This window comes from Pteropus medius, unplaced genomic scaffold (genome assembly GCF_902729225.1).
Source record: "Pteropus medius unplaced genomic scaffold, Ma_sr-lr_union100, whole genome shotgun sequence".
Taxonomy (NCBI): Eukaryota; Metazoa; Chordata; class Mammalia; order Chiroptera; family Pteropodidae; genus Pteropus; species Pteropus medius.
In genome coordinates, this window is record NW_024350259.1 from 278,400 (window position 1) to 422,578 (window position 144,179).

At 39.0% G+C, this 144,179-nt stretch overlaps 2 protein-coding genes and 1 non-coding gene across 3 annotated transcripts in view; all 3 read left to right on the top strand.

Annotated features, from left to right (window-relative positions):
- Positions 1-38,380: 38,380 nt before the first annotated feature.
- Positions 38,381-93,072, top strand: LOC120583111 (heat shock transcription factor, Y-linked-like). Its single transcript, XM_039838451.1, is given in 5 exon segments — positions 38,381-38,471; positions 38,474-38,558; positions 88,783-89,116; positions 89,494-90,178; positions 92,732-93,072. Coding segments are annotated over 5 exon segments (1,536 nt in total).
- A 23,150-nt stretch (positions 93,073-116,222) lies between these two features.
- On the top strand, positions 116,223-116,328 carry LOC120583116 (U6 spliceosomal RNA). Its single transcript, XR_005647716.1, has one exon. It is a non-coding gene; the product is annotated as a U6 spliceosomal RNA (small nuclear RNA).
- Positions 116,329-130,575: 14,247 nt separating this feature from the next.
- LOC120583106 (ubiquitin-like modifier-activating enzyme 1) overlaps positions 130,576-144,179 on the top strand; it is a 17,048-nt gene continuing 3,444 nt past the window's right edge. Inside the window, 26 exon segments of the mRNA XM_039838448.1 lie at positions 130,576-130,688; positions 131,062-131,137; positions 132,190-132,363; positions 132,495-132,553; positions 132,646-132,814; positions 132,909-133,043; positions 134,412-134,518; positions 134,781-134,871; positions 134,983-135,115; positions 137,111-137,208; positions 137,293-137,439; positions 137,579-137,755; positions 137,865-137,969; positions 138,059-138,101; positions 138,104-138,138; positions 138,524-138,592; positions 138,594-138,650; positions 138,653-138,682; positions 140,530-140,623; positions 140,626-140,673; positions 140,773-140,969; positions 142,476-142,555; positions 142,771-142,966; positions 143,614-143,688; positions 143,805-143,862; positions 143,865-143,984. Of these exon segments, the coding sequence (XP_039694382.1) occupies positions 132,247-132,363; positions 132,495-132,553; positions 132,646-132,814; positions 132,909-133,043; positions 134,412-134,518; positions 134,781-134,871; positions 134,983-135,115; positions 137,111-137,208; positions 137,293-137,439; positions 137,579-137,755; positions 137,865-137,969; positions 138,059-138,101; positions 138,104-138,138; positions 138,524-138,592; positions 138,594-138,650; positions 138,653-138,682; positions 140,530-140,623; positions 140,626-140,673; positions 140,773-140,969; positions 142,476-142,555; positions 142,771-142,966; positions 143,614-143,688; positions 143,805-143,862; positions 143,865-143,984 (2,440 nt within the window). The 5' untranslated portion in view covers positions 130,576-130,688; positions 131,062-131,137; positions 132,190-132,246.

Genomic DNA, 144,179 nt, shown 5'->3' on the forward strand with positions numbered 1-144,179 from the left:
CTATATTCTGTGCTTTACATCTCCATGACTGTTTTGTAACTATCTATTTGTACTTCTTATCCCTTCCTATTTTTCACCCAGTTTTACAACCCACTTCCCCACTCTGACAAACATTCAAATATTCTCTGAATCTGTCTCATTTTCATTGTTCATATCTATTGTTTCTTTGATTCCATGTCATTCCATTTGACTCTCTGAGTACATGCTATTGTAAAGATTTCATTTTCTTATGACTGATATGCTTTCTTTTTATATATCTATCACCTCTTCCTAAGTATTCAACCACTTCTGAACATTTAGGTGGTTTCTGTCACCATACATATCTTCACTTCTTTAAAATAACTTTTTCTCCTTGTTTCAAATTGTTCTTGGTCTCATTTGCTTCTTTCCCCCCCTTATTCGTCTGCATACTGCACTAACACTCCCTTCATTATTAAGCCGTTACCATCAAACAGTCTTGGGAACAAAGCCTCTAGACTATTGACTGCAGAAACAGAGTTTTGGTCAAATCAAAGGTAACATCTTGTAGCTCCACACCCATCAAGGCAGAATGATTCTACCGGCCTCCCTTTAAATGAGACAGAATGTGCCCATGAGTGACGTCAGGATGCAATGATCAATTACTTCCTTCCTAAGCCAGTCAATAGAGCCCAAACTCCCTTATCTAGTATGACTAATGAGTTTTCCCCTGTATAACCTATCATCCTTACTGGGGAGCCATCCAGGAGACAGGCCTTTGAGCACAAGCTCACCTGCATCTCCAGGTTTGGTGCCATTTCCTTAGATAAACTTCTCCTTTCTTTACTGCAAAACCCTGTCTATGTCTCCCTTGGCTTTGATGCATAAAGGCACAACTAAGCCTTTGAGTTCAGTAACTGTCTTTGGCAACTCAGGTTGGACCTTCCTCTGTGCAGATTTGGTGACCCGTTCCCCCAGCCTGAAGCTTGTCACCAGGCCCTTGCCAAGCAGTTACACAGACCTGCTTGTCTCAGAGGCAGAGATTGTACAGCAGTCCATGATTGGGTACACTTTTGTTTGCAGCATAAGAAAAGAGAAATTCCAAAGGTCTGGATATAGAATTTGTTCTGGGTCTGGAACCTGAAGTCATCTTCTTGTAAGATGTCACGTGGGATAACCCTAGAATAGGGCCCTCTCCTGGACTCAGGCGAAACCTCAGAAGAAAAAAAGAGGGAGTTGATTTCTGAGGACTCTTAATAAGCTTGTCTCTCTGACTTTGAAAGGAGAAGACAGTTTTGTGTTCATTTTGCTAGTTTGTTTAAAACTTTATTTGTCACTTGTTCAGTCTGTGTCTTGCCTGTCAGGAAGGCGTGAAGGCCAGTTCTGACTGTAACTCAGCAGACCATGAAGGACTGGCAGTGGAAGCTGAATCCCACCTAGCTCAAGGGAACTATTCACCATATCTTAATTGTACTGAGGGGAACCAGCATTCGCCCCCTTGGAATATTCAGGATCAAAGGCACAGTGGGAATCTGGGCCACTCAAGCCCTCCTGCTGTCTTGTCTGTTGTGTCCAACTTGTCCCTGGACAAACTTAGAAGGACAGAAGGTTTACCAAATTGCTAGATTTTGTAGCTGTTTGTTCTCTATCAAAATGATCTAGTCCTAGGACTCCGTTGGTCTTTCTTGAGCTAGAAGTGAATAATTACTTTAATTGGTACAGGCCTTAATTATATAAATAATTCCACCTCTATAACCCAGTGTAGTCCTCTGGCTGTATCTTAGAGAATGAGAGCACACTTGACCAACCCTAAGAACTCACTGCAGGAAAAAAGGAAAGATACAAATAAATAACATTAGAAATGAAAGAGAAGTTACGACAGAAACCACTGACATACAAGTACCATATAAGAATACTATGAAAGATTATATGTCACCAAATTAAAAAACCTAGCAGAAATGGATGCATGCTTATAAAAATACAACATTCCTAGACAGAATCATGAAAAACTAGAAAATCTCAGCAGAGCTATCAACAGTGTACAAATTGAAACAATCATTAAAACACTCCCAATAAGCACAATCCAAGCCCTGAAGGCTTCACCAAACATTCAAAGATGATATCATAAACGTTTTTCTCAGAGATTTCCAAGAAATTGAAGAAGAGGCAATCTTTCCTTACTCATTTTATGAGACAAATTCTACCCTAAGACCAAAAGCTGGAAAATCTAGGACTAAAAAATAAAACCTTAGGCCAATATCTCTGATGAATACAGAGGCATAAATTCTCAAGCAAATCTTAGCAAATCACATAACATATATTAAAAAGATTATACATCACAATCAGGTGTGATTTATTCCAGGGAACCAGGATGGTTCAACATATGCAAATGGATCACTGCGATACGCCGCATCCAGAATCATAGGTTCATATCAATAGATGCAGAGAAAACATTTGATGAGATATGGCATTTAATGATGATTAAAACATTTCATAAAATGGATATAAAAGGAAAGAAACTCAACGTAATAGTTAATGTTCAAAAGCCTTCCACTATATTGCACTTATTAATGAAAACTGGTATTATTCTAAGATCGGGAACAATACAGGTTCTTGTTATTATCACTTTTATTATTCTGCTCTCACCACTTATTTTCGATACAGTGTTGGAAGTGCTAGCTAGAGCAATAGGGCAAGAACAAAAGGGCAAGAACAAAAGCCATTCAAATTGGGAATGAAGAAGTCAGATTGTCACTTTTTGTAGATGATGTGATTCTTTACTTCAAAAAACTGAAGGCTCCACCAAAAATCTATTAGATACGATAAAAGTACAGTGAATTTGGATGATGCAAGCCAAATTCAAAATCCATAGAGTTCTCATACACTAATGATGAATTTTCAGAAAAAATAATGGAAAAAATATTATTTTGCAATGTCAACTAAAAGAAGAAAACACCTAGACATAAACTTAACAAAGCCTGTGAAAGACTTCTACACTGAAAACTATAGGACATAGTAAAAAAAAAAAAATTGAAGATGATACAAAGAAATGGAAATTTGTTTTATGTTCTTGGAGTGCGAGAATCAATCTGCTCAAAATAGCCATATTTCTCCATTCAAAATACAGGTTTAATGCAATTGGCTTTTAAAATCCCAACAGAATTTTTTTAAAAGAAATAGGGCAAACATCATCAGAATGATATGAAGACACAAAAGACCTCGAAGAGCCAAAACCATCCTGAGAATAAAGAACGAGTCTGGAGGTTCCACTCTGCTAGACTTCCAATTACATGACAAAGTGACATTAATCAAAACAGCATGGTATTGGCAGAAAAACAGACACAGACTAATGGAACAGATTTGAGAGCAGAGTAATTTAATCTTTCTAGAATGTGGGGAAATAATTTTTGACACAGAAACCAAAAACATGCAATAAAGAAGAGAAAGACTCTTTAATAAACAGTGCTGAAAAAATTGGAAAACTTCATGCAAAAGAGTAAAACTAGACTGCTCTCTGTCACCATCCACCACAGTTAACTCAAAATGGGTCAAAGAACAGAATATACGACTAGAAACAATAACCTGTGTAGTAGAAAACAAAGGTACTAAACTCAAACACCTTGGACTTAGTGAGGTTTTCATGGTTCTGACCTTAAAGGCAAGAGAAATAAAAGCAAAGTAAAATGCAAGGGACTGTATCAAACTAAAAAGCCTCTGCAAAGCAAAGAAACCATTAACAATGCAAAGAGGCAATTAGCAAAGAACAGGGAAGAGATAACGGCAAAAAATGCCTTTGATAAGAGCCAACTATCTAAAATATCCAAAGAACTCATACAATTCACCAAAATAATAACAATAATAACAATAACAATAACAATAATAATAATAATAATAATAATAATAATAATAATAAACCAATCCAACTGAAAAATGGGCAGAGGACCCAAACAGACACTTTTCCAAGAAGACACACAAATGGCCAACAGAGATAGGGAAAGAAGCTCTGCTTCACTAGCTATTAGGCAAATGCAAATCACAGCCACAGTGACATACCACATTGCACCTGTGAGAATGACACAATAAAGGTTGCTTTTTCTTCCATATTACTCACAGACAAAAAACAGGCAGGCTCCCCAGAAGCTGTGGTCGTGGAGCACAGAATGGCATTGTCAATCTGGTTTCTCTCCATGGGTTTTCACTTCTCCTTGCTGTCAAAATGCCCTCGAGTAAAATCTTCCTCCACGGAGTCAAGACACTTCGATTGCCCTGGCCCCCTTGTCAGCAATATGATAGGCTCCAATCCACACCCTCACTGCTTTCATCTTGCACCCTTAGGGTCTATGGCACAATATACAGGAAACATCAGGACTCCAGGAGGGTCCCTGAAGTGCCACGGAACTACAAGAAAACTGAAGCAGTGTTAAGAGGGAGTTATGGGGTGCTCAGGGTCTCTGGCACCCCGCAACTATGCCTAGACCACCTGCACAACCACCAACTCATTTCAGATATAACATGGACCTGTTTGAGGAACTCAATATTGGGCAATTCCACCAAAACTGGGAGAACCAGAGACCAAACCCAAAGTCAGAGACACCAATAGCCAGGTGGAAAGCTCCTGAAGCTTTCAAGAATTTGAGGACAAAGACACCATTTCCTCCTACCATCTGCAGACATCTGCGATGACTTTCTGAACAAAGATAGGCAGCTGCTTTTAAGACCATGGCTCATAGTGTGAGAAGGAAATCACTGCTTTCAAAGACAAGCAGTCAGACGCTGTCTGCAAAGATGACAACTAGAAAGCAGAGGTGAGTAGGTGCTGAAGGAGTCACATGACCCAGGTCCCACGGACCTTACTGTGTGCTGCAACCCTGAGCTGGAGAAAGGTCTGAATTGGGACAGTCTTCATTTTCTCAGATGTCATTCTCTAACTCAGAATTCATACCTTTAAAACTATGACATTTTAATGAAAAATTTAAAATAATGTTTTCTTGTTCTTCTTTTATTCTATGACATCCAATTTAATGTACATAGCACACTGCAGTCCTTTCAGTTTCCTTTTATTTTAAGCACAAACTGGCATCTTCTTGACTAACGGCCAAATATTTATGAGCCTACATTTCCAGGTACTTTTTTATTTGAAATGCCACATGATAGATTTAATTAAATTCAGCTCTCGCTCTCTCTCAAAAAAAAAAAAATCTCTCTGGGCAGTAAACATACCGAGTTTGATGTGTCTGACTGCAAAACTTTGATTCAGCCCACACATCACATGACATTTGGGACAAGGGAATTATGAGAGTCTCTGGCACCCTGCACATGATGGAATACAACACTCTTTCTGTGGGTTGAGGCTACATTCTGCAAAGACGGGTACCTGTATTGCTGTTTAGACAGAAAGGGAATGAATAGAATGCACTGGCTATGGCAGACTGGTTTCTTTAAGAGGGTTGGCAACCAGCTGTTCCCGTTAGCTAACTGGTGTCTGGTCATTCTCCTTCTCTGCACAGGACAGAACTCCTGCTTATCACAATAGAACTCTTCGTGACAGAGAATGTGGAAACAAAACCTTGTCTTGTGAGAGATAAACATAAAAACATGTTTTGCTTTGTTTTTTTTATGAAAACAACATAGATGTTGATGACCCACTTTTCAAATACAGTCGGTGGGTGTAAACCAGAATATATTATTTCCCCTTTCCAACAATCAAACAATCATCATACTAGGATTTACTTAAGGATTATCTGTCTTGACCTCTAATCTTGAAGCCAAGGAGGGCAGAGACCTAAGACACAGGGCACATGACAGCGCTCACTACATGTGATGTGTGACTCAGTGCCCATGACACTCCCTTTCATGAGAAGGTTTGCAGAGGCACTCACTCACCTGCAAACAGGACAGCCATCTGCAGGACTTCCAGGTAGAAAAGACCACATCCTGTGTGAACAATGAAGCTCTGTTTTCATTTCTCAAGCTCACTGAGATATCTACCCGAATCGTGATCACCCTCCAAGCACGTGTGATGACCATGTGTATCAGTAGATGAAAAGTGAGCTTTTGAGTAGTTGGAGGAAAAAGGAAAAAATAACCTTCCAAAGGGAATCCTACTAACCTTACTGCTTTGAATTTTTCAGATAGTAGGAGAGTTTGTAAAGTTGATCCTTTTAAAGCTACTGAGAATTCAGATGATAGGGTCTGACTGACATGAGTCCAGGCACAGAACTGACTGGCATGACCGACTGGATGGGCAGGTGAGAATTGACTGGAGGGGGAGAGGGCATCTCATGTCCATATTTTGGACAGCTCTAGGATAATGAAAACCATAACTATTTGTAACTCTTTGTTTGGACTTTTATTTATTGTAACTAATAGTTATGAAAACCATAACTATTTTGTAACTATTTGTTTGGACTTTTATTTATTTAAAGCAAAGGGGGAAAAGTGATGTCAGCTGTTTAAAATTTAAAGATCTCAAGGGAGTTCACGGTCATTATCTCAAGATACTCAGAACATCCACAAAATGCGAGTCTGGACTGAGTCACATTGTACGGAACGGGCGACAGGTCCAGTCCACGTGGTGCAGTCATGCTCGACTGTGTCCCATGTCCCTTCCGCCACATCATGCTGCCTCTTCAAAATGTTCAGTCACTGGATTGGCCATGACGTCATAGTCAGTCAGGGTGCATACCCTCAGAAGCAAAGTGATTTAGAATTCGGCCTGTTGAAACCCCACATCCTGCCCTTTGCGCTTCGCCCACCATGCTCTCTTACCTGCTTTGATGTCGTGAAGCATGTGAACTTGAAGGAAGTTAATTTCTTCCATGAGCTCCTCACCTCTAAAGGTCACAGCTGTCCTGTCACCCACCCTAGTGTGCATGCCAGGGCTGAACGCAGAAACAGCGAAGACTTCTCTTTGAACCAAGTACTTTGGCTCACAGCACCCTCCCCGTGGTGATGTCCAGTCACATGGCCCCACAGTCACAGAAGGGACGAACGCCACTGCATCTACTCAGAGGTTTCCGGAAGTTCTGGGGAGGTTCACGTAACATCTCCAAGCATTTTTCTAATCAGGGAATTGCTTCTCCTGCCTGTCTCTGAATCTGTACCCTGTTGCTTAGCAGATTCAACTCTGGGGAAGTTTTCAACGACTATTGAGAAATAGTCTCAAAGTCATTTTACAGATGTTTATTGAAGTTTTAGTTTTACTTAATAACTTCCCTGAAAAAGTGAAAATTGAAAAATCATTGACAAAATAACGCTCTTTTTTTCATGTGTAAATTATGCCTAGTATTTTTAGAGATCATAGCTAAAGTAAATTTAGTGATTTTTCTCCCAGCCTTATTGAAACGAAATAGACAACTAGTACTCGTATTTACCTTATACAATTCAATGAGTTTCTTTCATTTATACTTGGCAAAGAATAATGTATTACTTTCAGCTATATAGTCTATTGATTAGAGATAAATGTAACTCACAAAGTGATCATCCCAGTAAATGTAGTATATCTACTTTCCCTTACGTATTTATTGCAACATTGTTAACTATTTTTCCTTTATATCTCCATGTCTATTTCGTAACTATTTGTTTGGACTTCTTAATCCTTTTGCCCTTTTTTGCCGTCCTATCCAAAACCCCTCCTATTTGGCAGCCCACAAAATAATCTCTATATCTATAAGTTTATTTCCATTTTTGTTCTTATTTCTTTTATTCTTTAGGTTCCACATGAATGTGAAATCATGCGATATTGGTCTTTCTCTATCTGACTTATTTCATTCAGCAGAACTCCCTATAGGTCTATCAAGTCTATCATTAAACTTCTGTTACCCAGTTTAATGATGCCTCAGCTATGGTGGTACTCCAGCTATGGTGGCTCCACAGATAATGTAGTTATTATCCTTCTTTATTCATGTTTTTGATACCTTTTTTCCCTTCTTAAAGAATTTCCCCCAACATTACCTGCAATAGCGGCTTGGTGCAGATAAATTCCTTTAATTTATTTTCGTTTGGAAAGCCATTTATCTGTCCTTTGACTTTAAATGGTTGCTTTGCTTGATAAAGCATTCCTGGTTGTAGAGCCTGGGTTTCATCCTGTCGAATGTTTTGTGCCAAGCCCTCTGTCCTGCATAGTTTCTTTTGAGAAATCAGCTGCCAGTCTTCTGCATGCTCTTATGGAACTAACTAACTGCATTCCTCTTACTGATTTTAAGAATCTCTTTCTGCACTTATACTTTGGCATTTTAATTAGAACATGTCTTGGGGTGGGCCTATTCGGGTCCCGTTCTTGGGATTCTCTGAGCTCCTGGGGTTGTAGGTCTAGTTCCTTCACCAGGTTAGAAAAAATTTCCATGATTATTTCTTCAAATAGCTCTTCAACTTCTTGTTTTCCATCACATACACCTATGATATGATTTTTTTTTTTTTTTAACATTTAATGGTGTCCCATAGGCTCTGCAAAGTATTATGATAGCCTGGCCTCTTTATTTTTGCTGTTCTGATGGAATGTCCGTGGCTTCCTCATTCTTTTTCTCGATGGTTCAATCCTCCACTTTATCCACTCTGTTTATTTACCCTAATAAATTCTTCATCCCAGATAATGTGTTCTTCATTTCTAATTGGCTCCGTTTTATAATTCCCACTTTATGTTTTTATCTTTTTGTTAAAGTTCTCACTGAACTCATCTACACTTTCCCTAAGTTCATCTAGCAACTTTATGACCAGTGTTTGGAACTCTGCAGCTGTTAGATTGCTTGACTCCATTATTTCTGGATCTCTTCTCTTCTCTTATATAGTATCTACTTCTTTGTCTTCTCATTTTGGCTGCCTCTCCAAGCAAAGCTCCTAAGTCTTCTGGTCTTATTAGCATGTCTTTGTTTAGCATGTGTCCCACGGCAGAGTCCTGAGAGGGTTGCAGCTGCAGGCCAAGATTCAACCTGGCCTAGGCCCCTCCAAGGCCACCTTAAAGATTCAGCAAGGAATCCACAGATGCTCTGCTTATAGTTTACTCAAGAAACCAGGTCACCTGCCACCTGTGTGAGTCTTGGCGCTGCTCAGCAAGGAGTAGTGGGCTCACCGTGGATATACCTGGATGTGCCCTGTGTAGGCTCTTGAGTTAGAGTGGTTTTCAGGGAGTCCTCTGGCTGGAATGACTTCTGTTACCCAGTTTAATGATGCCTCAGCTATGGTAGTACTACACCTCAAACTGGGAGATGGGGATGGCTCCACAGAGGAACAATGGATACCTCCAGCACTCTGTCTAGGAGAGAGCCTTGCCTCGCTCCGACAACTGTGTCCACCTGTAGATTCCTGGTACTCCCTTGCACAGCTGACCTGGTGCTAATGTTCAGAGTAAGCAGGTCTGTCACCATCAAAGTCCACTTGCGGACACGGTTTTTTTAAGAGGTGTCTGCAGCTGCCAGCTGCCTCAGCTTCTGTCCACCTCAGCTGCTCGGGACTGAGCAGTCTCACGTCTTTGTCCTCTGCTACCATCTACTGTTTCAGAGTAGTTAATTATTTCTCTCCCTAGCTGTAGTGTTTCTGTTCATCTAGAGACCAGGTAACTTTGCTTGCTGTTTGCTCCATGATTCTGTCACAACTGGGAATGGTCTCAAGAGAGATTAACAAAGCCTCTATCATCTACATCATTTTCCCCATCTTCCATTAATTCTCATTTCTTCATTCACCTGTTAAATTTTAGAACTTTGTATAATAAAAACAATTATTAAAAGTTTGAAGGAATACAGGAGGGAGAGAGGCATCTCCATTTCTCTCTGCTGAGTTTCTTTAAAGAACATAGTGGGCTCACGGTGAAGTGGGCTCACTCTCTGCATTGTATGAGCTTGCTGGTGTCCATAGGATTAAAATAGTCTGCTGTATGGAAAAGCAACAGGAGAAGAAGAGGTTATAGAACATGTGACTCTTCAGACCAGGCCTGCCATTTTCCAAAAAATTCAAGAGACATACTTTAAATAAGAGGCAGGTGAGAATCACAAATCGACAGCAGGAAGAATGCAGAAAATGCATAGCTATCCAAATTTTCATAAAAGGGAATAAGTATATTATCATCAAACCTCTTGCTTATTGAAAGAAATTAATAATGAATGCATTAACATTTATTTAGTGAAAGCTGAGAAAACCAAGATTTTACCAGAAGGAGATAATAATCGACCAAAGAAAATTGATCACTAACATATTTATATGTGTGAACATATCCATCTTAGATTAAAGGAATATTATGCACATATTTATCTCAGTTTGAAAAAGGTGTTTGATAAGATTCATATATATTCTCCTACACAAGAAGGGAAAGCTTGCTTGATTATGACATCAATGAGGTAGTCAGTGTGCAAACTCAAACAGAGATTGAACTTCACTGGCTAGACACCAGACAACTGTCTCCCAAGAGATCATCAATCTGTGAGTAACCAAAGTCTCACATTGGAGATTTGGCCCAGACACTGGATTCTTCCCTCAGAAAAAGGAAAGTTCATGTATGTTCACTTAAGAGCTCTGGCAAAGAGATCTGTACACAAATATCATGACCATACTGGCCAAGGAGAAAGTAGGTTTCCTGGTCTTGCAAGAGACTGAATGGCTTCAGTGAACATATTCAACAGTGGTTTTAGGAGTCTGGCACATTGGCTTTGGTAACTTTTATGAACCTTAACAACTCCACAGAATATGTAGACCTAAGCTGCAAAATGAATAGGCCAACCTCAGCTTCTGATTTCCATCTTCTCCTGTGTTCACCAGGATACAGTGTTTGGGGAGAGAATATGTGTCCTCATGAGAAATGCCTTCTGATGCTGACTCACAGTTCTTTCCTTGGGGGCCACGCCAATGCAGCAGGGCACCCTATGCAACCATGATCGTTAATGTTGAGATGAACCGTTTCAAGCACTGGCCATATGCCCGCCAGAAGGGAAAGCCCCTGGGTTCAGCGCTGACCTGTGGCCATTGGCCTTCTTCATGGACACATTCAGACCAGGGTAGAGCATCAGAGAGGCAGCTCCATGCATCCCAGAATGGATCAGCTCCCCATGAGAATCCCTGTGAAGTAGCTGACGCATCGTCCATATCTATGTTCCAGATTGTACTTGCTCTCATCTCAGCGGCTCTGACACTCTCTGTTCCTTGAGCAGATTTTCAATGTCCTCATGACAAAACTTTGTGCCATGCATGACTTAATCTCCTCTCTGAAGGTAGAGTTCTGTGGCACACAGAATGTAGGTTACCACTATTCAAACAATAGACTCCATTTACTAAATGCCTGGTTCTGAGCAGGCATAGGTCAGCTACGTCATTTGTGTTTGTTATCATGAGATTTCACAAAAACTGTTATGCTCTGAAGTTGAATACACTGAATCTTACAACAGTTTCATGACTCACTGAAGGGCAAACCGATTTCAGCATCACAGTCAGTGGTCTGTCCTAAGTGCATGATCTTCTCATTGACTCTTTAGGTTACTTGTTTCATCTGTCCAGGTGTCCTGTATCTTTGACCTATTGCATGGACTGTCATCACACTTTTTCCAGTCTGTGACAACCACAACACATTGCAGCCCAGACATTCAGAAAATCAATGACTTCCAACCAAATACAAAACATTGGCAAACATAATGACTGTGCTGTTAAATCCCAAGTGATTTCCTCTGGTTTGAATCAAAGATAACTCAAATGAATGCACAAACTTTATGAAAAAAGGAGATATTCCAGAAGAGATGCAGACTATTCTCCCCACCTGGTTGTGATGGTTTCCGTCCCTCTCTTTGCATCTGATCGCCTTATAAAACTGCACATTCATGGTGACCTGAGTCCAGCTGGATGGTGTGCACACTTTCCATCTACGCACCCACCCCAGGTCTCAACTTATTCAGTGCATACCGTGGCCAGTCCCCAGGGAACCACACAGTCATGGCTGTCTCTGCTACATGCAGAAATGTTCCAGTGCCCAGAAAAAATGGTGACACATCTGAAGACTCTAACACCCCCTTATCTAATGGAAGCTCTCACATCAGTGATGTAAAGCCTTCCTAGTACCTCCACTACATACCTGTCAGGAGCTCACCCATGGGAAAAAAATCAAAGGCCGTTTGTACATTTCACAATTTGTTACGTGCCGTCACTGCTTTGACTCTAAACTCACTCACTCCCAAGAGCCAGCTTCTGCACAGCGAATTGGATGAAGTCTGACAAGAGATTTGACTGTGCAGACAGGGCTCCAGGTCACTGGCTGCTCCCTCAGCCAGGCTGTTCTCTTTTCCGGGATGGGCCTTTAGAGAGCAGAACCGGGAATATCGTGTCTGCTCATTGCTACCACCCTTGCCAACATTCTTCTCCTTATAGCACCGACCTTTCACAAAATGGGTGTGATGTGTAAACATCTCGAAAACATCTCCCTGTCAGGATTAAGCACATGTGATTTTACTGGCTGAACTGAGGTCTCAGCAAGACACTCTGCCGTCCTGCTTCTCGGCTTTCCCTGCTTTACCTATGTTGTAACCAAAACCCGTCCCTCACCAGAACCACAGACCACATTAATCCCAACAATGTTCCCCTCAGTTAGGCTGGTTCTTCATACCTATATCTCTCAGGTATCCTCGGGCCCCTGAGCACAATATGGTTTCTTTGCTACTCAGCTTGTTCTCACTAGATTCTTCAGTTACAATAGCTGTCACCCCAAAGAGTCTCCAGGACCTGCAATGTTGCAGGATGCACCCCAGTGGATCCTTTCTTTTTGTGGATCCTGGGAAAACCCTTCTTGACAATTCATTTTAGCGAGAAAACAGGATGTTTCGTTTGCTCCCCTGAGTCTCCCAGCTCCAGCCTCGCGCTGTGTTCCACTCAATGTTTTGTAAGCGTAGTGATTCACATCCCGACTTCTCTTCCCACCTTGATGTGCAACGGTACAGTCTGCATTTTCACTGAAAGTTTACTTGCTTACCTGGGCCAGCTGCTCTGTTTTGCAAACTACTTGGATGTTCGGAGCCATTCTTCTTCGAAATTTTCATTCTAACCCTGAAACCAGTGACTTCTGATGGGAAGACAGAGGAAGCTGCCAGTGAACCTAAAGTCAGCTCCTATCCACAAGTACACCTCTTCCCAAATTCAATTGAGAGTGACCCACCAAAGAAATTGTGTTTTTACAATGTTCAAAAACACTGCTGGTTATTTTACCAGGAAGTCTACAGTTCACCTGAAACACTTATGAACTTAGAAGTTTGCTTCTTTGGTTTGACTCTAGATCATACAATCCTGAGCTGTGGGGGTAAGGTGCCCGTGATTCTTTATGAAGCATCCAAGGTTACGAGAATTTGAGAGGCATAGTGAAACAAACAAACAAACAAACAAAAAACCTAAAATGCTAGCCCTAGTACATTTATTTCACTAAAACCATTTTTTAAAAAAATTTGTTAGCCTAATAATTCCAGCTTAGATTGGGACTTTAATATTAATCTGATAATGGCACTCTGAGAACTCATCTCCAGTGACTTCCCAGGGTTTACTTTGCCCATGTTCTGCAGTCTTTACCACCCAGTTTCTTCTGACTTTAACACCAACCACCCACCCTGACTGACTGGGCAGAAAATGATCTTGAAGAGCCTGCCTTGTGATGATTCCTACATGCTTGGCAAGATCGTATAATTTAAATTTTGTTTTATTTTATCTTTAGCTTCAGAGCTCTTGCATGAGTGAGCACCTGTCGTTCATGACATTGTGAGAAATTGTCAGGTACCTGACATGCTTTGTCTAGTCAAGTCCTCCAATAGTAACTCCAAGGATAAAGGTCACATTTTAATTAATGACCAAAGCAAAGGACTTCTGTGAGGCTGGAGCAGACTTCTGAACCCTTTGGTATTAGGTTTACAAATATGAAACGTCCATTTGATTCGCCCATGTTTGTTCTGTCTCGGAGATCAACTTAAGGCATTTCTTGTTTTCTGCATATGTAGTGTACTTTGCTAATCCAAGTGTAGTTATGGGTGACAATGTCCATTCACACAGCAACTCTAACACCTTGTAAAAGTCACGCTCTCTTAGGACAGTGCCCAAAAGGTCTCACCACACTGGGAATTTGCTGTGCCCATGCTCTCAATGTCCAAGAGCCTCAGGGGCTTAGAAATCCTGGGATTATTCATGAGTTTAAAGAAACTGCTTGTGACCACTCCTGTGAAAGGCAGAGTGTGGCATGCATGCAGACAACTCAAAGCTCCAAGCCTAGCTCTGATCAGTTCAAATCACAGAAGGCAGTCATATCATGTGAACTAAAATGCACACATACTTAGATACGTTTACACTGTGTATGTGATGTGACATAGTGCCAGTCTACTGATGCATTAATTAATATGATAATATGCCAATCAATGAGTATTACTATAGTAACATCTTTATGATCTACAGTGTGCATATGCTATTACACACTGTATAGGGTCTGTATGCTAACATCATATCATGGTTTTATACATGTGCGCAGGAATAATGCCTCTGGTAATAATGCCTCAGTTATCAAAGTTTGCTCTTTCATGTAAATGTAGCTTGGATTCACTGCTAGGCTACTCAATAGTATTTAAAATACAGAAAAGAATAAAGAATAAAACCCAGAAATAATCGCCTTTATGTGGTGATATACTGTTATTAATTTTTAATGTAAATGGAATTTTATAATTTGGCATACTTAATATATAATATTTCATTTTACTTTTTACCATTAACATAAGCATTTTTTTTAATTCTGAAAAGGGTCAGTGAATATTATTTTATGAGTACATAGTTATATATATTACAACCCACAATAATTTATATGATTATTTGATTTTTTCTCTACTTTTCTGCTAGCATATAAACAGCAAAATGAGACCGTAAAGTTTCTGAGTCATGCCAAATTGTCTTTCAAATAGGCTATCGATTTACAATTCTACTAGAGAGAGAGCAATGCCCAATTACCAGTAATTCCTTTCTTCTCATTCTCTGATACTACTCTAGTTTTTAAATTTTTACTATTTTATGATTACTTATGTGTTTGAATGTTCTTCCTTATTAGACATTTTATTTTTAAATTTATTTCTATTCTTTTTTATATTTTTCCAAGCAAGGATGATCTATTTTTATTATCTCTGGAACATTATTTTCTTTTGTTTTTGTTTATTAAAGTATTTATTTGTTTGTTTGTTTGTTTATTATGGTGACATTGGCTACCAAAATCCAATAAGTTTCAGTTGTACACTTTAACAGTAAGACATTTAAGATAGATTTCTTTCTGTCACCACATATTTGAGCCCCTTTACCCTGTCTACATCCTACTGCCCTTACCCTCTGGTAACCACTAATTTTTGTCCATGACCATGATTCTCTGTTTGTCCAGTTCATTTGTTGCTTTTAGGTTTATATACCACATATAAGTGATATCATGTGCTTTCAACTTGTTCTGTCTGGCTTATTTCACATAGCATGATTATGTGAAATAAACACTCAAAGTCCATCCATGTTGTCGTAAATGGCAGTATTTCATCTCTTCTTATGACTGAGTCATATTCCACTGTATATATGTATCATAGCTTCTTTGGCCAGTCATCTTTCATAGGGCACTTCAGTTGCTTCCATGTCATGGTCACTGTGAATAACGCTACTATGAACATCGATCGATGTGCAAATATTTTTTTTTTTTAATATGGGTATTCAAGTCTTTAGGATTGCTGGATCATATGGTAGATCAATTCTTAGTTTTTTGAGGAAACTCCAAACTATTTTCAATAGTGACTGTACCAATTTGCAGTCCCACCAGCAGTGTATGAGGGTTCCTGTTTCTCTACATCCTCTCCAACATTTGTTATTACTTATCCTGTTGATTATAGCTATTCTAACATTGTGGTTTTGATTTGCATTTTCCTATTAGCTAGTGAAGTTGAGCATCTTTTCATATAGTTATTGGTCATTTTTATGTCCTCTAGAGAGAAGTGTCCGTTCAGGTCCTCTGCCCGTTTTTTGGATTGGATAATTTGTGTTTGTTGTTGTTGTTGTTGAGTTGTGTGAGTTCTTTGCATATTTTGGATATTAGGCCCTTATCGGAAGCATTGCTTGCAAATATATTTTCTCATTCAGATTGTTGTCTCTTTACCTTGTTGATGAATTCTTTTGCAAAGCAGAAGCTTTTTACTTTGATGTAGTCCCATTCATTTATTTTTGCTTTTCTTTCTCTTGCCTTTGAGGTCCAATTCATAAAATCCTCTGTAAGTCCAAGATCCTTGAGTTTCTTTCCTATGTTCTCTTCTGTGCATTTTATTGTTACAGGTCTTGTATTCAGATCCTTAATTCATTTAAGGTCCTGAGTTAATTTTGGTGTATGGTGATAGACAACAGTCTAGTTTCATTCTTTCAGTTTGCTATCCAGTTACCTTGTACCATTCATTGAAGAAGCTTTCCATTCTCCACTGTATGGTTTTGGCATTTTTGTCTAAAATTATTTGCCCCTATAAATATGGGTGTATTTCTGGACTCTTGATTCTATTCTACTGGTCCATGTGTCTGTTTTTCTGCCAATACCATGCTGTTTTGATTACTGTCACTTTGTACTATATATTGAACTCAGGCAGAGTGATGCCTCTAGACTTGATTTTTTTCCTCAGGCTTTGGCAAATTGAGTTCTTTTGTCCTTCCATTCAAATCTCATGATTTTTTGTTGTTTTTTTTTTTAAAAAAAACAATGCAGATGGGATTTTGATGGGGATTGCATTTAATTTGTACAATGCTTTAGGTAATAAGGTCATTTTAACTATGTTGATTTTTCTAACCCAAGAACATGGAATATCTTTCTATTTTTTTTTGTATTCGATTTTTCTTAATAGGTTTTCAGAAAACCTATATAGTTTTCAATATATAGGTCCTTCACTTGTTTTGTTAAATTTATTAGGTATTGTATTCTTTTTGTTGCAATTGCAAAAGAAATTATTTTTTCCACTTCTTTTTCTGACACTTCATTATCAGACTATAGGACTGCTATGGATTTTTGAATATTGATTTTGTATCCAGAAATTTTACTCCATTTGCTTATTGTTTCTAGTAGTGTCATTGTAGAGTCGTTAGGGTTTTCTATATAGAGAATAGTGTGATCTGCAAATAGTATCAGTTTGACTTCTTTGTTTTCTATTTGGATGCTTTCTATATCTTTCTTTTGCCTGATTGCCCTAGCTAAAAACACCAACGTTATATGGAATAACAGTGGTGACAGTGGACAGCCTTGCCTTCGTCCTGATCTTAGAGGGAAAGTTTTTAGTTTTTCACTATTCAATATAATGTTGGCTGAGGATTTGTCCTATATGGCCTTTACTATGTTAAGGCACTTTCATTCTATACTGATTTTCTTAAGTGTTTTGATCATAAAAGGATGCTACATCCTGCTGAAGGCTTTTTCTGCATCTATTGATATGATCATATAATTTTTATTTTTTATTATGTTTGAAAACATATTGTCTATCACATAAATCAATTTGCTTTTGTTGAACCATCCCTGTGCACCTGGAGGGAAGCCCACATGATTGTGGTGTATATGTATTTTTTAATATGTTGCTTTATTCAGATTGTAAGTATCTTATTTAGATTTTTTGCGTCTATGTTCATGAGAGATATTGGTCTGTGGTTTCTTTTTGTGTGTGTTATCTTTATTAGGTTTTGGTATCAGAGTAAAATTTACCTCATGAAGTGAGTTGGGTAGTACTGCCTCTTCTTCAAGTCTTTGGAAGAGTTTGAGGAGAATAGGTATCATATCTTTGAATGTTTGGTAGAATTCCCTGGTGAAGCCATCTGGTCCTGAACTTTTACTTTTTGGTAGGTTTTCGATGGTCATTTCAATTTCCAAACTGCTGATTGGTCTATTTAGATATGTCAATTCTTCCTGATTTAGTCTAGGAAAGATGTAGATTTCTAAGTACTGATCCATTTCTTCTAGGTTATTAAATTTGGTGTTAATTAGTTTTTCATAGTATTCTTGTATGATCCTTTGTGTTTCTACACTGTCTGTCATAGTTTTCCCTCTTTTGCCCCTGATTTTGTTAGTTTATGTCTTTTCTCTTTTCTCTTTAGTGAGTCTAGCTAGGATTTGTCAATTTTATTAAGCTTCTCAAAGACACAGCTCTTTATTATATTTATTTTTTCTATAGAATTTTTTTTATTTCTTTTCCATTTCCTTTATTTCTGCTCTAGTTCTGATTATTTCTTTCCTTCTGCTGACTTTAGGCTCCACTTGTTCTTCTTTTTCTAATTTTTTGAGATGAAGAGTTAGGTTGTTTATTTGGCTCCTTCTCTTTTTTGGAGATAGGCCTGTAATCCCCCAATTTTGCCATGTCCCAAAAGTTTTGATATGTTGTATTATCATTATCATTTCTTTTTTTGTCTCACTTGATCTCGGTTTTTATTTCTTCTCTGACTCAGTTTTTCTTCAGTAGTATGTTGTTTAATCTCCATGTATGTATGGTTCTTCCTGCTTTCTTTTTACAGCTGATCTCTACCTTCAAGGCATTATGATTGAAGAATATAGGTGGTATGATTTCCACCCTCTTCTATTTGTTGAGGCTATGTCTATGTCTCAGTATGTGGTCAATACATGAAAATGTTCCGTGTGCCCTAGAGAAGAATGTATAAGCAGCTGTTTTGGGATGAAAGGCTCTTTAAATGTCACTTGTGTCCAGTTGGTCTAATGTGTCATGTAAAGATACTATGTCCTTATTGATTTTCTGTTTCTGTAATCTGTCTATATTCAACAGTTTTAGGTCCCCTATTATGAGAGTGTTCTGTTCTGTTTCTCTCTTTAGTTCTGTTAATAATTGCTTTTTATATTTTGCGGCTCCTTGATCAGGATCATAGATATTAATATATGCTATGTCTTCTCTGTGCATGATTCCCTTTATCATTATAAAATGTCCCTCAGTGTCTTTCTTTACCTTTTTTATCTTAAGGTCTATTTCATCTGATATTATACCACTACTCCTGTTTTCTCCAAATGCCATTTGCTTGAAATATCATTTTCCAGCCTTTTACTTTAGGTCTCTATTTGTCTTTGGAACTGATATGTGTCTCCTGGACGCACCGTATGGTTCAGTTTTGTTTTTGATCCAATCTGCAATTTTGATCGAATCTGTGCCTTTTTATTGATGAGTTCAATCCATTTACATTTCGGGTGATTATTGAAATATGAGGTCTTATTTAGCCATTTTATCTTTTCATTTCTGGTAGCTCAGTATTTCCATTGCTTCCTTGTCCTTGCATTTCTGTTTTCTTTATTTTGATTGGGTTTGGGTTTGTTTCTCTGGTCTTTATTGTTTTATGTGATATACTTCTGGTCTGCTCTGTTGTTACCATTACAAATATGTAAAAGATAGTTATATATAGAGAGAGAGTCATCTATTTTCTTCCACATGAGCATTATCTCTATCCCCCTTTGAGAATTTGGATCTCTGAATCCACCCATTCTCAGCCATTGTTGTCTCAATGTTTCCCTATTTATGCTGAACGTTCATAAATATCTTGCTAAAGCAAATCTCTTCATACCATTTCAGGTTATTATGTCTGTTCTTAGTAAAGGTTGTACTCCTCCACTTCTATTTGCCTAATAATGTCCTTACTCCTAATTATGTTTTTTTTTTATTCTTTTCTCTTTTTTTTTGTCATTTTGTTTTATGTGAGCTGACTTTTTCCATATTTCCTTGTAGTGGAGAATTCCCTCAATTTTTGTATGTCTAGAAATATTTGTATTTCTCCTTCGTATATAAAGGAGAGCTTGCATGGATACTTTATTCTTGGCTGGTATTTCCTTTCACTTAATAGTTTGAATATTTGATTCCCCTCCATTCTGGCTTGTTAGGTTTATGCTGAGAAATCGGATGATAATCTAATGTGTTTTCCTTTACAGGTTGCTGCCTTCTTTTCCTGGCTACCCTGAGAATTCTGTCTTTGTCATTGATTTTTGATAATTTTAACACAATGTGTCTTGGTAAAGCCTGTTTGAGTTGAGATAATTGGGTGCTCTGTTGACTTTTTGAATTCCAAACTCTAGCTCATTCCTTAGATTTAGGAAATTCTTGTCAACTATTTGTGTGAAAATGTTTTATAATTCCTGATCTTTCTTCTCCTTTCTTTCTGCCCATTATGTTTCCTCTCTTGATAGTATCAGTTCTTGTATTTTTCTTTCATTAGTTTTATTCTTCAATTTTCCTCTTCTTACTTCTGATTTATTTCCAGATTTATGTCTTCAGTATCATGATCCTTTCAACTAGATATTTCAAACTTGCTATTTCATTTTTCATCTCTTACAGTGCGTTCTTCATCTCCAGAAGTTCTATTTGGTTCTTTCTGAGGGTTTTACTCTCCTTACTAAAGAATTCATTCTTCTCATCTAGTTGGATTTTCAGTTCTTGAAAATTTTGATATGAACTGTTTTGAATCTCATTGAATTTTTTCAAAAGTACCACCCTGAACTCTGTCATTTAAGTCATATAATTCTATGTCTGTAAGCTTATTTTCTGGAGATTTTTATTTTTCTTTCTGAGACATAACACCTTGGTTGTTCATGGTATTTTAATGGACTCTTTCTCCTCCTGGGAATTAATGAAAGTATTCTGCTTTTATTTTATTTATTTTTCCCCCAGGAAGAATATTTATTATAGAAAGATCTCATTTAGCCTGCTGCAAGAAGGCATTTTTCTTTTGGTTTCCAGTAGGTGGTGTCTAAGGCTCTTGGATCCCTGCTTGGTATAAATCCTTAATAATGCCTTTTTAAATTTATAAATGTTTAATCATGCTCACTACTCTCAGTTTATGTCCCTGTCAGTAATAGGACAGTTTTGGTAGTGTTTGCTCAGATTGTCTTGTGTCTCCATGGTGTTTGGGCCCTTTGGATTGGGGCTGGAGATTGTGGCTCAGCCTCAGATTTGCAACTGTGGCTGGTAAAAATCAACTCTTGTTCCTCCGCTGTCCCTGCTGCTCTGCCCTGTGCCCTTAAGATTGCGTCCTGCCACCAGCCGCTGCATGGAGCTCACTGCTCTCTTAGGTAGGGCTGTTCAGAGAACTCGGCACACCTCCTCACCTCTCTCTTTTACAGGGAGCAGATATTTGTTTCTCAAACTCCTCTGCCTAACACCCTGGTTTTTGACCTGTGGTAACTCTTATGCACAGATCCCATGCTTAGACGTGCTGGTGTGCAGTTTTGGGGGTTTTTGTTGTTTTTGAGATATAGATATTCACCTTATTGTTGTTTCAAGGGGAGAGATATGGGGATGTCTCTCACTCTGCTATATTTCTCCAAACTCTATTATCAAACATTTTAAATTCCTCTTTTTAACTTGTATAGTCTTATTGAATGTACACGCCAATTATTGATTTGCATGAGTAACCAAGAAAAACTAGGTCTCTCAATAGCTAAGAAACCATATGGAAGTATCCAGCTACTCTCATTGAGTCTTAAGAAGTCTCCATGTCCTTTGTGGCCTGAGTTCCTAAAGAACCAATGTGACAGTTTAAGTCACATTCTGTCTCCCAAAGAATTGCAGTTTCTCATGGAGCAATTATCTGAGCACAATTTAATGTTAAAAGATGAATGGTGTTTGTGCTGGGTTCTGTTTTGCTAGGTGAGATTATGGTTTGTTGTGACAATTTGAATGAACGATTCCTTTCTGCTGCTTGGAGGGAAAATTTGATGAGAAGGAGCAATTTATAACATTCATGTATATATATGAAACAATGATGGAGGCATCACATCCTTTTCTTTCATATATATATATATATATATGAAATATATATATATAAAATATATATATTTCATTTATATAAATATATATAGTAATTTATATAAATATATATTACTATATATATTTATATATATAATATATATTTATTTATATAAATATATATAGTAATATATATAATATATATTTATATATAAATATATATATAAAATATATAAATATATATATAAATATATATATATTTCATATATATATTTCATTTATATATATGAAAGAAAGAGATGTGATGCCTCCATCATTGTTTCCCCCAAGTTTGAATTTGCTCCTTGGGGTCTCCTGTGGTTTCATACAAATTTTAGAATTGCTTGTCCCTTTTCTGTAAAAACAATGCTGTTGACATCTTTATGAGAATTGCATTGACTCTATAGATTGCTTTGGGTAGTGTGTTCCTAAGTCAATGATTAAAGAAGATTAAGACATAATAAATAGAAAGATTGTGCTCCTGGATAGAAACATTTAATATTGAGAAAATGTGCATACTTTCCATAGCAATATTTTTCATCATTGTCTTATTATCTCCAGTGTACATGTACTTACTCTTTGGTTAAATTTATTCCTAGGTATTTTAATTAATCTTTGATGCAATTGTAACTAGAATTTTTTCTTAATTGTTTTTCTGATACAGTCTTATTAGCATATAGAAACATATTTGTTTATTGTATGTTGTTTTTATGTCCTGCAGTTCAAATGATTTCATTTATTCTAGTAATTTTTGGTGAAATCTTTATGGTTTTCTGTACAGTAGATCATGCCATTGGCAGATAGAGACAGTTTTGCATTTTCTTTCTGATTTAGAAGGTTTTTATTTTTTATTCTTGCCTAAACAGTCTGGCTAGAATTTTTAGTGCTACACTGGATAAAAGTGACGAAAGTGATCATTTTTTTTTTCTTCCTCCTGATCTTAGAGGGAAACATTCCTGTTTTGATCATTGAGGATGATTTTTGTTGTGAGCTTCTCATATATGGCTATTATTCTGTTGAGATACACTTTCTCAATACCAATATTGTTGACGCTGATTTTTTTCCAATGCTTTTTCTACATCTATTTATACGTCCATATAATTTTAAACTTTCATATTGTCAAAATGGTACATCACATTTATTGATCAGAAGATGATAAGACACCCTTGCATCCCTGGAATAAATCATGCTTGATCATTGTGTATGATCCTTTTAATGTAGTTTTGAATTTTGTTTTCTAATATTTTGTTGAGGATTTTTCTATCTATGTTGATTCACGATATTGTCCTGTAGTTTTCTTTCGCTGTTGTTGTCGAGTTCTGGTAGTATTATCCAGCTTTGGTGTCAGGGTGCTACTGGCCCTGGAAAATAAGTTTGTGTGAGTTAGCACCTCTTTTTTTTTTAATATTTTGAAAAAAATGGTGTTAATTCTTTTTTACCTGCTTGGTAGACATCACTTGTGATTTTGTCTAATCCTGTTTTTTTCTTCTTTTTGTTGGGAGGTTTTCGATTAATGATTGCAGCTCCTTAGTAACTATTTCTCTTTTGAGATTGTTTCTTTCTATATGCTTCAGTCTTGGTAGGTATTATGCCTCTAAGAATTTACTCATATCTTTTGGGTCTCCAATTTCTTAACATAAAATTGTTTAGAGTAGCACCTTAAACTCCTTTGCATTTTTGTCAGTGGTTGTCTTGTATCTTCTTTCATGAATGGCTTTATTTATTTTGTCCTCTCTCTTTTTCTTAGTTAGTCTACCTTAAAATTTTGTCACTTTTATTTATCTTAAAAACAATGTTTCATTTTGATGTTTCTGTTTTTTTTCTTTTTCTTTTTCTTTTCTTACTTCTAGTTTATATATTTCTGCTCTGTTCATTGTTATATCCAGTCTTTTGATCACATTGAACTTAGTTTTGTCTTCCTTTCTAGTTCCATCTGTTTAATTAGGTTGTTAACGAGCTTTTCTCCCTCTCATTGAGCATTTATTGTTTAAACATCCCTGTTAGAACAATGTAAGCTATATTCTATAAGTTTTGATATGTTATGTTTCCAGTTTTGTTTGTTTCAAGAATTTGAAAAGTTCTTTACTGTTTCAACTTTGAACCATTGCTTGCACAGGAATGTTGTAATTTCCACATGTTTCTGAATGTTCCAGTTTTTCTCTTTTTATTGATTTATAAATATATATGATTTTACTTGAAAAAGACATATGATAAATATATATATTAATTCTATATATATTAATTCTATATGAATTTATATATTATTTATATATAATTAACTATATGTTATAAATAATATATAATTATATATATTTATATATAAATTAGAAATATATATATTTATATATAAATTAGAAATATATATATATAAATTAATTCTATATACATATATATGTATATATATACATATTTTAAATTACTAACCCTTGTTTTGTGAACTCACATGTGAGTTATCTCTAGGAATGGTCCGTGTGTGCCTAACAAGAATGTTTACTCTCCTGCTGTTAAATTGACTACTCTACATATGACTGATAAGTCCATTTCATCTAAGATATATTTGATATCCTTACTGATTTAGGGTGGTAGAATCTGGGTCTCTATCCATTATTGAAAGAAGGGTATTGAAGTCACATAATGGTATCATATCACTGCTGCTTACTCTTACTTCATCCATTCCTTTAGTATTTGGTGAATATATTTATGTGCTCTGATGTGGTGTGCAAATATATTTATATATTTATGATTGTTATATATTATCGATGAATTGACCTTCTGTGTCTCTTGTTACAGGTTTGCCTTTGTGTCTATTTTGTCTAATATATGTATAGCTACATTTGTTGTCTTTGGTTTTCACTTGCATGGAAGTGAATGTGGCCTTGAAGCAGAAGTAAATCTCTTGTAGGCAGCATAAAATTGGTTCTTTTTTTTATTCTTTCTTTCTTTTTAACCCATCACCCACTCTGCGATGTCTTTAGATTGTAGATTATAACCCTTTTACATTTAATGTAATTATAATAGAAAAGAATACACTTTTGTCATTTTGTTAACTGTTTTGTGACTGCTTCATATTTTCTGAAGCAGTGTCCTCTTTTTTAGTAATAGTATATGTGAATTTCCTTCTCTTCAGGGAGTATGAAGCTTTCATGAGTTTCCAAGACTTTTTGCTAACAGATGGTTTATTTCTATTCTAAAATGAGTTTCTTTCAAAAATTAATTCTATTAAGGAATGACATATTGAGAAATAATCTCAGTTATTAATTTCTTTAACATTGTGGTGTCAGTTCCGTAGTAGAATAGCATTCAATCCAAACACTAAGCACACAGACAATCAACAACAGAGAGAGTAGCCTAAAGTGGGAGGCAATCAATAAAATATATTCACAATGTGACAAGGGGCACATCGAGGATTCTCTGAGATATGCCGGTCTCCTACAGAAATTTTATGAGATTTCCAAGCCGTAAGTTAGAAAATAACTTGATAAGAAATGATGTGGATGTCAGTACAGAGACAGTCATTTTTTTAAAAAAGTTCTTAATTATCTTCTGTCTGCACATATGTCCCGAATGACAGCAATGCATGTAAACAAAAGTGTCAAAAGGCAGGAGGTTCCGAGAGTTCCTTTGACTTGCTGTACAAGCTTTCTGAGTTGTTTGGCACCCCTTTGTGTCCATTTGTCTTTTCCAGATTGTGGAGAATTTGCCTGATTGTTACCACTATTTGTCATAAAAGCAGATTTCTATAAATGGAGTTGAGAAAGGAGAGAAGCAATTGATTGTTAGCTGCATATTTAACAGCCTTGTCACCCCTATCAGTTCCAAGAGAAACAGTGTCAGATTCCATGATACAAACAGGGCAATGAACAACAACATGTTCAATAAGGAGGAGAATGGCGACAATGATAGGGAAGTGGTTAGAAGCCCATTGTCAATAAAAATACTTGCAGTGGTTAACCTACGGAACTTCCAGTCTGGGCTAACTGTGTGATAGACTGCAAAGGCATAGCTGAAGTTGGTATAAATTGTGGCTACTGTGCAATAGTGACCTTGGTGTCTTGGCCTGACTGTACAGTGGGCAGAGTGTACCTTAAGTGTTTTGTGTGGGGAAACTATTATATAACTAACTGTTTATTGTCTATAGTGCTAGGCAATCAGGGGATGGAGTTGGGCTCTGCATGATCATGTAGAGACGGTGGGGTATCCAGATTTGTGGAGCTACAACAATATAAGTTGATAGAAGAATCGGTTAATGGAGCCTGTTCATAATGCAAATATATTCACAGGTGGTGTTCCATTGTATGGGGTGGTGTCTTGTATACAAGTGTCTCCTACACTTGTAAGAGAGCAGATACAGCATAGAGCAACATGAAGACTTAATTGGGGGAACCTAACATGTTAGTATTCGTTTTGTCAATTAGGGGAGCATCTGCCTCCCTGCATGCAGGCATGAATGCATTCCTGTAGGGATATGGTATAACTGACATGAGAAAAATACTATGAGAAATATGTAAGAGGAAAAGGCCATCCTAAATTATCTGCAGAAATTCTGTTACATTTATGGGCTATAGGTGATGAGCTTTGTAAAACTGAGTGAGCTGGGAATGTAGTAATGTTCATTTTAAGGCTTCACGGAGGTCTGTGTCTCCAAGGGCCAGGACATGGGTACTGAGGTAGCATCAGAGAGGAGGGCATTTAGAAGTTTAGTAAAGAGAGTGGAATTAGTAATCCATCGATGGGAGTAGCCAGTGGCCTCTAGGTATTTACAACACTCTTTCTTTTCCTTTTGGGAGAAGGATCGACACAAGGCATTTTGGGATGAGTCTTTGAGTGCCCTAAGATAGCTCATGTACTAAGTAGGTGACTGTCCTTTGCACCTCACTGAAACTTAGTCAGAAGACATTATGGCCTCATTCAGCTAGTTGTGCCTTTATGAAAATGAGGGTATCTGCAATGAATGAGCAAAACATACAAGAGATTCAACATTACCTCTTCATTGGCACAGGGATCTTTGCCGCTCTCAGGAGAGAACTCAAGAGAGTTTTGCAGAGAGAAAGCTTATTAAACTGAAAGCTTGATGCACTAAGCCAGCACACCCAGGAGGATAACAGATGGGGCTTCTTGAGGATTACAGGTACAGCAGTGTTATGAACATTTGGGGTTAGGGGACACGCCTTCCTCCTTCCCTCTTCTCTCCCCAAACTAGGTTGAGGCAGGTCATTCCCCACACCTGTGCTATGTAATTACCTACTACTTCATGGGCCTCCTGTGCCATTAGCATTTAAATCTCCACCTGGATTTCTTTCTTTTTTACTATGATAATGAGGAAAAGGTAACTAAGCACACTCAGGTGAGATATTAGAATTTCCCTGGGCCTTTATCTGTCCAGCAACTATGGTGCTGTCTACTCAGTGTGCCTTGTTGGCTAAGGGGTGTGACTCAAGGTGGTGTTCTCCAGCTGCTGCTTCCAGCTATGTGACTGGCCACCACAGCAGCTCAAGGGGAGCAATATATAGGAAGTCTCTTATTTTCTTCGTTTTTTCTATTAACAAAACTTTTCTAAAAATAATTAAAACTCATTAGGTGTTAATTAAATTATTTTAACCTTAAATATTAATTCTATCACAACAAATTGACAAAAGAGTCATTAGAGTTATTAAATTGATTTTGGTTGAGCCACTATCATATCTCCAAGTTTACCACCTACATATCTGCATCTAAGCTCATAGTTACCTTAATGGAAATTCTGTTACATTTTCTTTAAAATATGCCTTTTAGAACTAAGTTCATCTTAAAATGTCTGATCATTTTTGAAAATGTACTCATAACATATTCCCTTATATCTGAGGATATGTATTTTAACAGTTCATATCTTTACCTCCCTGAGCAATTATATATATATAGCTATTACAAAATGTTTCCATTTCTATGAACTTATATTCAGAACTATATTAAGTAAAAGTTATGTTTAGCATCCAAAGAAAGTGTATTTTTGCTGGTTATCTATATAGTTATGTTAAATTGGAATACTTTGAGTTCTCATCATTACCATTTGTATAATATGTGAACCTTTTTAATGGAGATACAAATGCACAGAGAGGAAAAATATGTTCGAATACGTAAACATACCCAGTTTTGTTTTTTCTCTACATTTATTGAGGATATAGGTAATGTAAAACAATGTGTAAGTTTAAGGTGAAATATATATATATATATATATATTTCTCCATATATACATATATAAATATATATATATAATACATATGTATGTGTGTGTGTATATATATATTTTATATGTATTATAAAATTATTACCACGATAAAGTTAGTTAACACATTAACCATCATTTGTTTGTGTGTGTGCAGGAAAGCGTACAAGATCTATTCTCTTCAAACCTTTAAGTATGCAGTGAAGTTTTTTTGTGTGTGTGTGTGAAGAGTTATATTGTTTATTTTAATTTTTTATTTTTTTAATTTTTGTTTTTATCATGTTGACATTGTTTAATGAAATCCAATAAGTTTCAGATGAATAATTCAACAGTTAAGGACATTTAACAGTTAGTATATATACATATACATATATACATATATATATATACATATATATGTGTGTGTGTGTGTGTGTGTATGCAAATATATATATATACACACACACATTGCATATATATACATACAGGCATTGTGTGTTCACCACTTAGATTTCTTTGTGTCACCACATATTTCATCGAGTTTACCCCATCTACCTACCCTGCCCCACATTCCCCTCTACCCTTTGGTAACCATGAGCCAGTTGACTATGTCCAAGAGTCTCTGCTTGTTTCTCCCATTCATTTGTTGCTTTTCGGTTTATATCCCATATATAAGTAATATGATGTGGTTTTCAACTTGTACTGTCTAGCTTATTTCACTTAGCACGACTACCTCGAGTCCATCCATGTTGTCGCAAATGGCAGGATTTCATCTCTTCCTATGGCTGAGTCATATTCCATTGTATATATGTGACACAGCTTCTTTATCCAATCATCTATTGTAGCACACTTCGGTTGCTTCCATATCCTGGCCACCATGAATAATGGTGCTATGAACATGGGTGTGTAGATATTTTTTGGATATGGGTTTTCAAGTCTTTGGGGTAAATACCCAATAGAGGGATTGCTGGATCATATGGTAGATCAATTCTTTGTGAGGACTGATAATACCTTCTATGTGAGGTATTGATAATATAGCCAGCTTCTATGTGAGGTATTGATAATATAGCCAGCAGTCACCATGCTGTACATATGTCACATATATATATATATATATACACATATATATACACACACATACATGTATATATATATACACACACATATATATATACATGTATGTGTGTGTATATATATATATATATATGTGCATGTGTGTGTGCCAATTTTCTCAATGCATTTCCTTATGTACGAACACTTATTTTGTTTCCATCTTGTAATATTCTAAATAACGTTGCAATAAGCATGGATATAGATCCCTTCTTGAGATAATAGTTTATCTCTCTTCATTTTACCTAGAAGTGGAATTTCTATGTCATGTGGTAGTTCTATATGTAAGAAGTCTTCATACTCTTTCTTATAATGGCTGTACTGCAGTAAGTTCTCAGTGCACAGGAGTTCTTTTTCTTAACAATATCACCAATTTTTGTGATCTCTTCATGATGACAGATATTCTAATAGGCATGAGGTGATATCTCAATGTGGTTTTAATTTGCACTTCCCTGCTGATTACTGATGTTGAGCACTTTTGTCCTTGTTGATAATTTGTCTTCTTTTGAGATATGTCTTTTCAGGTTCTCTGCCCAGTTTAGAAAGAGGCGTTTTGTTTGTACATCTGTCTGTGTTTGCTACTAGCTTTTTCTTTCTATTTTGGATATTAACTTTTTATCAGATATAAGATTTCCAATTCTTTCTCCCATTCCTTTGGTTGCTTTTTTAAATTTAGTTTATGGGTTTTTTTTTTTTTTTTTCTGTACAAGGGGTTTTTAGTTTGAAGTTGTCCCACTTGTTTATTTTTGCTTTTGTTGCCTTTGCTTTTGATATCAAGTCCAAAATTATCTTAAGGCCAATGTCAAGAAGTTTATCCTTTATGTTTTCTTCTAGGTTTTAACATATTTCAGTTGATTTTTGTGTAGAGTATAAGGTAGAAATCTAATTTCATTGTTTTGCATGTGGTTATTCAAGTTTCCAAAAACTATAAAAGAGGTTACCATTTTCTCATGTAGTATTTTTTGCACATTCGTCAAAAGTAATTTAACCATATATGCACATGTTTATTTCTGGGCTGTCTATTCAGTTTTATTGATCTCTGTGCTTGTTTTTAAGCCAGTACCATGCTATTTTGATGACTGTGGCTTTAAACATAATCGTTTAATGTCGGGAAGTGTGACTCTTCTAACTTTGCTCTTCTTTTCTCAGAATTGCTTTGACGATTCGGGGATTCTTGTGGCTCATATAAGTTATAGGATTGTGTTTTCTGTTTCTGTGAAGAATGCCATTGAAAGTTGGTTAAGGATGATGTTGAATCTCTACAAACACTAATGTAGTTTCATTTATTTTGTCCTCTTAAATTTCTTGCATCAATGTGTATATTTTCTCGTCTATAAATATTTCAAGTTGTTGCATTTACTCCTACATCTTTTAAGATTCTTGCAACTAAAAATGAAGTTAATTTCTTAACTTCTCTGTCCAATAGTCTGTTGTTAACGTATAGAAATGCAATACATTTTACATATTGATTTCGTGTTCTGCATATTTACTTAATTGGTTTATTAGTTTTAATAGTTGACACGAGAGTATTTGGGGTTTTATATACATAAGCTGATGTCATCTGCAGAGACAACATTCAATGTTACTCCTTTTATTCTGACTTGAATTTTTTTTTCTTTCACTGCCTATTTTCTCTGGCTAAAACTTCTGTTACCTTGTTGAAAAAAAAAATGACAAATGTGGGAATCTTTGACTTACCCCTGATCTCATGGAAAGCTTCTTGTCTTTCTCCACTGAATAAAGGTTGGCCTTGGACTTATCACACATCAGCTTCATTGCATCGTTACCTTTCATCTGTAGCTAATTTGAGTTTGAATCATAAAAGTCAGTTGAATTTTACAAATTATTTTCTGCATTTGTTGGTTTCCACCAGAGGCTATGTTTTCCTAGTTGTAAACTTCTAACCTGAATAAGGCCCTCCTTTTCCATACTTCTGACTTGAAATTTGTGTTGACAATATGCTAAAAAGTAACACATTAATAAAACACCTAACAAAAGCCATGACTGAATAATAATATAAACAATTAAACGAACAAAAACTATCGGTTCTATTTCTTCTTAGAACTGACAAGCTGAAGAGTAGAAGAGAGAAAGGAAATAAGGTCTAAAATATGGAATTAAGATATTTGCTCTTTTGTATGGTATATGGTAAAGCATTAAACCAAATTTATTTACTTATAATGTTGTATTGAAAGTGTTTCATTTCCCACTCTTGAGATCTCCTTCGGTCTCCTGTTTTCTTTTAAAATCTGATTTCACTTATTATATGTATGTATTTAAAGAGACACTAAATAAAATAGCATTTATGCCACTCATTTATGACTATACAGTCTATAAAATATGTGATTATCATGGAGCTATTTGTGTAATACAAATAAATAATCATTTTTATTTTCAAATCAACTTACATTGTTATTTTTTAATCACAAATGATGGCAAATCTCTCTTTTTATACATAGGTTTTATACAGATTTCAGTTTCAAATTCCAAAAGTTAAAAAAAAAAAGCATTTGTTTTGTTTACTTTATTTTGTGTATTGTCCATTTACTAGGCCTTATACTTTAGTTGTCGATCAGAGAATAAGTGTGTGTATAAAAGGTAAAAAATTTCTTTAACTCCGTGGACCTCCAAAATTTATTTACTAAAACGTCTGATTCTGGAAAAACATGGCAGAGTAAGAGATGTCCTCATATCTCTCTCCTTGAAACAACAATAAGCTGAACATCTAAAACTGAACCAAAAAACACTCAAACTGCACACCAGCACGTCTGAGCTCCCACAGGTTAGAACCCTGGGTGTCAGGCACTGGACTGGGACATGTAAAGATGTGCCTCTCGCAACTGAGAGAACTCATTGCAGGAGGAGGGGCAAGGGTGAAGGCGTGATGACATCCCTGATCAGAACTGCTAAGAAGTAGTGGAACTTTTCTATGCAGCTAGCAACACGGCTTTCATCAGGGCAGAAAGCAGAGAAGTGGGATGGGACTGCAGAGAAACAGCAGTTGATTTCTACAGTCCCTGGCAGCAAAATCAAGGCAGAGCCACAGCCCTCAATCCCCTACCGGAGGGCCCCTCTCCCGCCATACATTTCAAGAAGGATCACCACGCAGCCCCAGGGGAATCTGATCAATTGCTGCCAAGACTGTCGCTGACAGTGACAGGGACTGAAACTGAGTGTAGCAAGTATGATTGAATATCTACAAGAAAATTTAAAAAGTGTTATTAAGACTTTCTATAAAGCAGAGATCCAAGAGGCTTAGATGCCAACTACTTGAAACCAAAATAAAAAGCACCTTCTTTACAGCAGGCTGAAGAGAGACTTTTATATAATAAATTTTCTTTCTGGAAAACAACAAAATATACTTCCAATAATGTCCAGGTGAACATTAAATACCAGGAACAATCAAAGTGACAAGGCATCTCAGAAAGAAAGAACAAAAGCTCCAGAAAATGTGCTTACAGACAAAGAAATATGCAACTTAAGAGACAGAGAATTAAGAATGGTACTTCTGAAAAAGCTCAGTGAGCTCTAAAATGAGTCATGTCAACAATTTCAGAAATTGCAAAAACAACTAGATGAGTGAGCAAAGAGATTGACACCCTGGAAGAGAACTAAATAGAACTTCTGGGGATGAAGAACACACTGCAAGAGACAAAAAGTGACATAACAGGTTTGGGAAATATAGTCGACAAAAGAAGGAAAAGATCAATGATATCGAAGACAGAAATCAAGAAAGAAATCAGAAGCAAGAAGAGAGAAACCAAAGAATGAAAAAGAAAAATACAAGAACTGGCTGATAACATCAAGAGAGGAAAAATAAGAATACTGGGCATTATCAAAGGAGAGGAAAAGGAGCAGAGACTAGAAAGCATTTTCAGACAAATAGTGGACAAGAATTTCCCAAATCTAGGAAAAGAACTGGAACGTGGGATTCAAGAAGTCGACAGAACACCCAATTATCTCAATCCAGAAAGACTTTCACCAAGATACATTGTAATAAAGATATCAAAAATCAGCGACAAAGATAAAATTCTCAGGGCACCCAGGGAGAAGAAAATAGTAACATATAAAAGAAAACCCATTAGATTATCATCAGACTTCTCAGCACATACCTTACAAGACAGGAAGGAATGGAATCAAATCTTTAAACTATTAAGTGAAAGGAACTACCAGCCTAGAATACCGTATCCATCTAAGCTCTCCTTTCAATATGAAGTCGAAATTGAAATTTTTCAGACATACAAAAATTGAAGGAATTCTCCCCTATGAGGCCTGCACTACAGAAAATTCTGAAAGGAGTCAGCTCACCTAAAGCAAAATAACAACAACAAAAATACATAATTGGGAGTAACGTGACTATCTGGCAATTAGAAGCAGAGGAATGCAACCCTAACTAAGAACAGGGCATTATAAGCTTAAACAATAAGAAGAGATTTGCTATAGCAGATAGTAAAGAACCTTCAGCATACATAGAAACAAATTGAGGTAACAATGACTGAAAGGGGGAAGATTCATAGATCCAAATTCACAGAGGGGAAAGAGATAAGGCAAACAGAATAAAAAGGATGATTGTATATTTATAACTAACTTTTTCATATTTGTAATGGTAACCACTCACAGTAGAGTCAGTACTGAAGTATATAATATAAAACAGACAAACAAAAAATTGAAGGGAAAACCTACAAAAGCTCACCAAAAATAAACAGAAACATAAAGACAAGGAAACAATGAAAACACTGAGCTATCGGAAAGTAAACAATAAAATGGCTATAAGAAGATCTCATATTTCAGTAATCACCCTAAATGTAAATGGACTAAACTCACCAATAAAATGGCACAGAGTTGCAGAATGGATCAAAACAAAACTCAACAATATACTGCCTCCAGGAGAGACATATCAGTTCCAAAGACAAATATAGACTCAAACTGAAAGGATGGAAAATGATATTTCTAGGAGATCACATTCAGAGAAAAGTGGAAGTAGAGTACTAATATTAGATGAAATAGACTTCAAAATAAAAAAAAAGTTAAGAAAGATATTGAGGGACATTTCATAATGATAGATGGAATCATGCACCAAGAAGACATAACACTTATTAATATCTATGTTCCTAATCAGGGAGCCCTGAAATATGTAAAGCAATTACTAACAAAACTAAAGGGAGTAACAGACCAAAACACTATGGTAATAGGTGACCTAAAATACTCACTGTTGGATATGGACAGATCAGCCAAACAGAAAATCGATAAGGAAAAAAAAATTCTTAAATAACACATTAGACCAACTGAACATAATTAACATACACAGAGCCTTATCCCAAAACAATTGCTTAAACATTCTTCTTTAGGGCACATGGAACATTCTCAAGAATCAACCACATACTGGGACACAGAAATAGCCTCAACAAATATAAAAGTGTTGGAATTATACCAACCACATTCTGATCATAATGCTTTGAAACTCAAAATCAACTGCAAAAAAGTGAGGAAGGACCACAAATACGTGGAGATTAAACAACATGCTACTGAAGAATAACTGGGTATGAGAAGAAATAAAAAGAGAGATCAAGAGATACATAGATATGAATGATAGTACAACATATCAAAATTGGGGGGACATGGCAAAAGGTCATAAATGGAAAGTTTATATCATTACAGGCCTAACTCCAAAAACAAGAACAAGCCCAAATAAACAACCTAATGCTTCATCTTATAAACGTAGAAAAGTAAGAACAAAAGAGGCCTAAAGTCAGCAGCAGGAAAACAAGTAATCAAAATTAGAGCAGAAATAAATGAAATTGAACACACAAGAAAAAATAGAAAAAATTGAAACAGCAAAGAACTGGTTCTTTGAGAAGCTTAATAAAATTGACAAACCCTAGACTCACTAAAGAAAAAGAAAACACACACACACACACACACACACACACACACACACACCACAAAAACAGGGATGAAAGAAGAGAAATTACGACAGACATTGCAGAAATACAAAGGATCATGCAAGAATACTATGAAAGAGTATATAATACCAAATTTAACAACCTAGAAGAAATGGACCGATACTTAGAAAAATACAATCTTCCTAGACTGAATCAAGAAGATGTGGAAAATTTAAACAGACCAATCAATGGTATGGAAATTGAAGCAATCATCAAAACCTACCACAAAGTAAATGTCCAGGACTGGTTGGCTTCACCAGTGAATTCTACCAAACATTTAACAATTATTTAATATCTATTCTCCTCAAACTCTTTCAAAAAACTGAATAGGAGACAAATCTTCCCAACTCATTTAATGGTGCCAGAACTACACAGATATCAAAACCTGGTAAAGATAACACAAAACAAGAAAACTACAGACCAATATCTCTCTAAACACCAATGCAAAAATCCTAAATGAAATACAACATATTAAAAAGATTGTACACCACGATCGACTGGGCTTCATCTCAAAGGGACAGAGGTGATTCAACATATGCAAATTGATTAATGTGATACACCACATAAACAAATTTAGAAATGAGAATCATATGATCATAACAGATGCAGAAAAAGCCTTTGACAAGATACAGCATCCATTTATGATCAAAACATTTAACAAAATTGGTATAGAAGGAAAGTCACTTAACATAATAAAGGCCATATATGACAAACCCTCAGCCAACATTATATTTAATGGTGGAAAACTAAAAAATCCAAAATCAGGAACAAGGTCAGGCTGTCTGTTATGGTCACTGCTATTCAATATAACATTGAAGGTCCCAATGAGTGCAGTCAGGCAAGAGAAAGATATAAAATGAATCCAAATAGAAAACAAAGAAGTCCAATTGTCACTATTTGTGGATAACATGATTCTCCATTTAGAGAACCTTAATCACTCCACAAGAAAACTATGAGAAACAATAGGCAAATACAGTAAAGTTTCTGGATACAAAATCAATGTTCAAAAATCCATAGCATCTCTGTGCTCTAACATGAGAAGAGGCATCAGAAAAAAAAAAAAAATGGAAAAAAATAATTCCTTTGCGATTTCAACCAAAAGAATAAAATACCTAGAAATAAACTTAACAAAACATGTGAAGGAACTATATAATGAAAACTATAAGGCCCTATTAAAAGAAACCAAAGAACATTCAAAGAAATAGAAAGATATTTCGTGTTCTTGGATTGGAAGAATCAACATAGTTAAAATGACCATATTACCTAAAGCCTTGTACAGAGTTAATGCAGTCCCCATCAAAATCTCATCGACATTTTTTAAAGAAATAGAACAAAAGATCATCAAATTTGTATGGAAGCACAAAGACCCATTATGGCCAAAGCCATCCTGAAAAAAAGAATGAGGCTGGAGGCATCACTCTGCCCAATTTCAAATTATATTACAAAGTGACAGTAATCAAAACAGCATGCTCTTGGTAGAAAAATAGACACACTGACCAGTAGAACAGAATTGAGAGTCCAGAAGTAAACCTTTATTTATAGAGGCAAATAATTTTCGACAAAGGAGCCAAAACATACAGTGAATCAAAGAAAGCATCTTCAACAAATGGTGCTGAGAAAACTGGAAAGCCATCTGCAAAAGAATAAAACTAGACTGTTGTCTATCATCACACACCAAAATATACTCAGAATGGATTAAAGACCTGAATATAAGACCTAAAACAAGAAAACACATAGAAGAAAACATAGGAATGCAATTCAACGACCTTTGACTTAAAAAAAGGTTTTTTTATGAATTTGACCTCAAAGTCAAGGAAAGGAAAAGCACAAATAAATGAATGGGACTACAACAAACTAAAAAGCTTCTGCTCAGCACAAAAGAAATTATCAACAAGGTAAGAAGACAACCATCAAAATGGAAAAATATAGTTGTAAGCAACTCCTCTGATAAGGGCCTACTATCTAAAATAGACAAAGAACTCATATGACTTAACATAAACAACAACAACAACAACAATAATAACAAATGATCCAATCAAAAAAAAAATGGGCAGAGGACCTGAAAAGGCACTTCTCCAAAGGGCCAAAAATATATGAAAAGATTCCCAATATCACTAGCTATTAGGGAAATGCAAATTAAAACCACAATGAGATACCATCCCACACATGTTAGAATGGCTATAATCAACAGCACAAGTCATAAATATTGGAGAAGATGCAGAGAAAAAGGACCCCTCATTCACTGCTGGTGGAAAGTGCAAATTGGTATAGCTACTGTGAAAAAGTATGGAAATTTCTCAAACAACTAAGAATTGATCTACCGCATGAGTCAGCAATCTCTCTACTGGGTATTTGCCCCAAGGACTTCAAAACCTATATCCCCCCAAAATATTGGCACACCGATGTTCATAGCAGTATTATTCACAGTGGCCAAGACATGGAAGCTACCAAAGTGTCCTAAGATAGATGAGTGGATAAAAAAGCTGTGACACATATATACAATGCAAAGTTACTCAGCCATAAGAAGAGATGAAATACTGCCATTTGCAACAACATGGATAGACTTCAAGAAAATCATGCTAAGCGAAATAAGCGAGACTGACAAATTAGAAAATCACATGACATCACATATATGTGGGAAGATAAAACTAAAAGCAACAAATGAACAGGACAAAGGGTGACTGAGGGACATGGATAATGGACTAGTGGTTACAAGAGGGTAGGGGATGAGGGAGAAGAAGAGAGGTAGATGGGGTAAAGCGAGTCAAATATAGGTGGATTGGGAAGGTTGAAGTGTGTAAAGGGGATCAAATATATGGAAGCTGAAGGAAATTGGACTTTTGGTGGTAATCATGCAATAAAATATGTAGATGTCAAATTATAATGCACATCTGAAAATTATATAATGTATTAACCAATGTTATCTCAATAAATTTAATTTTAAAAATTAAATAAATAAATAAATAATAACTAACTAACTAACTAACTAACTAACTAAATAAATAAATGTCTGTAACTCAACTCCTTGGAAAAATAGATATCTGTATATTTTTTAATTTGAAAAATGACATTAAATTTTCTATTTTTAAGATATGTTCTTAGGTTTCTAATATTGCACATAACCAATAAACATATACCCCAGCAAAAAGAAAAAGAAAAAAAAAATTCTGCCATCAATAAGATTTTGCAGATTAAACTATTTAAATATCCAGCCTAATTTTAAGTTACGTGAAAAAAACACAAACTGAGAAGGAAACACTTGGCTTTATGTTATGTTTAGTTGCTAAGAGACCAGTCATTTTGTGATGTCACAGCTACTCAGATGGAGCACCATTCTGGTGTTCTGGGTATTTTATCAGTGTAGGTCTGCCAAGGCAGCATTTGGGGCTGTGATGTTCAAAACTAGGCCGGTGAGAAAGTAGATGAAGAAAAGTTTATTTGACATGGCACGTGTTTCTTCAGAAATTCAAGATGATTCTTCTAAAGATGAATCAACTGGTTCAGCAACTTCCATTAGATCTCCATTGTGTGATCACCATTGCCTGGGGCCTTGAACTTGAGATCTGTAACCACAGAAAATGCTTTTCAGACTTTTTCTGCATGGTCCTTGATAAGAAGACCGTGGCACACATTTTGCGTCTTTGGACCAAATAAAGATAATGATTTTTGATCTAAGACCTTTCTCAGAAAACTCTAGAAAATAGTTGAAAGTGATCAGTTTCAGTCTATTTGCCGGAATGGGAATGGAACTATAAGAAAGAAGTTCTACAAAGAAAGGCAAATATGAAAAGTTTAGTTCAACAGCTTAACCGTTATGGATTTAGTAAAGTGCATCAGACTTTTCAAGATCCACTTGTCTAGCTGATATTCTGGCAGAAGAGAAAGAAGTCTCTGTTTTAAGCAAGGTAGTACAGAATTTAGTTACCCTTTAAAATAGCTTACATATACTATATATATATATATACACATATATATATCTGTATATATATATATATATATACATATGTATATATATATAGCAACTTAAATACTACATATATAGTAACTTATATATTATAAATATAGTAATTTAAATATATATACTATATACTATATATATATATAGCAACTTATATACTACATATATATAGTAACTTATATATTATGTGTATATATATATATATATATATATATATATTAATTTAAATTTTTTTCACAAACAGTGAGAACTCTTAGGGCATTCTGGATTATAAAATTTGTTACTAGCAACTTTGAATCTCATCAGTGAACTCTTAAGAACAGTATTAAAGCTACATTAAAGAGTGTATTCAGAGTAACTTTAATTGTAAATACCATTTTTTACTTGAGGGCCATGTTATTTAAGTTTTTATTCCCAATAAGTGATTTTTGACAATAGTTAACAGTGGCCATATATTGATTACATTAACTTGGCATAATAACCTTGATATATGACATTCAGAGGTTAGATTTCTTATAGTCTTGTGTCAGCAAATAACTTTCTCCTCTATTTTTAGTTACACTTTTATCAAAATCCAAATTTTAAATGAGGTTATCCTCAACTTTTACTCAGAATGAAAAGAAGAGTTGTGATCAAAAAAGCTTCTCCAGCAGCTTCAATTGCTCAAAATTTCAATAAAGAGCACTCTAGAACAGAAAATAGTGTAAGTAATTATCATTCTGGTTTTGTTGCTGACACACGTGGAGAAAGTTATTTCCAACTTCCACAAATTTAGATACACCACCAATAAGCAAGCCTGCTACCAGCCAGACAATCGCTAATGCAACTGATCCAGTCAGAATTGAATTTTGTCCGCCATCATCAAATTTAGGCAGACCATCAGAATAAACTGTAATGGATTGTCAGTCGAGAGATACATGCAAACAAACTCTTCTCAGTCACATACGCCCACCTCACAATCTTGCCCTAACTCTTTCCCACCATTAAAAGGCCCTGTCCTTCCTTTTTTATACCACTGTTTAACTCATGTCAACACAGATGTATCCTCTTTGAGATATTTCCTGCCTACTTTTTCTTGTCTATCTTGGACATTGGCAGAGATCTGGCACAGCGCCTGCCAGACAATACATTTTAATATTTATTAAATGAGCAATAATTAAATTTCATCTTACGCTAATTTAAATCTACTTTCTTTTTCAAAATAGCAAACTTCCCATGGTCTTCAAACTATTACTTGTTGGCTTTCACTCTTCAACACAAGCTTTCCGGTTTCTTAGTCAGTGGCACAGATTGACAGCTATGGTTGCTGCTCTGAGTCAGTCAGCTGCTAGGCCTAAGGACAGAGAATGTTAATTGTTTTTTCCTGAATTCATACCCTAGAGGTCAAAATAGATCTCTTCCTATACTCTGCAACTATTACTGTCTTCACGCCCCTAACCCCTTAAGGATTCTCATCCTCATACCTATACCTTTATTGTGTTTCAATTAATGCACTACTTAGACTCAACCTTCATCCAAAAGGTGCAAATAGGATATACATTTTTCATAATAGGTCTTTTTATGTCACACAACCAGTTCTTCTGATCTGTACCCAGGAAGTAGCCAAAAGGACATAGCCCCTCATTTGAGACGGTTGCATTTACTAATCAAATTACCTTTCTAAAATGGGTGGACTGAGAGCAGATGAGAGTGAGAGAGTTAGAAATAAGCTCAATGTGCAACAATACCAAATGTCTGCATATGTTAGGAAATATGGATCATCCATAAAATACTTTGCCTTTCTCACATTGCTTTAAAATAAAAAGTGCAACATTATCAGAATGTAAAAGACCTGGAAAGCTAAATGCAGAGAGATGTTGAGGCTTTGCAGCACTATTGTGTTGCTAAAATCTGTTAATTGGCCAGGAAAAGCAGCGTTGTGGCTTGAAAAAGTGTTGCCAGTGACTAGGCAATGTATATTGTTTTGAGTGGAAGTATCCCATATAAAATGATCTTTAGAACCAAGGGGAAAATGGAGCAATTTTAATCGAGAGTCACAAGTCTGGCATTCAGTGATTTTTATATGAACCCATAGTTTCTCGATTTGTGTACCTGAAGTCTGATGATAGCTGTGCTGTCATATACAGTGACAATCTGGGGTTCATATAGTCTGCATCAGTAGCTGCACTCTAGCTTTCTCATCAGACAGTTGGACTTTTGGCAGGCATCTTCAAAATTAACCATCTTCAAAAAGTTGGTTAGTCATCTGCTGATTTTGTTTTCACAATTAATGCCGCAAAGAAGAATATCTTTGAATTGTCAGATGCAATTTTTCATGATGAAGCAGCTACACTACTGACAACAGCCTCAGTGGGCTAGGATGGTAAAAACAAATACTCCATGAGCTGAGTTTGGCCCCTAAGACTTCCCATGGAGTCCAACAAACATGTCAGCCTTCACATATGTGTAACAGCTGGTGATGATGACTAGCCAGACAGAACAGTAGACACCAACAAGCTCCGACTTAGCTATGCCATCAAGTGAATTATGCATATGTAGCTAGAACAATCTTTATAAATTGAGGGTCTCATTGCACTATCAGCTTTGCTTGGGAGCAGGGACTGAGAGATAAAGTTTCTCCTAGTAGAGAATTTGTGACTCCTTCAGGCAAAACTGAATTGGTGCTACAACGAGCAACTGCAGACTTGAATTATTCAATAGACATAAGTGCATTCTCCAGTCTCTACAGTCTAGCAAGGTACTAGGTCTCTTTCTTAGGCTGGCATGAACTTCTGTAGCACCATATGTTAAACATTACTTTCAGCCTTGGGCAACCTTCAGTTAATTCCCTATCCGTTGGGGGCTGCCATATAATCTTTCTTCCTGCAACCTGGAAAGCAGTTATTAACAATTGACACATGATTTGGAAAGAGACATTCAGTTTTAGTAGTGCAGGATCCTTACTCTCTCTTGTCTCCTAAATTTTCTTTCTTGAGTAAGAAAATTTGCTATAAGGTCCCAGAAAGTATTCTTCAATTACTAACTTTATCTTGTGGACCTGCGTCCTTTTTTAAATGTAAATATATTATTTTATTAGTTTTCTTTCAGCTGCTATTAACATTGTAATATGAACTTGGTTGCTTAAAAATCACAAATCTGCTATTCTCAGTTCTGGAGACCAAAAGCTCAGGGTTGATTTCTTCTGAGGACTATGAGGGAAAATCTGTTCTCTGCCCCTCTCCTAGCTTTCAGTGGTTTGTTGGCAATCTTTGGAAATTCTCAGCTTGCATACACATCACCTTGATTGCTACCTTTATATTCATAAGTCATTTCCGTTGTGTGCATGTCTCTGTGTCCAAATTTTTCATTTTTATAAACCACCAGTCATATTGAATTAGGGGCCCATTCTACTCTAGTATGACCTCTGCTTGTATGCTACATTTGCTTGTATAGCCTGAGAATTTACCATGCTTGAAAGGTAGAAATCTTCAAGTTACTATTTGTACATGCTGGCAGAAGACACGAGTCTCTGGGTCAGAGAAAAAAAAAAACACTGTCACTCATAGCAAAAGCAGTAGTTATCGTTTATGTTTGTATTAGTTACCTTAATCTTAGCTTGGTAATATAGAATCACTTTTTGGTGTCTTCACATGCAGTGTTCTGTTATAGGAAAGAATTCTCAAGATGGAATAAAGCCGGTTTTATAAGTAAGAAGAGGCAAGCCTGCTCTTCCATCTGGGAAAGATATAATATTTCTCATGGTTAATAGCGAACAATTAAAAAAAAAAAACTTTAAGGTATGTCTTGGAAAAGGAATAGTCAGGACTTTGTCATTCTTGTCATCCAGAAGAACACATGGAGATAATCAGGGTGTGTGACTTCCCGCAACAGATGGGGCTTCTGCTCCTGTGGAACATAAAATTAACATACTCCTGCTAGACAAAAAAGAAAAAAAAAAAAGGCCTGATAGGTCTGCTTCAAGGAAAACAAAAAATACCACTCAGTTTTTCCTTTTTGTTTCCTCTCATATCCCAGCTTTGATGCAATCTCAGGCTGATGGTAAGCTGAAAATGGAAACTCATGATTACCCGATAAAATAAAATTCTGAATGAGAAAATTTTCCTGAGTGTTTGGAAAACCTGCAATGTCCAAAATTTAGGTAAAAAACCAGTATTTTTCTTCTGTCTCCCATCACTTGGATATGGGTGCAATGATGACAAGGGTATAGCAGTACTGGGTAACCAGAACTCCACCTTTCTGCCTGAAGACCCAATAAGACAGCACCCAGAAACTATAAAATGACAGTGTGGTTGTAGAAAGGAAGTCATTGGGAAAAACAAAACTATATGGTTGTGTGCTAAGTGACCTCACCCTGTGCTGCCTATAAATACCAAGTGACTGAGAATTGAACAGGCTCGTATTCACTTCTCAAGTGAACACTGCATGGCATATTCAGAAAACAGATATGAATACCACAGCAAATGCTTTGAAAATGAAACTGACCCTGAAACCACAGGTCCAGTAGCCTGCCTGCGACAGGCACCCAAACTTATCTAGATGAGTTTGATGTTCAAACAACAATGCAAAGACTTTACTTAAAGCCTCAAGTGTTAATCATCAAAAGCTTGGGATAAAACCCAAAAATATCTTAGAAGGAATCAGAGGAAATCTCATTGTGGGTAAAAAAATACAGTAGGTTCAAAATGGGGAGCTAACACACATGTAAATAGCCAACAAAGGCTTTAGAACAGCTGTTATCCAAGTGCTTCAAAAGTAATCATGAATATTCTTGAAAATAATCATAGAGGTTAATAGTCTTAATGAAGAATCAGAAGAAATAGAAAAGATCTGCAAATTTTAGAAGTGACCAAGAACATAAAGAAGAATCCACCAGGAATATTCAAAGCTAGATACTAAATTTTTTTGAAGAAATGTGAAGTAAAAAGTTTCTAAGTTGGGCAAAAGTCATATGCACAGAATAAAACACAAACATGGAAAAAGCATAAAACTAATGAAACCCATATCCAAACATACCATGGTAAAGGTGCTGAAAACAAAATTAGAAACAAAACATCTTCAAACAAGCCAGAGAAAACTGGTTCCTTAACTACAGGAGAATCATGACTGAATTGACTATAAATTTTGCCTTGTTTTGGCAGATGAACAGCCCAGGAAAGTAAGAGCAAAATTCTGTAACCCAATATAGTACTTTCTCTGGGATCAGGCCAAAGGAGGAATTCAGCCTTCGGTAGAGACATGCTTGAAACACCAACTTCTTTGATTCTGACTCTCACCTTATAACACTCCTATTTAACCTGTGCAGAATGCTGGTAAGAGAGGAAATAGATTTGTTCAGAACAGGAGAGCAATTAAACGTAGCAGAGGCCATTCATCTGGTGGCCCCAAACCCATATACACTGCTGACCACCGTATCTTGGGGTGTTTGCTGGTTCACGGTTCTGGATTTAGAAGATGCATTTTTCTGTGTACTCTCAAGTGCTGAATTCCAAGAATGATGCTTTTATATTAGAGGATCCTATTCTAACATTAAACCAAAATATTTCTGGCCTGTTTTCCCATAGTCTCTACCCACTCCCTTTGACTAGATATTTGAGAGAGACCCAATGATGAAAGAAGCTCTTCTTCAATGTGCAAATTGTATCACATCTTCTTTTCTGGAGCCAGTAAGGAGGCTTCTGAAAAAACAACAACAAAAAAATACAGTCCAAGAGACTGTATTTTCCAACAGAGAGAAGATATAACATTTTCCTTAAGAAGTCTTTCGGTGAAATATCTTGTGTTCCAGCTAACATAGGCCAGAGAACTCTGCTTTCTGATAGACAAGAAGCCTTATTGAGAGTGGCACTCAATGACTCACAGACAACTGAGAGGATTTACGGAATTGCCTGGTGTGTAGGGGTAAATGTGAACAGAAATCATGTTCATCTCTGTGTCCTTTCATGCTGTGTCCTTTGTCCACTGCTCTTAGTAAGCATATTAGAGCCTTCTAGTTAATGATGATCTGTGTTCCTTAATATGTAACCATAGATACTTTAGTCAGTAATGGCCAGAATGACAAGTAAGATGAACATTAGGCTGACTGATCACCAGGAAGTATAGTTCCTGCTGCTACTGCATTCTGGTCCATCAATAACACCTGAGTTATATTACATAGGCTGTACAGTAGCAGGAATCTTTAGGGCAGAATAGCTTGCACAAAAAGTGCACTCTCTGTTCACTGCAGCCCAATCTTCCCATAAGTAAATTTTCCACAATCAAAAAATAATATCAACTAGGTGTTTTGCTATCAAAAATATTTATTGGGGAAAAAGAAAAGGTTTCAACTCAGACCATGTAGACATGGCAAGCCATGTGCACACTCTGACCTGTGTGCTGAGATGCAGAAGGGAAAGGAAGGTGATGGAAGAGGCATTTAGAACCACAGGGCTTTATTATAACATACAGTTCTTCCTGCAGGGTCTTCTTGTGTAGGGTTCATGATTCTGTAGCCTGCGAGAACTTGCATAAACCCTAGCTCCTCCCTTACATGCTCCAACTGAACTGATGATGTTTGTTTAAATTTCCAGATTGTCTTCATTCTTCCTCATTTTCATAGATACCTTCCTCTAAAACTGTTGCCAGGTAACACTCCAGTGTCCCAACTCTAGTAGCCTCTCGTTCCCCATAGTCAGGAAGGACCACTCCGTGGTGTCCTCTTGCTCATCAGAAGGAAGGTGCAAGCAAGGGGACAGCTCATGTCCAGGGTCAACAGGCAACAGGTGTATGGCTTAAAAAGAAGAATTCAGAGTGAAATTGGAACAATATCTCAATCTAATCTATGTGATGAATTTAATCCAGGAGCTCAATCCTATAGACAATGAAACAAAGACCATTATGATACTGAAGTTCTTGACAACAGATTCATACTAAGAAAAGTTCCCCCTTTCACAGTAGATTAGAAAACGTAAATGAGGGCACATTCTTTCTAAGTAAGTAAAAAAGAAAGAAAGATAGAAAGAAAAGAAAGAAAGAAAGAAAAGAAAGGAAGGAAGGAAGGAAGGAAGGAAGGAAGGAAGGAAGGAAGGAAGGAAGGGACGAAAGAAAGAAAGAAAGAAACAATTAATAGTAAATAAGAAAGAGTCATACAGCCCTTATACTGTCATGTAGGGTAAACAGTCCCCTTCCACGGTCACTTGCTTAAATTATATTTTAACTTTAGAGTTAGATCATCAGACTATGTGAAGTTTCTATCAGATTTGGTACCTTCTTTAGGAGTGACAAGTGTATCCAAGGATCTGGTCCCTGGAGCTTAGGAGCACAGGGGTGTGACAATGGTAAGGGCACTTCCAACAAGACAGGTGGGATTATTTTTTTAAGGTTTCTTTTCTAGTAAACCCAATCTTCACGTAGTAGATTTCGATTTTCAGTTTTCATTTCCTTGGGTTGCACTGTGAAGATATTGTTCTACCAGAGCATGATGGTGTTCAGTAGAAGCTATTAAGACTTTACAATATTCAGATATGACTTCCATTATCAACTAAAGATCCAAAGAAGCAGGAGCCAAAGGCATGGTGCACTCTGTAAGTATCTTGAAAGGTGAAAGCTTATGAGTTCCAAAAGGTGTAGATCTGAGGTTTACAATGCTTTTGGTCAACGTACATGAAGGGTATCTACAAATTTTGCCAGTTGACTCTTACTGAGTGCATTAGTAGGTTCAATAAAACCCAGAGAATGAGTGATAGGCACAGTGAAAACGTTGTAGACCTGGCAAATAGCACAGCCTTGTTTTAGCACCTGACCGATAAAATAGTTTCCTCTGTCACTGTGCAGTTTGACAGGAGCTCCCCAATGGAATCAGTGTTCTCTAAGAAGTCTTTGGTCAGTAAAAGGATGTAGCTTTTTCAGTCCAATGAGAAAGCATACAGACCGTGAATAAAACATTTATATCAATGAGACAGAGTTGGGGAGTGGGGAAAGCTATATGAAATCTCTTCACCAAACCTCAAACGGTCCATTAGGCAATCTAAAATTTCCAACAGCAGTGCCAATACAGTTCCTGGATTATCCTTGGTACAAGTGGGAAAAGTGAGGCAGGCTCTTTTGCAGCCTTGTTAATATCTCCTCCCCCACAACATAGGTTCATAGATGCTTCCATTTTGTCACTGGCCAAAGATTTAATGCATCTACAGTGTACGGAGCGGGAATCTCAAAATTTATCGTAGGACCAATTTGCTAGTTGGCCCAAACTACACTTGCCTTCATTAATTGAACCAACACTTACTACATTTCCATATTGGATTTCCTTTTCTGGAGTCAATGTTGGGCATTTCAGTTTCAGTGGAAATAGCCTGGCTCCAAAAAGAATTAGCACAATTCCAATAAAACTGACTGATGATAAGTCAGGCAGAAGTTCCAAATGAATACTTGCAGGCAAAACAAGGACCTTAATCTGAAAAGCAGGAAGCCTTAAAATAATTTTGTCATAGAGCCTGGAGAACTTCAAACACAAAGAGAGTGGAAGCTCTGATCTAGGAGAGAAATTAGCCCTCGAACTCCAGGGTCAAGGAGGGAAATTCTAGCAAAAAGGACTCTGTGGATACTGCAACTATTTGCTCAAGGTCCTCGGAAATTTCCAGGGTCACCTCTGGATCCCTATGTCTGTCATTATATAGTGTCGACCTTAAATAGGCAATGGCTGTGATGAGGCCATGTCACTTTCTTTCAAGTTTCATGTTTGGATACTGGGATGCAGGCTGTTTCACCATGTGCTTTAAAAAGTGTTATTTCTGTTCAGGGCACATATAGAGTAGCCACCGCCAGATGTTCACCCATGAGGATTGCAGTGTATTTATAATCTGTTGATAAACACAGCATTAAACCTATCGAATATCAGCAAGTGCTGTTATGGGAGAAAAAACAAAACAAAACAAACTATCGATGCAACGAAGAGAATCAAATAGATCAGAAAGATGCCAAGCTAAATTTACAATGAACAGGTTGAAGAAATTGAAGAACTACAGAAAGTTGGACATGCAAGATTGAAAGCGAAAAGGTCCTGTCAACTGGGCTCATTGTGCATGCAAAGGAAAATAGCTGGGAAATTAAATGGTACAGAAATTACTACAGGATGTGAACGTGGAAGTTGTTTTGGAAAATTTTACTGTATTTAACCATTTCTATGTGTGCACTGGAAAATCTCCTTTAGAGACAGAATGTGTAAATTACTGATTTATTTTTTTACATAAGGTGACTGAAATAAAAAAGAGATAAAGAACACGTCCTCTATATTGCTATCAGCAAGTATGGTATATTATGCTAGGGTACCTCTCAATGTCAACACTTCACAGATGGATGTACAGATGGAAACCATGAGAATTCTATAAATACAGAAGTGAATTGTTGGACATAAAAGATCATGTCACAATAATGACACGAAGCAACATTTAAGTAACACCTAATGATAAATTGTCTTTGCAGTTAAAAAGAAAATAATGATTTTACCAGCAAAACATCGGTTTATTCCGGAACAGCAAACAGTTCCAAACAAGCAGGCCAAAGCAAAAGTCATAGGCAAGTCCCACAGATGAAGAGAAGAAACGTTATTTCAGAGAGGAAATGGAGGATGTTGGGAGGGGTCTTTTTGAACTCAAGTCCACTGGAGAAATTAATGCGATCAGCATGGTTCCAAGTGAGTTCAGCTTTCTTGTTGGCTGGGATGAAGGGCGTGTTTCTTGTGGGAAACACAGTGTCGGTCTTTCATTTTGGGACTTATTATTGCTCTTTCTTTAAGACAGAGGAGTCTTCTGTGATGTGTGTAAATGATGTCGGGCGGTACCACGTGAAAGCGTCGTCACCTGGCCCCCATCTCCACGTGAATGAGTTTTCCCCACTTTCAGTTTCACAGTAATTATAAAACATCTACAGTTAGTCGGCTCTTTAATATGTGAAAATCATGTTATATTTCTGTGGTCAAAACCAGGTAAAGGCGAGAAGCACTCTTTCCATTTACTCTTGTGGAACCCAGTAGGTATTTAGTTGACGCCCCTGTCTGGACCCCTTGTCTTTCTATGAGATGTCTTATTTTATATGCAATATACTTGTCGGTTGTTTTCAGGCATGTGTTTGGTTTTAACTTTTTTTTTTTTTTTTTTACTTCTGAAGCCTTTTGAGACCCACCTGACTTAAACATTCCTATTACCCATAACATCATTTCTTTCACATTTAAAGTTCTCCAAGAATTTTTTCAAATACACATTACACTCGTGTTCGCACCTTCGACATATATGGAATCCATTGTGTGTCTACACATTGTCTCACCAGAATTTACTGAATGACCCAGTTTTCCCCAGAAAGGAATGTGATATTCACCAAGGCCGGTTCTAAAGTTCTTACGGAAAGTGGACTTCATAAGGAATGGCTAAAATGGACGAGCAAAAAATTCGAGATGCTGACTCAAGTCCAGTAGAACAGAGAATCAAGCCAGGATGGCCCCGTCCACCCCAAACGTCTGCCACGAATTCGCAGCTCCAGGCCCCGCTTGGGTGTGGGCGCCGGAACCTGCCGGGCGGGTCCTTCACCAAGGCGCGCTCCAGGTCAAGAAACAACAGCCGCGAGGCCATCCGAGGTGGCGGGAGGTTTCGTGACGCACAGTCACGGGACCCAGAGCAGCCAATCCCGCGGGCTGGGGCGGGGCCTCCCTCAGGACGTGTGGAGACTCGCTCGCCGGCCAAGCCCTCAGCCCAGGACGGGGTACTCCCGGTGACCAACAGGCAGGCGCCGACCATTGCCCCGCCCCCTTGCGTCTTCAGACCTGCAATTGGCGGGTAGGACCCTAGGATCGCAGCACTGATTGGCTGCTGGAGATCAACCTACTCACTAGCGAGTGATTCTCTTCCGACCCCTGAGGGAGGCAAGTGCAGAAAGGTTGAACTCCGCGGCGGTCTCGGTGCGCGTGCGGCATGCACAGATCAGGGGGAGACTGACAGGAAAACGGCGGTGTGAGGGAATATGCCATGTGAATTCCCCTTAGTCGAAGAGCTTCAAATTCCAGAATAAGAGCGCGAGGATCCAAATCCCATCAGCCCTGAGGGACATCAAAGCTCGTCACCTTGAGGAAACGATCCCACCCACATCCTCTAACCTGGAGGGACCTCAAATCTCATCTTCCCGACAAACCTCAGCAATGTTTAGACCCCACCAAACACCGTGAAAACCACAATTGCCCTCAGCCCGAGGCAACCTCAAACCCCTCATCTTGGGAAACCTTACCTATAGCACCTATTGGAAGACCAAACTCACAGTCAGTTATCCAAAATGTCCTCGTCCGAGAACGCTAAGTCCCGTCTGCTTCAAAGGCCCCAGCTTCACTCAGTGTCCGGGAACCTAGAGCGTCTTAATGAGAGCTCTCACAATTCATCAACCTGGAAGATCCCCAACTTTCTCAACCTGATCAAATCGATGGCTCCCTTCTGAAAGACCTCAATCTTGTCCCAAGAGACCACAAATACCGCTAGCATGACCCCAAATCATTTCGGCCTGAAAGACCCTTTCTCCATGAAGACTGAGCCTGCTTTATGTGCTTTATGGGCTTTAGAGCCAGATTTCCCAGCATCCTCAAGTGGGTTTGCCATAACCTCTATGAGAAATACGCATTCGGATCTCTGCAAAGGCATGGTGACGGTAAGTCTGACCGAATTACCAGAAGCAGGTGCCTCCAAGTTTGCTTTGTGCTCCTGTGTCCTCTAACCTCTGGGCTCCCACCCCCGCAACCACTCACAGTCATGTCCGTCCTCCTGCCTTTGCCCTCTTTCCTGAAATGGGCCCAGATTCAGGAGAGCAATCGGTGCTTTCTCCCACAGGCACAGCTCCTCTTAGGGGCTCCACATCTCCCTTCTCTGGACGCCTTACCAGATGGAGAGGACAGGTCTGGCTCTGGATAGTGTTGTGCACTGTCAGCCCCTCTCGGCTCCTTCTCCACAACAGGCACTTTGGCCTTAGGGCTGGGAGACTCCGTGGGCCTTTGTGGTCCTGGCAGCATGAGGCTTGTGGGAGACACAAGGAGGTTAGGGTATAAGCTCGAAGTGAGTTGAGGGAGGCAAAGCCAGCCTCTAAGTGGATCTGATGGTACAAGAGGGCTAGTGTCAAGAAGCTGGTCGCCAGAGGACCACAGACTCCTAGCATGCACTGGTGAGTGACCCTCTCTCTGAACACAGAATGGGGTGTTCTGTCCTGTCAGGTGCATGGGTTGGTGGGAGACAGGATAAGGGCAACAACACCAGCTCTGTGTCAGGGGAGATTTGGTAAAGTGTTCAGTGTTTCCTCAGGTAACAGGGCAGGATTGTGTGGGAGAGAAAATCTTCATCTTTGTTTAATGGAAACGACCCAGAGATCTCAGTCGATACCATGCACTCAGGTAGATGAGAAGACATAGCTCAAAGTTTGGACTTGTATTCTGATGTTATTGATGGAATCTATCATTTTCTCTGGGCCAACGATGCTTTCCAAGACATTTACATACACTTCTCCAAGAAGAATAGACAGACATGGCAGACCAGGAGAAAATCTATTTCAGGCATGTGAAAAGGGACTCTGATGTGCTGCAGTCTACGGGTAACAGGAAGTCCCTGGTGTAGATGGGTCTAGGAAACATTAAGCTCCTGTATAACCTTGGCTCTCCCTTAGGCACTTTCCATTGCCTACAGATTTCTACTGTGTGGAGGGAAATTTGGAGGGCAATTTTGTGTCAGTGCAGGGCTGGCACTGACAATGAAGAATTCAGGACACCTTGCTCTAGGCTCTCCAAGCCCATCGGAATGAGTCACTCTGGTTTTGTTGTGCTTTGTTTCTATGTCAAGCTGTTTCCTTTCAGGGTAATGATTGTATTTCTTTCCAGTTTCATTTATTCTAATACAGCATTCTTGTATGAATGCAGGGAGGCCATCAAACCCACGTGGATGACTCTGAGGATTCTGATGAAGACTGGTTCCATGAAAGCATCTCGGTAGGTGACAAGGAGACGGTGTTTGCTTGTCTAGCAAACAAGATGCAAAACAATATGTTATACGTTGAGAAGCTATTCACATAACACTTTCCAGTGTGTAAAATAATGACATATATAATTTATAAGATATATCCATATAGCCACAGACATACACAAATAAGCAGTAAGTGTATAATAACCTGAGAGTGAATAAGATCAATTCAGAATAGTTATCATCGAAAGAAAAGGAGGAAAGTCTGGCAGGTGACTTGGCTGTGTCTTGGTTAAATTTTTCTTTCTACATTTTCGACATTTGAAATAGAAATAAAAGATCTGAAGCCACTGTGGCAGATGTTGAGATCAGACTGTATGCTTGTGGATGTATAGGTTATCCAGTAACATTGTCTGTACTTTTCTATTTGAGTAAAATGCATCATTTTTGAAGGAAGAATAGGTTTGTTAATATGAACAATTAGAGGACAAAAACTCCCTTAAGAAATCTTACTTTAGTTGTAATTCAACAAAGAGATTTCTAACACTATTCTCATAGTAGATTTGTGATTAGATTAAATATCTTAGAAGAAGAAATGATGAGATATGTAAAGACACATATTTTGTTTATGTATATTTTATCATACAATGTAATCTTCTTACCACTAAATAAATCTGATTCTGTGTCTTGATTAAGGGAGGCACTTCAGAAAGCTGTTGAGTTACCTTGATGTCTCCCACATGACACAGACTGGAGATAGCAACACATATATAAAGTGAGTGCAGTCATAAAAGAGAAGTGAATAGCTCATTTCTTCTTCTGCTCTCAGGAGAGTTTAGAAGAAAGCCAATCTGCCTAAACTGGAGAGAGCAACTTGGACTGGTTCTGTGATTTCCCCATCTATGGATTTCCAATTCCTCAGGCTTATAAAAAAAAAAAAGTGTAAGACCTCTGAAAGGCAGCACGTGGTTGTCCACAAAGGTTTCACAGGAAAATAGGGTTTACTGTATATGTACACATCTTATCTGGAATCAGTGAAAACCCACAACCCAGTATATTTATTTATTTATCCTTGTGTTTAACAACACATGCCATAAATTGATCCTCTTTTAATTTTGAAGTGTACAGTACAGTATTGGGAATTATGTGCCCATTGAGTTACAATAGAACCCTAGAACTTTGTCACTTTACATGACGCTATAACCATTGAACAAAGGCTCTGTATTTTCTCTTTCTTCCAGCCATTTGCAACTGCCATTCTATTCTGTTTCTATAAATTTCATTCCTGTATATACATACAGATATATACATATATAAGTATGATATCTATATATGACATATGTAGATATCATATAGATATAGAGATATCATAGATATAGATATCTATCGATAGATATCTATATCTATGATATCTCTATATCTATATCTATGATATCTCTATATCTATATACATGATATCTATATATAGGTATCATGTATCTATATCTATGATATCTATATATCTCAAATCGGTCCTACTAGATTATGTGGCAGTTCCATTTATAAATTTTTGAAGAACCTTTATAATGTTTTCTGTAGTAGCTGAACGATTTGACATTCCCACCAACAGTGTGTATGGGTTCCAGTTTTCCACATTCTAGCCAATGCGTGTTATTGTCTGGCTGTTTGTTTGTTTGATTGATTGTTTTTATGGCCATCCTAATAGGTTATATTTCACTGAGGCTCTACTTTGCATTTTCCTGATGATTTGTGGTACTGATCATTTGAACATGCTTCTTGGCCATTTGTATCATTTATATATCTTCGTTGGCAAAATGTCTATTCAAATCCCTTTCCCTTGGTATTAGCTCAGGCCGCTATAATAAAATGCAACAGATTGGGTGCCTTAAGCCACAGAAATGTGTATTCTCTCAGTACCAGAGTTTGGAAGTCTAAGATCAGCGTGTCTTCCTGTTAGATTCGTTTCTTGGCTTATTGGCAGTCTTCATCTAACTGTGAGCCTCTTTGCTTGTGTATGTTTCTGGAGAGGAAGAAGGAGAGGTATCCATCTCTTTATTAAGGGCACTAACGCCATCCTAAGAGCCACATCTTTATGAACTTCTCTAACTGAAATTAGAGATTCAGTATATTAATGGGGGGGGCATAATTCGGTTAATAGCACCGAGTATTTAATCAAGTAGTTTGTCTTTTGATCGAGTCGTTGAAATTCTTTGTATATTCTGGATATCAACTTCTTACCAAATATACGATTATCAAATATTTTCTCCAATTCTGTAGAATCCTTTTCACTGTGTTGAATTTTCCTTTGTTACACAGAGGTTTGTAAGTTTAATGTAAACACATTTGTGTATATTGGCTTTCGATTTTTGTGATTTGGGCATCATATCCAAGAAAACATTTCCTGTTTTCCTCTAATAGTTTTATAGAACAAGGTTTTTGATTCGATTTTATATATTTTGAGTCGATTTTATATATGATGTAATATAAGGGTCCATCTTCATTCTTTCATATGTGTGGATATTCTGTTTTCCAAGCACCTCTTGTGTAGTCTACATACCCTTGGTGAAGATCACTTGATCATATGCTCTAGAGTTTTGTTTTGTTTTGTTTTTTCCTTTCCATGTATGTATGAATGTGCCTTTATGCCAATACTGTGCTGTTTTGATTACTGTAGGTTTATAATATGTTTTGAAATAAAAAAGTGTGAGACTTTTGGCTTTGTTGTTCTTTCTGCTTTGCTTTTCGGGGTTCTTTGGGAATCTGTATTAGGTTTAGAAGGATTTTTTTCTATTTCTGCCAAAAAAAAAACACCATTGAGATTTTGCTAGGGCTTAGATTGCTGGTTTAAATGGGGAATCTATGGAAAGTAACTTCACACGGTGATCTGATCATACATTCCGTACTGGGCAGGTTATGGTAGGTATGGGTGTCCGGACCTCATGACTTCTTTAGTAAAAGTTTGATCTTTGCCATAAGTAAACCCTGTTCATTGTTTCTGTGCATCTGGTCAATACAGCTTTGAAAGGTCTCTTACAGACCCCTCAGAAGCAAAAGCATCCCCGAGAGAGCACGTCATTCTACTAACTCTTCTTTACACCTTAATTTCAAATACCTAAAAAAGACTGCAAAATGTCATTCTGTGAAGTGGTTTTCCTCAGCCTTCAATATGATGCTTCTATACATTTCCTCTCTTTGGCTCAAATAAATTTTAATAAAAGTTTCTACACTTTGGAATTATTTACATCAACACATTGGCTGAATAGATATGAAAACAAGATCTTCACATAAGCTGCCAGCAGGAGACACACTTTAGGTCGAAGACACACACAGACTGAAATGAATAAGACAGAAAAGAATACACTATAAAAATGGAAATGAAAAAAATAAACAGATGGGTGAGCAAGTCTTATACCCATCCAATACAACATTAAAACAAAGGCTATAATGAGAAACAAATACATTGAGAAAACATATCTCTAGTAAATATATATGCATCCAACACAGGAGCACCTACATATGTTATTGACTGACTTAGAACAAGAGATCAACTGTAATACACTCACAGTAGGAGACTTTGACACCATATTTAAACCAATGGACAGATCTATCAGACAAAAAATCAACAAGGAAATAATGGGCCTAAAAGCCATACTAACCAGATGTATTCAAATGCATCTTTAGTGCATTTCACCCCAAAGCAGGGAAATAGATATTCTTCTCAAGTGCACAGGGAACACATACCAGGATAGACCACTTGGTTTTTCAGTATCAGTAAACTGAAGTAGTTTGAAATCATATCAAACCGTCTTCTCCAATCACAATGGTATGAAAATGGGAATCAACTACAAGGAATAAAGAGAAGATATGCGAACATATGGAGGCTAAATAACAGGCTACTAAATAATCAATGGGAGTTAATGAGATCAAGAAAGAAATAAAAAAATACATAGGAACAAAAGACATGAAAATACAGTCTCTTACATTTTGTGAGATTCGCCAAAAAGACTCTTACGAGGGAAATTCATAGCATCACAGGCCGACCTCAAGCAACAAGAAAAAGCTCAAAACATTTCTTTTTCAAGAACTAGAAAAAGAACAGAAAATAAGTCAAAAGCAAGAAGAAGAAAGGAAAGAATAAAGATCAGTGTGGCAATAAAGAAAATGGAGTCTAGAAAAACAATACAAGAGATTAATGAAACCAAGAGCTGGTTGTTTGAAAGCATAAACAAAATCAACCACTACTACACCTGCCTCATCAAAGAAAAATAGAGGACCAAATAATTAATAACAGAAATGAAAGAAGAAAAATAACTATGAACTCCTCAGAAATCCAAAGGATTATAAGAAAGTATTATGAGCAATTATACGCCAACATATTGCATAAGCTGAAAGAAATGGACATACTCTGAGAAACATACAATCTCCAAAACTGAGTTAAAAAAGTGAAAACACTGAACTGACCGATTATCACCAACAAAAGTGAATCAATAAACAAAATGTTAGACACACACACTTACACACAGAGAGAGAAAGAAAGAGAGAGAGAGAGAGAGAGAGAGAGACATTCCAGATAGCTTCATAGGAGAATTTTACAATATTTAATGAAGAATTAACACCTATTCTTCTCAAAGTATTCTAAAAAAATTCAAGAAGAAGGAAGTCTCCCTAACTCCTTTTATGAGGCCACTATGACGTTGATTCCGAAACCAGACGAAGACATTACAAAAACAAAACAAAACAAAACAAAAAACTACAGGCCAATATCTCTTATGAACAGTGATGCTAAAATCCTCAACAGAATATTAGCAAATTGAATTCAGAACTACATTAAAAATATCATACATCATGATCAAGTGGAATTTATTCTTGGGATGTGGGTTGGTACAATATTCACAAGTCAATTAATATGATACACCACATTAACAATTCAAAATTAAAATTACATGATCATTTCAATAAATACAGAAAAGCATTCCACGAAATCCAGCATCCATTTATGATAAAACTCTCACAATGCAGAAATAGAGGGAACATACCTCAACAGAACAGAGGCAATCCATTACAAAACTACAATTAACATCATACTCAAAGGGGAAAGGCTAAAACACTTTTCCTAAGATCAGGAACAAGACAAGGATGCCTACTATACTCACGCCTATTCCACATTGTTGAAATCTTAGTCACAGCACTATAACAAGAAAGAGAAATAAAAGCTATCCAAATGAGAAAGGGAAAAGTAAAATTCTTCTTATTTGTAGATGACATCATACTATACATAGAGAACCCTAAAGATCCCACCAAAAACTCTGTAGAACTCATTAAGAAATTCAGTAAAGTAGCAGGATACAAAATTAATCTTCAAAACTCAGTGTCATTTTCATACACCAACGATGAACTTTCAGAAAGAGAAATTAAGAAAACAATCCCATTTACAATTGCATGAAAAACAATAAAATTCCTGGGAATTACTTTAACCAAAGTGGTAAAAGACCTTTCTCAGAAAAGTTTAAGTCTTTGAAAAAAAGAAATTGAAACATAGATCACGTCCACGGGTGGAAAGAAACAACATTGGTAAAATGGCCAATTTAGTAAAAGCTATCTATACATTCACTGTAATCTCTATCGAAACACCAATGACATTTCTCAGAGGCTAGATGAAACAATCTTAAAATTTATATGGAACCATAAGAGACCTCAAATAACCATGGCAATCTTGAGAAATAAGAACAAAGTTGGAGGTAACATACTACCTGATATCAAATTATACTACAAGGCTCCAGTAATCAAAAAAGCATGTTAATAGCATAAAAACAGACACATTGATCCAAGGAACAGAATAGAGAGCCCAGAAATAAATCCACGCCTATAAGCTCACTTAACATATGACAAAAGAATGAAGAATATACAGTAGAATAAAAACAGTCTCTTCAATAAATGATGTGGAGAAAATTTTATAGGTGCATGCAAAAGCAAACAGACAAAGAAATAAACATAAATTGCACTACCTAATTACACCTATACAAGAAAAGACTGAAAATGAATTAAAGACTCAAATGTAACATCCCAAACCATAAAACTTCTAGAAGAAAACGTAGGCAATAATCTCTCTGATAACATGACTAGTCATTTCTTTTCAAACATATCTAATTGGGCAAGGAAAGCAAAATAAAAAAATAAACAAATGAGACTATATCAAACTAAAAAAACTTTTGCACAACAAAAGAATCACCAAAACTAAAAGACAACTTAATGAATGTGACTAGCAATTGCACTTCTTGGTTTTTATACAACAGAAACCAACACAATAATCCATAAGAATCTATGCACCTCTGTGTTCATGGCAGCACAGATTACAATAGCCAAGATACAGAAGCAACTAAAATGGCCATCAAGAAATGATTGGGTAAAGAAGTTATGGATCAAATATACAATGAAAAATTCTCTGTCACTAAAGACTAATGAAGTCCTACCAGTCAGAATGACATAGGTAGATCTGAAGCTTATTATGCTAAATGAAGTATGTCAGACAGAGAAAGATAAATACCATAGATTTCACTTACATGTGAATCTAAGGAACAAAAAGAGCAAACTAATCAAAAACAGACACACAATTATAGAGGAGAAACTGGTGACGGCCAGAGGAGAGAGAGGTTGAAGGACTGGAAGAATGGAGTAAAGGATTTAAAAAGTACAAATTGGTAGTTGATAGATGGTCATGGTGACCAGGAGCACAGCATAGGAAATGCAATTACCGGTAATGTAATGTTGACATGAAGGCCCAAGGAGAGAAATAACTATGTGAATCGTTCATAAACTATATAAATGTCTAACTAATGACCTATATACCTAAAACTAATAACAAAATCACATTAAAAAAAAAGGCATTTTTCACAGAACTGCAACAGATAATCATAAAATGTGTATAAGGCCATAAAAAACTGCCACAATATTCTTGAGAAAGAACAAAATTAATTTCTTAGTCTTTGATATCAAACTATACTAGGCTCTCCAGCTTCTTGGAATTTCTAACAAAATCTCTAAATATCCCAGCAATAACCTTTACACATCACAATTTTCTCTACTACAATCTCGTACTGAATTCGGCTTTAGAGTACGATTTCATAGTAATTGTAGCTGCCACATTAATTCCTGTAGAGAACTTATGTAGATATCTAACCAAATCAAATTATATAGTTTTTTGCAACCCAGAAACTTATTGTCCTTTAATGTGGTTCTTGAAAGGAAAAGAATTAAGCTTAGTGTTTGAATTTATGGCAACAGTAGCAAAATTACTAGGTACTTTTAATGAAGGTGTTGGAAGTGAATGTAACACTGCACATACTGACTTCAGGTTTCAGTGCACATCCAGATTTACTGATTAGAGTACTGACACTAGCCCAGATTGATTGAGGAAATCACAGCCTGTTTATTGTTCATGTGGATTCAATTTACACTTTGATCTAGGCCAAGAAGTAATTAATAGTTTATTGGTTTTGAAGTAAACCTGGACTGTGCCATTTCCACCTGCAGCCTATGGATAGTTTTCAAGACAATTCTTATTTGCATTTGTTCAAGAAACTATAATGTGTATGCTTTTTTTTATCACTTGTTGAAAAATGTCCATCAGTTAATTGAAAATCAAAATACAGTAAAAGCTTGTTAACTGTCATTTGTGGTGATACTAAGATGTTGGCTGAATGCCCTTTTTCTTCATCGTATTCATAAATAAAGAATAATAAATGAAGAATAAGCTTAAGAACAAGACAAAATGTCAAGAACATTAGATATTTATTCATAATAAAAGTTTGATACCACTTTCATAAATCTATAGTAGGCTACAGTGGTCAAACTGCATGATACTGGCATAAAAAGAGACTCATAAATCAATGAAACAGAACATCGATACTTAAATAGAACTGTGACTAGATGCTTCTTTAATTTTTGATAAGGGAGAGAAGAATATCCCATGGGATTAAGGCTGTAGTCAAAGAGTAAACTTGGAAGACTCAAACGTAAGACCTACAAACTGTAAAACTCTGAGAAGACAACGTAGACTCTAATCTGTAACATTGATCTTCGTACTATTTTTTTTGGATGTCTCCCCAGGCAGGGGAAAAATAAAAAAGATAAATAAATGGATCTGAATCAGGAGAAGTTTTTGTGTGGCAAAGAAATCCATCAGCAAACAGAAACACAAGCTACCTAATAAGAGACTATACTTACCAATGATACAATTTCATAGAGTTTAATATCCAAAATGTATTTGGAAAAATCATACAAGTCAACAACAGCGAAACAGAAAATCTAATTCAAAAACTGGCCAAAGCCCTTAATTTCTCCAAAGAGGACATACGGGTGGCCAATAGATAGAAAAAAAAGATGTTCAACATCTTTAATCATCAGAAACACTTCATTAAAACCATAGTGAGATACCACCTCACACCTGTCAGAATGGCTGTCATCAAGAAACTAACACACATGGGTTTGTGAGGATGTGGAGGCAAGGGAACCCTCATGTACTATTGCTGGGACTGTAAAAGGATGCAGCCACTGTGGAAAACACTGTGGAGTTTACTTAAAGAATTAAAAACAGAATTATAATATGACCGAGCAATTTCACTTTTGGGTTAATTTTTCAAGAAAATTCTTATAAAAGATATCTGCACCACTATGTGCATCACGGCATTATTTACAATAGCCAAGATATAGAAGCAACCTAAGTGCCCATCAAAAGAAAATTAGATATACAAGTGCTACACATACACAATGGAATATGATTTTAGCTTAAAAATGGAAATCTTTCTATTTGTGACAACATGGACAGACCCAGAGGTAAAATAAACCAGGTAAAATAAACTACACAGAGGAAGACTATTCCATATGCTCTCACGTCTATATGGAATCTGAAGTTCAAAATTTACACAAGCGAAACAGAAGCAAACTGATAGGTACAGAGAACAAACAAACTGACGATTGTGGGATGAAAGGAAAGGGCCCCTTGTTGAAGAACTTAGAAAGTGCAAATGGATACTTACAAAATTGTCATGGAGTTGTGAAGTACAGCACAAAGAATGTATGTAGTCAATAATGTGTACTAACTATGTATGGTGTCAGGTGGGTACTATACTCATTGAGGGTCACATCATAAATTATATGAAATTCTAACTGCTGCCTGTCCACTTGAAACTAATATGAAATAATCATGTTGAGTATCATTTGCTATTGAAATAAAAAAGTACGGAGGTTGGTAGTTATAAAATAGTCATCGGAAGGAAAGTTACAGTATCGGGCATTTCTATTAGCTTTTGTCTGAAATTTATACTCCCTCTCTGGAACAATTGAATAAAGACTGTTGTAACACCTTTTTAGAATATTTACAACTTTACAATTCTTAATTTCTCTCTGGTTCCTAGTAATTTGCTTTGTTAATTTGTTCTTGTATTCTTTACTTGCAATGAAAACAAACATTTCAGCTTTTTAAAGTAGTTTTATTCATGGTATATCTTACTCTATGTCTTCATTTTTAACCTAATGACACTGAAATTGAATTATATCTAACTCTGTATGATTTACAATTTTTAGTTATTATTCAAATAGTGCTATTTTCTGCAGGGTACTTCACCTAAACACCAGAAAACATTTAATTTGCTACGAATCCTGCCTACTTCTTTTGGACAAGTGACATGCACAGGAAACTCAAGTTACCCTCAGAAGTAAAAGTCCCTGTATAAAACTGTGACATTTTATATTTAAATGTTTTTGTTTTATATTTAGATGTTTTTGTTATAATTTAGGTTTATATTTAGATGTTTATATTTAGATGTTTTTGTTATAATTTAGGTTTTTACTATAAACATTTCTTTAATATTTAGTACATCAATCATAGCAATTCAGTTATAGAGTGACAAGAAGGTTATTTTGTTCAGTAGTAAAATTTTTTACCATATGTAGGTTAATCTGGAATTGGACTCTTTTGGGGCATAATTTTTGAAATTCTATTTTAATATATAATTTCTATTGGCATGCAACATAAACATGCACACACATTGAGATAGCTTAATTTCGGCCCCTATCTCTAAGAGTTGCACATCATAGAGTACTTCGTATTCTTCTGCGGCTTTAGCCACATATTCTGTGTTAAAGCAATTCCCATAATACAGTTGTCACTTTTATTATAAAATCTGACTGTCACCTTACCATCTTAAGCCCTTTCCCTTTATCATTTGTCTTCCAAAGTCTTCTACCATCTGACACCTATCATAATGTCCTGTATATTTGAGTTTATTGTTTTGTTTTGTGTTCCCATTTGTTTAGTTTGGTTTGGTGTTCTAGATTTCACATAACAATGACCCATAATTATATGTATTTCTCTTTCTGACTTTTTTTCACTTTGCATAATACCCTCCCGTTTCATCCATGTTGTAACAAATGGCAGTATTTCAGTTTTTCTAATGGCTGAGTAATAGTTCACTGTACATATGGACCACAAAATTCTTTTAAATTTTATTTTATTAGTTTCCAGTATATAAGACATTTATATAGTTTATAAAATGATCCCACTAACTTCTCTTTCTCTCTTCTGGCTCTCCACCTAGATAATATATTAAAATGAACTATGCTTTCATATCCCAAAACCAGCTATCACTATTAATCATACTTCTTTAACCCTTCACTCCATTCTCTTGGCCTTCCAAACCATCATACTGTTGGTGTCATCAGTTTGTCCTCTATACTTCTGAGTCTTTTTTGATCAGTTTGCTCTTTTTGTTCCTTTGATGCCTTACATAAGTGAAACCATATGGTATTTATCTTTCTCTATCTGGCTGATTTCACTCAGCATAATAATCTCCAGTTCTGCCCATGTTGTTGTCAATGGTACAATTTCTTTTCTTTAATGGCTGAGTAATATTCCATTGTGTATGAACCTTAACTTCTTTACCCAATCATCTCTTGATGGATATTATACTACTTCCATATCTTGGCTATTGTAAATTGTTCTGCTATAAATGTTGATATCACACCATTTTTCTAATCCAACATTCTATTGCTGTTAAATTTAGGTTGCATCCATACCTAGGTTATTGTAAATGTTATAAATTAATTATCATTGTAAATGCATGAATAGTTTAGAATTAGCATTTTGATTTCTATGGATAAATATTTGGAACTGGCATTTCTGGATTACTCTTTTCTCATTTTATAATCTTTGTGACATGAGTATTGCTACTATAGCACACTTTAAATTTTTGTTTGCATAAAATATCTTTTTCTATCCCTTTGCTTTTGGTGTATGTATGTGTGTGTGTGTGTGTGTGTGTGTGTGTGTGTATTTTCATCAATAGTGGGTCACTTATAGCCAGCACATGTAAGGCAATCTTGTTTTTTTTCATTCATTTGCCACCCTATGTTCAATTTGATTGGAAGATTCGATCTATTTACATTTACAGAAATTCTTTTATTAATATTTTTCAATCTGTTTTTCCTCTGCTTCTTAGAGAAGTTCTTATAACATTTCTGATAATACTGGCTTGATGGTGATAAACATTTTCAGTTTTTCCTTGTCTGGAAATTTTTATATAATGGCTTTGATACTAAAATGATAGCCTTATTACATAGTACAATTTAGGGTGTAGGTCATTGCATTTGATTACTTTGAATGCTAATCCTAAAGATAAAATTCATACTTAGCCTAGTTCTAACTCTAACTGTATTCCTAAAACTAACCAGATTTAAAACTGAAAAAACCTAAACTCCAAACTTAAACTAAACCTAACCCTGACATTTATTATGAACACAAATCTAATTGTAACTCTAAACCTAAAACTCATTCTAAGCACAGACTTAACCTTATGATAATACAAACCATGCACTATTAAGCTAACACAAAAATAAATCCCAATGGTAACCCTAACTGACACCTACTGTATCTTACCATCATTTCCCTGGTACTTACCCTAGCATTAACTCTGACTCTAATTCCCAATGAAAACATAATTTGAGAGCCAAGTCTAACCATAATCCAAATTCAAAACTCAATCCTAAACCCAATTCTATCCTTATTTAAACCCATTTCTTAAAATCAAATTTAACTGCAAACCTAAACCTAAATGTCAACTCTACCTGAACCCGAACACTAACTTTACCTTAATCACAGAACTGGATGTATCCATAGTTCTTCCCAAAAGCCTAAAAGTAATCCTAATTTAAATTCATATCTTCAGTTCAAAGCTAGTCTAAACCTAATCCTGGCAGTAACGCTATCAGTGACCTTCAATTTATTCATATCTTAAAATTCTACGTAAACCATAAGTGTAAACATGATTCTAACCCTAACCTGGATCTTTTCCTAAAACTAAACTTAACTCTAAATTCACCAAAACCCCAATGTCAAAGCCAACTCAAGCCATAACTCTAATGTTATCATATCATAGATTTAAATCCTATTCTAATCATTTCTAAACTTAACCTTAACCCAAAACTTAACTCAACACTGAAATACAAACCTAACTCTAATTCAGAAACTAACGCTAACCCTAAACCTAAACTTATCCCTATTCTAACCCTAACACTGATCCTAACCATAATTTAAACAAAACTCATACCCTCAAAGTTAATTCTAACCCTAATTATAACCTTAATCGTAATCATAAACTCAAAAGTTACTCTAACCGTAATTGTAACACATACTCTACCAGCAAAAACCAACACTAATCTGATGCCAAACCTAGTCTTTGTACTTACAATCACTGTACCATTAACATTAATTTTGAACCAAACCTAAAAGTCAAAGGAACCCATAACTCTAAACCTGAACTTAAGCCTCCCCCAATTATCAACTCATCCCTAATCTTAACTTTAATCTAAAGATAACCTGACCCTACACTTAACAATATAACCCAAGACTTTACCTTAAAACTAATCTCAACACAAATGATAAGTAAAACTCAAAGCCTGAACTGAACAGTCACACTAAACATATACCTAAGCCAATACAAAATATAAAAGAAATCCTAACCTTCACCCCAACTCTAAAACCAACCATAAGCCAAATTGTAATGCAACACAAAACCTTCATCTTAAGCCCAACACTAAAACTCACCATACACCAAGCTCTTTCCTAAAACCAACCCTAGACATAACCCTAAGTTAACCCAAACCCTAAACCTAAACAGTAACCCTAATTATAAACTCATCCATAACATTAACTCATTAACTCTGGTCTAACTCAGAAATCTAAGCTTAACTCGAGTTAAACTCAAACTTATCCAAAAACTCTAAACATAAACATCAGTCTCACCATAACACTATCCCTAATATTATCTCTAACTATAAGCCCCATATTAGCCCCAATGCAAAACCCAACCCTAACCTTTACACTAAACTTAGTTCTTATTACAAACCTAGCACCAGACCGAATCCAAAGTTAATCCTAATCTTTAACCTCAAAGCTGATTCTGTTCCACATCATAACCCTAACGCTAAATTAAAACTCAACTCCAAACTAACCTTAACACTAAACCTTACTCTAAGTCTAAAAACTATCATAACCGTAACTCAAAATATAACCGTCACCTAACCATTATCTTCAACCTAACCATGGTACTGACTCTAACCCTCATCTTAAACATAAACCTAACATTAAACCAATCCTAAACCCAAACTCAACAATGAACCTAACCCAGCAACTAATCCTAATGTCTACCAAATAATAATGCTAACCTATTCCATAACACTATCGTTAACCCAAACCCTGACACAATTCATAATCCAAAATCAAAACTGAACCCTAAACTTAACACTATTTGTAGCCTGAAATATAACAACAATCCAGCCGAACATTAAACCTAATCCTGATACTAACCATCATCTAAACCATAATCCTAACTATAAACTAAATCAGAACCATAGTCCTAACCTCAATAAAACCCTAACCCTAACTCTAACACTACAACCCGAATCTGTACATTAATCTCAACCCTAAACCTAACCATCATTGTCACCTATATTTACATGCTATCCATTAAAATATAGCTAATTCTAATGCAATCCTAAACTAAAGCTAACCTTAACATTTTCTCTAAACTCAATCCTAAACTTACCTGTAACACTAAACCTGTCCCTAATAGATGTAACTTTCAGCTGAAAACTGATTCTAACCCTAATATAAATTTGAAATTCTAATCCCAAACCTCAAACTGACTATAAACCTAACTTGAAGCCTATTCCTAACCATAACAATAATTTTAATGCTAATCCTAATGTAAATCTAAAGTGAATCATTAACCGAACCCTAATACTAATCCTAAGATCGAACTAAACAAACCACTATGAGGTGCCAGTCAAATAATAGAGTACATAAACACTGTGCTTGCTCCCTCCCAAGACCACATTAAAATTATAAATAAATATAAATTATAAATACTAGAAAGAAAAAGAATAACCACCCTTTGGAAGAAACTGAGGATAAGCTGAACAGAAGGTACGCTACTAAGGATATAACAAAGCAGCCATGTGGAAACGGGTAGGAAGGGTAGAGATACAGAACAGGGCTGCTGCCACTACGATGTTGGATCACAAATATCAAAAAAGTTATCCAAGCTGTGAAGTTCCCCTGGAGAAGCAAGGTGCCCCAGCGTCAATTGGGCTCTCCAGTCCGAGCCACCAGCACCAGAAACAGGACTCCCCATATCTGACTGTGAAAATCAGTAAGGCCTGCACTTGTTTGGGTGAACTTCAGGCTGCTAGAAACGCAGCTATCTCTTTAAACGTCCTGCACACTGACTCATTCTCTCACAGACTCACCTGAAGCTCCAGCAAAGAGAGAGAAGCTGAGAAGTTGCCAGTGACGTATACAGAGAGACTATGTCATGTGGCTTCAGGATGAGGACTGGAAAGACAACTACCATTGGCCTTGACTAAAAGTCTTTTTCCCATATAGCCAGTAGGCAGCTGCCATATTCCTCTGTAGAATCAATCTGCACAAGGTGCGTACATTTAGGTACACTCCAAATTGAAATCTGTGTTAATCCAGTGAACTCAGCTTATGCCCGCCTAACGATTCCCTGAAATTCTGACCCAGAATGCCCCTGATTTTCTAGCAACTGCTGTTCTCTCTGGGAAGCAAGCATGAGTCTGTGCTTCAGATGTCACTAATTACTCTCAAAGGTCCATAGGTCTAAGGCACACTAGCTAGACTCGGTAACCTTTGCTGAGCATCCTCAGGCCTGATATTGCTGACTTGTGGCCTTATTTTGCAGCTTGTCCTCTCCCACATGTCTCTGAGCCCAACATAGGTGGCTATATAACCTGAAGCAAATTTGTAGCTCCTACAAAGTAGCCTCAGAAAGAGGAGAGGCAGGGACTAAACTTTCTGTGACAAAGTCCCCCTCAAAGGCCCCGGAACACACCTACTGGCAAACTTAACACACCAGAGGATCTCCTGATTAACTTTACAAGCAGGCACCAGAGCCCTCCTAGGGTGAAGACAAAGGAAAAATCAGACCTCGTACAGCAGCTTGTATGTGATAGTATAGCGAGTCCTCAGAGTCGGTTAACCTGAGGAGCCAACATCAGACAAGGATAAACTACAACAAGAGAATATACTACTCTTGCAAGGGACACTCCTTGAGCACCTGGCTCAGGTCATCAGGGAAACTACTCCAGTGGTCCCTACAACACACCTATTGCATAAGAATATTCTGCCAAAACTGGAAAGCTGAAAGATCTACCTCACATTAAGAAACAAATATAGAGCAGCAGTGAAAAGAAGAGAGAAATAAACAGATCCCAAATTTTTAAAAAAGAGAAAGTGAAAGTTTACAAAGTATCCTAAACAAATGGAATAAGCAACTACCAAATTCAGAGTTAAAAATGCTCATAAGAATGCTCAATGATGTTTGAAGAAGAGTAGATAAACTCAGTGAGGACTAAAACAAAGACAGAGTAAACAAACAAAAAAAGAGGAAGAAGTTAGAAAAAACAGAAATGAAGAAATGGTAATAAAAAATACACTAACAGGAGTCAATGGCAGAGAAAATGAAGCAGAAGATTGGTAGTTTGGAAGAAAAAGTAGCAGAAAACATCCAATCGGAATAGCAATGAGAAAAAAAAAAAGGTCATTTAAATGTGAGGATAGTTTACGAGGCCTTTGAAATAACGTCAAGCATCATGACATTTGCATAATAGGGACATCGAAAAACAGAAAGAGACAGTAATAGAACAAAAGCTTCTTTGAAGAAATAATCACCGTAGGCTTCTCTAAAACGACAAAATCTTCATTATCATCATCATCATCATCATCACCATCATCATCATCATCATCATCATCCAAGCCCAGGAGGCACAGAGAGTCCTGAACAAGGTGAAGTCCAAGAGAACCACTCCAAGATAGATCTTACTTAAAATGCCAAAGTTAAAATAGAAAGAGACAATCTTAAAAACTCCAAGAGAAAAGCAGTTAGGTTATCTATAGGGAAGCTACTGTAAGATTGTCAACTGAAACATACACTGTGCTTATGAATAGGAACATTCGGCACCATGAAATCGTCCATACTACACAAAGCGATATATACATTCAATACAATTCCTATCCGGATGCCAATGGCATTTTTCCAGTATTAGAACAAAGAAGTCTAAAGTTTATATGAAACCACAAAAGATCCCAAGTAGCCACAGCAGAATGGAGAAAGAAGAATAAAGTTCAAGGCACTACAATGCTTGATATTACACTAGGCTACTAGGTTTGAATAATCAAAATAACATGTTACTGACATAAAAACAGACAGATCAATCAATGGAACAGAATAAAATTAAGCGACACCTATGTGGCCATGTAATCTGCAAAATATTCAATGAGATAAATACTTTCTTTAATAAGTGGCATTGGAAAAAGTGGACAGATTCCTCTTTCTATACCATGTACAAGAATAAGCTCAAAACAGATTAATGTCACATTAATAAAACTCCTAATATAGAACATTGGTGGTAAACTCTTTGACATCATTCTTGGTCATTTTAGTTTCTGAGATACAATTTCAGGCTAGGTAAACAAAAGGAAAATAAACAAATGGTGCTACATCAAACTACATCAAAAATGAGGCACGGCATAGAAAGCCATCAACAAAACCAAAGGCATCTCATTGAGTGAGAGAAAATATTTGCATATGATATATCCAATCAGGGGTTAACATTCAAAATATATTAGAAATGCATGCAGTTTGACATGAGAAAAGCATCTGATTAAAAAAAAAAACAAAACGGGCAATGGACTTGAATAGGCATTCTCTGAGGAGGACATAGAAGACCCAACAGACATATCATAAGATACTCCACATCTCTAATCAACAGGGACATGCAATTGAAACAGAAGGAGATATCACCTCTCACCTGTCAGAATGGTCGTCATCAATAAACTAACAACAATTGTTGGGGAGGATGCAGAGAAAAGAAACCCTTGTGCACCTTTGGTGTGGTTGCAAATCGGTGTAGCCTCTGTCAAAAACATTTTGAACGTTCCCCAAAATTTAAAAAGAAAAATTGCCTTTAGGTTCCGAACAAACAAAATGACCAAACATTCCCAAGAGGAGTATCCATGGTAGTTAATACATCTGATATTGTATGTCTAAACATTTGTGTCTCATGAAGGAGAAACTCATTTAGAAAGTAGCAGAAAGGAAACCACTTGACTCCTTGGATTTTTCTGTTCACTGACCATTTCAGCTGGGTGGCAACAGGGATAGGTTTATGGTTTGGAAAAACAATAATACAATTTGGTTTAACAATTCTACTTGTGTTTGATGTTATAAACTTTAATTCTCCTACGTGGCACCCCCAATTATGTAGTAAGTGCAAAAAGAAAGCTTTGCTAACATTATGTTTACTTTACCAACTGAACCTAGACCTTTCCAATAGAAATGATACTTTGAAAAGATTAAAATCATCAGTAGTTGACCGATGACCAACCCCAACTTCTTGTTGCCCCAAATTGGCCAAAAACATCTCAGCACATAACATAATCCTTGCACGTGTATCTTTTGTGTGACCCATCCTTCTAGAAATAGGGCTTCACTAGCAATGTGGAACAAAGCAAGTAAAAAGCCATCTGAGTGTAGAAAGGCTACTTGAGCATCATTAAAATCATGCAGATTTTTATCAATGCTGCTTTAACTATGATATTGATAAAAAAGGAGAAATGTCCAAAAACAATCTGAGATGTTCTAAATTAATTTACATCAGCCAGAGTTTGAGAGAAAGAACACACTGTAAGTCTGTTAATGCCATTTCATTATTTCTTGGTGTGTCATATGTTTATTGTTCATTAGTCTCTTTATTATTATGTTTCTTTGTGAATGACTTTATTTCTAGTGTACCTCTTAGGTTCTTCCTCTCCTTTCAATTTCTGTATCTTTTTAAATTATTTTGTTTAAAATTAATGGAGATTTCAAATAACGCTTTATATTTATAGAAATACAGTTTGAATCTACTTAGTTTGAAAAAAAAACTCTTCTCCTATATAGTTCCATTCTTCCTATTTTTCACTTTTACACATGGTACCATTAATCTACGTGCTCATTTATAGTTTAAAACATTTGTCTTTCATATCCTATATAATAAAATGTAGTTATGAATAAGAAAAAAATAAAATGCCCTTTATATTTACCCATGTGAATTCACTAGCCAGTGCTTTTTTAAATTATCTTTGTACCTCGCATTATTGTCCTCTTCTTTAATTTTAACCTTAAAGACTCTCTTAAGTATTTCTTGTAGGAAATGTCCTCTTAGTAAAATCTTGCTCAACATTTGTTTAGTTTGTAATTTCTTAATTCTTCTTCACTTTTGAAGAACAGTTTTGTTGGATTTGAAATGTTGATGGCCATCTTTTCTGCAGCCATCTGCTTTTGCTTTTCAATTCCACACATTCTAAAAGCTTGTAATGTGTGTGAGAATCCATCATATGCGAAGAGTCGCTTCCATTTCAATGTTTTAAACTACTGAAGCTATTGAAATGTGATCACAGCCAAGTGAGTTAAAGTGCCAGGATGCCTTCTTACCTTATTTTTAAAGCCTCTTTCTTTATTAAGGATTATCTTGGTTTTGCAAGGCCCATACTAACTTCCATATTTCTGAGAATTTAATACTGGCAGTTTTTGATAGCTTAATCATTACTCTAAAGCAAGAGTGTGGACTTTAGGGTTCGCTGCTTGCCATGCTCGGTGATATTCTCCAGGTTCCACTGGTTCAGATATTTTCTTCTAGTATTTATATCCCTGATGCTCTGATGCTGATGCTCCATTTGTTTCATCATAATAGTCTTCCATTTGACCTTCTCTAGTCATGTCATCATTTTCTCATCTCAGTGCTTGAGTAGAATAGTTTTGCTTAGTTAGTTACAACTATGTAACAGTCACCGAGTCACCGTAGAGCTTATTAACTTTTCCTTTTAAAATGTTTCTTATTGTAACTCACTTTTCTACTTGCAGATTTATTTGTATACTTATATCTAATTTTTTGACAAGTTATCATGCTTACCTTAGCTATTGCTCTTCTCAACAGTTCTTCACTCTGAGAATCAATCAGTTTACACATATTTCTCTTGGCTTCACTGGCAGAGTATGTTGCTTTTATGAGCAATACATTTTTCCTTCAGGTCTCCTTCATTAACATTCTGGAAGTTTCTTACATGAAGTTTAATTCTTTATACAATCTATGGGGATTTAAGTTGGTATATATTGATGGTAACATCTGAACACTTTATTTTTCAGCATTTTGTAGCAACACAGTTATTAATTCTACTGATATAAGAATTCTTGAATTTTATTTTAATATTTATTTATTTATTTTTATTTTTTAGGTGAGGCAGCCTTTGATTGACTTCACATATTTCAAACACCTTGTCAGCTTACAATCACTTTTTTTTTTTTTTTTTTTTTTACTTTTTACACCTACAGCACCTGGTCTGCCTAGGTGGTCTCCCATCCAAGTACTAACCAGGCCTGACCCTGCTTAGCTTCCAAGATTAGCCAGGATCAGTCTTGTTTAGGGTACTATGGCTGTAGACTAAGGACTTTTGGATTTTAAAGACATGGTTGATTTTATTGTTGAACCTGTTTTGTAAACAAAGAGAAGGCTATCGTGGCTACAAAAGTATATATTGACAAATGTCCTAAGTAGCCAGCTGAGCATTTAGGGTTTTGGGGTTTCCAATTTTACAAGTACGTAATATTTTGGAGGAAAAAAAGTTGTTTCTGAATCACTTTGAAATTATCTAACAAGTTTTAGGTTTGACCTAATTTTATCATACTATTGCATGGTTGGTCTTTACTGATTGTAAAAACAAATATTTCCATCATATAATTTTATAAGATAGTATTCCTTTCTTTAGCTAGTTGTAACCTAATACTTTGGAAACTCCTCTGCCTGTCATCTATTACTTCAATCCATAGAAAAGACTCATAACTGTAAAGAGAGAATCAATTTTTTTCCTGGTTTTTATTTTGAGAAAAGCTTACCTTGCTCCCACAAAATGTAAAAAATTTAAATTTTAAGTGCTTCATTTCATTAAAATGCTTTTAGAACATTCAAAAAAAATCTATCAAATGGATAGTCGTTGTTTCATTTTTTATATAAACTTTATGTAACAGATGGATATGTATAATAAATTCTTAAGTTGAGGATTTACATAATAAATATCAAATGTTTCATAATATCTTTTCCATTTCTTGTTTAGTGATACATTTTGGGGGAGGTGGTGAAGACATTGAGGTTATGAAATATTAGAAGATGTGTTTTACCTTTTATTTATCTTTCCATTTATCTGACCATGAACTCATGTACTTTGATTGTTTGTTATGAAAGTCAATACCCCTTATTCTCAGGTAATGGACTTGGTTGAGAAAAAGGTTTCTATCCATTGCCTGCATTTGTAAATAGAGGAGCACATAGCAAATTGGTTTTAACCTTTTAGCAAATTTGTAGATTGAGAATTCTGCTGGTAATAAAGAAATCACCTATAAAAAACTGAAGAAGTTACAAGATAAACCATGAATTTAGTTAAGTATCCTTTAAAGTAAGTAATTTGCTCTAATGTGCCTATTTAAATGCTTAAATAACATAAAGGGTGTGGAAGATGCTTGAAGAACAGACGTCACTTCCAAACATAAATTTAAGTACATTTTTGTTGGAGTGAAGCACTGAAAACTGAAAGTTTACCATTTGAAGGTTTACAATTCAGTGTCATTAAGTAGTTACATAGTTGGTAAATGTCACCATTTATTAGTTCCAGAACGTTTTCATTACCTGAATATAAACACCTTACATGTCAAACACGCATTTCTCATTTCTTTCTTGTGTATAGCTTCTTGTGAACAATAACCTGATTTCTTTCTCTGTCTCTCTGTCTCTCTGTCTCTCTCTGTCTCTCTCTGTCTCTGTCTCTCTGTCTCTCTGTCTCTCTGTCTCTCTGTCTCTGTCTCTGTCTCTCTCTCTCTCTCTCTCTCTCTCTCTCTCTGTCTCTCTCTCTCTCTCTCTCTCTCTCTCTGTCTCTCTGTCTCTCTGGATACTTATTCTATATATCTTATACAAAGGCAATTAGGGAATAAGTCACCTTTTCTGTTTGGTATGTTTCACTTAGCACAACGTTTTTAAGGGTCATCCATGTTGTAGAATATGTCAAAACTGTATTTGTTTTTATTACCTAACAGTATTTTATTGTATAGATTAACAATAGCTATTGGCTTTTATAAATGGTGCTTCTATTTACATCATTGTCAAATACAATCAGAAAAAAAAGTCTCATTTAATAGACATATGGTTTTTACATATTTTTATTTTCCAAGTCTAACTTTAAAGTTATATTTTTAAGAGTATGGAGAAAAATATTTTTGAAGACTCCTACCAAAAAAGATTTAGCGAACGTGCATTCCTTAGTTAGAGTGTGTCAATTGATGCAGAAAGTCATTGGTCTCAGAACTTATAGAAAGTGTGTATCTTCACCTGTAAGTGATTTGTTTCTTACTTTGTGATTACCGTGCTTTAAGAATCTTGGTGGAAAGTCATGATTTCATTCTAGTCTTTCTCTTTCATTTGCTCATTCATTTATTTTTCATGTCTGTTTACTTAGTCTTTGGAGGCATTTAATAGTGTCATCTATAATTTAATGAGTTGTGAATACAAAGGAAAATATCTTGAAGGAAATTAAAGCACTACTCCAGTGAATGCAGGAATGACAAGAGAGTGAAGCAGCCTCACTGGTGATATAAAAGACGTTTTAGTGATGTGTATAGAAGACCAAACCAGCCACAACATACCGTTATGCTCAAGACTAATACAGAGCAAGGCTTAAAGTCACTCCAATTCTGTAAAGGCTTAGAAATGAGGAGGCTTCAGAAGAGAAGTTTGAAGCCAACTGAGGTTGTTTCATGAGGTTTAAGGAAAGTAGCTGACTCTATAACATAAAGTACAAAGAGAAGCAGCAAGGGCTGACACAGATACTGCAGCAAGTTATCCAGAGGATCTAGCTAAGATGACTAATGAAGGGGGCTACACTATACAACCAGTATTCAGTGCAGACAAAACAGTCTATCTGGGAGAATATGCTATGTGAGACATTCACAGGTAGAGAGGTAAAGTCATTGCCTGGCTTCAAAGATTCTAAAGAGAGGCTGACACTCTCGTTTGCTGCAAATATGGACAATGATTTTTAACTAAAGCCAGGGCTCATTTTTCCGTTTTGAAAATCCTAGAACCTTAGGAATTATGCTAAGCCTCCTCTGCCTGTGTTCTGTAAATGGAACTACAATCAGAGATGATAGCACATCTGTTTTACTGAGTATGTCAAACCTACTTTGGAGTCCTGCTCAGGAAAAATAATCTTATTAAATATTTCTGTTCATCTGCAATGTACCTTGTCACGTAAGAGTTCTGATAGAGATGGATGCTGAGCTTAATATGTTTTTTATGCCTCATAGCATAATACCCATTCTAAATCAATGAGTGATTTTCCATTATAAGTCTTATTATTTAAGAACATTTCATGAGGTTTGAGATACCATAGATAGTGACTCTTCTGCAAAACAAAAAACAAAAAACAAAAAAGAAAACAAAAACACAAAAACATTGAAAACTTTTTTGAAAAGATCCCTTATTCTAGAGACCATTTGAATTCATGGCAAGAGGCTGATATCAACAATAATAGGGGTAGAGAAGAAGTCAATTGGAAACCTTACAAATTACTTTGAGTGTTCAGGACTTCAGTAGAGGTGACGACTGCACATGGTAGAAATAGCAAGACAATGAGAATTAGATTCGAAACCCGAAACTGTGATTGAATTCCTGCCATCTCATGATACATTTTAATGGATAAGAGGTTATTCTCATGAATGCTCAAAGGAAGTGGTTCATTGACATGGAAAGTACTCCTAGTGAGATGCTGTGGAGACTGTCGAAAATACAAGAAATATTTAGACTATTACATAATCATAGCTAAAAAAAAACCAGCAGTTGTGGGTGAGAGAATTGATTCCAATTATGAAGAAGTTCTACTGTGAGTAAAATGCTACCGAACAACATTGCATGCTTCAGAGAAATTGTTCACGGAAGGAAAAGGCAACCGATGTGGCAACTGTCATCATTATCTTACTTAAATAAATTAATGCCGCAACTCCAACCTTCAGCAACACTTAGATCAGTCAACAGCCATCAACATTGAGGACAGACCCTCTACCATCAAAAAGATTATGATTTTCTCAGAAGATGGTGAGATATGTTGGCAAAAAATTATTTTATTCAGGTATATGTGTTTCCTTTTCAGACCTAATGCTGTTACACACCTATTAGACTACAGTAGAGTGCAAACATTTCTCTGTATGCACTAGGAAACAAACAAACAAAAAAACCGTGAGATTGAATTGCAATATTCACTTTATCAAAAAAAGTCTAGAACTGAACCTGCAATGCTTCAGATTACTCATCTGAAATAAATGCCAGAAGTTAAAGTTGTCTTGAGATATGTTAAGTGAAGAAGAAGAATGAAGCCTTCTAAATAGGCAATTTTACCAAGTCAGGACATCAAGGAAGAGTTTCCTAAGAAAGCATGATGCAAATGAGATATTCAGTTTCATAGAAATTTTAATGATCATAGCAGGAGAGTTTTTCATGCAGGAAGCAGTTTGACAGTTTGAAAAGCTGAAAGCTCAATGGAAACAGAGAAGAGGACCATACAGAGATGCTGATAAAAGATGAATCAAGGAATAAATAGAGATCAGATTTGGCTTGACCTTGGAGATTGGTGTGATACTCCTTGATGTTATTTGATGAATATTCAGAGAGTTTAAACAAAGTTAGAAGTGTCTATTTGCGGTCCAAGAGGTCATTTGGGCCATAGGATGAATAATGTTTTGGATGTGTAGAGACTCTCCTCCATGGCAAATAAAATGGTATTTGTAAAAGAGGCAGTATTGTTATTAGTGAAGAATAATGAAGGTGACTTAGCTGGTTATAGAGTAAAATGTGTCAGACTTATTGAAATGCTGAATATGGATAGTGAGGGTAAGAAGTGTAAAAGACACCTGTCGACTTGCATTGGATGTTTTTTCTGATTTTCTTTTAAGAATAACATCCATATTGAGGAAGAAAAACAATGCGTAGATAATGGGGCTTTGTTCATCCCTCATGAGAGCAAAGCAATGTTATGAGAGGAACATGGAGAAACAGCAAGAAAAGTCCCCTGGGTTCTAGATGAAGAAGCCCTACAACTAGGAAGACAAATAAAAAATCACACTGCACAGGGAGAAGGTAGGGTGGGGCCAGGCACGAGAATGCCCTGTCCTAAGGAGCTGACTGTCACAGAGACTGCAGCAACCTGCAGCTGCAGACACTTCATAATGGGTCCATGTCTTCAAAGCAGATCTTTGAGGTGATGAATTTGCTCCAACTGAGCATCAGCAACCGGTCAGCTATGCAGGGGCCACCAGAGACTTGTGGGGGCAATAGAGCTTCCCAAGTGAAGGTCAGAGGTGGAGGCTCTCTTGCAGACTGAATATGTGAATGCAGCACCACCATAGCTGAGACACCATCAAACAGGATAACATAGGTCACTCTATTCAGGAGACCCCATCGGAGTCAGCCTCCCCCAATTCGCAGCCCCACACAAGCCACATCCAGGTGTGTCCTATGCAAATCATGAGCTCCTTGCTAAGCAGAGTCAAGACACACAATAGTGGCAGCTGGCCTCGTTTTCTGGTATGATTTTTGAAGCCACTATCAATACAGTGCCTTTGAATTGCTTGCTGAATCTTAACAAGTGACTGCAGAGGGGCACAGGCTGGAGCTAAACTGAGCCTGCAGCTGATCCCTTCTCAGGACTGTGCCATGGGACACCCACCACACAAAGCCATTCTAATAAGATTAGGACACTTAGGAGCTTTGTTTAGTACAGAGAAACAGACACAGAAAGGCGGCACGACAGGAAGACAAAGTGGCAAAACCAAATGAAAAAACAGAATCAAGCTCCAGGAACAATGAAGTAAAGCCATTTAATAGATGCAGAGTTCCAAACACTGGTTATAAAGCTCTTTGATGAATTTAGGGGTAGTGTAGATGCATTCACCAGGAACTGTAACATAGTAATTAAAAACAAAAACATTAAAATGGGAAATATAAAATGAGACCAGTCAGAAATGAAGAACACATTATCTAGGATGAAGTATATATCAGGGGGAGAAACTAAGTGGATAAAGAAGAGGATCAAACCACTGATATGGAGGATGGAGAATCCAAGGACACTCAAACAGAATGGCAAGGAAAAAGAAGCCAAGCATATAATAAGCTACAGAGCCTATTGAACAGAATTACACTTAAGAAAAAAATCCATTCCTTAGGGTAAATGAAGGAAAACAAGAAGTCAAAGAGCAACTTGAAGAAATAATTATGGAACAATTCACTAACATAATGAAAGAAATAGACATACAAACCAGGAAGTTCAAGGCATCCCAGGAAACAGGTCCCAAAGAAGACCACTCTAAGACATATCCCAATTAAAATGACAAAGGTTAAATACAAAGAGAAAATCTTAAAAGCAGCAAAAGGAAAATTTACTGATGTATAAAGGAGCACACAGAAGACTGGCAGCTGATTTCTCAAAAGAAACTATGCAAGACAGAAGGGCTTTTCACAAAATATTTAACGTGATGTAAATGTTTTGTGAATACTTTATCTAGCAAATCTATCATTTAGAGTCAGAGAATGATAAAGAGCTTCTCAGTCCAAAAAAAGCTAAAGGAATGTATCAACACTAGCCAGTATTACATGAAATGTTGGAGGGACTACTTTAAGAAGAAAAACATGTATCAAAAACAGAAATAAAGAACGGTGATAACTACATTCCTTTTAACAAGTACCTGAAGTATATATATATATATATATATATAAAAAATTAAGTGCTCCAACCAAAATATAGAATGGTTGAATGGATTAGAAAATAAGCCCCCTACATATGCTACCCAGAAAAGACTTACTTCAGATTAAAAGACACACACAATCTAAAGAGGAAGGGATGGAAAAAAGATGTAGCTTTAATGGACCCAGAAGGTATTGTGCTTAATGACATAGTCAAACAGAGTAAGATAATTATCTCATGATTTCAAGTTCATGAGGAATCTAAAGAACATAATATAGAGTAACAAGAAAAAAAAGGCAGTAATAAACTCATAGACACAGAGAAAATTTGAGTGCTAGATTGGAGGGGGCTTGGAAGAATAGGACAAAAGGCCAATGGATAGTTGCAGAATATATTTGGAGATGTAGAGCATAGCATAACAATGTAATAAATATGTAAGGAGGAAGTAAGCTACCGGATTAGTGAGGTGATCATTTAGGAGTCATGCGGACCTGTGATTGCTAGGATGTGCAACTGAAACAAACAACTATAATTGAAAAGATACTCATAGAATTGTACAATGTAAATATGAGTAACAAATAGTCTCTTATATTTTGATAAAGCCAGAAAGAAAGAAAAGAAAAAAAAAAAAAGAATCACATCCACAACCATTGTTACCTAATGTTTCTGAGAATCAGGAATCTGAGGATGGAATAGTTAGATTTTCTGGTGAAAGTCTCTCACTGGGCATCAGAAATTTTCTCAGGGATTGACTGTTGGAACATTTGCTTGCAAAATTGCTTACAATGTTATTTGCAGGTTGCTTTTCCCATGAATATAGAACCCCATTTCTTCAATGCTTGTTCTTTATACGGTGTCCTCAGTCCTTTGTATCATGGTTTTCCCCAAAAGGACAACTCACAATATGGCTGATTTGCATTATCAGAATAAGCAAATAGATAGTGGGCAAGAAACCATCCCTGTCTTTCATACTTTGAGAAGTACTATCGCAGAGAGTTTGCTGTACTCTGGAAGCAAATCATCAGTTCCAGGTCACTCTCAAGAGAGTAGAGTACGGATTGACAGAGCCAGAGGAATAGAAATAAATTTTTGAGTTCTTTAGTGAATAGACATTTATATAACTTATGAATTGATTACCCAATATGTCTAGTATTTGCCTGACTTCATACACAGTTATTACATTATTACTGACTGTAACCCAATGAGACAACATAGGTGGACCAAGAGGCCATTGTGCCAAGTGAAATATGTCAGACAGAGGAAAACAAGTACCACGTGATCTCACTTATGTGTGGACACTAAAGACAAAGTGAATGAGCAAATAAAACAGAAGCAGACTCATAGATATAAAGAACGAGCTGATGGTTATCAGATAGAGAGGGGACTTGGGGGCTGGGTGAAAAATCAGAAATAGATTTAAAAAAACAAATTGGTAGTAACGAAATAGTCATAGAGATGAATGACTATGTTGTACTTGAAAATAAAATATTTCTTTAGGGTGATGAATATGTCTCAGAACTAGAGATGACAGTTGCACACTCTTATAAATATGCTGAATGCCGCTGAATTGCAATACTTCCTAAATCTTGTGACATTAGATAATATAATCAAATAAGTTTCAAGTGCACACTTTAACAATACAACACATGTATATTGCACTGTGTTCAGTACTCAAATTTAAATTTCCTCTACTACTAAATTTTGACCACCTCTATCCCAATCTTCCTTTCTCTCCCATTTCTCTCTGGTAAGCACTAAATTGTTGTCTGTGTTCATGAGTCTCCACTTATCGTGTGTGTGTGTGTGTGTGTGTGTGTGTGTGTTGCTTTAGATTTTATATCCCATGTGTGAGTGAAATCCTATGGTTCTCAATAATTTTTATCTGACTTACTTCACTTAGCATGGTGATCTCAAGATCGATTCATGGTGCTGATGATTCAGCACATGGTCTTTTCTTACGTTTGAGTCATATTTCGTATACATATACCGAATCTTCTTTATCCAATCATCTATCAAAGGTACTTTTGTTGTTTCCATGTCTTGGCCACCACGAATAATGCTGCCATGAATATTAAGTGCATATTTCTTTACAGAAAAACATTTTCAAATAATGGTGATAGACACTTGGAAGTAAGGTTCCTGGGCCATATGATAAATCTGTTCTTAATTTTGGAGGATCCTCCATATAGTTTCCCATAGTAATTTTACCAATTTACATTCCTCTCAGCATGTGTGTGGCTTCCTTTTTGCCTACAACCTCAACACTTGGTATTACTTGTTTTGTTATTAACAGACATTCTTACATAACCTACATCTAGTCTAATCCTAAATTCAACACTAACTCTTCATCTCACCTTAATTATAACCCTAAGTTAAAAATCAAACCCTAAATCATCTTGGAATGACATTAAACATAACATTTCCATCATAGAGTAAGAGAGAGCAATGTGAAGAAATAATAACTAAAACATTTGAAATTTGGTGAAGAAAACAGATATACAAGTCCAGGAAGTGCAGAGAGTATGAAGCAAGATGAGGTAAAGAGGCCCACATTAAGATAACAAACAAACATGGGTGAGAATGTGCAGGAAAGGAAGCCCTCAAACACTCTTGGTGGGATTGCAAAATGGTACAATCTCTATGTAAAACAGCATGTGAGATCCTCAAAAAAATTAACACTTATACTACCCTTTGCCTCAGCAAGTGCACTTGTTAGTGTTTATTCAAAGAAAATCAGAACACAATTTCATGGCGGCATTATTCACAATAGCCGAGATATGAAAGTAACCTACGGGTTCATAATATATGATAGGATAATATTATATCGTACATATACACAACTGAATTTTATTCAGCTATTTTAACAACTGAAATCTTAATAAATACAATAAATTAAAGGATATAAATACACCTAAAAAAATTGTTCCTGTACACTAACAACGACCTTTCTAAAAAAGAAATTTTAAAAAAGGCCAACTTATAATAGTATCCACATGAATAAAAATTAGAACTGTTTTTCCAAAGATGAAAAACTTATATACCAAACACAGATTAAATATTTTTTCAAGCCATACAGAAATGAAAAGATATTATGAGTACATAAATTAGAAGATGTACTATGATTAAAATGCTCATATCACCCAAAGTGACCCTCAAATTTAATGTGTTCCATGTCTTTCATTTTAAAAATACATTCACATTCACTTAGTATGCTGTGATGCCTCTTTTTGACATTTTAAATGTACAACCTCTGGTTGCATGCTTTCGACAAGATTACAGTATTTATTCTCTCAATTCTTTAGTAAAAAAAAAAAAGTTTTCATTTACTCATCTTGATCTCAATTCAAGATTATCTCTTTGTCTCTGACTTTCAGCAGTATTAATACTATTTGAGTGTGTATATGTGTGAGTTCATTTTGTTTAAGGACTGAATCTAATTTTGTGAAAAGCATTGGCCAACTATTATTTAACTCTTTTTATCTCTTATTCTTTCTCTTTAACTTTTCCTATTCAGATTGTAATTATTCTCATAGCACATTATTTCATAGAGCCCCACAGTGCTTTGATGTTCTCTTCTTTTTCTCATGTTTTTCCTTTTGAATTTCAGTTTGTGTAACTTCCATTGACATTCTTCAGTTTCTGTGACACCTTTGCCTAATATAGTTCTGCACTTGCTGACAGCTTTGTTTCTTAATTTTTCTGTTGTTTTGTTCTTCTTGTCACCATTTTCTCACTTCCATTTGATTCTTTTAGCTTACATCACTCAGCTGTAATAACCTGTAGTCTGTCTAGCTTTCCTTTGACCTTTTAAATGTCGTAACCAAAGTAACTTTCAATTCACTGTTTAGCAACCCCTATACCTGTGTTACACACAAATGCCACCTTGATTTTTTTTATTTTTTTTTAAATTTACAGTTGACATAAGGATAATATTAATGTCAGGTGTACTACATAGCAATAAGACATTTATATAACAAAATGATCACCCCACCTGGCACCATACATAGTTATCACAATATTTCGACTATATCTCTATGCTGTACTTTACATTCCCATAACTACTTGGTAACTGCCAGTTTGTACTCCTTAATCCCTTCCCTCTTCTCACCCTCCACAACCCTATATCCCATCTAGCAATGATCAAAATATTTTCTCTATCAATGAGTCTGTTTCTGTTTTATTTTTACTTTAGATCCCATATGTAGTGAAATCATATGGCATTTGTCTTACTTCATCTCACCTGCACCACTCAGAACAATACACTCTAGGTCCACCTACATTGTTAAGGATGGGATGATTTTATTCTATTTTATGGTCCAGTGATACTCTGCTTTATATGTGTATCACTTCTTTACTCACATCTGGATTGGTCGGCGCTTAGTTTGTTTCAATAAGGTCACTATTGTAAATAGTGCTTCAATGAAAAAAAGACTGCCTTAATCTTGTGGAATTATTGTTTTGGGATTTTGGAAATAAATACCCACTCATTTGATGTAAGATTGCTATGCCAGCTTTTTGTTGTTGTTGTTTCTATTTTAATGACACGTATTTTCCATCGTTTTGCTTTCAGTATGTGTTTGCCTTTCAATCTGAAGTGCATCTCTTGAGGGCAGCATATATAAGGCCTTTGTTTGCTTATCCTTTGAGCCACCCTGTGTCTTTTCGTTGGAGCATTTCATTTACAATTCAAGTAGGGTGACAAGGTGTAGTTATTGCCACTTTACTACTTATATTTTCTGTCTTCACCTTCTTCTTAAAGTAGTTTCTCTAACATTTCCCGTAATACTGGCTTGGTGTTGATAAACTCCTTTAGCTTTTCCTTGTCTGGGAAGCACTTTATCTATCCTTTAAATCTAAATGATGGCCTTTCTAGGTAGAGTATCCTTGATTGTAGGCCCTTGCTTTGCATCACTTTGACTATTTCGTGCTAATCCCTTTCTGACCTGCAATGTGTCTCTTGAGAAATCAGCTGACAGTCTTATGGGAGCTCCATTTTGGTAGCTAACTGTTTTTCTCTTGCTGCATTTAAGATTCTCCCTTTGTCTTGAACCTTTAGAATTTTCATTACGTGTCTTGGTGTGGATCTCTTTGGTTCATCTTGTTTGGAACTCTCTGCACTCCTCGACTTGTTAGGAATCTTTCTTGACATTATTTCTTTCAAAAGGTTTTCAACTCGTGGCTCTCTTCCTTCTACATCTTGATCCCCTATGATGCAAATGTTGGTTTCTTGGTATTGTCCCAGAGGCCTCTGAAGCTATCCTTATTTTTTGATTATTACTTCTTTGTGGCTGTCCTAATTGGGTGTTCTCTGCTACCTAATTTCCAAATTGTTGATTCAGTCTCCTACTTCTTATTTTCTACTGCTGGTTCCCTCTAAAGCATTTTAATTTGGGTTAGTGTGTGTTTTATTTGTCAATGGTTATTTTGTGTGTGTGTGACCAGATCTTTTCCACATTCATTTTTATGTTTTCTGTATTTTTGTTAAACTTTGTACAGAGTTCACTGAGCATTTTTATAACTGTTTTTTTTTTTTTCTGAATTCTGCATCTCGCAGTTTGTCTCTTTTTTATTTAATTAGTTCTCTGGCGTTCTGTTATGTTTTCTTATCTGGAACATGTTTCATTGTATTCTCATTTTTGCTCTCCCTATGTATGTTTGTGTGGATTTGGGAGAGTTGCTCGGTCTCCCAGTCTTTGTGGAGTGGCCTTCTATTGTAGGTGTCCTGTGGGTCTTATTGGTGTAGCTTTTCTGACCATCTGAGCTAGGAGCTTCGAATACGTTCCAGTTGTGAGTTGCATGTGTTCTACTGTTCTTGTTGATCTTGCTTGTTATTTGTTCATAAATAGAATTTGTTTGTGAGAACTGGCCATGACTACAGTGGAGGAGCTATTGTGCACAGGCTGACCCTGTGGAGGATCTGCTTTAGCAGGACACTGTTGCCAACCATGTCTGACATTAGGATGTGTCAAGCAAGGACAGGCAATTTGTCTGGAGAAACCAAAGTAAGGAGCTTAGTTGGCACTAAATATTGGGTCTCCTAGAATCACTAGAGCAGACTCAAGGGTGTTACCTAGACTGGTGAACACTCAGATATCGTCTCTTCCTGCATCTGTATGCTGGATGTGGGGAGGGCTCAACAAAGACACTATGTCTTCTGCCAGCACGATTGCTTCAGTCTAGGAGGCAGCTTCGTCTCCAGCTCTTGACATGAAGCTAGTCAAAATTGTTTCTCTTCCTATGTCCCTGGTATCTTTTGAGCTGCTGCTCTAGAGCTGAAACTCAGAGGATTGAGTCCATCAATGAGAACGTCTCTGTGTGGGCTCCTTAAGAGGACTATCTGCATTCCAGCCACACATCATCTCACTCAGCGACAATCTCCAATAATTTCATAACCAAAATTTATGGAAACTTTTTCCCAGTATTGGAATTCTGGGCTGGGGGAGCCTTGTAAGGGCTAGAATGCTTCACTCCTCAGCGAATCCATCAAAGGGAAACTATCTCTCCAAATTTTTAGCTGGCTCATGTGTGAGATCGGCCGGTTCCGTATTTCCATCCTGCCTAGCAGACTCTGTCTTTTAATAGAATGTCTCTTATAGGCAGACTTCAGGAGATTGTCAATAAAGGTTTTTCTATAGGTTAGTCGTAATTTTGATGTGATTGTGATAGAAGGCAAACACAATATTTATCTCCTCTGCCATCTTAACCAGAAGCATTTTGAATGTCACTTTGAAAATATGTACATCAGGGCTCTCGCGTTTGTGTTCCTCATTATTTCTCTTGCTCAGACATGCTAGGACAGTAACTAAACTTGTAGTGTTATGTTTGATTGTGTTATCTGTCATTATGTCATAGTCACAATTAATTAACTTTGTGGGAACCTGTACTCCTGCTACTTCCTGCTGGCCCTTCACTGTGAATTGTCTCTGTGAATCAGTCAGGGATCTGCCTGTGGGCTTTTGTTGCTATGAAGACCATTGTTGAAGTTTGTTTCTTTTATGAATGTCAGAAAATTCCATTTGCCCCCTGATTCCTTGTTTATGTTTCTTCCTTGGTATGGGGTCTGTACATTCTGCTTTGCTCACAGAGCATCTATTTGCTTTTGCTCTCCCAGCTGCATGACCCTGGTGTTTATGTTATGGTTATTGGTGTGGTGGTAGGGCTGGGAGGGTGTCTCTATCTGACCTTTGACTGATCCTTGTTCTTAGCCAGGGATGTGTCCTGGGCCTGGGTGTGTCCTTGCAGTTGTTCTTATCTCTCTTCCAGGAACAGTGTTCATCCTGACACATGTTCCTGCCCTGCCCTATGATAGATAGTAATCTAGACAGGCTGTCCCCCACATGCAGTGGTTTTCCAGTGTCCTCAGATTCCATTTTCTGAAATACAAAGGATCATGGAGGAATACTATGAAAAAAATATATTACACCAAATTTAATAACCTAGAAAAAACGGATCAATACTTAGAAAAATTCAATCTTCCTAGACTGAATCAGAAAGATATGGAAAATCTAAACAGACTGATCAGCATTATGGAAATTGAAACAATCATCAAAAGCCTAACAAAAAGTAAATGTCCAGGACCAGATGGCTACACCAGTGAATTCTAACAAACATTCAAAGAACATTTAATACCTATTCTTCTCAAACTCCTCCAAATTATTGAACAGGAGGCAATACTTCCCAACTCATTTTATAAGGCCAATGTCACACTGATACCAAAATCTGGTAAAGATAACACACAAAAAGAAAAATACAGAACAGTATCTCTTACGAACACAGGTGCAAAAATCCATATAAGATACTAGCAAACCAAATATATCAACATCTGAGAAAGATTATACACCATGATCAAGTGGGCTTCATCCCAGGCGCACCATCCCCACGGATGGTTTAACATGAACAAATCAATTAATGTGATATGCCACATTTTTTACAGAAATTAAAATATAAGAATCATATGATCATATCAATTGTTGCAAGAAAAGACTTTGACAAGATCCAGCCTCCCTTTATGATCAAAACACTTAACAAAATTGGTATACAAGAAAAGTACCTTAACATAATAAAAGCCATAAAGGACAAACCCTCAGCCAACATTTACTTAATGATGAAAAACTAAAACCATTCTCTCTAAGATCAGGAACAAAGCAAGGCTGTCCATTGTTGCCATTGTTATTCAATATAACTTTGGGAGTCCTAGCGAGTGCAATCAGGCAAGAGAAAGTTATAAAAGACAACCAAAGAGGAGATGAAAAAGTTAAACTGGCACAATTCGAGGATGACTTGATTCTCTATATAGAGAACCTTGATCATTCTACAAGAACGCTATGAGGAACAATAAGCAAATACAGAAAAGTCTGTGGATACAAAAATCAATGTTTAAAAATCCACTGCGTCCCCATACTCTAATAACGAACCATGAGAAAAAGGAGTGGAAAAGTAATTCCTTCTGCAATTGCAGCAAAAAGAATAAACTACCTAGGAATAAATTCGACAAAACATATGAAGGAACTATATAACGAAAACTACAATACCATATTAAAAGAAATTAAAGAACATAAGAAAAATGGAAAGATATTCTATGTTCTTGAACTGGAAGAATCAACATAGTTAAAAAGACCAAATCGCCTAAAGCTTTATACAGATTTAATGCAATGACGATCCAAATGCCATGGACTTTTTTTTTTTTTTTAAAGAAATAGAATAAAACATCTTCAGATTTGTATGGAAGCACAAAAGACCATGAAGTGCCAAAGCCATCTAGAGGAAAACAAAGAACGAGGCTGGAGACATCACTCTGCCAGTCTTCAAATTAAATTACAAAGCAACAGTCATCAAAACAGCATGGTATTGCAGCAAAACAGACACACAGACCCGCAGATCTAAAAAGCTTGCTTAGCAAAATAAATCGTCAACAAGGTAAGGAGACAACCCTCTCAATAGGAAAATATATTTATAAGCAATGCCATCGATAAGGGCCTCTTATCCAAAATATACAAAGAACTCATACGACTCAATAACGACAAAAAACAAATGATCCAATCAAGAACTGGGCAGAGGAACTGAACAGACACTTCTCCCTAGAAGACATACAAAGGGCCTACCATCATAAAAAGATGCTCAACATCGCTAGCTTTTACGGAAATGCAAATCAGAACCACAATGAGATACCATCTCACACTTGTTACAATAGCTATTGTCAACAGGACAAGTAATAAATGTTGGAGAGGATGTAGAGAAATAGGAACACTCATACACAGCTGATGGGACTGCAAATTAGTATAGCCACTATGGAAAACAGTTTGGAGGTTCCTCAAAAAACTGAGAATTGATCTACCATATGATCCAGCAATCCCACTGGGTATTTACCCGCAAGGACCTGAAAACCCATATTGAAAAAGATACAACAATAGCAGCATTATTCACAATGGCCAGTACATGGAAGCGACAAAAGGGTCCTGGATAAATGATTGGATAAAAAAGCTGTGGCACATATATTCAATAGAATGTTACTCAGCCATAAGAAGAGATGAAGTACTGTCATTTGCGACAACATGGATGGACCTCGAGATAATCATGCTAAGAGAAATAAGCCATATTAAAAAAGTAGAAAATCCCATAATATCACTTATATGTAGGCATATAAATCTAAAAGCAACAAATGAACAAGACAAAGAGAGACTCAAGGCCATGCAAAATGAACTACTGATTATCAGAGGTTAGGGGTAGGGGAGGAGGGAAGAGGTAATATGCATTAAAGAGTAAATATAGTGGGATTGGAGGAGTTTGAAGTGGGTAAAGGAGATCATATATATGGTAGCTGAAGGAAACTGAACTTTTGACGGTACTCACACAATAGAATATATAGACATCAAATTATAATGTACATCTGAACATTATATCATGTATTAACCATTACCCCGATAAACTTAATTTTAAAAATTAAATAAGTAAATAAATGTCTGCAACTACCTCCCCAGAAAAAGGATATCTGTATATTTTTCTAATTTGAAAAATGACATTTTGTTCTATTGTAAAAATGCTCTTAGTTTTCTAATATTGCACCTAGCCAATAAAGATAAGGCCCAGAAAAAAAAAAAAAGATCCGCCGCAAAAAGTTTTTGCAAATTACACTACGTAAATAACCAGCCTAATCTGATGTTAACTGAATAAAATTTACAGAGTGAGAGGAAAACCGTGGCTGTATGTTATGTTTAGTTGCTAGGAGACCTGTCATATTGTGATGTCACAGCTGCTCAGGGGGAGCACCTTTGTGGAGATCTGGGCAGTTTATCAGTGTAGGTCTGCCAAGGCAGTATCTGGGGCTGTGCTGTTCAAAACTAGATCAGTGACAACAGTAGACGAAGAAAGGTTTATTTGACATGGCACATGTTTCTTCAGAAAGTCAAGGTGATTCTTCTAAAGATGAAGCAACTGGCTCAGCAACCTCCGTTGCATGATCACACATTCACTGGGGCCTCACACTGAGGTCTGTAGCCATAGAAAATGCTTTTCAGACATTTTCTGCATGATTTTGGATAAGAAGAGCTTGTCACACATTTGTGTCTCTGGACCAGATGAAGATAATGATTTTCGATCTATGACCTTTCCCAGAAAACTCTGGAAAATAGTTGGAAGCAATCAGTTTCAGTCTATTTGCTGGGATGGGAATGGAATTTGTATAGGGATTAATGAAGAACTCTTTAAGAAAGAAGTTCTGGAAAGAAAGGCCCCTTTCAGAGTATTTGAAACTGAAAGTATGAAAAGTTTAGTTCGATGGCTTAACCTTTATGGATTTAGCAAAGTGCAACAGACTTTTCAAACATTTGCTTGTCTAGCTGATATTCTGGCAGAAGAGAGAGAAGTCTCTGTTTTAAACAAGGTAGTAAAAATTAGCTACTCCATATAATACAGTGGATGTTGTTGTTGTGTGTGTGTGTGTGTGTGTGTGTAAAAGTAAGATCATAAAAGATTATAAAAATGTTACTAGCAACTTTGAATCTCATCAGTGAACTTTTAAGGCAAGTTGCTGAAAGCACTTTATAGAGTACATTCGGCATTACTTTAAATGTAAATATGATTTTTTACTTGAGGGTCATGCGATTTAAGTTTTTATTCCCAATTATTGATTTTTAACATAGTTAACAATATTCATGCATTGATGACATTAACTTGGCATAATAACATTGATATATGAGATTTAGAGGTTAGGTTTCTTACAGTCTTCTGTCAGCAAATAATTTTCTCCTCTGTTTTTAGTTACACTTCTATCAAAATCCAAATTTTAAACGAGGCTGTCCTCAACTTTTAGTCAGAATGAAAAGAAGAGTTGGGATCAAAAAAGCTCCTCCAGCAGCTTCAATAGCTCACAATTTCAACAGGGGGCACACTGGAACAGAGATTATTGTAGGTCATCATCATTCTGGTTTTCTTGCTGATACTCGTGGAGAAAGCATATTTTCAACTTCCACTAGTTTAAATACACCACCAATAAGCAAGCCTTCTACCAGCCAGATACTTGCTAATACAAATGCTCCAATCAGAAGTGAATTTCCTCCTCCTTCATCAACTTTAGGTAGACCATCAGAACAAACCGTAACGGACCCACACGCTGTTTTGAATCAGTTGACCACTTTTCAAATGCACTCATATGGCAGCTACACTCAAGCAAATGGCCACTTCGTGAATTTTATTACAAGCACAACTGCTACTTCTCACTATATCCTATCTCCCTTACAGATAAGTTATTTTGGAAGGATGCAGCCTTCTACTTACCCAACAAGATATCCTGATTTACCAGGCACTGATGGTTCTTTTTCCAACTCACAACTAGCAGGCAACCTGTGGATCCCCATGTCAATGATGGCTGATACATCCGCTTCCACTTTTTCAAGGTTAATTCGTCCACCACCTTCATCAGGTGAACACATCACCCTAATTACAGGTGATGTACCAATGGACTACCAGACTATGCAAAATAGCAAACATTAAAAATAATGTTGTCAAACATCAGCAAAGTGCATGCAACCATCTCCTTTGAACAATAAACTTATATGTTCACCTTAGGTGTTAATTTCCTTATTTTTGAAGGAGTTAAGAGTAAAATGATGCATTCTTTTGTGGTAGACTATATACTATTGTTTACTACTTGGACCTTTTGGTCATTATGAACATTTACGTAAAGTATATCTAATTCAGTGTTTTAAAGGGGTAGAGATCATGAGAGTAATAGTAAATGAAGAAACTGGAGTTAAGTGATATCTGAAACAGCCCAGGTAGAATCAAATGAAGGCCTAACTTGGGATGTTAAGAAGGGATAGATACATATCGAATCTAGAGAAGACACCCATGCAGTATTTACTTTAGCATTTCCTCAATTTCATTACTTTTCCTGTGATTTTAAAATATAAGATCTTGGATTTCAGTTGGCAGAATTGTCTTCATTCAAAATGCATCTCGCTCTCAAAAGAATAACATACGCTAACCAGCCCAGTAATTGTCATCACCATGATGCCCTCACTGAAATTGTAAAGATCATATGCTCTTGTCATTGATTTCATCGCTGTCTGCACATGCAGAATTTTACAAATATTTCAGATGTCTCTTTTACTTCTACTGCCCTTAAGGCATTCAAGCTTACTTATGTCCATTTTTCCTCCCTTTGTGAGTCCACCGAAGAGGAATTTCCCCTTAATTGGCCAACATTTCAATCAGCTCTTTCTGCTTCTGTAAATATGCTCTTTGCAAAGCCAGACATCTCAAGGTCAACAGAGAACTTATCTTCCCCTAAAGATATACTACGTTAGTGCTTGTTACATAAAAACTCCTATAATCTATAACTGCCAGTAGGGACTTCAGAGGTCTGTAAATCAGCCCATGCGAACTGTAACAACACAAGTATAAAAATAAAATTGTCCCTAAGTTCAGGATCCAGATTTCAGAGCGCTAACTCTTCTGGGACCGCTGGTTAATAAAATTGAGTACTCTAAATCTCTAGGTGCTGTTTGATTTCTCTCTGGTCTGAGTTTTTGCAACTTCTCTGCAACATTTCCGGAAGCCCCAGAGAGATTTACAGCCACGCCGATCCTTTGAGCCGCTGGACCGGTAGCCCGGCTGAGCCAGCAGGGAGCGGCCCCCAGACGAATGAGGAGGTGCGCCTGCTGACGATTATTCCGGGTTCTCTTTCTAACCGGGCCCCCGATTCCCGGGACGGCTGAGCCTCCAACTGGACTTATAGGAGGGATGGATCAACACACCAGGAACGGCCACAGGATGAGGTTAGGTCCCAGGATCTGCCCACAGGCAGGTCCCGACTCCGGACGGAATAGGAGCTTGATCACCTCTTAGTCTTCAGTTTGAAGACACAGGTCAGGGTCTTAGTTGGGGAGACATCAGAGTCCTCCAAGGAGTGGAAGAGATCAGGGTCTTCCGGAGGGAGAGGACATAGCTCAGGGTCTCCCCAAAGCGGGGAGTCAATGTTCTAACCTGGTGTGTGAATGAGTGACTGAATGAGTGGTTTGACTGGCTTGCCAATCAGGTCTGAGTTTGTAGCTCCATGGCTGGGCACCCTTAAGGTCCCCTAAAGACCATGGAGTTTCTTAGGGCTCACTGTGCGGGTCCGTGGTGAACTCATGTGGTCTAGGGCGGCATCGGACTAGTGTCCGATAATAAGTCACACAAAGCTGAGTCCACTATGGCTAAGTTTCTCGTGAGGGCATACGGCCAGATGAGCATTTGAGGGGTCTCCTCTTCAGAGGGGGCAACTACACTTGTTTGTCTTTGCAACACCGTCGCAGGGTGGGAAGAGGTGGGTCAACACTAAGAAAAGGGGGGAACTCCATCACTTTCTGGAGGGCTTCCAAACACCCCCTACTGGTTAGCAAACACATCAAAGAAAGCGGGGGAGTCTGTACAAAAGAGAGTGAATGCTGAGCGGCTGAGATGTGGCTTTGCCACAAAGTGAGAGTTGAGTCCCTATCCGTGGTTCCGTGGTGACCTCATATGGCTTAAGGTGCTGTCACTAGATCTCCATGAGAAGTCTACTCCACTGATCCGGGTCTTAACACTCTGTGTTAGGAGGAGCCTGAAATAACTCTGCAAGGATTTTGAACAGAGACATATGAAGTGAGTGGCATCCCGTCCAGTTTCCCTGACCCTATTCCGTACCCTCCATGTGGCATGATTGTTGTCTCTTGCAGGAGGTATTGCGGGGAGTTTCTCTAAGACAACTGTCTTGAATTGTATGTTGAAACATTTCAAGAAGGGTTTCTCAGAGGATCACAGGGTCAAGCTGACACCGGGAAAACTTTGTGCTCTTTGTGGACTTGAATGGCCCGCCTTTGGGGTATTATGGCCTTCCGAGGGGACCCTAGACCTCCACACTGTTAGAGCTGTGCACCAGGTAGTGACAGGGACATCTGGACCACTTTCCATACATAGACACATGGCTGCAGACTGCCACTGTAGTGCACCCTTGGGCCTGGTTCTGCACAAATAGGTAGGGAGAGAGTAAAGTACTTGTGGCCTGACCAACTCCAGGAAAGAGCAAGGAAGAGCCAGCAAAAATCACCTACCAAGGGGACCCCGAGGAAGAACCTGCCTTCCCACCTCTGTAATCTCTACAGCTCCGTCGCCCCCACACAGCCACTCTACCCCCAGTTGTTGGACAGCCCTCCATCATCGGTGTCTTCACCACCTCAGCGGCCCGAGAGGCTACCAGGCTCGAGTTCACAGTGTCTTCGCTCAGCCAGTCTTGCAGTTGCAGCCCTTCAGAATCCACTCCGAGAAACTCGAGGACCTTTAAGGATGGGAGAAGATGGCCGCCCTGTCCTCTACTAGCAGCCTTTCACCACAACTGACCTCCTCAACTGGAAGCAGCACACCCCATCCTATTTGGAGGAACCCTAAGTGATGTTTGACCTGCTCGAGTCCATCTTCCAAACTCATCCGCCTACCTGGGATGACTGCCGTCAACTCCTCCTAACTCTCTTCAACACCATAGAACGATGCCATATTCTGTCAGATGCACGGGGATGGCTCTAAGGACAAGCACCAGACGGTGTACTAGACACTGCAGCGTGGGCCTTAGAGGCTGTGCCTGACGCCAGGCCCTATTGGGACTTCAGCGTTCAAGACAGAAGAGACTCTCTCAACAGGTAGCGGCAGGCCATACTGAAGGAAACAAAGCTGGGGCTAAAAAGCCAACAAACATGTCAAAAATGGCAGAAGTCCTCCAGAAGCCAGAGGAGTCATCCACAGAGAGACTATGCGAGGCATTCCGGGTTTATACCCCTTTTGACGCTGAAGTGAAAGAAAACCAACGTATGGTCAATGTGGCCTTTGTAGCCTAAACTTATACTGACATCAGCTGCACACTTTAGAAATTAGAGGGCTTTGCTGGGATGAACGACAGCCAGCTACCGGAGGTCATGAACAAGGTGTTTGTGAACCGTGACCAGGAGGCCCAAACGATAGATGATAGGTGGATGAAACAAAAGGGGTCTCTGATGGCAGCAGCATTAGGGAACCCAGGCCCACTGCAGCAGGCTGCTGCTCCCCCACAGAAAGGAGAAACCAAAAGGAGATCTCCAGTATGCCGCGACTAAAGAGCCTACTGCAAAGAGACCGGCCATTGGAGAGACGAGTGCCCCCACAATGTGAGGACAGCTGAAGGACCAAAGAAGTTCAATCGTCCTCGTAAAGGAAAGTACCAGCCAGAGCCAGCCATTCAAGAGCCCATTGGTCTAGTCAAAGCCCAGTGAGACTAAGGGTGACCATGCTCACTGATACTAGGCCCCCGAAAGCCCAGGGTCTCAATAGAAATAGGGGGCCAATCAATGACTGTTATTATGGTGAACACTGGGGTTGAATACTCTGTAGTAACCACACCTGTGGCACCCCTCGTGGGCTGAACAACAATTCTTGTTGGGGCCACAGGGGACTGAGTTACCTGCTTGTTCTGTAAAACCCTCTCATGTATTCTAAGGGGCCAATCAGTGACTCATGAGATCCTCCACCTAAGAGAGTGCTCCATTCCTCTTCTGAGTAGACACTTATTAACAAAGCTAGGAGTACAAATTACCTTTGTCCTCGAGAAGCTCTCTAGTCTCTCCCTGAAGAGCCAGCCGCTCTAATGATGGCTCAGACTGTGCGCGGGGAGGACGAATGGCACCTCTATTCTCCGAAGACGAACGAAGAAATCCAACCAGTCCATTAGACGAGTTTCCTACTGTCTGGGCTGAGAAAGGGCCCCCAGGTATAACCAAAAATCACATACCCATCATGGTAGACCTGAGACCAGAAGCCACTCCTGTTACACACAGGCAATATCCCGTGTCACGGGAAGCACGCCTGGGACTCCAGCATTTGTGTGACACCAGAATTCTAGTTGAGTGTCAGTCACCATGCAATTCTCCACTCTTACCAGTTAAGAGGCTGGGAGGGAACAACTACCACCCTGTCCAGGATCTCTGTCCATCAACAGCGCAGTGGTCACCATCCATCCAGTGGTCTCGACCCTGTACACACTCCTAATTCTCTTACCTGCCCACGGAAGCTGGTTCACTTGCTTAGATGTCAAGGATGCCTTCTTCTGCCTCCGGTTATCACCCGCCAGAAAGCCTTTGTTCACCTTTGAATGGGAAGACCCACATACCAGGAGAAAGACGCAACTGACCTGGACAAGATGGCCACAGGGCTTTAAAAATTTTCCCACCCTGTTTGGCAAAGCACTGGTCACAGATCTTGCTGCCTTCCCCAGAGAGACCCTCAACAGCACTCTGCTCCAGTACGCAGATGACCTGTTGCTGGCTAGTCCTACCCAATGAGACTGCTGGAAATGTACTAGAGCCCTGCTGGCTCTGCTCTCTTCCATGGGATACAAGATGTCCAGGCAAAAGGCTCACATGTGCAAATGGGAGGTCAAAAACCTTGGGTTCATCATCTCAGAAGGACATCGGGCACTTGGACATGAGAGGAAATTAGCTATCTGTTCTGTACTTCGACCAAACACTAAGAAAGGGGTCCTCGAGTTCCTAGAGGTAGCCAGATTCTGCCGGATCTGTATACCAGGTTTCTCTGAAATTGCCAGGCCTCTGTATGAGGCCACAGCTGAGTCTAGTAAGGACCTCCTGGAGTGGGGCTCCAAACATGAAAAGACCTTCAGAGAAATAAAGAGACTCATGACCGGTGCCCCAGCATTGGGATCACTGGACGTAACACGAGATTAAAACTTCTGCGTGTATGAGAAGAATCACTCTGCGCTGGGGATCCTCACACAAACAGTCGGGCCATGGCAACTCCCCATTGCGTATTTGTCCTAACGGCTAGATTTGGTGGCTGCGAGATGGCCACTGTGCCTTCGGGCCTCAATTGCCATGGTAATCCTGGTCAGAGAAGCAAATAAGCTTATGCTAGAACAAAATGTAAATGTAAAGGGCCCCCATGCCATAAGTGCATTAATGGATAATCAAGGACATAAATGGCTAACCAATGCCAGAATAACCCATAATCAGGGATTGCTTTGCGAAAATGCACGAGTCCATCTCAAGAATGTATGACTATTGAACCCGCTACGTTTCTGCCCAATGAGAATGGGCCTCCCAACCACGATTGTGAATAGGTCACGGAAGAAATATACTCAAGCAGGCCGGATCTGACAGTCGTTCCTCTTCAGAATCGGAACTAATATTGTTCACCTGTGGGAGCAGCTTCATCCGTGAAGGACAGTGCAAAGCCGGCAACACAATAACAACCACCGATGAGGTAATCAGGGCTGAGGCTCTGCCTCAGGGCTGGTCAGCACAGGGGGTCGATCTATGGGCACTCATCCAGGCACTGCGGCAGACCGAAGTGAAACAGGCCAGTATCTACACCGACTCATGATATGCCTTTGCTACCTGGCACATACATGGGGTCATTTATAAGGAAAGGGATTACTGACAGCAGGGAGGAGAAACAATTCAAAACATGGAAGAAATCCAACTGTTAGAGGCCGTCTGAAAGTTCCCCCTAGTGGCAGTTATCCACTGCAAGGGTCCCCAGAGAAGAATTGACCCTGTCATTAGGGGAAACTGACTAGCAGATCAGGCAGCTAAGGAGGCTGCCCACCAACCGAGTGCCACAACAGGTCTTGAGCCTATCTCCAAGGTTCTCCTAGCACCAGAATCAGTTCTATTCCCAAAACACACTAACGAGGAAGAACAATAGGTTTTCAGTGAAGGGAGAACTAAAAAAGAAGGTTGATGAGAGCTTCCAGATCAAAGACTCTTTATTGCCGCTGCACTGGCAGCTCAAGTAGTAAAACATCACCATGAGTGGACTCACTTAGGGAAGACTACTTTAGAAAACCCGTTAACGCCGCTACAATTTCATACCCAAGCTCCCAAGCCTATGTGCCCAGATTAGTGCTAGGTGTGTGGCTTGTGCACGAAACAACGCTGGCCAAAGGCCAAGGCCTAATCCAAGGGTGCAAACAATTGGAATTATGCCATTTGAAGACCTAGAAATAGACTTTACTGAGGTCAAGCCCTGCTGGGGCCACTGGTACCTCCTTGTGTTAGTTTGCACCTACTCCAAATGAGCTGAAGCTTTCCCTACATGCACTGAACGGGCACGAGAAGTAGCCAGGGCCTTACTGAGCGAAATTGTTCCAAATGACGGGCTGCCCCTTTCTACAGGAGCTGACAACAGACTTGCCGTAGTGTCTGAGACAGTCCAGACTCTGAACAGAGCTCTGGGAATCAAATGGAAGCTTCACGCAGCCTACTGACCACAAAGCTCAGGGAAAGTCAAATGCATGAAGACCACTCTAGCTAAGCTTTTTCTGGAAACCCAGCTTCCTTGGACTGACTTGCTGCCTTTGGCTCTACTCTGCACACAGTGCACCCCAACGTTTTCAGGCTACTTCCCTTTTGAAATCATTTCCAGGAAACCTCCACCAGTGATAAGAAAATTGAAAGTAGATCCTTGGTTAATGGCTGACCTAGAGTTGTCCAAACACCTTCAGGCCTTAGGCAGAATTCTCCACCATATCACTCAGGAAACTTTAGAAAGAGCCCCTATCAACCGGGAGATGAGGTATGGGATAACGATTGGAAAAAGGAGCCACTCCAGTCGAGTTGGACTGGCCCTCACACTGTTATATTAGCAACTCCTCCTGCTGTTAAAGTTGCAGGTACCACCTCATGGATCCACCACACCTGGGTAAAGAGAGCAACATCCCTGGAAAAGCAAGAGACTTGGACTGCAGAGCCTCTTCCTGATCAGCCGCTCTGAGTCACATTCCAGAGACAGCAGAAGTCCACCTGACATCTTCGGCCCTGCTCTGGCCACCCCCGCAAGCTGGCCAGTCTATGCGTGGCAGAAGCGTGAGGATCGACCGTCCGGACTGTCCAGATGTATTGTTATCCTCCTGTAGTCTTAACCCTCTTTAGTATATTGATCCTGCTGCTTGCTTTAGGTGTGGCCTCAGTAGCGCCCTCCAATTGGACTTTGAGTCAAAGGATCATTGTAGTCCTGACCTATCTAGGCTACGTAAGGATCCTCTCAATTCTTACACGGTTAGACTATGCTCCTTCCTGATATTGGGCCACTGACAGCACTACAACTGACTCTTCCTGGGTACCTGCCTCCTTCTCCCTTGCCACATGCTTCTTATTGTTTGGTCAACTATCTCCCTGATAGAGGCTATGGTAGACAGAAACACTGCAGCAAAGGTCCTTATGCTGTGGAAGAATCAGCCCGTAGCCGAGGAATATAAAAAAGGTTGACACTCTAAAAACTTGGAAGGGCACCAAAAGGAGGGAATGAAGAGGAATTCTCCCTCAAAGGGCTAACATTTCTAATCAGCTCTTTCTCCTTCTGTAAAAATGCTTGTTGCAAAACCAGACATCAAGGTCAATGGAGAACTCATCCTTCCCTAAAGATGTATTACTTTAGTGCTAGTTACACAGAAAATCCTATGATCTATAACTGCCAGTAGCAACTTTAAAGGTCTGTAAATCAGCCCATGCCGACTGTAACAACATGCGTATGAAAACAAAATTGCCCCTGAGTTCGGGGCCCAGATTTTCAGAGCACTATCTCTTCTGGGACTGCCAGCATAATAAAATTGAGTTACTCTATACCTCTGGGTGCTGCTTGATATCTCGCTGCTCTGAGTTTTTGCAACTTTTCTGCAACACCACCTTTAAATTTTCTAATGAATATTTTTACCTTGCTTTATGTTCCATCCAAAGAGAGACTTAACGCATTATTCTGGCATTGACTGACTCTTAGATGCTGAGCTCAGTGTCTCAGCATGGCGAATAACTCTCTTGAAGATCTGGCCTCTGTGTTTCTTCCCTATCTTCCCTTCCATATCTTTCTCCTCCTCTATCAGTCCAGAGATACACGCAAACGAACCCTTCTCAGTCATGCATACACACACCTCACAATCTTGCCCTACTTCCCAGCATTAAAAGGCCCTGTTCTTGCTTTTTTATACCACTGCTTAACTCACCCGAGCACACATGTATCCTCTTCAAGATATTTCCTGCCAACTTTTCTTGTCTACATCGGCAGAGATCTGGCACAGCGCCTGCCAGATCATATATTTTAGTATTTATCAAATGATCAATAATGAAATTTCATCTTACACTAATTAAAATCTACTTTCTTTTTCAAAACAGCAAACTTCCCATGGTCTTCAAGCTCTAGTTGCTGCTTGAGTCAGTCAGATGTGCTAGGTCTAGGACAGAGAGTGTTAAATATTCTTCCTTAAATCATACCCAGAAGTCAAAATAGATCTTTCCATGCTCTGGAAATGTCACTGTGTCTTCGTGTCCCCCACCATTAATGATTCTCCTCCCCATAACTATACCTTTGTTGTGTTTCAATTAATGCACTACTTAGACACAATCCTATCCAAAAGGTTCAAATAGGATCATAAGTTTTTCAGAATAGGTCTCTTTATGTCACACAACCATTTCTTCTTCTGATCTGTACCCAGAAAGTAGCCGAAAAGACACACACAGCCCCTCATTTCAGACAGTTGCATTTACTAACCAAATTACCTTACAAAAATGTGTGGACTGAGGGCAGGCGAGTGTGGGTGAATTAGAAATAAGCTCAATGTACAATAATAACAAATGTCTGCATATGTTAGGGAATATGGAACATCCGTGAAATACTTTGACTTTCTCACATTGCATTAAAATAAAAGGTGCAACATTATCAGAATGCAAAAGACCTGGAAAGCTAAATGCAGAGACATAGTGAGGCTTTGCAACACCATTGTGTTGCTAAATTCGGTCAATCAGCCTGGAAAAACAGTGTTGTAGCTTGAAGAAGTGTCACCGGTGTAAATGCAACTTAGACTGTGTTGAGAGGAAGCTCATGGGTCAGGGTAAGCAGTGGCTGTATCTCGTATAATAATATCTTTAGGACCAAGGGTCAAATGGAGCAATTTTCATCAGGAGACATAAGTCTGGCATTCAGTGATAACTTCTACAAGAATCACATAGAGTTTCTCAGTTTGTGTACGTGAACTCTGATGCTGTCATAAACAGTGACAATCTGGGGTTCAGATATTCTGCATCAGCAGCTAGACTCTAGCTTTCTCATCAGACAGTTGGACTTATGGCGGATATCTTCAAAATTATTTGAATTGGTCAGTCATCTGTTCATGTTTGTTTTCACAATTAATGCCCAAAATAAGAATGTTTTTCAACTGTCAGACGTAATTTTTTTTTTTTTTTTTTTATGATGAAGCAGCTACACAACTGACAACAGCCTCAGATGGGCTAGGATTGTAAAATCAAATACCCTGTAAGCTGAGTTTGGCCCCTTAGTCTTCCACTGAGTCCAAAAAACATGTCTGCCTTTCCAAGTGTGTAACAGCTGGTGATGATGACTAGCCAGACAGAACAGTAGACATCATCAAGCTTTGCCTTAGCTAAGCCATCGAGTGAATTACACCTATGTGGCTAGAACCATCTTTATAAAGCATGGGTCTCATTGCACTACCAGCTTTGCTTTAGGGCAGGAAGTGAGGGATAATGTTTCTCCTGGTAGAGTATTTGTGACCTCTTCAGGCAAAATTGTGTTAATACCAGGGCAAAGCCACCAGACTTGAATTATTCACTGGATGTAGATGCATTCTCCAGTCTCTAAAGTCCAGCAATGTACGAGGTCTCCTTCGGTTGGTATGAACTTCTGTATCTCCATATATTCAACATTGACACCACTTATTTTCAGCTCTGAGCACCCTTCAATTCATTCGCTAAAGCCATATTCTTTATCCATTGGGAGCTATCATATCATCTTGCTTCCTGCAACCTAAAAAGGAGTTTTTAACAAATGACACATTATTTGGGAAGAAACATTCAGTGTTAATAGTACAGGATCCTTACTCTCTCTTGTTCATCACTTGGGTAAGAAAATTTGCTACAAAGTCACAGAAATTATTCTTCAATTCTTGACCTAAAATTCTGGACCACAGCCTCTTTATTATGTAAAAAAACTTATTTTATTAGTTTTCTTTTGGCTGCTATTAACATTGTACCATGAACTTGGTGGCTTAAACGACACAAATCTGCTATATCTCAATTCCGGAGGGCAAAAATTTAGAGTTGGTTCCCTCCGAGGACTGTGAGGGAAAATCGGATCTCTGCCCCTCTCCTAGCTTTCAGTGGTTTTCTGATCATCTTTGGGATTCCATGGCTTATAGACACATTCCCCTGATTGCTACCCTTATGTTCATAAGGAGTTTTCCCCGTGTGCATGTCTCTGTGTCCAAATTCCCCATTTTCATAAGGACACAAGTCATATTGAAATAGGAGGCCATCTTTCTAGAGTATGGCCTCTGCTTGTATGCTACATCTGCTTATATAGCCTGAGATTTTACCAGGCTTGAAGGTAGGAACCTGCAAGTTACTCGTTTGCACCTGCTGGCAGAAGACCTGAGTCTCTGGGTCAGAGAAAAGAAAAAAAGGTCCACATACCTTTTCGCTCATAGCAAATGCAGTAGTCATCATTTATGTTTGTATTAGTTGCCCTAATTTTAACTGAGTAACATAGAATCACTCCTTGGTGCCTTCATATGCAGTAGTCGGTTTCAGGAGATAAGAACACTTGGAAATAATCAGAGTGTGTTACTTTTCTCAACAAATGGGGCTTCTGCTCATGTGTAACATAAAATTTACATACCCCTGCTGGGAAATGAAAAAGGCCTGATAGTTCCGCTCCAAGGATGGAAAAGTCACTTCTGAATGCTTATAGGAAAACAATAAAAATCACTCATTTTTTTCTTTTTTTGTTTTCTCTCATATCTCATCTTTGAAGCATCTCAAGGTGATGATAAGCTGAAAATGGGAGCCACAATTCCCCAATAAAATAAAATGCTGAATGAGGGAAATTTCCTGAGTGTTTGAGAAAACTGTGATGCCTAAAGTTGGATGTGGGGGCAATTATGACACGGGTATAGCAGTACTGGGTAACCAGAACTCCACCTTTCTGCCTGAAGACCCAAAAGAAAACTAATGAATACACTGTGATTGTAGAAAAGAAGACATTGGGGAAAGCAAGCTTATATGGTTGTGTGCTAAGTGACATCACCCCTGAGCTGCCTATAAATTCCAAGTCGCTGAGAATTGGACAGGCTAGTAGTCACCTCTCAAGCGACCACTACATGGCATATTCAGAAAACAGATCTGAATACTGCAGCAAAGGCTCTGAAAATGAAACTGACCCTGAAACCACAGGACCAGGAGCCTGCCTGAGACAGGCACCTAAACCTATCTAGATGAGTTTGATGTTCAAATAAAAATATCAGAGAATACATTTTACTGTGTATTTTTGAGGGCTGAATTCCAGGACCTATGCTTTTATATGAGAGGATCCTATTCTAAGATTAAATCAAAATATGTCTGGACTTTTTTCTCACAGTCTCTACCCTCTCTCGTTGACTAGATATTTGAGAGATCTCCAACAGTGAAAGAAAAGCACTTCTTCAATTCACATATTGAATCCTCTTTGCTGAGGCCAATAAGGAGGCTTTTGAAAAAAATACAGTCCAACAGACTGTATTTTCCAACAGAGAGAAGATACAAAGTTTCTCTCAAGAAGTCTTTTGGTGAAATATCTTGAGTTCCAGCTCGCACATGTCAGAGAAATCTGCTTTCATTAGACAAGAAGCCTTGGTGAGAGTGGCAGTATCAACGACTCACAGACAACTGAGAGGATTTATGGAATTGGCTGGTGTCTAGGAGCAGATGTGAACAGATGAACATGTTCATCTCTGTGTCCTGCCATGCTGTGTCCTTTGACCACTGCTCTTGGCGAGCACATTAGAGCCTTCTAGTTAACGTAGATCTGTGTTCCTTAACATGTAACCCTAAATACTTTTGTCAGTAACTACCGGAGTAACAAGCAAGTTGAACATCAGGCTGATTGATCACTGTGAAGTATGGCTCTTGGAACTACTGCGTCTAGTCCAGCAATAATACCTGCGTTATGTTAAATAAGCTGTACAATAGCAGGAATCTTTAAGGCAGAATACCCTGCACAAAAAAATAGCACACTCTCTGTTCACTGCAGCCCAATTTTCCCACAAGTAATTATCCACAATTGAAAAATAATATCAACTAGGTGTTTTGCTATCAAAAATATTTATTCAAGAAAAAGAAAAGGTTGCTACTCGGACCATGCACACATGGCTAGCCACGTGCACACTCTGGCCTGTGTGCTGAGATGCAGGAGAATGTACAAAAGGGAAAGGAAGGTGTTGGAAGAAGCAGTTAGAACCACAGAGCTTTAATATAACATAGAGTTCTTCCTGTAGGCTCTTCTCGTGTAAGGTTCTCGTGATTCCATGGCCTGCGAGGACTTCCGTAATCCCTAGCTCCTCCCAGAAACCCTCCAACTGACCTGATTATGTTTGCTTAAAGTTCCAGATAGCCTTTATAATTCCATATTTTTATAAATATCTTGCTCTGAAATTGTTGCCAGGCAACACTCCAATCTTCCAACTCCAACAGCCTCTTGTTCTCCAAAGTCATGAAGGATGTCTTCTTGGTGTCCTCTCGCTCATCAGAAGAAAGGTGAACGGCTCATGTCCAGGGGCAACAGGCAACAGGTGCATGGCTTTCAAGGAAGAATTCCAAGTGAAATTAGAACAACATAACAATCTAATCTATGTGATGAATCTAAAGTGGGAGCTCAATTTTACAGACAATGAAACAAACACCATTATCATCTTGAACTTCTCAAAGACAGATTCATACTAAGAAAAGATTCTCTTTCACAGTAGATCAGACAATGTAAACGAGGGCACATCCTTTCTAGGTAAAAAAGAAAAATGAAATAAGAATTAATAATAAATAAGAAGAAGAGTCATACAGTCCTGATTTGGTCATGTGGGGAAAATGGTCTCCTTCTATGGTCACTTGTTTTAATTATTTTTTCAGCTTTAGATTTAGGTCATCAGAGAATGTGAAGTTTCTTTCAGGTTTTGGTACCTTCTTTAGGAGTGACAAATGAATCCAAAGATCTGGTCGCTGGAGCTTAGCCGCACAGGGGCATGTCAATGTTATCTGGTAAGGGCCCCTCTAGCGAGGCTAGTGGGATTATTTGCTTTTTAAGGTTTTTTCTAGTAAAATCAGTCTTCGTGTGGTAGACTTGGATTTTCAGTTTTTCATTTCTTTCTATTGCACTGTGAAGAGATTTTTCTACCAGAGCATATGGTGTTTATATGAAGCTATTAAGACTTTACAATATCTTTAAAGTATGTAAGACTTTACTTACAAGTATGTAAGACTTTGCAATATTTTTACAATATATTTACAAGTATGACTTCGTTTACAACTGAAGATCTAATGAAGCAGGAGCCAAAGGCATGGTGTATTCTATAAATATCTTGAAAGGTGAAAGCTTATGAGTTCCAAAAGTTGTAGATCTGAGGTTGACAATGCTTTTGGCCAAGGTACATGAAGAGTGCCTACATGATGCCAGTTGACTCTTACTGAGACCATTAGTAGGTTCAAAGTAATCGAGATTTGGGTCTTGGAGGCACAGGGGAAATGCTGTAGACTTGGTCAAATAGCACAGTGTGGTTTTAGCATATGACCAGTAAATAGTTTCCTCTGTGAAGTATGACAGGAGCTCCTCAAATCAGATCAGTGTTCTCTAAGAAGCCTTTGGTCAGTAAAAGGAAATAGCTTTCTCAGTCCAATGAGAAAGCATACAGACCATACATAAAATATTTATATCCATGTGACAGGGTTAGGGTGTGAGGAAAGCTGTATGAAATATCTTCACCTAACCTCAAATGGTCCACTAGGCAATCTAAAATTTCCAGCAACAGTGCAAATACGGTGCCTGGATTATCTTTGGGACAAGTGAGAAAAGTGAAGCAGGCTCTTTTGCAGCCTTGTTATATATCCACCCCCCACACACACACACAATATAGATTCATAGATGCTTCCATTTGGTCAGTGGCCAAGGTTTAAATGCATCTACAGTGTACAGAGCAGGAATCTCAAAATTTCTCGTAGGACTGGTTTGCTATTTGGCCCAAACTACAGTTGCCTACATTGATTGAACCAACACTTACTACATTTCCATATTGGTTTTCCTTTTCTGGGGTCAATTGTCGGGCATTTCAGTTTCAGGGGAAACAGCCTGGCTCCAAAAACAATTGGTCCAAAGTCTAGAACAGTTGCAATAAAACTGCCTGATGCCAAGCCAAGCAGAAGTGCCAAATGAATACTTGCAGCCAAAACAAGACCTTTAATCAGAAAAGCAGGAAGCCTTGAAATACATCCCACATAGAGTCTGGAGAGCTTCAAACACAAAGAGAGCAGAAGCTCCGAACAAGGAGAGAAACCAACCCTCAAACTCCAGGGTCAGGAAGGGAAAGACCAGCTCATAGGACTCTGTAGATACTGCACCTGCTTGCTCAAGCACCCCGGAGATTTCCAGAGTCTCCTCTGGATCCCCACGTATGTCATCATGTAATGTCGACCTTAAATATGAAATGGCTGTGATGAGGCCATGTCACTTTCTTTCAAGTTCTGTGTTAGGGCGAAGGGACACAGGCGACTTCACCATGTGTTTTAAAAAGGGTTATTTCTGTTCAAGGTACACAGAGTCTGGCCACTGCCAGATGTTCACCCATGAGGATTGCAGAGTGCTCATGTTCTGCTGATAAACGTAGCAATAAACCTGTCAAATACAAGCAAGGGCTGTGGGGGGAAAGGAAGTAAAACTGTTGATGCAATGAAGAGAATCAAATAGATCAAACAGACACCAAGCGGAATTTATAATGAACAGGTCGAAGAAAAGTGAGGAACTACGGAAAGTAGATGGGAAGTGAATTGTGGACATTAAAGGGTCATGCCACCGGTAATGACATCAGGCAGCATTAAAGCAACTAATGATAAAAAGTCATGGCTAGCAATACATAAAATAAAATTCTTTGCAGTAAAAAAAATAAAACAATTATGTTACCAGCAAAACATAGGTTTATTCCAGAACAAGAAACACTTGCAATTTCAAACAGGCAGGTCATAGCAAAAGTCGTAGGCAAGTCCCACAGATGAAGGAGAGAAATGTTATTTTGGAGAGGAAATGGACGACATTTGGAGGGGTCTTTTTGAACGCAAGTCCACTGGAGAAATGAATGCGATCAGCGTCGTTCAGAGTGAGTTCAGCTTTCTCGTTGGCTGGGTTGCTGCGAGTCAGTTTCTTGTGGGAAACACAGTGCCGGTCTTTCATGTTGGGGCCTATCATTGCTCTTTCTTTAATGCAGAGGAGTCTTCTGTGGTGTGTGTAATTGATGTCGGGCAGTACCACAGGAGAGCGTCCTCACCTAGCCCCCATCTCCACTACAATGAGTTTCCCCCTCTTCAGTTTCACAGTAATTATAAAACTACGGTTAGGTGGCTTTTATTTTTTTTTAATACGTGAAAATCATGTGGTATTTCTGTGGTCAAAACTAGGTAAAGGCCCAAAACACTCTTTCCTTTTTTCTCTTTTGAAACCCAGCAGGTGTTTAGTTGACGTCCCTGTCTGGACCCCTTGTCTTTGTAGGGGATGTCTTATTTTTATGCAATATACTTGTCGGGTCGTTTTCAGGTTTTCGTTTGTGTTTGGTTTTAACTATGTCTTTTTACTTCTGAAGCCGTTTGAGACCCACCAGAGTTAAAACATCCCTATCACCCATAACGTCATTTGTTTCACATTTAAAATTCTTCCAAGTTTTTTTCTAATGCATATGATTTCACTCGTTGTGTTTGCACCTTTGACACATATGGAATTCACTGTGTGTCTCACCACAATTTACCGAATGACCCAGTGTCCCCAGAAAGGAATGTGGTATTCACCTCAGTCGGTTCCAAACTTTTTACTGAAAGTGGATTTCTTAAGGAAGGGCCACAATGGACGAGGACAAAGTTCGGGATGCTGACGGAAGTCCGGTGGAACAGAGAATCAGGCCAGGATGGCCCCGTCCACCTTAAACGTCTGCAGCGAGCCCGCAGCTCCAGGCTCCGCTTGGGTGTGGGCGCCGGAACCTGCCCGGCGGGTCCTTCACCAAGGCACCCTCCAGATCAAGAAACTACACCCGCGAGGCCGTCTGAGGTTGCGGGAGGCTTCGTGAAGCACAGTTGGGGGACCCAGAGCAGCCAATCCCGCGGGCTGGGGCGGGGCCTACTGCAGATCATGTGAAGACCCGCTCGCCAGCCACGCCCTCAGCCCAGGACTGGGTACTGCCAGTGACCGACAGGCAGGCTCCACCCCATGCCCCACTCCCTTGCGTCTTCAGACCTGCAATTGGCAGTTAGGACCCTGGGACCGCAGCACTGATTGGCTGCTGGAGATGCAAGGGTCCAAATCCCATCAGCCTCGAGGGACAACGAAGCTCGTCACGGTGAGGAAACGAACCCACCCACATCCTCTAAACTGGAGGGACCTAAATCTCATCGTCCTGACAAACCTCAGCAATGTTTACACCCCAGCAAACACTGAAAACCACAATTTTCCTCAGCAACCTCAAACCCCTTATCTTGGAAAACCCTATCTATAGCCCCGACTGGAGAATAAAAGTCACAGAGTCAGATATCCGAAATGTCGTCGTCCGAGAACTCTTAGTTCCATCTGCTTTAAAGTCCTCAGCTTCTCTCAGTGTCCGGGAACCTAGAGCGCCTTAATGAGAGTCCTCGCAATTCCTCAGCCTGGAAGATCCCAACTCCCTCAAGCTGAGCATCCCAAAGGCTTCCTACTGAAAGACCTCATATCTTATCCCAAGAGACTACAAATACCACTAGCATGATGGACCTCAAAACGTTTCAGCCTGAGAGACCTTTTCTCCGTGAAGACCGAGCCTGCTTTATGTGCATTATGGCCAGATTTCCCAGCAACTTCAAGTGGGGTTGCCACAACCCTCTATGAGAAATACGCATTTCCGATCTCCGCAAGGGCATGCTGATGGTCAGTCTGACGAATTACCAGAAGCAGGTGCCTCCAAGTTTCCTTCGTGCTTCTTTGGCCTCTAACCTCAGGGCTTCCCCGAACTACTCACCGCTATGTCCGTCCTCCTGCCTTTGCCCTCTTTCCTGAAATGGGCCCAGTTACAGGAGAGCTATCGGTAGTCTTTCTGCCATTCGCACAGATCCTCTTCGGGTCTCCACATCTCCCTTCTCTGAATGCCTTACCAGATGGAGAAGACAGGTCTGGCTCTGGATAGTGTTTTGCACTGTCAGCCCCTCTCAGCACCTTCTCCACATCAGGTACTTTGGCCTTAGGGCTGGGAGACTCAGTGGGTCTTTGTGGTCCTGGCAGCATGAGGCTTGTGGGAGACACAAGGAGGATAGGGCATAAGCTCAAGGTGAGTTGAGGGAGGCAAAGCCAGCTTCTAAGCAGGTCTGATGGTGTGAGGGGCCTGGTGACAGGAGCTGGTTGCCAGAGGACCACAGACTCCTAGCCTGCACTGGTGGGTGACCCTCTCTCTGTATGTACACTGAATGGGGTGTTCTGTCCTGTCAGGTGCATTGGAAGGAAGGCGGGAAGGAGCCAGGATAAGAGCAACGACACCAGCTCTGTGTCGGAGAGAGTAAGGAAAGTGTCCGTTGGTAGCTCAGCATCAGGACAGGATTGTGAGGGAGAGAAAACCTTCATCCCTGTTTCATAGAGACCACTCAGAGGTCTCAGTCGCTACCTTGCACACAGGTAGATTAGAAGACCCAGCTCGAAGTCCTGACTCGTATTCCGATGATATTGATGAAATCTATTATTTTCTCTAAGCCGGTCATACTTTCCAAGACAATGATATACACTTCTCCAAGAAGAATGGACTGACATGGCAGTCTGGAGAAAATGGACTGACATGGCAGTCTGGAGAAAATCTATTCTAGGAATGTGAAAAGGAACTATGATGTGTTGCAGGCTACAGGTAATAGGACGTATCTTGTGCGGATGGGCCTAGGAAACATAAAACTCCTGTATGACCTTGGCTCTCTCTTAGGCAGTTCCACCTGCCTACAGTTTCCTTCTGTGTGGAGAACAGTCTGGGGGAAAATTTTGGTCTTTTGTGTCAGTGCAGGGCTGGCACTAACCATGCAGAGCTCAGGATGCCTTGCTCTTGGCTCTTCCAGCCCATCAGATTTCATCACTGGGTTTGTGGTGCTTTGTTTCTCCTTCAAGCTGTTCCCTTTCAGGATAATGGTTTTGTTTCTTTCCAGGTCTCAGAACCCCTAAATCAGCGTTCCTGTATCAATGCAGGCAGGCCTTCAAACCCCAGGTTAATGACTCTGAGGATTCTGATGAAGAATGGACTCCAAGGCAGCAAGGAGAGGGGCCAAGAGGACTTAGAAGTAGTATCCTAAAACTTACCAGGATTTAAGTCAGAGCTGCATCTCAGTAGGGTACAGGAGATGGTGTTTGCTTGTTTAGGAAACAAGGTGCTTTTAAAAACATATGTTATACTTGAGGAGCTATTCACAAAACATTTTTCAGTCTGTAAAATAATTATATATATATAATTTATAAGATATATCCATATAGCCACAGGTACACACATTAATAAGCAGTGAGTGTATAATAACCTGAGAGTGAGTAAGATCAATTTAGAATAGTTATCATCAAAAGAGAAGGAAGAAGGTCTGCCAGATGACTTGGCTATGTCTTGGTCATTTTTTTCTTTCTTTTTGAATTTTGAAATAGAAAAGATCTGAAGCCATTGTGGCAGATGTTGAGATCAGACTGTACAGTTGTGAATGAGTAAGTTTTCCAGTAAAATTGTCTGTGCTTCTCTGCTTGTGTAAAATGCATCATTTTTAAAGGAAGATTAATTTTGCTAAATATGGTCAATTACAGGGCAATTAAAGAAACCTTAGTTAAGCTAGAATCCAACAAAGAGATTTCTAACACTATTCTCATTGTAGTTCCATGATTGGATTAAATGTCTTTGAAGAAGAAATGATGAAGATATGTAAAAAATACATAAGTCACTTATGTATATTTTATCATACCATGTAATCTTCTTACCCCTAAACAAATCTGATTCTTCATCTTGATTAAGGGAGTTGTTTTCAGACAGCTGTTGAGTACCTTGATGTCTCCCACATGTCACAGACTGGAGACAGCACCACACACATAAAATGAGTGTAGTCATAAAAGAGAAGTGAATAGCTCACTTCCTCTTCTGCTCTCAGGAGAGTTTAGAAGAAAGTCAATCTGCCTAAACTGGAGAGAGCAACATGGACTGGGTCTGTGCTTTCACTGTCTATGAATTCCTGTTTCCTCAGGCTTATTAAAAAAAAAAAGTATAAGATCTCTGAAACTCAGCATGTAGTCGCCCGCACAGTTTTTGACACGAAGAGAAGGTTTACCGCACATGTACACATCTTACCTAGACTCAGTGAAAACCCACAAGTCAGTATATTTATTTATTTATCCCTGTGTTTAACAACACATGCCATAAATTGGTCCTCTTCTAACTTTGAAGTGTATACTACAATATTGTGAACTATATGCCCATTGAGTTACAATACCCTAGAACTTTGTCATCTTGCATGACTGAAACTCTACCCATTGAGCAAAAGCTCTCCATTTTCTTTCTTCCAGCCCTTGGCAGCTGCCATTCTATTCTGTTTCATAAATTTCATTCCCTAAGTACTTTCTGTCAGTGAAGTCTGCAGTATTGGTCTTTTTGGTGATTGGTTTATTTTACTTATAGTAAGTTCCACAAGGTTCAGCCATGTGGTACCATATGACTGGATTTACTTCTGTGTTTAAGGATGAATAATATTTCACTGTAATTATACAGCATATTTTTTTCTTCAGTTATCCATCAATGGACATTTAGATTGCTTTCACGACTTGGCTGTTGTGAGTATTGCTGCAGTGACCATGAGTAGGCAAACATTTATTCAAAACTTTGTTTCCATTTTTTTACAGACCTCAAATCTGTCTTGCTAGATCCTGTGGCAGCTCCATTTATAAATTTTTTAAGGAACCTTTGTAATGTTTTCTGCAGTAGCTGAATGATTTTACAACCCAACAACAGTGTGTATGAGTTCCAGTTTCTCCACATTCTAGCCAATGCTTGTTATTGTCTGGCTGTTGTTTGTTTGATTGTTTGTTTGTTTTTCCGGCCAGCCTAATAGGTTATATCTCACCAAGTCTCCACTTTGCATTTTCCTGATGATTTATGGTACTGATCATTTGAACATGCTACTTGGCCATTTGTATCATTTGTATATCTTCGTTGGAGAAATGTCTATTCAACTCCTTTGGCCTTGGTATTAGCTCAGGCTGCCATAACAAAATACAACAGATAGAGTGGCTTAAGCCACAGAAATGTGTATTCTCTCAGTTCCAGAGTTTGGAAGTAAAAGATCAGGGTGTCTTTCTGTTAAATCCATTTCTTGGCTTATTGGCAGTCTTCATCTCACTGAGAGCTCACACAGCCTCTTTGCCTGTGTATGTTTCCGGAGAGGAAGAAGGAGAGACATCCGTCTCTTTTAATAAGGGCACTCATGCCATCCTAAGAGCCACATCTTTATGAACTTCTCTAACTGGAAATTACAGTTTCAGTATATTAATGCGGTGGGGGGGGGAGTGCATAATTCGGTCAATAGCACAGAGTATTTAATCAAGTAGTTTGTCTTTTTATCGCTGAGTTGTTGAACTTCTTTATATATTCTGGATGTCAACCTCTTAGCAAATATAAGTTTATCAAATATTTTCTCCAATTCTGTAGGATGTGTTTCACGGTGTTGATTTTTCCTTTGCTACCCAGAAGTTTGTAAGTTTAATGTAAACCTATTTGTGTATATTTGCTTTTGATTTTTGTGATTTTGGCATCATATCCAAGAAAGCATTTCCAATTTTCCTCTAATCGTTTTATAGTTTCAAAGTTTAATTTAGGTTTTTGGTTCATTTTGAGTTGATTTTACATATGGTGTAATATAAGGGTCCATCTTCATTCTTTCACATGTGTGGATTTTCTGTTTTCCAAGCACTTCTTGCATAGTCTTCACACCCTTGGTGCAGATCATCTGATCATATGCTCCAGAGTTTTTTTTTTTCTTTCCATAGAAGTATGAGTGTGCCTTTATGCCAATACCATGCTGTTTTGATTACTGCAGGTTTGTAGTATGTTTTGAAATTAGAAAGTGTGAGACGTTCAGCTTTGTTGTTCTTTCTGTTTTGCTTTTCGGGGTTCTTTGGGAATCTGTATCTATTTCTGCCAAAAAAAACTCCATTGCTAGGACTTACATTGCTGGCTTAAGGGGATGTCTATGCAAAGTAAACTCACACAGTGCTCTGATCTTACAGTCCTTACTGGTCAGGTTACAGTAGTTATGGGTGTCCGGACCTCGTGACTTCTTTAGTAAAAGCTTGATCTTTGCCATGAGTAAACCCTGTTCGTTGATTCTGTGCGTCTGGGTCAGCACAGCTTTGAAATGTCTCTTACAGACCCCTCAGAAGCAAAACCATCCCCGAGAGAGCACATCATTCTACTAACTCTTCTTTCCACCTTCATGTAATCTTGCGTAAGTTCCCTCCTTAATTTCAAATACATAAAAAGGCTGCAAACTGCGTTCTATGAAGCAGTTTTCCTCAGCCTTCAATGTCATGCTTCCACACATATCCTCTATTTGGCTCAAATACATTTTAATAAAAGTTTCTACACTTTGGACTTTCTAACATCAACACACTGAAACTTCAGGTTACTTAATGTTGTATGGGCATCTTAATATTAAGCGTACCTAACCATGAGCATAGAATGTCCTTACTTGTGTCTCCTTTCATTTGTTTTTATCAATGCTTTTTCATTTTCAATGTACAACTGTTTCCGGTTACTTTAATTACTTCATTCTTTTTTGCTGCTATGATAAACGGTATTAGTTTCTTAATTTCCCTTTTGGATTGTCATTGTTAGTGCATAGAAATGCAACTGATTTCTGAGTGTTGATGTTGTACTCTAGAAGGTATCTGAATCCATTAATTCATTTTAATAGGATGTTTGTTTGTTTGTTTGTTTGTTTGTTTGGGAATCTTTAGGATTTCCTATACATAAGATCATGTCAAATGAGAACTGACATAATTTTACTTCTTGTTTTCCAAATTGACTGCCATTTTATTTTCTATTTTTGGCTAATGCTTTCAGTACGTGTTTGCTGTGTCAAGTTTCCTGATGCAGATAGCCCAAAGAAGGAGGTTGAAAACTGCATCATTACATCAAGAGATTATTAAGAAAACTTACATATGAGGTGTGTCTTAGGTGTATACAGGACAAGATGGATATCTCCATGCCATATGGCAGGTGTTAAGAAGTTCTACAGAATGTGGCAACATGAATTGGAGTACCAGGTGTGACCTCCCTGGGGAAGGGCAGTGATCTGTTCCAGAAACCAGCAAGGGCGGAGTGGTAGTTGCATCGTCTGTGAGACTGTCTCTGGGGATTTAAGGGAAGCAATCTCTGTTGTGACTTGGGTGAAGCTGGATCTAATTTGAGGGGCCCACGTTGGTCACATCATGGAACAGTTACTCTTCCACAATGGTGAATAAGAGTGGCTAGAGTGGGCATCTTTGCCTTGTTCTTGACCTTAGAGGAAACACTTTTAGAGTCTCGGTGAGCATGATGCTCGAGGAGGACTTCTTGGATGTGACTTTCTTTATTTGGAGGTAGTTTCCTACTGTTTCTACTTTGTTGATTATTTTTTTTGTCATGCAAGGCCAACTTATTTCTTAAGTAAATTTAATAGATACCTTATGAACATAGAATGAAGAATAGATAATGCTTTGCCTATTTTTCTTAACACTTAATGAAAATTAGTTGATGACTCGATAGAAGAATAGGCCTTAATGATTCTTTCAAAGGGCGTGATGGTTTCCACGTGATCTACTCCTCATGAACTATCTGGCTGAAGATTCAAAGGAGGGCTCTAGGTACAGTGTTTGGGGAGTGTGGAAGGCCTAGGGAAGGGTTATAGAGAACCAAGGATGGGGGTTCTCAATGCTGTAATTTCATAGTAATGCATTTAATTAAACATATCCCTGCTTCATACAAGTATATTCTAATTGAAGTGACAGGCATGACAAACAAAACATGTAGATACAATTTATATTAAATTTAATGCAGCAAATATGTATACATTATTCACTTCATGAGATGTAATTGATTTATACTATGTAAATTTATTTATACATATTTTATTTGCATTTTAAAAATATGTAAACACTATGTATTCTCTTATTGATATATGTACATATTCATAAGTTAGCATATATGTAAGTTTATAGATATGTATAAACACATATATGTGCGTGTGTAGGTGTTTGTATGTGTGTGTGTGTATATGTGTATATATTTATGAACCTATGAATATATTAGGATAAGGTCTAGGGGACCTGAGGGAACAAGTCTCAAGTCTGATGAAAAGCTTTTACTGTGAGTAAATATTTCTGCTTGAGGGAAAAGGCGGCACAAAGGCCTAGTGATAAGAAAGCAAAGTTAGTGAGTGGCAAAAAGGAAAATACATAAAGATAACATGAAGTGAGTATTAATTGTAAAATCTTTACTTTTACTTAATACCTGAGGTAGATAACTTGCTATATGTGCCAATTTGTTGTCTGTATTGGTACTGTCATCATCTATTCCCAGCAGCTATATTTAACTAACCTGTTCATGACAATCTTGTCAGACCTGAAGCTTTTAGTGTTTGCCAGTCAGATAAGTGAGAACAAGAACTTGGTGTTTTTTATTATGAAGAATTTAAATATTGTGCATCTCCTTACTTTTAATTAATATTAACATTTTTTTTGTGAATATATTTCACTTTCTCTGTTTTCCATTGTATTGTATCTTTTCTTTTTCTATGTTTTTGCTGGGGGGGGGAATTAATTAATTTATTTTTGATGGTGTCATTGGTTAACACAATCTGGTAAGTTTCAGCTGTACATTTTCACAGCAAAGCATACACACACACATTGTGTGTTCACTTTCCTTAGATTTCTTTCTGTCACCACATATTTGACCCCTTTAACCCCATCTATCTCCCCCCTTACCCTCTGGTAACCACTAGTCTAAGTTGCTTCCATATCTTGGCAATTGTGATTAGTGCTGCTGTAAACATACGGGTGCATAGATCTTTAAATCTAGTGTTTTGGTTTTCTTTGGTTAAATACCCAGAAGTGCAATCTTGGTAGGCCAAAGAATTGTTCTATTTTTAATTTTTTGAGGCCCCCACAAACTGTTTTTTTGTAGTGGCTCAGCAATTTGCAATCCTACCAACAGTGTATGAAAGTATACTTTTTTCCATATCCTCTCCTACACTTGTATTTTTTAAAATTTATTCATGATAACCAATCTGACAGGTTTGAGGAAACACTTCGATGTAGCTTCAGTTTTCATTTCTGTAATGATTAGTGATCTTGGGCAACATGATCCCAATTAATTAACATATACATATATATGTTAATTAATATAGCTATTACTATATCTGTATTTCCTCTTTGGAGAAAGAACTATTCAGGTCCTCTGCCCATTTAAATTGAATTGTTTTTGTTGTTGTTGTTGAGTTCTATGATTTATTTATAAATTTTATTTATTAAGCCCTTATCAGATGTTTCATGGATGAATATCATTTTCCATTTTGTAGGCTGAGTTTTTGTATGGTTGATGATTTTCTTAGCTGTACAAAACAAGTTAGTTTGATGTAGTCCCATGTGTTTGTTTTTTCTTTTGTTTCCTTTGTCAAAGGAGATAGATCATAAAAGAAATCACTAGTGGCAATATCACAGAGTTTGCTGCCTGTTTTCTTCTAGTAATTTTGTTTCTGGGCTTACAATTAATTCTTTAATCCATTTTGAGTTTATTAATGTATATATGGTGTAAGAATGTAGTCCAATTTTTTTTTCAAGTATCCATCCAGTTTTCCAGCACCATTTGTTGAAGAGGCTGATTTACCATTTTTCATAATATTCACACCATATCTGCTTTGATTACTGAATACAAAAGCTATCATTTGATTACCACAGTTATTGTTTCTAAAATATCTTCTCTGTTTTCTACTTGTTCTAAAGTTTATCTGTCCTCACATTGTCGGGGGTTTTATGTATTTGCAGTTTTGTGCCTAATTTCATTTTCTGTTCTTTCTATAAGTCCTTTTCTGTCAAGGGATGCAGTCAACCAGACTTAAATTCTCTCAAGTAAATGGACTCAAGTCCTTTAATACTTCATTCCTGGGATTAAATTTTTGGCACAAAGCAGTCTTTCAGTATAATTTCAGTTAGCCTTAATAGCTATTTCTATACTTTCTAGCATATTTTAGCCTTAAAGCAGAGCTCGCTAAATTAATACCTATAAAACTCATAGTTCTCGGGAAAATCAGCATTGTAAACAGGAGTGCTGTGAAAATGAATTGTTAATTACATAGTAATATTCTGTTTTGGCTAGAAATCTGAAGATGTCTTGAGAATCTACCATTATAAAATTAGAACGTGTGTTTGCCTCGGTAGCACATATATTAAAATTGGAACAATACAGACAAGATTGCATTGTCCCTGTGCAAGGATGACATGCAAGTTCCTGAAGTGTTCTATATATTTTAAAATATAATGCGGAATAAAAAACAAATACGAATAATAAATTGGTAGTAGCTATGTACCTATCAATAATCAATTTAAATGTAAATGTATTAAATGTTCAATTAAAAGACATAGCATGGGCTGAATGGATAAGAATACGAGACCTATGCATATGCTGTTTACAAGAGATCAGTTGATACAGTCTGAAAGTAAAGAAATAGGAAAAGCTATTTCATGTAAGTGGGAATAAAAAGAAAGCTGGGGTGGCAATACATATGTCAGAGAAAATAGACTTTAATACAAAGTCTATATATAATAAAAGACAAACAAGGGCATGGAATAATGATAAAGAGAACGATACATCAAGATGACATAACCCTAGCAAACATATATGCACCCAACATAGGATCACCTATATACATAAAACAATTGTTGACTGACATAAAATGAAAGATCAACAGTAATATACTCATAGTCAGAGACTTTAACACCCTACTGACACAACAATGGACATATTTTTCAGACAAAAAATCAAAATGGAAATAATAGGCTTATACAATACACTAAACCAGAAGATTTAATAGATATTTTCAGAGCATTTCACTCCAAAGCAGCCAAATATACAATCTTCTCAAGTGCACAGGGAACATTTTCCCAAATAGATCACATGTTAGGACACAAAACAAGTATCAATAAATTTAAGAAGATTGAAATCATTTTGACTGCCTTCTCTAATCACAATGGTATGAAACTAGAAGTCAACTTCCAGAAAATAAACAGAAAACACACGAACTCATGGAGGCTAAAAAAACATGCTACTAAACAGTGATTGGGTTAAGAATGAGATCAAGGAAGAAAACAAAAGGTACCTAGAGATAAATGAAAATGAAAACACAACAACTCAAAGTCTATGGCACATAGTAAAAGCAGTCCTAAGAGATAAATTCGCAGGAACATAGCCTTACCTCAAGAAATAACAAAGAGCCCAAATAAACGATTTAAAGTTATACTTAAGAGAACTAAAAAAATAACAGCAAACAAAGGCCATTGTGATTAGAAGGAAGGAAATAATAAAAATCACAATGGAAATGAACAAAATACATCTAGAAGAACAAATCAAAAGATTCATGAAACCAAGAGCTGGTTCTTTTGAAAAGATAAACCAAATTGACAAAACCTTAACCAGACTCATCAAGGAAAACAGAGTGAGAACTCAAATAAATCAGACATGAAAGTGGAGAAATAACTATGGATTCCATATAAATACAAAGGATCATAAGAAAATAGTAGGAGCAATTATGAACCAACAAATTGGATAATCTGGAAGAAATGGATACATTCCTAAAAACATACAATCTCCCAAGACTGAGTCAAGAAGAAAAAAAATCTGAACAACCAATTACCAAATGAAAGCGCATCAGTACTCAGAAATCTTCCACAAAAAAAGTCCTAGACCAGGTGGCTTCATTGGTGAATTTTACCAAACATTCAAAGAAGCATTAACACTTATTCTCTTCAAACTCATCCAAAAATCTCAAAAAGTGGAAGGCTCCCTAATTCCTTTTATGAGGTTACTATTACATTGATTCCAAAACCAAAGGCATGACCAAAAAATAAAACTATAAGCCAATCTCACTTATGAACATAGACACAAAAATCCTTAACTAAACATTAACAAACGAAAATCAGCAATATTTAAAAATATCATCCACGATAATCAAGTTGGATTTATTCCTGGGATGCAAGGTTGGTACAATGTTTGCAAATCAATTAATGTGATGTACCACATTAACAAGTTGAAAGTTAAAAATCATATGATCATATCAAAAAAAGCAGAAAAAGAATGACAAAATCCAGCATCTATTTCTGATAAAAAACCAAAACAAACAAACAAACAAAACCTCAGCAAAGTGGGAATAGAGGAAACATACCTCAACATAATAACGGCCATCAATGACAAACCTACAGCTAACATCGTACTCAATGGGGAAAGGCTAAAAGTGTTTTCCTTAAGATCAGGAACAAGACAAGGAAGCCCACTTTCACTACTCCTCTTCAACACTGTATTGGAAGTCTTAGCCACAGCAATCAGACAAGAAAGAGAAATAAAAGCTGCAATAAAAGCTATCAGAATTGGAAAGGAAGAAGTAAAACTCTCATTATTTGCTTCTTTCTTGGTACTATCTAGTGAGAACCCTAAAGATTCCACACACACACACACACACACACACACACACACACACACACACACACACACACACAAGACCTGTTAGGACTGATCAAAGAATTGAGTAGTGCAGCAGGCTACAAAATTAATATTCAAAGTCACTGCCATTTTTTTACACCAATGATGAACTTTCAGAAAGAGAAATGAAGAAAACAATTCTATTGATGATTGCATCAAAAACAATAAAACACCTTGAAATCAAATTAACCAAAGAAAATTATGTAATTGAAAAAAAAATTGAAGAAGATAAAATAAATAGAAGCATATACCATGCTCATGGCTAGGAAGAATCAACATCATTAAAATGGCCATACTATCAAGAGCAATCTATAAATTCTATGCAATCACTATCAAAATACCAATGACAGTTTTCTGAGAGCTAGCACAAGTAATCATAAAATTTATATGGAACCATAAAAATTCCTGAATAACCATGGCAATCTTGAGAAAGAAGAACAAAGTTAGAGGTATCACACTATGCTACAAGGCTGTGTTATCAAAACAGCATGGTACTGACATAAAAAACAGACACATTGATCCAAGGAACAGTATAGAGAGCCCGGAAATAAATCCTTGCCTAGAGGCCCACTTAACATATGACAAAAGAGGGAAGAATATACACCAAAGACAGTCTTTTCAAACAGTGGTGTTCAGAAAATTGGTCAGATAACATGCAGAAAATATGAAATGGAACACATTCTTACACCGTATACAAGATGGATTAAAGAATTAAATGTAAGACCCGAAACCATAAAACCTCTTAAAGAAAACATAAGCAGTAAACTCTCTGACATTGCTACTAGTCATTTCTTTTTAGACATATCTCCTTGGGCAAGGGAAACAAAAGGAAAAAAAATAAACAAATGGAACTATGTCAAACTAAAAAGATTTTGCACAGCAAAGGATACCATCAGTGAAGTGAAAAGAAAACCGACTGAATAGGAGAAGATAATCACTTATGATACATCTGATAAAGGGTTAATATCCAAAATATATAAAAACTAATACAACTTAACAAACAAAAAGACAAACTGCCCAATTAAAAAAAAAGGCAGAATTTATGAATATATATTTCTCCAAAAAAGAAATATGGATGGTCAATAGACATAGGAAAGGATATTAAAACTCATTAATCTCCAGAGAAATGCAAATTAAAGCCACATTAAGATATCACCTCACACCTGTCAGAAAGGTTAACATCAATAACTCAAAGAGCAACATGTGTTGGCAAGGAAGTGGAGAAAAAAACCCCTGTTGGAGGGATTGCGAATTGCTACAGCCACTATGGAAAACAGTCTGGAGGTTCCTCAGAAATGTAAACATGGATAGACCTTTTGACCCAGCAATGGCACTTCTCGGTATTTATCCAATGGAGACCAAAACAATAACTAGTAAAACCCTATGCATCCTATGTTCATTGCAGCACACGTTGCCATAGCCAGGATATAGAGGCAACCTAAATGCCCATCAACAGACAATTGGGGGAAAAAAAAATTCTGGTTCATATATAAAATTGAATATTACTCAGCCATTAAAAAGATGGAAATACTAACATTCAAAGTGACATGGATGGATCTAGAGGTTATTATGCTGAGTAGAATATGTCAGACAGAGAAAGATAAATACCACATTATTCACTTGTATGCAAAAACTAACAAACAAAAAGAATAAATTAATCAAAAACAAACTCACAGATAAAGAGGACAATCTGGTGACAGCCAGAGTGGACGGGGTTTGGGGGGCCTGGGAGAAATGGGTGAAAGGTTAAGAAGTGCAAATTAGTAGTTGGTAGATGGTCACCGGGATGGGGAGCAAGGCATAGGGAATGCAGTCAGCAGAAATGTAATGGCAAGTTGTACAGTCAGCGGAGAGAAAGAGGAATCAGGGGATCATTTCATAAACCGTACTGTATGCTTGAAACTATTAACAAAATAAAATAAAAATAATTTCCCCTCAACCCCCAAAAAGAATAGAATGCTACTTGGATGAATCATGAGATTACCATGCTATGTGAAATAAGTCAGAGAGAAAAAGGTGACAACCATATTATTTCATTCCTATGTGGGATATAAAAGTAAAAGCAACAAACAAGACTAACAATAGAGACTCAGAAACAGACAACAGAGGCAAAGGGGTGTGGGAGGAAGATAAGGATAAAAGGTGTCAAATATACGGTGATGGAAGGAGATTTGACTCAGGGTGGAGAACACACAATACAATACACATATGACATATTTCTTAATTGTACACTTGAAACCTGTATGATTTTATTAAACAATGTCACCCCAATGTATTTAATTTAAAAAGAACAATAAGTAAAAGCATACTGTATAACTACATTGTGAGTATTTTCTTTATGGATCTCTGAAAAGAGTCTAGATTTTCTAGAATATCAGTAAAAAAAAAAAAAAAATCCAAAGCGTCCTTAAGACATGACACAATCCAATAGAAAACAAAGAATATGATTTGTATTCACAGAAAAGGACATGTTAACAGTCTTTAAATATAGAGAGATGACCAATATTTAAATTCTTCATAATAAAAATACATAGTACCATATCCTTAACAAACCAATTCTCACTTCTGAGATTGGCAAATACTAAAAGCTTCAGTGTTGACAAGGCTGTCCTGAACGAGTAAGGTATACATAATATTGGTACCATTACGGACGATGAATCGATGTATATAGCAAGTTACCTATCTTAGATTTTAAGTGAGAGTAAAGATTTTATAAACAATAATCACTTCGAATTATCTTTACATGTATTTACCTCTTTTCCACTTACTAACTTTGTTTCCCTATCACTAGGTCTTTGCACCACCTCTTCCTTCGACCGAAAATGTTGTCTCATAGTAATAATTTTTCATGAGAGTTGCAACTTGCTCCCTCAGGTTGCTTAAACCTTATACTGTCTAATATATTCATATGTCCATAAATGCACACACACATACACACACGTATGTATGCCTACACAAACATATATATTTATACATATCTGTACACTCACATATATTCTAACTTATTAATATATAAATACACAAGTGGGAAAATATACAGCATTAAAATATTTTTATAATGCAAATAAAAATACATGTAAAGAAATTTACATAGTATAAATAAAACAAATCCTATACATTGAATAATGTATACATGATTTTGTACATAAAATTTAATGTAAAAAATATATACATGTTTTACTAGTTTGTCATGTTTATCATCTCATTTAGAATATCCCTCCATGAAGCTGGTTATATTTGAATAAATTCACTACTATGGAATTACAGCATTGAGGAATCCGCATACTTGGCTCTCTCTTTCCATCCCCTGGGCTCTCTCCACTTCTAAAACCCTGTGCCTAAAGCCTTCCTCTGATTCCTCAGACAGAGAGTACAGGAGGAGTACATCACCTGGAAGCTATCACACCCTTTGAAAGTACGTAGGTCTGAAGGGGTGCCCAGGTTTGGATCCCTATATGTTGGCAGATATGATGGGGAAGCCTAGCCTGTGGGGTCCTCTTTGGCTTCATATGTCAAACTTAGCTAAGACCATGACCATGTTCCTGCCAGTGATAGTGTTAGCTGCTGCTCTGCTGCTCTGTAGCTTTGGCTTATCACCAACAGGAAGGCCATCTTCTGTGCCCAGTGCTGGGAGCGAGCAGGAGTAATACAGTTGCGGAGATGGTTTGGAAGAAGAATTGGAGTCTGGAAATGTTTAACTTACATGGATAAGGGGGAGGAGGATTGGCAATGCTAGCATCCCCCACCCTTGTCTCCATGGCTTTTTATTAAGTTTCCCTACAATGCTGGCTTTGTTATTTATTAATAGTCACTATCAGATTAGTAAATACAAGCTACAGCCAACTCCCAGATTCAGCCTCAAAGCCACCACCATGTTCTCAGCTATTTCTTCTCAAGAATCTTTTTCTTATCCTCTAAAGTATCCTTTTCTAGTCCCTAGAGCAAGAAGTCTCAGAATCAGTCGGGCACGTGCACCCTCCCTGCAACGTGTCCTTGTGTGCAAGTCCACATCTACTTCTGATGTCTTCGTTGCTCCAAGCACCAGACACTCTGCTAGGAACATTCTGTACTGCAGGCATCTCTTACAACATAATACAGGGTCCCTAAAGCTCTAGACAGCATTTATGGGAAGGGACTAAACTTCAGAGGTCCCCTCAATGAATTCATTTGGGTCTATAGACCATGGAGTCCCTTTGGGGGTGTGTATTATTGAGGGGATCCATAAGAGGTGGTATTTGGGGACTCGAATAGAATTTAGGAGTCTCTTTCTGAGCGTACCCTTGTAAGATAGGGTTTAGGGACCTTTAGGGGATATTTAGTGTTCATATTTAGATAGCATGCAGCATTTAGAATGCTCTCTAATAGGGAGATAGATTTGGGTGGAATTCAACGTTTTCCATCAAGGCAGACTCTTAGAAGGATAGTGTTACTAAAGATCCTGGTGAAAATGTTTAGGAAGTTGCCAAAGTGGCTTTTCTGATCGAGTTTCACAGTGGGGTCCTTCGAGCATTTGGAGACCTCTGGCAATAAGGTTGGACACATCAGGGCTCACAGTTTGTTTGTTTTTTAAAACAGTTTCCATTTTAGGCTGATAAGGGACATGAAGCCCAGTCCACTGAGTTCCTTCTGAGAATCAGGGTACCACCAGGCCTTCACTGGGTACAGCTTTATTCATTATTCAGGAGGCAATGGTGCCTCCCTTTCAAGGAAAGAAGAGGAGAATTGTGTTAGAAAAGCACCGATATTATTGTGCCAAGTTACATGAACTGGTGATTTGTGAGGGAGAAAATAGCATGTAAGGAGAGTAAACCTCCAATTAGAAAGGCCCTTTTTGTACAGCTGTACATATGTCATGAAGAATATGGCCTCTGCTTACTCATGCACCATGTATAAGTATAAACCATGTATAAGTTTCCCTTACAGGTTTCAGGGTTTTAAGCCTTGCATTCAGAGAAAGAGTGCAAACTTCCTGTATATGTGAAGGGTAAAGCCTTCTTGTCCACTATGCCATTAGCTGCAAAGGCTCTGAATTCATTTCCCAGCATTGTGATCTTAGGCAACATTTTTGTAGTACCCATAGATGGATATGAGGATAATGGGAATAACAGCTGCAAATATTAAGGAAACACTTTACAGTGTGTGGGGGGGGGGAGTAACCCTAGAATATGAGTCTTAACAAGATGTTATAATTCCCTGCAATTTAATAGTATTATTACTGTCGTGATAATTATAAAGCATTTACTATGTGTATTTGCTATTCTAAGCACTTTATACATATTTATTTATTCAATCTGTATCACTAATATTACTCTCAATTTATGGACTGAACAGAGGCCCAGAGAGTTTCAGTGTCTGCTCACAGATCACACAGTTAGTAATAGCGGGCAGATATGATAATCACGAGGGTGCAAGACCTCGTTTAGGTCACCCATGAGCTGAGCATGAAAGAACCTGTTTCTTCCTCAAGAAGGAGAACGAACAAGTAAGTTTCAAAGTGACAGAGTAAAGACCTCCTCAACAAAATTTCAGAGTTGTCAGAATCAACTAGAGCAAAACTCTGGCATTGACAACATTTTGTAGCCACCAGAAAGTGTTCATTTAAAGCAAACAAACAAAAGATTGACAATCATGGCAGCCAGCTTCATAGATGTTAACTTGTCCTAATCCCATCCATCTATTTTTTACTCCATGGTAGCCTTGAAAATTAATATTCTGCATTCCTCTTGCAAACCAGCAGCAACTGGTTTGAAAACAAAGCTAGAGCTCTTTCATAACCTCATGCCAAAGATTTGATGTGTCTGAGCAGTTCCTTGAAAGAAGTTCCACTTGCAAGGATGCCTGTATTTGTCCTGAAATGGAGCTCACTCAGTGCAAATAAACCTCTCACTGTGGAGTTGCCAAACACATTTATAGGATCAGAACCAAGGACTGAAGAAGTAATCACAAACAGCCCAAGCTTGATGAGAAACAGCGATCTAATATCCAATCAGCTAAAAAAAAATACAAAACAAAAAAACAAAACAAAAACAAAAACAAAAACAAAACCTCAAAACAAGATAAGCTGAAAGAGATTCATACCAAACCAAGACCTGTAATAATCAAACTATTCAAAGCCCAAAACAAAGGGAGAAACTGAAAAGCAGGAGGAGAGCAACTCACCATCGCATACAAGAAATTCTCAATGAGATTTACATCGATTTCCCATGAGAAACCATGCAGGGCAGAGGGCAGTGTGGTAACTTACTCCACGTCCTAAATGAAAAAAACAAAAAAACAAAAAAACTGTCAACCAAGTATTTTATGTTTGGCAAAACTGTCTTTAGAAAATGAAGCCAAAATTGGGATAAGAGCAGATCAAGAAAACAGAGAATCTATTACTAGTATATCTGCCCTACAAGAAGGCAGAATTCCTAGATGGAGTCCCTCAGACTGAAAGAAGAGAATATTTGACAGCAGTTCAAATCCACAGAGAGAAGGAGCATCAGTAAAAGTAACCCTATATATAAATAGCAAAGACAGTAAATGTGTTCTTTTTCTGAATCATGGTAGAATGAATGATAGCCACCAAAAAGGTCCACATTCTAATCCCCGGAATCTGTGGGTTTTATTTTATATAGCAAAAGAAACTTTGCAGATAAGATTAAATTCAGAGCTTTGAGGTGAGGGAATGATCTAAATTTACCTGGAAGGGTCTGATATGCAAGAGTCAGAGTCAGAGGAGAAGGGTAACAGAAGCAGAGAATGGAGTGACATATTTGAAAATAGAGAAAGGGGCTACTAGCCAAGGAATACAGGCAGCCACTCAAGAGGAAAAGGCAAGGGGATATCTTAAACCAGCAGAGCCTCCAAATGGAGCCACTCCTGCCAATATCTTGTAACATCTTGACTTTAGCCCAGTATGATGGATTTTGGACTTCTGACATCTAGAGCTGTGAGAGAATAATTTATCTTGCTTCAGCTCTTAAATTTCTAGAAATGCATTACAGCAACAATAGTAAATTAATATGGTATCTTCTTCCCCCCTTACCTGAATTGAAAGACAACTGCATATAGAAATAATTGTAAATCTGTGCTAGTGGGAACACAGTGTATAAAGATGGAATTGTGATAATATCACAAAAGAGTGAGGGTAAACTATACAGAAGCAAAATTTTTATATACCATTGAAATTAAGCTGGTACTAATCAGAACTAGATTGTTATACATTAAAATGTCTACTGTAAAATCCAGAGCAACCACTGAGAAAATGTTTCTACAACATATAGCACAAGAAATAACGCTGTACTATAAATGGTAGTCCAGTTAAAAAAACAAAGATTGGCAGAGCAGATTTTATTAAAATCATGACCACGTGCTATCGACAAGAGATCACTATTAGAGACACACATATATATTATTCCCAGGCAAACAGTAACCAAAAGATTACTGCGATGGCTATGCTAACAGCAGACAAAAGAGAGTTTTAGTAGAGAATAAATTTTTACAGAGATGAAAAAGGACATTACATATTGATAAGGGGGTCAAAAGATCTAAGAATTATAAACATGTTCGTTTAACAACAGAATTCCAAATACTCAAATCATAAAAAATGAGAATATTTGAAGAAAAGATAGTTCAACAATATATCCAATAATGAGTGGAAGAACAAAAAGTTCCAGAAGAAATACAATACCTGAACAACACAATAAACCAAGTGGATCTAACTGAAACGTAGAGAACACTGCATCCATTAAGAGCTAAAGAGACATCCCTCTCAAGCAAACAAGGAACACATTCAAAGATAGATCGGACGTGAGGCTGTAAAACAGGGTTTTGAAATTCGAATGGTATGTTCTGTGACCACAAGGGGACAAGAGGGTGTGTGTAGAAATCCATGAAAAAAGGAAATGATGGAAATTTGTAAATATGTGGACTTAACACATTCCCAAATGACCAATGAGTCAAAGAAGAAATTAAGGGAATGAAAATGTAAATGAAAATGAAAACACAAGATACTAGACAAAGCAGGATGGGAGTGGAGGGATGGGGAGAGGGTGCAGTGAAAGCAGCATAGCAAGTCCTCAGATAACGTTATTCTGTTTTGATGTTGATGAGCTGTGATGCGATGCCATAGGAACGTGACTGTTTATATCAATTAGTCCATGGTAATATTGGTTTCAATATACAAGCGGTTCCACAGGGCTGGGCAGAACAGCGGGCCGAACTATGGGCACTCACCCAGGCACTGTGGCAGGCTGAAGGGAAACGGACTGATATCTACACCGACTCGAGGTATGCCTTTGCTACCTTGCGCATACACGGAATCGTTTATAAAGAAAGGGGATTACTGATGGCAGGAGGAAAGGAAATCAAGAACAAAGAAGAAATCCTCCAACTGCTAGAGGCAGTTTGGAAGCCTTCAAAAGTGCCAGTCATTCATCGCAAGGGTCACCAGAGACGACTCAACCTTGTCAGCAGGGAAACCAACTAGCAGACCGAACGGCAAAGGAAGCTGCCCATCGACTAAATGCCGCAATGGATCCTAGACCAATGTCTAAGGTCCTCCTGGCACCAGAACTACCTCTATCCCCAAATTCCCTAAGGAAGAACAATGGGCTTCCAGTGAAGGGGGGAACCAGAAAGAAGGAGGGCTGGTGGAAGTTTGCAGATCAGAGATTCTTTGTTCCCGCTGCGCTGGCAGTTCAGCTAGTAAAACAACACCACGAATTAAGTCACCTGGGGAAGACTTCTTTAGAAAACCTGTTAGGCTGCTACTATTTCATACCCGATCAGTGCTAGGTGTGTGACTTGTGCATGAAATAATGCTGAAAAAAGGCCAAGGCCTAATCCAGGGGTGCAAACAACTGGAACTATGCCTTTCGAAGACCTAGAAGTGGACTTTACTGAAGTCAAGCCCTGCAGGAGCCACTGATACTTGCTTGCGTTGGTTTGCTTTACTCTGAATGGGTTGAAGACTTTCCTACGTGCACTGAACAGGCACGAGAAGTAGCCAGGGCCTTACTGAGGAAAATTGTTCCAAGATATGGGCTACTCTATAGATCAGACAATGGATCTGCCTTTTTATCAGAGATAGTCCAGACCTTGTCCAAAGCTCTAGGCATAAAATATTAGCTCCACACAGTCAATAGGCCACAAGTTCAGGGAAAGCTGAATGTATGAACTGGACCACTAAAAACCACTCTAGCTAAGCTTTGTCAAGAAACCCAGCTACCTTGGATAGATATGCTGCCGCTAGCTCTACTTGGACCACGATGCACGCCAAGGCCTTCAGGCTACTCCCCGTTCGAAATTCTTTATGGGAGACCTCCCCCACTGGTAGGGATGTTAAAAGGAGCCCCAAGGTTAACAGGTGACTTAGAAATGTCTCAACACCTTCAGGCCTTCGGGAAAATCTTCCTCAGCATCATTCAAGAAACTTTAGAGAGAGCCTCTATCCTCTTGCAGAATTGGGTCCACCCCTTTCAGCCTGGGGGTGAAGTACGGGATAAAGATTGGAAAAAAGAAGCAGCTGCGGCCAAGCTGGACAGGCGCTCACACTGTTATGTTAGAACTCCCACTGCTATTAAAGTTGCAGATATCACACCCACGAACCCATCACACCTGGTAAAGAGAGCAGCACCTCCGGAAAGCTGGGAGACTTTGACTGCGGAACCTCTTCCTGAGGAAGTGCTCCCAGTCACAATCCTGAAGCAGCAGAAATCGGTTAAGGGTGTGGTTCTGGGCGAAGATATGTTAACGGCCAACTTCTGCTTCTGGAATCTGCTTGTTTGTTTGATGTTAAACCAGGGTTCTAGGCTTTATAAGCTGCCTCTTTTGGGACAATGGACCTGCCTCGAACCCTGCGTGGTAGTAGCTTCGCCTCAGAAGGAGTCAGGTATGCCGGGGCTGCAGCGGTTACCACTGAAACTGTCATCTGGGCACAAGCCCTAAGCCATGGAACTTCATCTCAGCGGGCTGAACTAGTAGCAGGGACTCAAGCACTGCGATGGGGTGAGAACAAGACTGTTAACATTTACACAGACAGCAGGTATGCCTTTGCCACAGCACACGTACATGGGGCGTTATATAAGGAGACGGGGCTACTGACCTCGGGAGGAAAAGAAATTAAGACTAAGGAAGAAATACTAGCCCTACTAGAGGCAATTTGGCTGCCAAAGAAAGTGGCAATCATCCATTGCCCAGGGCACCAGAACTCGGGCTCAGAGGCAGCACAAGGCAGCTCCTTCACTGATCAAACGACAAAGGAGGCAGCCCGAAAACCAGTGGGACCAACTGATATTCTGCTGGCCGTACCGCCCAGGGTGCTAACAGACACCCCTACCTACACTTCGGGGGAAGTTGAACTATGCAACAAGCTGGGAGGCAAAGAGGAATCTACTGGGTGGGTTAGGCTCCCGGATGGCTGCATCGTAGTATCTGAAGCCTTGAGCCGAGACCTTATAACCCAGGTTCACCAGAGCACTCACTTGGGAGGAACCAAGTTAATTGAACTATTGAAAAGAGATTATTCTATTCCGGGGCTGCAACGAATGGCCAAGCAGGTATCAGCCCAGTGCCACATCTGCGCACAAGTGAATCCAGGGCCCTCCAAGGAAATACAGCAAGGGACGAGACTTTGTGGTCAGGCACCGGGGGAACATTGGGAGTTGGATTTCACTGAGGTCAGCCCGGGAACCTTCGGATTCAAGTACTTGCTTGTGTTCACTGACACTTTCTCAGGGTGGACTGAAGCCTTCCCCACTAAGCAGGAGACCGCTCAGGTAGTAGCAAGGAAATTAGTCTCAGAAATAGTGCCTCGATTTGGCCTGCCCATAACACTGGGGTCTGACAATGGCCCGGCATTCATCGCCGAGACCAGCCAATCTCTAGCAAAGGTGTTAGAGATCAACTGGAAATTGTATTGCATTTATAGGCCTCAGAGTTCAGGGCAAGTAGAAAGAATGAATAGAACCTCGAAAGAAACCCTAACTAAGTTCAAGCTGGAAACAGGCGAAAAGTGGGTGAGTCTCCTCCCCTTTGCCCCGTTAAGGGCACGGTGCACATCCTATCATAAGGGCATCACGCCTTATGAAATGATGTTTGGAAGACACCCACCTCTCCTCCCCAAGTTAGGGGAAGAAAAGCTAACAGAAGTTCATAATTTTTCACTGCTTAAGTCCTTGCAGGCCCTCTATGTCGCACGGCAGGAGACCCACCAACTGGTCTCTGCCACCAGAACAACTGCTCAGCATCCGGTCCAGCCACACAACCACGCTCCAGGCCCTTGGATCTGGGTGCAAAAGGTACAGCCTGCTTCTCTTGAGCACCGCTGGGACGGACCTTTCCCTGTCATCCTCACAACACCCACCTCAGTCCAGGTAGCTGGACGCCGTCATTGGATTCACCATACCAGGATCAAGGCTGTGCATCCACCACAGACATCAGAACGATGTACCCTGCGTTGGACAGAGGAGCTAATTAACTTTTAGAGCTAATCAACTTTGTTGTTCTGCTTCCGTAGATGGGCTTGCTGCACGCAGAAGCTCACTGCACAGCTATTTTTACACTTTGTGCTACTTGCCTTTTGCTCAACAAATGTAACTACTTGTACCCCTAGCAGCCAGTGAAAGTGTCCACTGTTACCAATGTTACTCCTTGCAGTCTCCATGGCAGCCCCCACCGGTTGTCAGGGTTTGAGTTCAAACCGACCAATTAGCGTGTGTAAAAATTCTAGTACATGAGAATGTTGCAGCCGAGCCCGCTGCTCAGATCTGGAGCACTACCACCTCTGGGACGATGGGGATAAACCTGAGTTCTCTTTTGTGTCCGAGTAACTGCTTGGTGTTTCTCGGGTCTGGTTGGGGATTTTTTTCCACATGGCCAAAGGGCTGGATGTCTGCGCCCACCGCCTGCCTGGGTGGCCACTCAGCGTTATCATTACCGCCGGCTGCAGGTGGGCGGAGCTCCTCAGACGCAGTTCACTTCCGGCGGGCGCTGGCGCCAGACGGGGGCAGCCCCGCGGCGCACGCAGCAAACGTGAGGAACCCCCGGGGCTGAGGACGTCGTGCGTGCCTCCCTGGTGGGCGCGGGCGAACGGGCGCAGGCGCGTGCTTTGGGCCTCGGGTTCCGCGGCCGCCGTCCTGTCCCTCCGGTTGAGGTAAAGGAGGCGTCGGTGCACCGGGCTGCCGGGCGGCGGGAGGGCGGTGGCGGCCGCAGGGCTCCGGCAGCCTGTCGGCACAGACGGCGCAGTAGAGGGAGGGCGGCGTCCGCGCTTGGTTTCCGCTCCCTGAGCGGTGGGCGGCGGACAGGCCCGGGGAAGCGGCCTCGGTACCACACGGCCTTTCTCGGCGCCGCGCCCGGCAGCGGTTTGGGGAGCGCTCGGAGGGGCGCTCACTTGCCGCCCCTGGTCGGCTTCAGAGACCTGACCTTGGGCTCCAGGACACCACAGCCTGCCTGCCTTTAGCGTCTCCGGGCCGACGCCCCCAGCCGGGAACCTTTTCCCTCAGTGACCTGGCATCCTGTGTCACCAGGTTCCCCGTCAGTGTGCGGTCAGTGTGCTCTAGGGTCATCTGCCGGCCCCGGGTCCTCGTCCTCGCAGCTCGCAAGGTAAGCCAGAGGAGCCCTGGGAGGGTGCCTGTGGCCTTTGCTTCCCCTAGAAGAGAGCTGTCTTCCACATTCTCCTGACATCACTCTCCTCCCCGCCCATCTGCTCCTGCAGTCACCTTTCAAGGCGACGAGAGGGACCAACCAGACCCCGTGAACGAAGGCCTGGGCCTGGCTCTCTGTCAGAGGCCCCTACCTCACAGCCCCCCTGGGACTGTAGCCTCTTCTGTCAGGGGGATCCCTGGACTGGGCCTTTCTGTTCAAACATCCGCCCCTCCCTTGGCCTTGAGGTAAGGCCTTCAGCACCTGCTTTTCAGCACGTCTTTCTTTCTCGATGACCTTGGAGACATCTCTAGAGGAAGCATTTGTACTCAGTGCCTCACCTTCTGTGTCCACCTTACTGCCATCCACCAGAAACCACTGTAGTTCCAACGTGTGCTAGAGACCCGCTCCCAGGGTCTGCTTTTGGAGAGTCCTCTGTTTGTCATGGTGCCAGTGTCATTGTCACGGTACCCCCAGTTATCTTCCCTCAGAACTTAACCGTGGGGCCAGGTACCAGGCGGGACTTGTGTGGACAGGGATTCCCACCTCACACATGGTTCCCCAGCCCCACATCCTCTCCCACCAGCATCTGCCCTTGTACACCCTCTCGTATTTTACTCCTGAACCGCCCGTACCGGTGACTCTCCTTGCCAGCCTCACCTCGGTCTCTAAGTCTGCATTCAAATGCGAACTGACAAGGTTCCTTAGCTCTGTGCCATTCTTCACAGCCTGCTCTCGGAGCCTTTCAAAGTCTCCATCATCTTCAGTTCAGAAAGCCCTCAGCTTGTGCTACTCGGCTTCTGTGGGCCCCAGCCGGCGTTGCTGGTCAGAGGCCCAGCCTGACTTCCGCATTTAGCCACTGTCTTCACGGTCAGTCTTTAGGCCTAAACTGCCCGAGCTCAGACTCCTGATCGTGCGTCCTCAGAAGCAGCCCTAGGGAAAATGGCAAGCACATTTTTCCCTTTCTTCCTTTCAAAATGGTGCTACTAGTTGTAAGTATTTGTTTTCCCCAGAGCTGCCACTGACCAAAAGAGAAGCCTACCACATCTGGACCATCTCTGACCTCTCAGATGTCCAGCTTGCCACCATACAAGGAGCTGTGTGTGTCTGGGCTGGATTCAAAACCAAGTTCTCCCTGTGCCTCTGCCTATTCTGTGATGTTCAAAGGGCCCTCAGGCCCTGGCAGCGTGAGTGTCTTTCCCCTGGAGACGCCTAGGCGAGGTGGTAGGCTGGGGGGCAGGAAAATGTCTCGGTCACCTGCCTAAGCTCCATTTCTGCTGTCCCCCTGAAACTGTTTCTTTTATGCCTCCATTCTTAGGGAATGCCAAAAAAGGGCAGTGAAGCAGACCTAGACGAAGGTCTCTACTCCCGTCAGCTGTAAGTATGCCTAAGCCTTGGGATGGGACGTGGGACAAGGCATAGGGTTGGTTGGGCTGAACCTTGACTCAGGGTCTCCTGTAATGTGTCAGGTATGTGCTGGGCCATGAGGCAATGAAGCATCTCCAGACATCCAGTGTGCTGGTGTCAGGCCTCCGGGGCCTAGGTGTGGAGATTGCCAAGAATGTCATCCTTGCCGGGGTCAAAGCTGTCACCCTGCATGACCAGGGCACTGCCCAGTGGTCTGATCTCTCCTCCCAGGTACTTCTTTGTGACTCTCTCCCCCTGCACGGGGCACCAGCCCCGCTGGATTCTGCATCCACTTCACTTCTTTCCTGCCTGTACCCTCTTGTAGTTCTACCTGCGGGAGGAGGACATCGGTAAAAACCGGGCGGAGGCATCACAGCCCCACCTTGCTGAGCTCAACAGCTATGTGTCTGTCAGAGCCTATACCGGCGCCCTCGTTGAGGACTTCCTTAGTGGTTTCCAGGTACCTCGGAGCATCACCCTGCCTCGTGATTTTCTCAGGTCCCGTTACTGGCTTGTTTGTTTAGAATGAGTTTACTGGGCTAGCCTTGTGTGTCAGGTTTTGTCCTGGGAGGCTGAGGGGCAAGGACCTGGACTTGTCCTTGTGGGAACACACACCATTTCAGGAGAGAAGACGTGGCTAGACAGAGTGGTTACAAACCCTGAACGCCGAAAGCCAAACTGCCTTGGTCTGTGAGAGCTCTTCTGGTTGTATGACAGTGAACTTAGTTTTTCTATCGGTAAAACAGGAACAATAGCAAAACCGATGAGAGTGTCTATGAGTGTTAAAGTGAAACACTTAGAATAACAGTTGGCATGTGGAAAGCTTCATATAGGTATTTATTAAATAACTGGATGGGAAGGAGGAGCTGTAGGTGCCGATGTGCTGCCCTGGGTTTTCCCAGCGGGTCAGGGTACTGGAACTTGTGATGTCGGAGTGGGAAATTATCCTGGTGAATGAGGAAGTAAACTCAGACATCCCTACACATCGGGGCTACGCGTGTGGTGTGTTTATTTTTTTATTTAAAGTGGAGGTGGCGGTTTTTGCTTATTAGCTTCCAGTACACAGGGCAGTACTTAGACATTTATATAATTGATGAGGTAATTCCTCTAATCAGTACCCCCAGCACCATGCACAGCTATTACACTATTCCAGGCTACTCTGCCTTTGCCGTTCTCCACATCCCCGTGACTGTTTCAGGACTACTAATTTGTACTTCTTCACCGCTTCACCTTTCACACCCAGCCCTGCAACCGCCCTCTCTTCTGAAAGTCGCCGATTTGTTCCCCGTACCTGTGAGTCTGTTTTTTGTTGTGTTTGTCCATTTCTTTGGTTCTTAGCGTGCACTTATAAGTGAGAGCGTATGGTATCACGGCTTCTCTGTCTGACTTACTTCACTCAGCGTGACATCCTCCAGGTCCACGTGTGTCATTGCAAATGGAGGCAAGTGAATGTGGGTTTGGCGGGCAAACCGAGACTTGGAGCAGAAGCAGAGTGTGACTTATTTTTCTTTGTCTCCTAGAGTTTAGGCAGGAAAGGATGAGTGTTATTCCGAGAAGTTAGGTAGTTGGTCTCCAAACTCTGTCCTCTTGGTACCTCTGTACCTTTCTTGTCATAGTCCGAGGATGCCTCCTCTTCATTGGGTCTCTCACTCACCTAGTATGACACATATAGATACTTTACAAATAGTGTTTCTAAAAAGGGGCTGAAGCAGCAGAACTTGAGTCTTGACACCTCACTCACCCCAGCGTGCCTTTCTCCTTCGTTTGCTTCCACCCCACCCAACCCCAACATTTGGCCCTGTGTACAAGCTCTCTTCTCTTTGTATAGGTGGTAGTCCTTAGCAACACACCCTTGGAGGAACAACTGCAGGTGGGTGCGTTCTGTCACAGCCATGGAATCAAGCTGGTGGTGGCAGATACACGGGGACTGTTTGGGTGAGTGCCATCTTCTCCCTTCCCTTCCAACCCTTGACAGGCCCCAACCCAGAACGCCTGGCTCCCACTGCCCTCATGCGCACCCCAACCGGCTAGGTTTTTGATTCTGCGTGTTCAGCTCTCCCCCAGGGGGCATGAACAGTGCCTGGTTGCCAGAAGTGATGGGCTGCTTGCCTAGCCAGAATTCAGTGCATGTTAGAGGGCACTTGGAAAACCTGTTTGCATGGGTCTGAGGCAGCGGTACTGTTGTCTCCCTCGATAGGCAGTTGTTCTGTGACTTTGGCAAAGAAATGATCCTCACGGATTCCAATGGGGAGCAGCCTCTCAGTGCTATGATTTCTATGGTTACCAAGGTAAGGAGATTGTCCCCAGGGGTCCTGTCAGGGCAGTGGGCAGCAGTAGTCATTCCTGTCCTCTCCTGCTGCCCTGAGCCTATCTCTGAGGCTCACTTCTCTTCCAATCAGGACAGCCCTGGTGTCGTCACCTGCCTGGATGAGGTCCGGCATGGATTCGAGAGCGGTGACTTTGTCTCCTTCACAGAAGTCCAGGGCATGAACGAACTCAACGGCACCGGCCCCATGCAGATCAACGTTCTGGGTAAGCCGGGGCTGAGGGCAAGGACAAGTTGCTTAGAGCAAATGAGAAGTGACTCTAGCTTGTGCGCTCACCCAGAGGCCAAGAGGTGACTGCGTATCGGTAGTCTGAATTGTGCCAGAGGCCAAGTGCAGCGGCCTCTCTGAAATCTGAGCTAGGACTTAGGAGGACTGTGTTCATGGGACCTTACGAGAGAGGTTTGTGTTGAACCAGTGGCCGAAGAGGTTTATACCGCTGGCGTTTGATTTGATTTCCATTTTGGTGTCTTGCTTGTATCTCATTGTTAAGTGCTTGCTTTAGAAATGTGGCATACAACTTCCAGTGTACTTAGCATAGTCTCAAAGTAATCCTTTTCACTGTACACGTGAAAAAGGGCCTCACACCACAATGTCCAGGTTGTGGTTCATCATTCGCTATTGTTCATATATGTTGTCGTGGGTCTGAAACCTGTCAATACATTGGTTTTGTCTCGGTATTCAACTTTCTAAAGCGGTTTGAAGACGAAAGAAGAAAATTTATTTTTACCCACATGTCACCATTTCCAGTGTACTACTTTGTAGATCCAGGTTTACATCTGGTATCATTTTCCTTCTACAAGAGGGATGCCCTTTAACATTTGTCATAGTGTGGGCTTTTCTGGTGGTGAGTCATTGAGCTTTACAGTTTAAGCTTGAAATTTGTCTTTATTTTGCGGGTGTGTCGAAAGATATTTTTTGCGGGGGTGTAGAGTTCCAGATTGACGTGTTTTTCATCGCTTTAAAGATGTTGCTCGCATTATTGTCCACAAGAAGCCTGCTGCCCTTCTGGTCCTTGTTCCTCTGTAGGTAGCATGCTGCTTTTCCCTTGTTGTTAAGCAATGTGATTATGATGTATTTTAGTGTCGTTTTCTCCATGTTTGTCTTTCTGCTTGTTGTTTGTTCTCCGTGGGTTTTTGGTTTTATGAAATTTGAAGTTAGTGGTCACAATTTTTTTCACTTGAGTGTTTGCTTTTTGACTCTGTTGTATATTGGGTATTTTCTTTTACTGTGTCCAATTTGCTCATCTTTTGGCATGTTAATTTGTTCATCCATCCATTGTATAAAATCAGTAGAGCAATAATCTTAAAAATGCGGTTTGGAATATGTTTATGTGACACAAAGAATCCCTAGGAAATCATGACTACATTAAAGAGATATACTTGGAAGATTTTAAACACACACATTTCTACGGGTGGAAACTGCACATAGCCAACCAAGTTGCGGGGCCAAAACAAGTTTTGGAAGCGATAATGGCCCTCAAATTTACAAATTTCTTGAAAACTTAAATCACAGACTCATGATCTGGTAATTATTTATTTATTCTATTCTTTTTAAAATGCCAGTTTTTTTTTTCATATTACATATACAAAATATTTTTAACATTTTTTTTTTATTTTTTCCCCCTCTCCCCTCCCTTCTGGTAGCCACTAGTCCATTGTCTATGTCCATGAGTCGCTGTTTTTCTTGTTCAATTGTTGCTTTTAGGTGTATATCCCACATACGTGATATCATGTGATTTTCAGCCTTTTCTTTCTGGCTTCTTTCGCTTAGTATGATTATTTCAAGGTCCATCCATGTTGTTGCAAATGGCAGTATTTCATCTCTTCTATAGATGAGTTATATTCCATTGTATGTACGTACCACAGCTTCTTTAGCCAGTCGTCTATGACAGGACACTTTCGTTGCTTCATATCCTGGCCACTGTGAATAATGTTCCTATGAACATCGGTGTGTCGATATCATTTTAGATATGGTACTTAGGCCTAGGGGATTTATTGGGTCTGCATTAGGTCTGGGGCGGAAGGGATAGGGGGTTCTGATGTCCAAACAGGGCTTAGAGCCAAGGTCTCCAGCATCTGAGCTGGGGGAGGACGGCTTTTACATTGTTGTTGGTGGTGCTGTTGATTTGGAGGGGGTGGGTAGGGCAGGAGAGTTAGTGAATGGAATGACAGATACCCGTCCGTCCTGTTCATTCTCCTAGTTCCCTATGCGTTCAGTATCTGTGATACCTCCAGCTTCTCTGACTACACCCATGGAGGCATCGTCAGTCAAGTCAAAGTACCTAAGAAGATCAGCTTTGTGAGAATGTGTGGGGGATGGGCTGTAGGGTTGCCGGCACATATAGGTCTCTCACATCTCAGAGCCCGATATCTCTCCTTACAGAAATCCTTGCCAGCCTCGCTGGCAGAGCCAGATTTTGTGGTAACAGATTTTGCCAAGTCCTCTCGCCCTGCCCAGCTGCACATTGGATTCCAGGCCCTGCACCAGTTCTGTGCTCAGCACAGTCGTTCCCCTCGGCCCCACAATGAGGTTCGTGGGTGGGAGAGCCATCCTGAGTCCTAGGTCCAAAGCCCCACCGTTCTTTCCCATCTGTCAACTTTCCCGCCCGTTTCTCCCTGTCCCCACAGTTGGCTGACTGCTTCTCTTTTGGTCCCTTCTGCCCTACCAGAAGGATGCAGCCGAACTGGTGACCCTAGCACGGACCGTGAATGGCCAAGCCATGCCAGCAGTACAGCAGAGTGACTTGGATGAAGGGCTCATTCGGAAACTGGCGTATGTGGCTGCTGGGGACCTGGCACCTATGAACGCCTTCATTGGGGGCCTGGCTACCCAGGAGGTCATGAAGGTTGGTGGGAGTGGAGAATGACAGGGCCGGGGATGGGCCAGATGCTTCCCTGTCTTGTCTTAAGGGTTTAATTAACTGGCGACCACATGCCCTTCTCTCCCCTCCCCAGGCCTGCTCTGGGAAGTTTATGCCTATTATGCAGTGGCTGTACTTTGATGCCCTTGAGTGTCTTCCCGAGGACAAAGAGGCCTTCGCGGAGGACAAGTGTCTCCCGGTATGTGGGTGGGACCCATGGAGAAGACATACTATTGCGGGTCTGTGTGATACAGTTCTTGTCTGACTTTTTCCTTTCACGTGACTCAGTGCCAGAACCGTTACGATGGGCAGGTGGCTGTATTTGGCTCAGACTTCAAGAGAAGTTGGGCAGGCAGAATTACCTGTTGGTGAGTGACCACGTTGGGCACTAGCTACCTTCATCTCTCCTAGACTATGGCCACCTTAATTGGAGTCTCCTCCCATCTCACGAGGGAGAATCTTGATTCGTATATCCTCATCTCATCTCCTTTTTTATTTTCTTCATACTGAGGACAAGCTAGATATGTCTCCTTATATTCTCCTCTGGTGGCCTCCTTTATTCCCCTTTGTATGGCCTCCTTCTTTAGGTGACCTTTGGTCTTTATGGCCCTGGGACCTCACTGTGGAGTATTAGACTCATACCCTCTTGCTGTCTCTACAGGGGGATTGAGGGGATAGAGGACTTCACCCGGTGGCTTCGCTACACTCAGTCTCACTAACCAGCCTCTGTCTCTCTCCTTGTGCACCTCCTAGGTGGGTGCACAGGCCGTTGGCTATAAGCTGCTCAAGAACTTTGCCATGATAGGTCTAGGCTGTGGGAAGAGGCGGGGCAGTCACTATTACAGACATGGACATCGTTGACAAGTCCAACCTGACTTTGTTCAGTTTTTATTCCGGCCTCGGGATGTCACGGTGAGTGGGGCAGGCATGGCGAGTGGGTGAATGCTCCTCTCACTCTTTCTCCGGTCTTTTTGATTTGTTATCAGTCTTCACAAATCTTTCTTTTGCTGTTCCCTCACTTTTTTCTCTACTATGTAAGTCTTGCTTCCAGTGCATATTTTGTTGTGTACTAAATACATATTTTTACTTCATTCGTCATTGTTCACTTCCCTCATCTTTTTGTTGTCTTTTTGCTGTTATTGCTGATGTGGGCCTAGGGACTATGGAAGCATGGTTGGTTATAGAGGAATCTTATCTGGGAAGGATTAGTCAAGTTCAGTGTCATTTCCTCCCCTTGTATCATGTAATTAAGAGGTACTTTTTTATAGACATTTGGAATACATAAGGTCACAGAAGAACAGTTCCTATGCTTGTGTAGTGGGAAGACACAGAGCAAATGAGAGGTTCTCAGAATGTGTGTGAGGTCATCTTAAGGTCCACGACACACTTTCATGAAGTCCACAAGATCACAGTCCTTTTAAGAGAAATATTAAGACATTATTGGTGTATTTCATTCGGAGGTTATCAGGTGAAAGTGGAATTGTTCACTTTACTTTAGGAAGTCTTCACTAACTCAACGACCAGTGAGTCATTGATGATGCTAAGGATCTGTGCACTACAGATCATTTCAGAATGCAAAATAAAGCAGTATGAATTCCAGAGTCTACCCTGCAGCTAAGCTTTAAAACATTATCATTTGTTTAGCTTTGATGTGTTTTTTAAGTATCAGCACTTATTCGGAAGCAGTGTTAAAATATTCTGTGAGGTGGAAATCCCTGTACGCTGCAAGAAACAACAGATCAGATTAATTGCAGTGGCAATGAAGAGAATCCAGCACTCCTAAGAGATTGTATGACTTAAAACAGATTTGCAGAAATGTTAATACGGTTTGACTGTTGTTACCGAAGTTTTGTATTGTGCACTTGTTTCTCATGTAATGGAAAAATTCCACTTTCAATTAGACTAGTAATATATTTAAATTTTCTCAGTTGGAATTTCTAACACAGGCAATATTGGTAGCCAAACCACATGTACCAGAAGCTCTTTTTAAGACTTACGTCATAGAATTTCTGCATTGGAAAGTAAATAGGTTAGTAAAGTATATCATTAACACTGGAAAGTTAACAAGTGCTATAAATAGCAACAGTGAAAAATGAAGAGTAGAAAGTGGGATGGAGGGCAGTTTGCAGTATAGTGAAGGAAGCCCTCATTGGAAAGGTGACATTTCCACAAAAGCTTGCGATGATGTAGGAGAATAGGAAGATAGAGAAGAATGTACCAGGCAGAGTTAGCAGCCTGAACAAAACCCCGGGATGGTTATAGTTGAGGAACAGAGAGATCAAATGGAGGAGACCACGGTAGGAGATAAAGTGGGAGAAGTAGCAGGGGCCCGTTTATTTCACCCTGAGCGAAAGTGGTAGCCAGTGGAGAGTTTTGAGCAGAAAAAGAAGGAACCGGACTTGGGCTTTCACAGAGTCTATATGTTCTTGTACTAGGATCTCGGTTTCATTTGTGTGAATGTACCCTAACTCTGGGTGCTGTTAATTTAAAAAAATAGTTGGATAGGCAACAGAACAGATATCTGACTCACTCTCTTGTTTGTGTTGTTGTTTCCTTTTCTACTCACCCCCTGCCTCATTTGTTACATTCCTCAGCTGTGTGGTATTTGACATTCCTATCTCTTCTACTAAACTAAGGGCCTCCTGTACTTAGAGTCTAGGTCTTTCCCATCATCAGATAAATCAGTCCTCAGGACAGCTTTGCACAGATTTGTTGGGTGACTATGTGAATAACAGCTTTATTCCTCTGTGTGCATCCAGAAATCGAAGTCTGATACAGCTGCCGCAGCTGTGCGTCAGTTAAATCCACACATCCGTATGATGAGTCCTCAAGACTGTATGAGCGCTGACACAGAGCATTCTATGGTGACGACTTCTTCCAAAACCTGGACAGTGTGGATGCCCGTGAGTTTGGAGGCGGGTGATGGGGGCAGTATCTGTCCGCCGTGACGTATTCTAATGCATTTTCCCCTCCATTCACCCACCCCTGCTGTCTCCCCACAGGCATGTATGTGGACCATCGCTGTGTCTTTTACCGTTAGCCACTGCTGGAGTCAGGCACATGGGGCACAAAGGGCAACGTCCAAGTGGTTATCCCGTTTTTGACAGAATCGTACAGCTCCAGCCAGGACCCTCCTGAGAAGCTCATTCCCATCTGCACGCTGAAGAACTTCCCCAATGCCGTTGAGCACACCCTGCAGGTGATCAGCCTTGTGGTGAACAGAGAGGTAGAGGACACACTGGGCACATAGTAAGGCTTAGGTGGCACCTGGTCAGTCACTCAGCCACTAACCTCTTAATCATATTCAGATGATGCCAGCCTCAGTGTGTGTAACCTGTGCCTGTTCCTCAACCTGTTTCCCTCACCTCCCACAGCAGCTAAACCTTTTCAAATGATTCGTGTTTCAACTTTAAAACTTTTGTTTTAGAAACACACAGGCAAGTGTTTTATGTAAATGAGTATATATCTGAAAATTAAACAGTATTGTGTTCTTGCTGAGCATAATTAATCTTTAATATCATCCTTGCTCATTATTTAATAATCTCTAACATCAATTCCATATATAGATTCCCCTCACTGTTACCCAAAACACATTTAACAGCTGGTTTGTCAGGATAACTGCTTGTGCACATACATACAGAACAGCATACATATCCTCTAGACAGACAGAGTAAATATACCGAGTTAACTGGCACTCAAAACCTAACCAAAATTCCAGTCCTCTTTCAACCTAAGAAAATCCATTGTACTATCAAAGTGATTGTTAGTGCAATCTTTGAGGCTAGGTCTAGTCTAGAGGAAGTATAGGGTAGGAGAAGAAATACTTTGATCTTTCAACTTCCTTCTACTCCAAGAGTTGCAGAATAGATGTAATTATATTTTTGCCTTCGTCCCCTTCTCCATTCCCCTTCCATGTATGTGTGGTAGATGCTCTGTTACTCCCTGGCCAGTGTGCAAGAAGGCCTATACAAAGTTTTTAAAATAAACTTCTCATGAGGCTCTTGAACTTGACCTCTTTGCATTTGACCCCTTTATCTCTGAAAGGTGGCTGACAATAGTATTTTTCACAAGGCTTTTGTGAAGCACTTCCCAGTGAATATGTACTTTACATATGTACAAGTTGCTCATTCTTTCATATCAATCTCATAGGGTGTAGATAGTACTGTTAACAGTCTATATTGGAAATGAGGGTACAGAGTTGAAAGGTTTTATCTTGCGTGGATACTTGAAGTTGAAAACCATGGCAGAACTGGGATCTGAACGAGTATTAAGATGCTCCAGATCAGTTTACCCAATAACTATTTACTGACCTCATAAGTCTCAGAGGGCAAAACCTCTGGCAGAATTTCTGCCCAGTCCCCATGGCCTGATCGGGATCATTCATGCTCTTTTTGGTGTGAATATTTTCCTTTCCTACTGAGGCATAACACAACACGCCAGGGATAAGGTACCTACATCTTAAAAATTTCGCACACTTATACTCATGTGTAACTGCCTCTGAGGTCAAGGTCATAGGTTTTTAAATTGAGATGGTGGGAATTGGGAAGTTAGAGGACCCGCATTTGGGAGGCTGCTTTTTCTCTCTTCAGCTTAGCATAGTAGATACGTCTTTTGTGTTTGCTTTCTTCATCAGTGGTCTTTCTCATACCTTTAGAAATGCATTTTGTCTCTCGTACCCTATGTAATCTATTTACTCTGTCTGCAGTGGGCTCGGGATGAGTTTGAAAGTCTCTTTAAGCAGCCAGCAGAAAATGTGAACCAGTATCTCACATGAGTTATCCCATCGTCTATATGTTCTTTCAGCCTGTCTCCTACCTACCAGCCAAGACACGCTGTAACTACTGTAACCCTCTGCACCTGGCACAGTTTGTGATTGACCGAACGAATGCTTGAGCCTCATGCTGTTGATTGGGGGTTTAGGACTGATGTTCCATGGAGTTAAGCCCACTCCTGGGGCCTCTGTGCAATCCTGCCCTCATGACCCCTCCGATCCCTCATAGAGACTCTACATTTATGGAGCGCACACTACGGTTGGCAGGCACCCAAACCCTGGAGGTGCTGGAGCCCGTGCAGCGCAGCCTGAGGCTGCAGTGGCCATGCACCTGGGCCGACTGTGTGACCTGGGCTTGCTACCACTGGCACACCCAGTACTCCAGCAACATCCAGCAGCTGCTGCACAACTTTCCTCCTGACCAGGTATTACATACTTGCTGGGTCCATTTGTCAGAATACGTGGCCTGCAAATAGGGAGCTTGCTACAGGTTGCTGACATGGCTCACTCCCGTTAATCCAGCCATGGCGAGCATACCAAGACGTGGAGCTCTAATAAAGTCATTAAGCCAGTGCTTTGTGCTGTTGACTGCCTCTGCCCCCACTGCATGCACTTTGTCTCAAGCAAGAGACTTGTTTTCCATTTCCCTTATCCTCAGTATAAAGTGAGTCACACCTGATTCCCATTCCCATTGAGGGTGTAGAGACGATAGGAAAGAACTTTTGGAGTTAAGAGCACAGGAACTAGGAACAAGCAAATCTCAGGTCCATTTGACCTGGGGCAAGTCACGTGATTTCTCTCTGTACCTCATTATCCTCAGGTGTGATGTAGGAGTATTGATGGCTTATTTCATGAAAGTTTCTATGAGGATGAACTGAGATTTACTCAGTTACTAGGTTAATTAAGTCAGTATAGTACCTGGGAGTGTGTAAAGTGGGCGAGTAGCTCTATATCTGGCACAAAACATGTGCCCAGGTATAGTGAGTTGAGACCTCAGGGTTGAAACGAGGAGTCAGGTTTGTCAGACCTCTCCTCTCACGTTCTGCTCCCCAAAAACCTTTCTATTCTTTAGCTAACAAGCTCAGGAGCCCTGTTCTGGTCTGGGCCCGAACGCTGTCCACACCCACTCACCTTTGATATCAACAATGTGAGTCTTCTGCCTAGGGTCTCCTGAGGTCGGGTGGAAAGTAGATGGGTGGGAAGGAGTCCAAGGCTCCCCAGGTGAGGACAGATATGCTCATCTTTCCATACCTTGTCTTCTGGTCCCTGCATCTGGACTACGTGATGGCTACCGCCATCCTGTTTGCCCAGACCTATGGCTTCTGGGCTCCCGGGGCAGAGCTGATGTGGCCATACTCCTACAGTCCGTGAAGGTCCCAGAGTTCACCCCCAAGGCCGGCGTCGAGATCCACCAGGAGCTGCAGAATGCTGATGCCTCTTTCAGTGAGGGTGCTTAGCCAGTTGGCCTGAAACAACCATAGCACTTCTCCCCTGTCCATCCAAGACCCTTCACTTGTGTTTTGCCATTGCCCGACAGGCCTGAGACCCCAGGCCTGACGTTTACCCTCACTGTCCTTTGGTCCTTGCTTCCTCCAGCAAAAATAAGAATAGTTGCTAAAGGCAGATTCTGTCACGCTC